At 36.6% G+C, this 105,354-nt stretch overlaps 11 protein-coding genes and 1 long non-coding RNA gene across 13 annotated transcripts; 7 read left to right on the top strand and 5 right to left on the bottom strand.

Annotated features, from left to right (window-relative positions):
- The first annotated feature begins 17,700 nt into the window (after positions 1-17,700).
- Positions 17,701-19,363, top strand: LOC103946302. Its single transcript, XM_048581771.1, has 2 exons — positions 17,701-17,890; positions 18,589-19,363. Exons 1-2 carry the CDS (start codon positions 17,776-17,778, stop codon positions 19,023-19,025), a joined length of 552 nt encoding a protein of 183 aa, XP_048437728.1. The 5' UTR covers positions 17,701-17,775; the 3' UTR covers positions 19,026-19,363.
- A 3,819-nt stretch (positions 19,364-23,182) lies between these two features.
- Positions 23,183-32,071, top strand: LOC103946301 (importin-4). Its single transcript, XM_009356956.3, has 21 exons — positions 23,183-23,465; positions 23,591-23,723; positions 24,816-24,952; positions 25,060-25,105; positions 26,075-26,287; positions 27,082-27,585; positions 27,669-27,803; positions 27,924-28,139; positions 28,213-28,302; positions 28,392-28,636; positions 28,743-28,831; positions 29,027-29,067; positions 29,304-29,334; positions 29,424-29,546; positions 29,630-29,847; positions 29,945-30,040; positions 30,141-30,253; positions 30,468-30,603; positions 30,707-30,811; positions 31,094-31,499; positions 31,610-32,071. Exons 1-20 carry the CDS (start codon positions 23,191-23,193, stop codon positions 31,292-31,294), a joined length of 3,147 nt encoding a protein of 1,048 aa, XP_009355231.2. The 5' UTR covers positions 23,183-23,190; the 3' UTR covers positions 31,295-31,499; positions 31,610-32,071.
- A 221-nt stretch (positions 32,072-32,292) lies between these two features.
- LOC103946450 (probable 2-oxoglutarate-dependent dioxygenase AOP1) lies at positions 32,293-36,673 on the bottom strand. Its single transcript, XM_009357157.3, has 3 exons — positions 36,286-36,673; positions 35,767-36,085; positions 32,293-32,833 (listed from the first exon to the last, which is right to left on the bottom strand). The coding sequence occupies exons 1-3, from the start codon at positions 36,654-36,656 to the stop codon at positions 32,546-32,548; spliced, it is 978 nt and encodes a 325-aa protein (XP_009355432.2). The 5' UTR covers positions 36,657-36,673; the 3' UTR covers positions 32,293-32,545.
- A 3,523-nt stretch (positions 36,674-40,196) lies between these two features.
- Positions 40,197-43,777, bottom strand: LOC103946449 (probable 2-oxoglutarate-dependent dioxygenase AOP1). Its single transcript, XM_009357156.2, has 3 exons — positions 43,407-43,777; positions 42,901-43,219; positions 40,197-40,486 (listed from the first exon to the last, which is right to left on the bottom strand). Exons 1-3 carry the CDS (start codon positions 43,775-43,777, stop codon positions 40,241-40,243), a joined length of 936 nt encoding a protein of 311 aa, XP_009355431.2. The 3' UTR covers positions 40,197-40,240.
- A 5,362-nt stretch (positions 43,778-49,139) lies between these two features.
- Positions 49,140-52,649, top strand: LOC103946300. The gene is made up of 7 exons (XM_009356955.3): positions 49,140-49,318; positions 50,324-50,423; positions 50,522-50,642; positions 50,787-50,908; positions 51,244-51,365; positions 51,450-51,609; positions 52,256-52,649. The coding sequence occupies exons 1-7, from the start codon at positions 49,192-49,194 to the stop codon at positions 52,386-52,388; spliced, it is 885 nt and encodes a 294-aa protein (XP_009355230.1). The 5' UTR covers positions 49,140-49,191; the 3' UTR covers positions 52,389-52,649.
- A 576-nt stretch (positions 52,650-53,225) lies between these two features.
- On the top strand, positions 53,226-58,769 carry LOC103946299 (kinetochore protein NUF2 homolog). Of its 2 annotated transcripts, XR_007257374.1 has the most exons (12): positions 53,226-53,778; positions 54,160-54,378; positions 54,574-54,664; positions 54,755-54,934; positions 55,701-55,790; positions 56,602-56,709; positions 57,337-57,390; positions 57,584-57,698; positions 57,843-58,000; positions 58,088-58,183; positions 58,289-58,441; positions 58,525-58,769. XR_007257374.1 is itself a non-coding variant. In XM_009356954.3 (11 exons), exons 1-11 carry the CDS (start codon positions 53,615-53,617, stop codon positions 58,337-58,339), a joined length of 1,326 nt encoding a protein of 441 aa, XP_009355229.2. In that variant the 5' UTR covers positions 53,227-53,614; the 3' UTR covers positions 58,340-58,769. The 2 variants fall into 2 exon arrangements, 1 of the variants encoding a protein (XP_009355229.2); XM_009356954.3 differs by having other exon boundaries at positions 53,227-53,778; positions 58,289-58,769.
- Positions 58,770-65,540: 6,771 nt separating this feature from the next.
- Positions 65,541-68,683, bottom strand: LOC103946294 (12S seed storage globulin 2). Its single transcript, XM_048581656.1, has 4 exons — positions 68,524-68,683; positions 67,284-67,496; positions 66,147-66,855; positions 65,541-65,874 (listed from the first exon to the last, which is right to left on the bottom strand). Exons 2-4 carry the CDS (start codon positions 67,480-67,482, stop codon positions 65,745-65,747), a joined length of 1,038 nt encoding a protein of 345 aa, XP_048437613.1. The 5' UTR covers positions 67,483-67,496; positions 68,524-68,683; the 3' UTR covers positions 65,541-65,744.
- Positions 68,684-78,884: 10,201 nt separating this feature from the next.
- On the top strand, positions 78,885-79,977 carry LOC103946295. The gene is made up of 4 exons (XR_667112.3): positions 78,885-79,306; positions 79,432-79,483; positions 79,625-79,705; positions 79,798-79,977. It is a non-coding gene; the product is annotated as an uncharacterized LOC103946295 (long non-coding RNA).
- A 202-nt stretch (positions 79,978-80,179) lies between these two features.
- LOC103946296 (legumin B) lies at positions 80,180-83,333 on the bottom strand. The gene is made up of 4 exons (XM_009356949.3): positions 83,218-83,333; positions 82,519-82,732; positions 81,056-81,770; positions 80,180-80,624 (listed from the first exon to the last, which is right to left on the bottom strand). Exons 2-4 carry the CDS (start codon positions 82,715-82,717, stop codon positions 80,495-80,497), a joined length of 1,044 nt encoding a protein of 347 aa, XP_009355224.2. The 5' UTR covers positions 82,718-82,732; positions 83,218-83,333; the 3' UTR covers positions 80,180-80,494.
- A 5,905-nt stretch (positions 83,334-89,238) lies between these two features.
- Positions 89,239-90,148, bottom strand: LOC103946293 (40S ribosomal protein S30). The gene is made up of 3 exons (XM_009356947.3): positions 89,990-90,148; positions 89,775-89,912; positions 89,239-89,515 (listed from the first exon to the last, which is right to left on the bottom strand). Exons 1-3 carry the CDS (start codon positions 89,991-89,993, stop codon positions 89,469-89,471), a joined length of 189 nt encoding a protein of 62 aa, XP_009355222.1. The 5' UTR covers positions 89,994-90,148; the 3' UTR covers positions 89,239-89,468.
- A 2,599-nt stretch (positions 90,149-92,747) lies between these two features.
- On the top strand, positions 92,748-95,739 carry LOC103946448 (proline-rich receptor-like protein kinase PERK14). Its single transcript, XM_048581764.1, has 9 exons — positions 92,748-92,970; positions 93,150-93,277; positions 93,380-93,477; positions 93,562-94,136; positions 94,392-94,555; positions 94,822-94,886; positions 95,008-95,128; positions 95,398-95,550; positions 95,665-95,739. Exons 1-9 carry the CDS (start codon positions 92,748-92,750, stop codon positions 95,737-95,739), a joined length of 1,602 nt encoding a protein of 533 aa, XP_048437721.1.
- A 2,492-nt stretch (positions 95,740-98,231) lies between these two features.
- Positions 98,232-100,194, top strand: LOC103946292 (signal recognition particle 14 kDa protein). Its single transcript, XM_048581770.1, has 4 exons — positions 98,232-98,389; positions 98,788-98,881; positions 99,012-99,121; positions 99,795-100,194. The coding sequence occupies exons 1-4, from the start codon at positions 98,387-98,389 to the stop codon at positions 99,945-99,947; spliced, it is 360 nt and encodes a 119-aa protein (XP_048437727.1). The 5' UTR covers positions 98,232-98,386; the 3' UTR covers positions 99,948-100,194.
- The last annotated feature ends 5,160 nt before the right edge of the window (positions 100,195-105,354 follow it).

Genomic DNA, 105,354 nt, shown 5'->3' with positions numbered 1-105,354 from the left:
GAAAAAGATTCATTTCCAAATTTGTTATACTAAATCCTAACAGATTCTATTGTGTAAGAGTCCGGAAAAGATCCATTTCAAGTTCTGTTCGAATCCTCCTCCCATTAATTCATATTATTCTATTGTTTGAAAAAAAAAAACTACAAACTCAACCCATTAAAATTAGGGATAATTTGATATAGATCCAATTTTGTGAGCCATTAGTACAATTAGTCCACTGCATTGAAATAGGTCCAATAATTGATATTCCACGTAAGCTTATTTATAATTTGTACCATATTTATCCCTTAGACTTATAAATTGTAGTAAATATTCAAAATTTCTTAATTATATGATTATTTGTGGTTTAACTTATCCCTTAATTGTAGGATTAGTTATAGCAATTGAAACTTAGTATTTGTTCCTTTTTTTTTTGTTTAGTATTTGTTCCTTTAATGGAGGTATATTATATCATATTTCTATTCTAATGTTTTGCCATGGAGGTTCAGCATTTTTCTTCCTATACAATAGGTAGTTTATTTTTATTTTGTTGGTAGATTATATCTATTTTGTAGGTATAAAGCATTTTTCTTCCTATACAATAGGTAGTTTATTTTTGTTTTGTAGGTAGATTACATCTGTTTTGTTGGTATAAAGTATTTTTCTTCCTATACAATAGGTAGTTACTAAATTATATCGGTTTTGTAGATAAACATCATTAGGTGGTTACTAGATAATATTTTAGTTAGTATTTAAATATTCAAAATTAAAAACTGAATAAATGATACAAAAATTAAAGAATTTAAATATTTTTATCTAAAAGGGCAAAATTAGTATAAAAATATGTAATTGGATAACTGGACTTAGTTAAAAAACTACCTTTATTTTTGGACCTAGATCGAAAAGCCCCTTAAAATTAATATGTTGCCCGACTCGTGATGTTTAAGAACAATATACTTATTTCAATAAATAATCAAAAGAAAAAACAATACTAAATTACTAAATATTAATATCTAAATTATGAAGTTTTTTTTATTCAACAATCCAGCTACAATCATTTCATTAAGCACTATACTTACATGCTATTTAAATGAACATTAATCTTTCAATTATTACATACTAAAAAATAAGAGTTTGATGAAAATACATCAGTATTTTATTTTAATCTTTCGAAGTATTATACACCCAAAAATAAGAGTTTAGTGAAAATACAATAGTATATTTCTATAAAATGCCACAGGTTTAAGCATATATCTAAAATAAATTCTTTTCAAGAAAATTTAATAGAGTGTTTTTGGGTCATATTCCACGGAAGAATAACAAACTTTCTGACTATCGGGAAATAAGAGGGTTTGCATTAGGAAATGTGCATAAAACATCTCCCATATGAAACTGGGTACAAGTATAATTTAGGTGAAATGATTTGAAACATAAGAATGTACTATTTTCACATAAGTCGTGACAATTTAAATACAAATAAATCAAGTTAGAAGTAGTTGGGATGGTTTACAACGTAGAGATTGGGTTCTTAAAATGAAACACTCTTGAAATTTGTTCATAAATCTCGTAACAACTCATACCCTTTTATGAAAGAGTTCGAAGTTGGTCAAACTACACTTGTTCGTTAAATTAACCTCGGTACTTAAGTGTTAATTTTTCTTTGCAAGAGTGCTACTAAGCCCACCTCAGTGTCTTATTACTTCACCCACTTTAAAATAATATTTTAATGACAAATTTATCCTTGTATAAAATGACCTTCAAAGACCTAAAAACCAACCAATCATATTTTGCCACAAGCCCCTTCACCTCCACAATTAGGATAAATCATTAGATAATTTAGTATTACCACATCAGCACATAACTACCACTCAAAATTTAACACATATACAATTATTATACAGCTAGACTTAAAACTTATTTTAACATAAAAAATGAAATTAAAAGAAAAAAAAAACTTGAAGAGCCCCATAACCACCACCCTCCCCAACCTCGAACTCCACAACTTCACCCCATTTTAATTTCCTACCTTACTACTTCAACCCCAAACACTACTGCTTCTTCCTCCTTCCCTCTCTTTCTCCTCTTCCTCTCTCTTATGCACTGGCTTTCTCACTGATTGTCTCGTTCGCCATGGCTGAGACCTTCGCCAAATTCGTCAAGGCTATGCTTGGACGGCAAGCCCATCTCGTCCACTGATCTCCTTTACAGTCCTCCAAAGACTCGATCAAATAGGGACTCGAGAACCATCTTCCGATTCCCAAAACATGCCATTGAGGCCGAACAAGGATTTTGGGCGAGGAGGGGCGCTAGGTGTGTTTTTTTTAAGGGGCGGTTGGGTTGAGGTTTGGGTGTGTTGATAGTGACAGTTCTGGGAATTTTTTGGGGAGGGGACTACTGTGATATTTGGAGTTGGAGTTGTTGGGCATATTTGTTTGATAATTTTCATTTTTGTTAAATTATAATAAATTTTTTATGTGTGTTCTATCTTTTTATGGTGGATGTGAATATAAGGTGGGTGGATCGGCTAAGGGGAAGAATCCAATTCCAGCCCAACTGACGAATCTTCGTTTTTATGGTTTGTGAGGAGGAAGATTATCTATAATTTCGAATTTACAGCAGCATAATTAGGCTGCATATTTTTGTTGCAATCTGCATATGTTTTTAGGGTTACAACGCTTGAACTTATTTAGGGTTCTTGATGCCTTACTTTTTGTGTTCATAAAAATTCAAAATCCCTTGTTACGTCTTGTTACGTTGAAAAGTAATTAACGGCTCGAGTATGGATGACCTACTTATTAACGTATCTGTACATTTTGCGAAACACGCAGATAAGAAGAAAGAAAAAAAGGCGGCTGTTAAAGACTTTCCGATGACAGACCTAAAGAATGTAAAGGCTGTTGCAGACTCTCTGGCTCAACTCCAACTTGAGGAGAAGAATCCTAGCCCAGCTTTTTACAAGGAGGACAAAATTCCCAAATGCATAGTCGAGCCACGCGTAGTTTCCGAATTGCCGTCTAGTTGTCCAATTTGCACTAAGTTTGGCCACGCTCCTGAACAATGTCCCCGGAAGAGACGACTCCCTTTTGGCGTAACTCAAGTTGGCAAGGGCTATGAAATATACGGGCGGCATGTTCATATTCTTTGGTGTTCCTTTTGTGATTAGATTGGTCACCACAGGACCTCAGAATGCCCGAAGCCAGACAAAAAGATTGAAACAACTAGATTATGGAAAGAGTTCTTCTTCCCTGAAGATAAGGACGGTTAGGGTTCTCCCAGTCCCACCCTTTTGACCAATGATATATCATCCTTCTGATTTTTTATCAATGATATATCATCCTGCTGATTTCTTATAGCTGAATCCGAGGAGGCCACTTGGTGCATACATGCAGCAGCGGTTGAATTATCGTTTCATTTCGGCACGCTATATTATATGTTCTTAAGGACTCATGTCGGACCTGGAATACTTGAGCTAGATAACTCAATCGTCGCCGTTCATACATAGCGTTTGTTTAATTTAGATTTTGATACGATTTTTTTTGGAACAAGATTTTGATACAATTTGCATGTATTGGTGGTGCTTTTAAATGATAATTGTTGCGAGTGATTCTGAATGAAACTAATCATCAACCAAAAATGTTGGTGGTTATTTTTGGAATTCTGTTGCAAATTGGACTGGATCTTGGTTGTCTAGATATCTTGCTTTAACTTTGGACTGGATATACGAGGTTCTGGCAATGGTTGCTTGGGGTACGCGTTATCTCTGGTGGGGGTATGTAATTTCCATGCAACGAACCTTTCGTCTTGTTTGTTTGACTGGGCAACAATAAGTTGCAAAGCTTCCCCAAATGGCAAAAGCCTCCATAATTAAGGAAAATATCTATGGTAAATATTGAAGGTGAAAATTTAAATATAATGTTTGTTTATACAACAATATACACATCGCTATTAGCCCTAACACTAGTCGCTTCTAAATTATTCCGAAATAGTAGGCAAAGTGTTGGCAAAATGCATGTAAAAATAAGGATCTAGGAATTATATATGAAGGGTTCTTACGGTAAGAACATGTTCACTGATTGAGCTGAAAATTTACAAACGTTATTACCGGTAAGAACACTTGTAAAGTCTTAGCTTTATTAATGAACGTGTTCTTACTAGTAAGAACACGTGTAAATTTTCAACTTTACTACTGAACTTGTTCTTACCGGTAATACCACGTTCATATATGACTAGTCTTGTTTTGTGATCTACAAGGAAAGACTATTACGAGACCATTAAAATTGATCAAATAAGGAAAGTACTCATAACCAGTAATTTTTTAGTAAAAAAGAGTAAGAAAGCAAATCATTGAACATATATTTTCCGAGTTTATGTATTTGAGTTCAAATGACACGCTCCGATCTCGATATCCTCCAAATACCAGGGTAGGTATATAAGTCTGTCGAAGGTTTAGTATACTCGGCAATCCAATTAGAACCGAAAAAACATACTCGTGCAACTGCAGTCTCTCTCTCTCTGACAAAAGCCATGCATCGCCGACCCAAAGCCACATCCAAGGCGAAGGCTAGGTCCAAGTCCCTCGCCGGACAAGGATCCGGGAGGGGTAAGAATCCAATTCCAGCCCAACCGACGAAGCTCCGAGGTGAGATTTGGAGTCCTTTGACATGCTTTTCAATTTTCGTTTTTAGGGTTTGTGAGGAGGAGGATTATCTGTATTTTTTGTTTAATATACAGCAGCTAAATTGGGCTGCGTATGTTTGTTGCAATCAGCATATGTGTTTAGGGTTACAGAGCTTGAATTTAATTAGGGTTCTTGATACTTAATAAAAATTCAAAATCCCTTGTTACGTTGAAAATATGTATTTTTTTATTTTTTATAAGTTGATTCATTTAATTACAAGTAGCTAGATATACTTTTCATAGTCAATGAGTATCACAATTTTGATTGATTTGCCCGGTTACTGAGTACAATTTTCAACCCAATTTCGTAGCTAGCTAAATAATAATCAATTAAGTATCGCAATTCTGTTTGATTTTGTAACCGGAGAGATTTTTGAATGTAACCGGAACACGAGAAATACACCATATGTCATTATACAATTAGTGAGAATTTCTTTTTTCAAATGTTCCTTCAATTGTATACTGACATATGACTAACCACCAATACACCGTATGCTATTATACAATTGGTGGGAATTTCATTTTTTCAAGTGTTCCTCCAATTGTATACTAACATATAGCTTACTTGTATACTGACATATAGCTTACTGTACACTGTGTTCCGAACATACTGAAAAATCTCTCACGAGTGCGGATGACCTGCTTAGCTTTTCTATAATTATTAACGTATCTCTACATTTTGCAAAACACACAGATAAAAAGAAAGAAAACAAGGCGGCTGTTAAAGAATCTCCGACGACTCACCTCAAGAATATAAAGGCTGTTGCGGACTCTCTGGCTCAAATCCAACTTGAGGAGAAGAATGCTAACCCAGCTTTTTACCAGGAGGACAAAATTCCCAAATGCATAGTCGAGCCACGTGTAGTTTCCGAATTGCCGTCAGGTTGTCCAATTTGCACTAAGTTTGGCCACGCTCCTGAACAATGTCCCTGGAGGAGACGTCTCCCTTTCGGCGTAACTCAAGTTGGCAAGGGCTATGAAATATACGGGCGGCGTGTTAATATCCTTTGGTGTTCTTTTTGTGATGAGATTGGTCACGACACGATCTCAGAATGCCCCGAGGGGAACAAAAAGATGGGGAGAACTGGATCATGGGAAGAGTTCTTCTTCCCTGAAGATAAGGACAGTTAGGATCCTCCCAGTCCCACCCCTTTTGAGCAATGATATATCATCCTTCTGATTTCTGATCATTATATATCTTCCTGGGTGCGTACATACATGCAGCAGCTGTTGAATTATTGTTCGTTTCAGCGTGCTATATTCTTACGGACTCATGTCTGACTTTGGAATACTTAAGCTAGATAGCTCAATCGTAGCCATTTCAGGCAGCCGGATATATCATTTACATAGCGTTTTCTGTGTTTAATTTAGATTTTGCTTTACTTGTACTCCTACTTTTGGGATATCTATTTATGCAGTGCCTATTAATTTGGATCGACTCTTTTGCTTTTATTTGCATGTGTGGGTGGTGTTTTCAGTTGATAATTAATTGTTGCGAGTGATTCTAAATTCAAAACATCGACTATTATTAACTTTTCAGTCAAATTGTACTTATATATATATATAAAATAAAACAGTTATTAACATACTAACGTCCAGGTTTCATGAAAACACATATATCATGATAAAAATAGGTTTTCCGAAACCTAGCATGTGGGGTAATGCCTCAAAACATATTTGTTATTTATCGTAATCACTAGTGAATGTCCAATGTCCCTCTAGGCCCCATGCCAGCTCCTCGTCTCTGTGCCAATTGCCAGAGGAAAATCACCCACAGGCCCCGTGCTAGCTCCCTGTCCTTGTGCTAATAGCCAGAGGAAAACCATATTCAGGCCCTATGCCAACATTGTACCCTCACTCGTGATGGAATCTATCCATCGTCCCGTAACGGAATAGGGACCACTAGGTAAGTACAAAACCATTGAACATATATATAATTGAAAAGCATCTTCATAGTATAAAGTCATCCATCATCTATACTATAAAGAAGTGTTCGAAACATGTTCTAAATATTATATCGTCATTCATCAGATATCCTATAAATAACATGGGTTATAGGAAAAATAGTAATAATTCAAACTAGCCTCAATAAGCATGTTATCTCGTAAAACGTTTCACAAAATGTAATCATTAAATCATGCTTTTCATGTGTGCATTTCTACTATTAAAACATGCATTTTTAGAAGGGGTTCATTCACAGATATTTAGCCGTCGAAGAACCACACAAACTAGCGAACACTGAATCGTCACAAATAATTGCTGCTAAGCACATAAAGGGTCAAATTAATAAAACTCTATTATAACAATTGAAACGGACGATGGAAACGAATTTAGGACGTCGAATTACGCTACGAAGGGTCCCGAGGATTTTTGAGCTTGGGTCTATGCTTCACATTGCCCAAGGACCTTAGTTCACTTAGGGTTTTGGGTTGGGTTTTAGAATTAGAAATTGGGTTGGGTTTAGGTAAATGGGCTAAGGGGTTTAGGCCTAAAGGGTTTTGGGTTTCTAGGTTAATGGGTTAGGGAATTGGGTTGATAAAAAGGCATGGGTAATTAATTGGGCTTGGGCTTAAAAGGGTCACGGGTTGGGCTGGTTTCAAAGAACTTAGGTTGGGTTGACCCGTTTTCAGGCCAATGAATTGGCCGGTTTCTGGGCACCACTTCGAATGCCCATAACTTTTTCGTTACTCAACGAAATCAAGTGAAACGAAAATGAAAGTTATAGTCCTCGACGAGACAAAGAGAATGGTACCTCGCTATGGTTTGGCTAGAAAATGTCTCAAAAGCCTCGGAGGTCGTCGGAAACTGGGTAAGATTCAAATGGATATAACTTCTTCAATACTCAACGAAATTGTGTGATTCAAAAAGGAAAGTTGTAGTACTCAATGAGACAAAGAGATTGAACCTCATCTAAAACTATAATAAGGTAATTTAATACTTATTCTTAAACCAAAACCGCAAATGAAGGTGGGTCTCGCCCAAACATGCGTAATGTCAGGTACTCCGAGAAAATGTGTGTCTTTGGGTCGAGCCCCAACAATAGCGAATCTGTAACAGCTGTCATAGACGGATCTTCCTGCCCACTTGCTTAACGAACCCAACGCATAAGTTATCGATACAACGGTCTGCCGCCTGTGATATTAACCACACATTTGTTGTCTCGATAAGCAAGAAGTAATTTCCCAATGATGCATAATTTTCCATATCGTAATTTCGATCCTTCGAAAACAAGCTTGCACAACTCCTCTGTCAACCAGTGTTGCCTGTAGAAAACTATTGTACCATGTCGCAAAAGTACCATACCCAAAACGAACAAAACATAAATTATCGTCGCAAAAACTCCATCTAGTACCAAGCACCCCATCCTCTTCAGTTCTTCTAAATGTAACCAACTACTCCAAAGTTTCATGGTCAAGAACCCATTTGAAAATGGTATCTTGGGATTCAAGAGAAGTGGCTACCATGTTAATAGTAGACCCAAAAGTTCAAACTAAGCAAGCAGAAAATGAGGAGTCACTTTCCCCTACCAGCAATATCTCTTGGGAGCTATTGTAGTGTTCAAACCACCTCTTCATTTTTGCTTAGTTGCAGATTTTTAGTCAAACATGGTCAGAGTTGGTGGAAAGAAGAAGGACTCGCAAATGATCAATTTAAACAACCCATGAGAGCACACACATTTCGAGAGAAGTGTAATTTCTAAATGTGCTTAAACCACAAGACGATTAAACACAACGCGTCCTCCAAGGTCTAGATGATTCGTTCAGTTACCAGACTCGGAACTCAAGATGGAATCTAAACTCAGTATATGACTATTAAAGGTGTGTTAGGGTTGGGTGGAAGATACCTTTAAAATATTTGGGCAAATGAACTTAGTTACATATCGTTGGAAAATAACTACTAGAGTACAATATAATATTGATGAATTGGAGCAGGATAATGAGTGGTGACCATGCAATTTAGTGTGAAGATAGTGATGCAATCTGTTGATCACCTACACTACAATCTTCACCAGTCTCTTACCAAAAGACGACTTAAACCTCACACCCACGTGAAACTCTTTCTGGTAAGTTTGGTAAGCTTGTGAAAAGGTTATTCTCCTAACATTCCTGTCCAAATAGAAAAGAATTGGGCGCACACTTCCCCCGAACAGATCAATCGTGAATTTCTCACTGATTGAGCGAGAAACCATGTTGAAAAGGCTGAACGAACACTCAAGAATTTGAAGGTCAAAACAAGTCCACTAATTAGATATCGGGATTTAGATATACAACTCTACTGCTTGAGTTCATACAGGTACCTAGCTTGACTGTTAAGGATTATTGACCATTCAATATCTGATGTCACATAACTGATAACATCACCTGTCTCATAACTTCGTCCGACATCTCGTGAATAATTTGACATTTGAACATCCTGACAATTTATAAGGTTGCAGTAGATTTAGCTTTTTAGCTTTTCCAATCTAATACGATCTCACTAGATAATTGTCTGATTAGATTCAGGTGATCAACATGAGGTTTGGGTGAAAGGTAGTAGAAAACATCAGTACAATTGTATGATCCAGTTTTACATTGAGGGACAAACAAGCGAAGGAAGATGAAGATACATAAATAGAAGTCACTATTTCTGATTATTTGGTTAAACATCACAAAAAGGTTGACTGGTTTCTTAGCCAAAAAGGAAATAGGTCTAAGCCCAAGAATAATTAAAAAAAAAACTGTTAATAAGATTTGACAAGGCTAAAGACATTTTGAAATTCATAATACTTTGTGAGAGCTGTTTCAAAGTTCAAAAATTAAACATAGAACCTCTAAATCAACAGAATCAACAGAATGATGAAGAAGAAAGATACAAAGCAGCATGTGTACGCATGCAGTGACATGATTGGCTACCTTAAAGTGATGCCCTTGAGCAAACCAAAGCTCAATGAGTCCAGAGAAGTTCAGCCCAAAGCTCGATCTTCGTACAATGATGAATATGGTAGAGTCTCAAGCCATTACACTGAAAATTACAAGGCTGAATAATTAGTGGACTAGAGCACTGGTCAGTTGGGCTACAAGCAAGAGGCTAAGTTCACCTCTACCGAAAAGTACATGGACAAGGAGTTAAGGTTTACCGCCAAGTATCAGGCCCAGTGAAGTTCAAGGATTTTGTTTATCTAAACAAGACTGGATCTTCATCATCCAATTCCAACTACAACAACAACAAGAATCGCAACTCCTTTTGAAAATTTGTGAGAATAGTGTCTGCACCGAGGATTCACCTAAGAAATTATCTAATTTAAATGAAGCCAATGCCCGAAGAATTTGGTGTGAAGTTGATGGTCAATGGTTAGGGAACTTAACTTCATCGTTGGAGTAAGCGAAAAGATTATCGATAGAACAATCGTCGAGAATTGTTGTAAAGATCCACACAAATTTCCTTAACAGGAACGAGTCTGAGGATATTGATTCAAATTCCAACTAAAACTTACTAAACGTCATAACAACTAGCGCTTTCTCGCTTCCTCAAAACGCATTTCGAAAGTTTCGTGTAGTTTCCAAGGAGATATGACTATGCCCGCCATTCCTAAGGAACTTATGTCACAAAGTACAACATTGTTTTAGATCTTCCAAATTCAACCCACTTAGGTTTTTCTGTTTCCCAACGCTCTTATGTAGATCCGACTCTGCCTTTAATTCCTAGGGAACGCATGTTGCGGAGTATCGATCTGATGTTGAAAGTCATCCGACAATCCACTTCATCACTACTGATGCACAATCCCAACATGAATTCTTATATTTCAACCGGAAGGTGACAATTCAAACAGAGAAAGGTTTGAACAACTGTGCTGAATGGCACCAAATTCAAAGGTCGTGACATCCAAATGACGTCATGACTGACACACTACTACAGTAACAAGAGGTCCTAAGTATGCTCTGAACAAACTAGGCTCTGATACCAATCTGACACGCCCCGATCCCGATATTCACCGAATACCAGGGTAGGTACGTGCTGGCCTCACCCAACGATGATGAAAACCATTTATTGAATTCAAATGATGAGAACAAGAAATAAATAAGACTTATAAATTTAAAATATAATGAATATGCATTTTAGGAACGTGTTCAGAGCACACATCGAATCTAGAACACTAAAAGAATTTATATAAAATTTGAATGAACAAAAGAATGGGTCCTACACCAAGAGGACTCGAAGATGTTGCTGCGGAAGTGCCTTGACACAAGGATTGTATGCCTCGATTCTAATCCTGAAGGGGGGTGCAAAATATATATGAGTGGACCAAGTTGATATATATATATATATATAATAAAACAGTTATCAACATATTAACCCCCATGTTTTATGAAAACACATATATCATGATAAAAATAGGTTTTTCAGAACCTAACATGCTGGGTAATGCCTCAAAACATATCTTGTATATATCGTAATCATTAGTGAATATCCAATATCCCTTCAGGCCCCATGTCAATTCCCTGTCTCTATGCCAATTGCCAAAGGAAAATCACCCTAAGCCTTGTTCTAGCTCCCCGTCCCTATGCTAATAGCTAGAGGAAAACCATCTTCAGGCCCTATGCCAACATCGTACCCTCGCTCATGATAGAATCTATCCATCGTCACGTAGCAGAATAGGGACCATTAGGTAAGTACAAAACCATTGAACATATATACAATTGAAAAGCATCTTCATAGTATAAATTCATCCATCATTTATACTATAAAGAAGTGTTCGAAACATGTTCTAAATATTATATCGTCATCCATCAGATATCCTATAAAGAACATCGGTTATAGGAAAAATAGTAATAATTCAAACTAGCCTCAATAAACATGTTATCTCGTAAAACGTTTCACAAAACGTAATCATTAAATCATGCTTTTCATGTGTCCATTTCTACTGTTAAAACATGCATTTTTAGAAGGGGTCCACTCACAAATACTTAGCTGTCAAAGAGCCATGCAAACTAGCAAATACGGAATCGTCACAAATAATTGCCGCTAAGCACATAAAGGGTCAAATTAATAAAACTCTATTATAACAATTGAATTTGAGAAAACGGATGTCGGAAACGGATTTAGGACGTCGAATTACACTAAGAAAAGTCTTGGGTAAATTTTTGAAAAGTCAACAGAGAAATATTCCAAGAATATTATAGGAATATTCTATGAATATTCCATCTGATGGGCTGGAGGGTTTGGGTCGAAGGGCCCTAGGGTTTTTGAGCTTGGGTCCATGCTTCACACATCCCAAGGGCCTTAGTTCACTTAGGGTTTTGGGATGGGTTTTAGAATTAGGAAATTGGGTTGGGTTTAGGTAAATGGGCTAAGGGTTTAGGCCTAAAGGGTTTTGGGTTTCTAGGTTAATAGGTTAGGGAATTGGGTTGATAAAAGGGTTTGGGTAATTAATTGGGTTTGGGCTTAAAAGGGTTACGGGTTGGGCTGGTTTCAAAGGACTTAGGTCGGGTTGATCTGTTTTCAGGCTAATGAATTGGCCGGTTTCTGGCACCACTTCGAACGCCCATAACTTCTTCGTTACTCAACGAAATCAAGTGAAACAAAAATGAAAGTTATAGTCCTCGACAAGATGAAGAGAATGACACCTCACTGTGGTTTGGCCGGAAAATGCCTCGATAGCCTCGGAGGTTGCCGAAAATTGGGTAAGATTTAAATGGATATAACTTTTTCAATACTCAATGAAATTGGGTGATTCAAAAAGGAAAGTTATAGTACTCAACGAGACGAAGAGATTGATACCTTGCACACCGGCCAACTCACCATGGTTTGGCCTGAAATTGCCTCAAGAGGGGTGGTACTCGCCGAAAAACTAGGGAAAATTTCCCCTGTGAGGTTCCTACGTCCAAACTTCGATAAAACCTCTTAAAACCACTTCAAAACATACACTAAGACATGATCTAAAACTTTTGGACGAGGTTCAAGGCTTACCTTCATCGGAGGAGGAAGAAACTTGCCGGAGAACTTCGGTGAACAGTGTAGGCCGAGAGAAATTGAGGGGTTTAGGGTGTTCTCTTTCAATTCTAAGCTCACTAGGGTGATAATGGAGATGTTGATGTTGTTATGGTGTTGGGTGTGTGGGGGTGGTGCTCAAGCAAAAGGAAAGAGTGCAGAGAGAGAGAGAGCACGGGTAGAAAGAAGAGAGTGATGAAGAAGAGAGAACTGAGACAGAAGAAAGAGAAAGACCGAGGTACATAAATTAGGGGGTGGGCCCCTTGGGCTCACCAATTAACACCCAAAAATAATTTTGAAAGAAAATTATCTAGCCCAAGGTGTAAAATTCACGAAAATACCCCCTTTGTTTTGATAAAATCAGGATGGGTTGTTACAATCTACCCCTGTTAAATAAAATTTTGTCCTGAAATTTAAAATAACTTGCCACACTGACAAACTCAAAAATAGGAAAAGATATATATTTATAAAGAGAAATCAAGTCAAAGTGGTTGCATCAAAGAGAATATGCCACACCGTCGCGAGTAGTTTGCCAAATCCTCTTTCATGCCTCAAAATCCTAGTTTCTTCCCCAATCCGTGTAAAAGTAGAAATCATACTTTATAAAAATATATAGCTGAAAACATATATTGACGTAAGGTCAAAAATAAGTACGCAAAATACGATAATGTCAACATAAATATGTACTAACATATCGGGCTGCACTTAAAATTGAAAACGGAAAAACTTGACCAAAACTTTGCAACTTGAAAATTCGCTAAAACTATAATAAGGTAATTTAAAATTCTTATTCTGAAACCAAAACCGCAAATGAAGGTAGGTCTTGCCCAAACATACGTAACGTCACATACTCCGAGAAAAGGTGTGTCTTTGGGCCCCAACAATAGCGAATATGTAACAACTGTCGTAGACGGATCTTCCTGCCCACTTGCTTAACAAACCCAATGCATAAGTTATCGATACAACAGTGGGCCGCCCGTGATATCGACCACACATTTGTTGTCTAGATAAGCAAACAATAATTTCCAAAGGATGCACAATTTTCCATATCATAATAGTTTTAAACTCCCCTCTTTCTCTTTAATAATATTGTTTCTATAAGTTCTCTAAAAGAGTAACATCAACAAGGTCTTCAAGTTTCACTGATGATAAAGAAATATGCGTAAAACTGTTAAAGTTCTCTCATAAAATATGGGAAGGGAATAGAGAATGAGCATAGATCAGCGTTGTCTTCGTGATTTTTTTTAACTGAATGTTGGAGAAGTTTTAAAGTTATTTAGAGATTTTATGTTTTATCATCTTTTATTAAGACTTTCCTTGTCTTCCAGAAATTAGATGGTTTACTTATTTAATTAGGTATACTTAATTATTGTTCTCTATAAATACCTTCTACGCGAAGAAGAATAAAGTATGAAGAGTTGAATTGAAGTTATAATTATCGAGTTTGTGAGAATTCTGAAATTTTCTGAATGTGGTAGGTTGGCTGGCTAAATCTTTCGATACATACACATGTATATTATTGTTCTGTTTAGTTAGCAAATATGAATTCAAGCAAACAATTACCGAGTGGGCACGTAATGGGAGTATATGGACACTTTGCTGAGGATTCTGTGAGCTGCTTTGAAGATAAGGACAATTTTCATGTTTTTCCTGATGATGACAGCTTAATTACAGTGGATGACTTCTTCAGGCTTACGCTCGAGAACGAAAATAACACAGTGCTTAAAAGGATTGAAGGAAATCCAATCAAAGCTAAGGAGACAGGATCGGGAACCGTTACTTCAGCTATGCTTTTGGAGCTTGGCTTGGTGTTGGTGTCGGATTCAAGGATAACCAGAGAAGACGATAGATGTAATACTCTATCTTTATTTAATTTTTTTTTTAATTTTTTGTTTATTTTTTATTTTTTAACAAACGATATTATCTATACTAAATAGAAGGGGTAAGCTTAACCTCACAATGGGATAATAATAATTTAGTTTAAGTTCGCCTTTAGCGAGAATCAAACTTAAGATCCCTCGTTTACAACTGAAGAGGAATATCATTAGACCGTAGTACTAAGTGGCATCTACTATTTTAAAGTACTCTATTATTCTATTTTATATATTTATTTTTTAGTGTATTTATGTGAACTTTTCAGCCGACCTTACTTAGTGAGACAAGGTTTGATTGTCGTTGTATTTATGTGAACTTTTTGTTTTTTCAGTTGGAGCTGATTAACTTAAACTTCAAACAATTAGAGTGCATCCACCGACTTTTGGCGTATGGTGTGGTGAATATGAAGCAGCGAATCGCTTCTTGCGGGCTTTAAGGCCTAAGGCGAAACTTGGTAAATCAATTGAATTCCTTGTTAAACGTGGAGAGGCGTTTTTACATAAACATGATGATATGGACGCATTTGCGGTTTACGTTTGTTATATGGAGGACCAAGTTCCAGCAGGATATATGTTCTATTACAACCCTCAAGTAGTGACGCATAAACAAATTGTAAAGGAATTGACGATGGCAAATGTCCAATAGACTACATTAAACGCGGTTCTCGAAAGTTGATCTATGGTGGTGCTTTTAATGATGGATCTGGTGGAGAACATGCACATGATGATTTATCTCGCTTATTTAAGGATGCCAAGTAAGAGGAACAAGATGATGCCGAAGACTACAAACTTGTAAAAATTAAAAAAAAAATTGGGCATTGATTTGGGAAAAGCAAGATTTCTCACCCGTTTTGCAATGTTTCGAGCTTCTTTAAAGGATTCTTATTGCGGTGCGCCGTTTAGAGGTAGAAGGGATCCGATAAAATTATATTTTTTTTTCATTGTAGGTGTAACGTATTAGATATTCAAAGATTGTTATTGTTTTTCAGTATGCAGTGTCACTACAGATGGAACTATTGAGCGGGAAGGCCCTTTTGGTTTCATTAGAACATGTCTTGACTTTTTCAACATGTTGAAGGCTCGCGAGAAGACATTGTTTTTGATCTATCACAAAAGACTCGAGGGATCAAATTTTGGGAGATTTGTAGTTGAAAACATTCCGTGAGTTTATATATGACTTTATTTAAGTTATACTTACAAAAGGCTATTATGTATTTATATATTTATTTCATTGAACTTTTATGTGGTTTTAGGATTGGGCATGAAAAGGTGAAGCACAACGGACATCGTGTGGCTTTGTTGCAAGGAGACTTTTGTCTGCATCACTTGACCTTGAAGGAAGCAGAAGATGTCGATACACTTTTTAACTCTGCCAATCTGGTCATTAAACGTCCACACTTTAGAACCAACGAGTTTCATTTGAAAAGTTATACACTTAATATGACATTACTGAAGAGAAACAAGAGAAGGAGAGAGGGAAGTTTTGTGGGATTCGAGTCAGCGAAATTCTCATACCATGGATGTCGCAATGTTCAAAGACTACGAAGTGATTTATATGGGAAGGCCTACGAAAGATTTTTTGAAATCTTTGAAAGAAACGATCACATTTTTTAAAGGGGAGAGTCCTGATGATAATCAAGTTTAATGGTAAAATGAAAGTATAATTCAGTGTTGTAGGTTTCAAGTTTAATAAATAAAAGTAGGATTGTGATTCATGTCCGGTATATATATACTTTGTTGTGCGTGTTTTCTGTGTTTAATTTAGCTTTCCTTTACTTGTTCCGGTCGTGAAATATCATATTTGTGCAGTGCCCATTAATTTCATTTGCTTGTACTGGTGGGGTGTGTTTTTAATTGGCAATTGTAGTGAGTTATTTTGGATGTAACTAATCACCAACCAAACCGACTGTGTTAGTAATCTCACTGGAATTATACGGTTGGTCCTCAACACCAAATACGTAACACATATAATTCAATTTTAAAGCCTCCAAACACCAAACAGCTTGAGGTACCGAGATTCCAACAATAATGTGGGTACCAATCTAGGGCAGCTTGGTGATCATCACTACAAGAAAAATAGCCATATAAAACCATTCTTATTGGTGTCAATTAGAAACCGTAGGCACTGAAGTCGGTGGCAAACATCGATTGCCACCATGCAGCCATCAAACAGGAGTATATGTCCTGTGAAGAAGTCTCTATATATTGTGACAATCACCACCGTTTAGAAGTTGGTGGCACAACGAACGGTTCTCATTTATCGGTGGTGTCAAATAGGCTGCAGCTGTTGAATTGTCGTTTCATTTCAGTGCCCTATATTTATATATATGTTGCTATGGACTCACGTATGTCTTGGAATAATTAAGCAAGATTGTAAGATTATTGAATGCGTGAACATGTAATTCACAATACCAAATTAACCACTAATATGAGGACGCTGTTGCTGCAATGAACTTAAGAGTTCTTCTACTCTCTTCGCTCACTGTATACACACTTTGTACGTTGTTGGGTGTTTTCTGTATTTAATTTGGCTTTCCATTGCTTGTACATGTCTTGGAATATCATGTCTGTGCAGTGCCTATTAATTTGGATCGACTCTTTGCTTTGGTTTGATTTGCGTGTACTGGTGGTGTTTTCTTTGGGGGTGTGCGTGTATTTTTAATCAACAATTGTACATACACCTTGCCCTCAAGAAGGCAAGCTGCTGCATTTCGAGTCGTCGTTGATCTTTTAAGTTTTGTGGATTTTCGGTTAAGTGCTGGTTGTAGGTGTTAATCTGGACGTTCTCTTTCTTTTGTGTCGATTGTTAGTTTTGAGTTCGTGTGTAATGGTTGCTTGGGGCATACGTTAGCCCTGGTGGGGGATACGTAATATCTATGAAACTTCAGCTACTTCCCAGCACTCAATTACCTTTCAGAGTTCAAATTTCATGCAGATGCTGCATTCATGGTCATCTTCGCAAGACACTCTTGAAATTTGTTAGTAAATCTCGTAACAATTCCAAGTTGATTCAAGCTTCACTCGTTCGTTAAATGTTAATTTATCTTTGTTGTTAGCCAAGCCCACACAAATAATGGAGAGTTAGGGCCGCATTAGACTAAAAAGGAAACAAAAAAAAAAAATGGAGATAATCAAATTAAATATGAAGGGTATTATAGTCAAATTCCAGTTTGAAGGTTTAGTATTTAAGTAGGGTTTAGCATACCAGACAATCCAACTAAAACAAAACAAAACAAAAAAGAACTCGTGCAACTGCAATCTCTCTCTGACAAAAACCATGTACCGCCGAACCAAAGCCACATCGAAGGCGAAGGCTAAGTCCAAGTCCCTCGCCGGACAAGGGTCCGGGAAGGGGAAGAACCCAATTCCATCCCAACCGACGAAGCTCCAAGGTGAGATTCGGAGTCCTTTTGGTATGCTTTTCAATTTTCGTTTTTAGGGTTTGTAAGGAGGAAGATTATCTGGAATTTCCACTTTACAGCAGCATAACTGGGCTACATATGTTCGTTGCAATCTGCATATATTTTTAGGGTATAACAGAGCTTGAACTTAATTAGGGTTCTTGATGCCTTGTTCATAAAAATTCAAAATCCCTTCTTATGTTGAAAATATGTGTTTTATATATATATATATATATATATATATATTTTTTTTTTATAAATTAATTCGTTTAATTATTAATAGCTAGATATTCTTTCCCAATCAGTTAAATACTTGATTGATTTACCCGGTTACTGAGTATAATTTTCAACCGAATTTTGTATCTATTCTATTCACAATCAATCAATTATTGCAAGTCGGTTTGATTTGGCCCGGCCGGTTACTTGTGTCGAAAGAAATCTCAACAAAATTTCGTAGTCCTACTCCTAGGGGAGTGTTAATTTCCAGTACCTATTTATTTTATACATATTTAGTTGTCCTAACAAATTAACCCAGAGTAGTAGCATGTAATTGAGCATTAAGCAGTAGTCGTCAGTATTTCTAATGATTGAATGAGATCGAGAATACAAAGGAATTAAGGGCCCGAGTCCAGAGGGCCTACTCAGCTTATCTATGTTATTAATATCTGTACATTTTCCCAAACACACAGAGAAGAAGAAAGAAAAAAAGGCGGCTGTTAAAGACTCTCCGAAGACTCACCTCAAGAATGTAAAGGCTGTTGCATACTCTCTGGCTCAAATCCAACTAGAGGAGAAGAGTACTAGCCCAGCTTTTTTCAAGGAGGACAAAATTCCGAAATGCATAGTCGAACCACGCATAGTTTCTGAATTGCCGTCTAGTTGTCCAATTTGCACGAAGTTGGGCCACGCTCCTGAACAATGTCCATGGAGGAGACGTCTCCCCTTCGGCATAACTCAAGTTGGCAAGGGCTATGAAATATACGGCCGGCGTGTCAATATCCTTTGGTGTTCCTTTTGTGATGAGATTGGTCATCACAGGATCTCAGAATGCCCGGAGTGGAACAAAAACAAGGAGGAAACCGATTCATGGGAAGAGTTCTTCTTCCCTGAAGATAAGAACAGTTAGGGTCCTCCCAGTCCCACCCTTTTGAGCAATGATATCTCATCCTTCTGATTTCTGAGCAATGATATATCATCTTGGGTGCATACATACCTGCAGCAGCCGTTGAATTGTCATTTGTTTCAGCGCGCTATATTACATGTTCTTGTGGACTCATGTCTGACATGGAATACTTAAGCTAGATAGCTCAATCGTTGCCATTTGTGGCTGGCAGATATACATAGCGATATAGGTTTCTGTGCTTAATCTGGATTTGCATATGTGTTGGTGGTGTTTTTAATTGATAATTGTTGCAAGTGATTCTGAATAAAACTAATCATCAGCGAAAAACGGTGTTTGTGATACCATCGGTCTCTTTATGCTTAGAAAATTGTGACGATAGTACATTCCCGGAGGGATCTTGTCGAGTTGCTGAGCTCTTGGTCTTGCTTCCTTGGCCGTGTGCGGGATCTTGTCGAATTGCTGAGCTCTTAGTCTTGCTTCCTTGGCCATGTGCTTCTCACTGTTTATGTGTTGACCTAGCTTTTCTCAGTTGTTTCACTAATCTGGCGCAGGGTGCAACTACATTCCTCTCTGGGTTCGTTTTCAACCCAAATGTAGGCAGCTCACCAGCACCTACTGTCGATGGGGCTTTCGGCTCGACTCCAGAATTGTTTGCGTTAGGTTTTTCCTGCAAACAGATATATTTATACACAGTATATTGCTGCTGCATAACTCAGCCTACAAATTAATCGGACATCAATGGTATCTGTGCAGGCTCAATCACTCGCTTGACCCTAATATCTCGCACAAGACCACTATAAGGGACTGGTGCAAATGCATAGGGTCCTCCAGGTGAACCCACAAATGAAAAATCAATTTCAAACGATCCACCAGAGCTACAAATATATATATTGATTTATATAATCCACGCTTCTGATCGTAATTACAAAATTTTGTGAATCGACCGAAAATTATTTTGAGGCAAAAATCATTTTGCTTCTCACCATCAAGTTGGAATAAAAATCTATTAAAACCGTTTACGTAGCATAAATACAACTTGGTTTTTGTGAAATACCTTGGGTAACGAGACATACTTTATATTTTGCAATCTCATCTTTTTTACTGTTGTTTTTATGCCGAGTAATGTTGGGAGACTAAATTTAAAAACTAAATGATATGTTATCAATAGGACTAAGCACGTTTATCAACGTTTAAATAATAAGTCAATCATCAACTTCTATATCCTTTAATTTCTAAAACTTTCCCCACAAATTTAGTCTCTATAATATTACTCTTTTGTGCCACATGGCCCAAAGAAAAATTCTTAGATTGTAACAACCTGTCCTGGAATTTACGTAAGAAAATGAGTGTTTTTGTATTTTCACTAAGTTTGGGGGATACTTTCCATTTTAAAATTGTTTTTGAGCCTTAATTGGTGAGCCCAAGGGGCCCACCCCCTGTTTTGTTCCCTGGTTCCTTTCCCTTTCCCTTTTTTTTTATTTCTTCTTACTCTCTCCTTCACCCATTCTCTTCGACCTCTCTCCCTCCCTCCGAGCATAACATACCCACACACAAACACACACACACCCATGCCCACACCTATAGCTCTTTTCTAACCTCGTGGTTGCGTTTTGGACGTCAAACCATGAAGAAACCACCTCGGAGACATTTCCCAGTTTTTCGGCGAGCACCGCCCCTTTCGAGGCAATTTCTGGCCAAACCACGGTGGGTTGGCCGGCGTGCAAGGTATCAATCTTTTCATCTCACTGAGTACTACAACTTTCCTTTTTATTTCACCCAATTTCATTGAGTATTGAAGAAGTTATGCTCATTTGAATCTTACCCAGTTTCCGGCAGACACCCGTGGCTTCCAGGCTGTTTTACGGCCAACTTCGGCCACGATGACGGGAACCAAGGGTATATTTCGATTCCTTACCTTCGGGGCTTCAATTTGGTATATTGAATGACATGTTTTGGTTGAGTTTTGAGCTCCAACGGAGCTTGGGAATTCTCCGGCCTAAATCCGGCCTTCTCCTTCTTGGAATCCGGCAAACACCCAAGGCCTTTGGGCCTTTCCTGCCAAGCCCAAAACCTGGGCAGCCCAACCCAACACCCTTTGTAAATGGGCCTTTGGGCCGTGTAACTTCTAACCCAAACCCAACCCACCTAAAAGCTAAACCCATTTACCCTAACCCAAACCCTTTAGGCCCAAACCCGGATCCAATACCCAAACCCTAAAACCGGGTTGACCCACGATCCGTTGACCTTGACCCGTTGACCGTTTACCGAGTCAACGGTCAACGTTGACTTTGACCTCGGGGTTGACTTTTTGGGTTTTCGTACGGGACCCCTCCTAGGCTAATTTCGACGTCCTGAACCCATTTCCGATGTCCGTTTTCTCAAATTCAGTCATTTGAGTAGAGTTTGACTAAATGTACCATTTATGTGCTTAGGGGCGATTATCTGTGGCGTTTCATTTTTTGCTAGATGGCGTGGCTTTTCGACGGCGAAGTATTGTGAGTGAACCCCTTCTAAAAATGCATGTTTTGATAGTATAAATGCATACATGAAAAGCATGATTTGATGATTATGTTTTATGAAACGTTTTACGAGATAACATGCTTACTGAGGCTAGTTTGAATTACTACTATTTTTCCTATAACCCATGTTCTTATAGAATATCTGATGGATGACGATATGATATTTAGAACATGTTTAGAACACCTCTTTATAGTATAGATGATGGATGACTTTATACTATGAAGTTGATTTTCAATATATGTATGTTCACTGGTTTTGTACTTACCTAGTGGTCCTTTCCGTTACGGGACGTAGGGATATATCCGGTCCGTCCCGGGCGACGGTTTGGTGTTGGCATAGGGCCTGGAGTGTGTTTTTCTCTGACTATCTGCTCAGAGATGGGGAGCCGGCATGGGGCCTGAAGTGTATTTTCCTCTGACTATGTGCTCAGAGACGGGAAGCCGGCATGGGGCCTAGAGAGTTGTATCGGACATTCACTAGTGTTTATTATATTTACATGTTATGATTTGAGATATTGCACGACATACTAGGTTTCGGAAAACCTATGTTTATCATTATATTTGTGTTTTCATAAAACCTGGGGGTTAGTACGTTGATAACTGTTTTATTATATATATACATATCAACTTGGTCCACTCATGTTTGTTTTGCGCCCCCTTCAGGACTTAGAATCGAGGCATACAATCCTGACGTCCAGACACTTCCGCATCGGCATCTTCGAGTCCTCTTGGTGTAGGACCCACTCCTTGGTTTCATTCAATTTTATATTATTTTTCTTTTAATGTTCTAGATTAGTGGTGTGCTCTGAACACGGTCCTTATTTGCATATTCATTATTCTTTTATATTTATAAACCTTATTTACCCTTTGTTTTCAGCATTTGCACTCAATAAATGGCTTTCATCACCCTGGGGTGTCGGCTAGCACGTGGCTATCCTGGTATTCGGGGAATATCGGGATTGGGGCGTGTCATAGATTCTTAATTTTCTTATTTTGAGAATATTTTGAATTCAGAACACTGACTATTATTAATTTTTCAGTCAATTGTACTTATTAGGCACACATCTAAGCAACAATGGATCTTAGTAGTGGCAGATTCAGGTTTTGAATTTAAAGAATCTCAGCGTTAAATGTCTAATTTTCAATAGAAAGAGAGCATGAAGTGTGCAAAACAATTTTAATTTCTTTATGAGGCATTTTATCAAACACTTGATGCGTTTGTTGTCGTTAACCAAATCATGTTATACATATGTCGAAACAATCTAATAAGTGCTATTGAAAATCTGTTAAGTGTTCTCAACATGACTTGATGAGCGAATAAAAACAACAGACATTACATCGAATACTTAGAGACAAAAAATAACGCATACCAAACAAACATCAGAAGGCCGCTCTTAATTTTATGTCTGTCCAGCGTGTCCCCACAGCGTATAAAAAGCCTTCACTCCAAAGCAAAGCGGCGGCGGCGGCAGCAGCAGAGACTCCCTCCCCACAAAACCTTAAGAAAAAAAACCCTCGCACTACAACAAAAAGCAACGCCTCCATTTCCCCCTCCCTGGAAACTTGCCCCACCCGAAACGGCGTCGCACGAACGATACCAGAAACCCTAGATATACAGACAGAGCGAGAGAGAGACTAGAGCAGACGACATGTCGCAGTCACTGGAGCTCTTGCTGATACAATTCCTGATGCCGGACAACGACGCCCGGCGGCAGGCGGAGGACCAGATAAAGCGCTTGGCCAAGGACCCTCAGGTGGTTCCCGCGCTCGTACAGCACCTCCGCACCGCCAAGACGCCGAACGTGAGGCAATTGGCGGCCGTGCTTCTGAGGAAGAAGATCACCGGACACTGGGCCAAGCTCTCACTTCAAATTAAACACCTCGTTAGGCAGTCTCTCATTGAGAGCATCACAATGGAGCACAGGTCTGAATTTATCTCGATTGGATTGTTTTTTATTTTGGGTGATGTTTAATTGCTTGAGCTCCTGTGTGATTTATTTGCTTTGTATTTGAATTGGTTTGCTTATTGATTTCATGGTGTTTGTGCAGTCCACCGGTGAGGCGAGCCAGTGCCAATGTGGTTAGTGTCGTTGCCAAATATGCAGTCCCGGCTGGAGAATGGCCGGATTTGTTGCCCTTTCTGTTTCAATGTAGTCAGAGTGCGCAGGAAGAACATAGAGAGGTAATTTCCGTTGTGTTCTGAAAGAAGCCCTTTTATTTTTCCTTGTTGCGCTCGCTTTATCGTTCCCCATGTTAACTACATTGCCCTCTATGTAATTTTAATCCTGAAAGTTCGTGAATACTTGTGACATTACTCACAAGAGGAGGTGTAATGTTTGTTAAGCCAAAACCTTTGGTGCATTATTTGCAAAATTGAATACTTGTGACTTTATGGGGTTGGGTTTTTTTTTGGCTGTGTTATGGGTAATATGGACGGAAAGAAGTAGCAGAGAGGAGTTATGGGAGAAAATTTGTTTATTGTCTTCGGGATTTTAAAGAAGTTATTTTTTTCTTTTTCCAATTTATGGCACGGAATGTTGGGCGGTCAAGCATCAACATGGGCAAAAAATGAGTGTAACGGATTTGAGAATGCTTCGGGGATGTGTGGACACACGGTAAAGGACAAGATTAAGAACGAGGATATCCGAGGTAAAGTAGGACTTGATATAATTGAAGATGAGATGAGAGAAAATCGGTTAAGGTGAGTTGGACATGTGAACCGAAGGCCTACAAATGCTCCGGTTAGAAGATGCGATTATGAGACAGAGGCTCAGCTGTTGAGGAAAAAAGGGGTAGAGGAAGACTTAGGAAGACTTAGAAAGAGACTCTAAGAAAAGATATGGAGTACTTGGAGCTAATGGAAGACTTGGCGCAAAACCGAGCGCAGTGATGTTCTAGGATCATACAGTCGACCCCACTTAGTGGGATAAGGCTTTGTGGAGTTTTTGTAGCTGCTTTTTAGGGGGATTTTTTGTTTTTACTTTGTGAACATCTTGTCCACTTTTGTAATTTCATCATCATTTGCAATGAAATTTCATTTCTTTCTCAAAAGTAAAAAAATAAAAAGTGGCAAAAGGATTTTCTAGGAAAAGTTCTTGAAGCATGTTCAACCAAACTCTTTTGTGGGCGAAACTGTGTTCTACAAAATATTGTTTACCGGAGACACAAAATTTTTTGGAATTGGGCATTCCACATCACACTCTTGTTCATGTTGTTATGTAGTTCATATTCAATATACTGATTTATATGGTTGGTTTTGCTTTGTTGGAATAAGGTGGCATTGATCCTGTTCAGCTCTTTGACTGAAACAATAGGGAATACGTTTCAGCCACATTTTGCAGATTTGCAAGCTCTTCTTCTGAAATGCCTCCAGGATGAGACAAGCAACCGCGTCAGAGTTGCTGCGCTCAAGTAATGCTTAGTATTTATCCATTCATAGTTTTGATATTTTATGCTTCTTTTGCTAACAAGTGATTAGCTTGTATTTTCTTAATTGAATCTTTTAATTATTATGCCAGGGCCGTAGGGTCTTTTCTGGAATTCACTCATGATGGGGTTGAAGTGGTGAGTTTGTATTTATATCATAAATAAAAGTAAAGTATCATAAATAAATTCTTTTATTAGCAATACGTTCTTCAGTATTGATTATCTGTTTCTGTTTTATCCTTAATACCTGGGTAAGTTGGATAACCTAAAATGATGTTGAAGATGTAAATTTCCCGTAAATTACTATGTGTTTACTATTCAGAATGATAGCACAATGCATTCTATTTGAAGAATGAAAGAAAAAGAAATCCAAGCACAAAGACCACTCAACAGATAAGCCTTTTGAAATATAAAGTAAAGCAATTATTGTATTATTTATAAGGTTCCATCACCATAACAACAAGAGTTTCTATTTCTTGGTTGAGAAAAATAAACAAATAAATTCAGTCTTCTCTTGGTATGATGGAACATGCTCTTGATTGGTTTTGGTGAGAAAAATTTTGGTTTAGCGCATATATTCATTTCTCTTACATTACACACTACTGTTATGTATTGGACAGACACATCAGACCTATGGTTATTTTTTCTTTGGCGTATTTTGTTTTTCCTAGTGGATAGGATCATATATATTCATTGGCTGTTACATCTTTAAACATACCTAATGCTTCAATTTCATGGGATCCGATCATGGCTTGCTATGTGCTCTATGGTCGATGAAAAATAGCATTTCAGAATAAAATTTTCACAAGAGAAAATTACTCTCTCATCAAAACCACAGGTGATAGTCAATTGTAAATTGGAAAAATTTGAACACCAAGCAGTGACCACGCTAATCAAAGTTCTGAAATATACCAACATAAGATCCCAAGTCTAATTGACCGAACATGACAATCTTATTCCTTTGGCATTTTATTCCAAGTAATCTGATGTCAAGCATGCGAAGCAGGCATTTTGTTTTTAGCGTTATTTTGCATTTCTCCCAAATTTCTTACGTTGTAACTAATTAGTTTATTTTTGTTGGCATTTATCTTATTCATACCAATCCAGGTGAAGTTTCGGGAATTCATACCTAGCATCTTAAATGTATCAAGACAATGCCTTGCAGCTGGCGAGGAGGATGTTGCTATTATTGCTTTTGAAATTTTTGATGAGTTGATTGAATCTCCTGCACCTCTTCTTGGTGAATCTGTTAAATCCATTGTGCAATTCTCTCTTGAAGTTTGTTCAACTCAAAGTTTAGAATCTAATACACGTCATCAGGTTAGTATAAAGGGTCAAACGTTTCCTCGCCTTTTCTCTATGAGCTCCCAGTCTTTGGTTGGGCTGATAAGTTTGGGACTGGACCTAACAGTTCTTGTTTGAGACCCAATTTTTTTGCCACTTTCCTTTATATTTTGGCCTTCAAGATATGAAAAAGAAATACTGAGACAACTGAAAACCATAGTAGCTCCCACCTGCTTACTATTTCTCTTTCTCTCTCTTTCCCCTCTCTTTGCAAACCGCACAACTCTGCCCATCACATATGATGCTAACTAGCTCTTGCAGATCCGGTTTACTGGATTTTGTGCTCTCACTGTTGCTTGGGGTGCTTAGTCCCGTCAGCTCGATCAGTTGTATGTGGGGATCTGTAGCGTTGTATTGTGATTTTGGGTTGTTGCAGCCTAGGGTTTTGACCCGCGATCTGGGGGCCGGACTGATCGGATTTGATAGTTGCATACAGAGAGGGTAGGAGAGAAGAGGGAAAAGAAGAGAGAGAGAAGGGGGGGGGGCAATTTTCCGGCAGCACAGCCATTACAGACACAGACGGAAGGTGTAGCTGCTGTGGCTTTTGTGCTTCTCAGTTTTTCTTTTTTAAATTTTAAACGAGTGAAAAATGGAAAGGTGAAGTGGCAAAAAAAAAAAAAAAAAAAAAAAAAAAAAAAAAACAAAGTTGAGTCCATCGGTAAACTGTTGGGTCCCAATAAGCTTGCCTGTAAGTTTAACTTATCTGCTTTGTAATAAACAAAGGCTCTGTCTGTGAAATACTCATATTTGTTTTTGTTGTTGATTCTCAGGCAATTCAGATAGTTTCATGGCTAGCAAAGTATAAATCCAATTCCCTCAAAAAGCATAAGCTGGTCATCCCTATTCTGCAAGTTATTTGCCCATTGCTTGCAGAATCAAATGATGAAGATAAGGATGATGATCTTGCTCCAGATCGAGCTGCTGCAGAAGTTATTGATACTATGGCTTTGAACATACCAAAGCATGTTTTCCACCCTGTCTTTGAATTTTCTTCTTTAAGCAGTCAAAACGCAAATCCAAAATATCGGGAAGCATCTGTTACCGCTTTAGGTGTCATTTCAGAAGGTTGTTTGGAGATGATAAAAGATAAGTTGGATCCAGTTCTTCATATTGTCTTAGGCGCTCTGAGAGATCCTGAAGAAATGGTTAGGGGGGCTGCATCATTTGCATTGGGTCAGTTTGCAGAGCATTTGCAGCCGGAAATTGTTTCCCACTATCAAAGTGTACTTCCCTGCATTTTGAATGCCCTTGAGGATACATCTGATGAAGTGAAGGTATGTTTGGTAGAAGGAAATTAGAAGATTGGTATAGTTTATTCATATGTATTTGATATGACTAAAACAATCTATATGTGCAGGAGAAGTCATATTATGCTTTGGCAGCATTTTGTGACAACATGGGTGAGGAAATTCTTCCATTCCTTGATCCATTGATGGGAAAACTACTGGGGGCCCTCCATAATAGCCCTCGTAATTTGCAGGAGACATGCATGGTATGGTGGTCTTCTTTGACCTAAATACTTAAAAGTAAATTATTATATATATATATATATATATATATATATTCAGTGAATGGTTCGGTTTTAAATTGATTGATTTGCATCATATTGCAGTCTGCGATTGGTTCGGTTGCATCTGCGGCAGAACAGGCATTTGTTCCGTATGCTGAAAGGGTTTTGGAGTTGATGAAAAGTTTCTTGGTGCTTAGTAATGATGAGGATCTTTGTTCACGAGCAAGAGCTACTGAATTAGTTGGAATTGTTGCAATGTGTGTGGGGAGAACTAGGATGGAACCAATTTTACCCCCTTATATAGAAGCTGCAATTTCTGTAATTACATTTCCTCTTTCCTTTGATCATTTTGTCTCAATGATGTTAATTAACATGTCTAGTGTTATCACAGGGTTTTGGATTGGATTTCAGTGAACTTCGGGAGTATATTCATGGATTCTTCAGCAATGTGGCAGAAATTTTGGATGACGGCGTTATACAGGTATGGAAGGCTTGAGTTGGGTTATGCTTAATGCAATTGTTCACTTGATGCCCCTTTTTCATGAGTTTTCCCCCCTCTTTTGAAAACAGTATCTTCCTCATGTCGTACCCCTGGCTTTTTCTTCCTGCAATCTTGATGATGGAGCTGCAGTGGACATCGATGAGTCTGATGATGAAAATATTAATGGATTTGGTGGAGTTTCATCTGATGATGAAGCTCATGATGAGCCAAGAGTACGAAATATCAGTGTAAGAACAGGAGTTTTAGATGAAAAGGCAGCTGCAACTCAAGCTCTTGGCTTATTTGCACTACATACGAAGGCCTCATATGCACCGTATCCAACATCTAATTTTATTTGATTTTTAGGTTATATTCTAAGTTTATGGATATACAATGTTAATCAGTAAGATATTGTTTTGGGATCTTTGACTTCTTTTAAGCTATTTGGAGGAATCATTTAAGATCCTAGTACGACACTCAGGGTATTTCCATGAAGATGTTCGGCTTCAGGCAATCATTTCTCTGAAACGTGAGTTCAAACTTATTGTCTGTATCTGCATGCTGTCTGTCAAAGTATACTTATTTTGAATTATGTTGGAAATGTGGATGAGTTGGTGCTACAGGGATAATTTTTATTGAGTATTGTCTTGCTTTTCTGTAGATTTTATGATATTTAATATCACTTGTCCATTAACAACTTATGTTTGGTTGATTTCAAATACAGATATTTTAACAGCAGCACAGGCAGTTTACCAGAATCATAATGTTAGTGGCTGTCATATCTCTCTCTCTCTCTCTCTCTCCACATGCAAGTGTGCAGTGCATGTCATGATCACTGTTATTTGGTTTTGCAAACTTGTTTGTCGCCTACTCATCTGTGTACTCTAATGTGCTTCTTGGAGCCTCCTCTTTGGTGCCACTTTGTTTATAGTTGAGATTATATTTGGAGTTAGTAGGTATCAAAATATGGTATTAAGTTTACTAGTGTTCTTGTTTTGCAGGAAGGACAAGCAAGGGCTAAGGAAATTCTGGGTAAGATAATGACGTGAAAAACGGAAGATATATGTACCTGTCCGCATCCTGGTTTTCTGTTAACATTAAAATCAAACTCTTCACTGCAGATACTGTGATGAACACTTATATCAAGACTATGACTGAAGATGATGACAAGGAAGTTGTTGCTCAAGCTTGTATGAGCCTTGCTGATATCATCAAAGATTATGGATATATGGCTGTTGAGCCTTGTGAGTATAATTTATAGTTGGGTGTTGTCCTCTTTGTTGAAGCAATTTCTAAAGGCTGATAAAATGCTGTCATCTGATATCAGATGTACCACGGGTTGTTGATGCTACTTTGGTACTGCTTCGGGAGGAATCAGCTTGTCAGCAGACAGAATGTGATGATGAAATTGATGATGATGATGTTGTACATGATGAAGAACTTATGGATGCAGTTTCTGACCTTCTTCCTGCTTTTGCGAAGTCAATGGGTCCTCATTTTGCACCTATTTTTGCTACGCTATTTGAACCTTTAATGAAATTTGCGGTGGGTTGCAAAAACATTATATCAAATTTAGTTGCAATACCTTGCTAGCGATTTCCTACAGTAGGTATTTTGCTAATTTAACTATTGTTGTATTTAGAGAGCTTCGCGGCCACTGCAAGATCGGACAATGGTTGTTGCCTGCCTTGCTGAAGTTGCTCAAGACATGGGTGCTCCAATTGCTGGATATGTCGACGTAATTTTATCAAATTTTTTATACATTATTATAAATTAAGGATGTACATTAAGTTCAAGAATACATTAAGCTAGTTGCTAAAATTTGTGTCTGATTTCAGAGGGTGATGCCCTTGGTAATCAAAGAACTAGTATCATCAGACGCAACCAATAGAAGGAATGCTGCATTTTGTGTTGGAGAGCTGTGCAAAAATGGGGGTGAGGGGACGTTGAAGTATCCTTTTTTTATGTTAAGACTTTTTATTGTCTTTTCCTTGTTCCTGATTTTTTTCTTTGGAATTTTCGTGATCCTCTGATTCGTGTTCTGAGTTCAGGTATTACAGGATTTGTGATGAATCATCTTTATAATTATGTTGTTTATAGAAGTTAGTTTGGCATAGAAACCTAGAATGTGCCTTCCACTAGCATGTTCTTTAATCAATTCCCAGATACTATGGTGATATATTGCGTGGACTTTACCCACTATTTGGGGAATCTGAGCCAGATGATGCTGTCAGGGATAACGCAGCTGGTGCAGTGGCAAGAATGATAATGGTGCACCCTGAATCTATCCCATTGAATCAGGTAAGTATCCTGATGACATTTTCTGGCTTAGTATTATCATTTTTCCATCATTTGGGTTTCGTTTTGGTGAGCTTAAGTATATATCTCCTTGTTAAATTTGCAGGTACTTCCTGTTTTCTTGAAGGTTCTTCCACTAAAAGAAGATCGTGAAGAGTCAATGACGGTGTATAGTTGCGTCTCTACTCTTGTTTTATCATCTAATGCCCAGGTTAGTTCACAGCTCCATGATTTCAGTCTGAAACTTGAGAATAGATTAAAATGATAAGATATATATCATTTATAAACACTCACACACACACACACACATTTATAATATGTGTACGTATATCATACAAACTATGTGGGATCCCTCTATGGAAGCTCCCTGTGTATCGGGTAATCCTAGAAGGTGAACTTACTTGGTCTTTTTTGTTTTTCTTGTTTTCTTATCCTTTTTCTTTATGGAGTTGACCATAAGTTTTCTTACCCACCCATTCTTTTTTCCAAGCAGATCCTTTCTCTAGTCCCAGATTTGGTTAATGTATTTGCTCAAGTTGTGGCATCACCAGTTGAAACTCCTGAAGTAAAAGCACAAATCGGAAGAGCTTTTGCTCACCTGATTTCACTCTACGGCCAACAGATGCAGCCCCTTTTGGGTAACCTCTCCCCTGCTTATGCAAATGCCCTAGCCGCATTTGTCCCGAAAAGCTGATTCGTGGTGAGCCAGTGACTTGCCTTCTCGTTGCATTTGCTCCAGGAAGCTGTTCGATTGAGCCTGTGGATTGTGATTCTTCACCAATAGTTTCTACCCGCCTTTTTTGCTGAGATTCTTTTCCAATTCAAAGACCGTGGTGTGTTGTTCCCATGTTTTATAGATGGGTTGGCTTCAGTCTTGGAGGAGGACATCGTTCTATAAGGTAATGCCTGCGACCTAGGGTGAGAAAAGTAGCAAATGCCCTAAGAGGCTTTGAAGCCTAATTTGCAAATTGCGTTAACCTTCTATACGTGTTTTTGTTCATTCTTACAGGTGATCCTCCTCCTATTACCACCTCCATTTTTCAAGGCTGGTGATACTGCTTTTTCTTCTTCTTCCTTATTTTCATGTGGTATCTTTTTCCCCCTGAATCTTCTTTACATTCTCCGGTCTGCTTTGAGCGTTCGTGTGCTTTCTTTGATACTTTTATGTGCGTGATTTGATTATTTGTTTGAGTATCATGGTTGTCCGCTGTCTGGTTTCCATAGGTTCGAAAATTTCGCCTTTCCGCTCACAGAATTAGTGAAGATGATGCATACCCATAGTATATCGTCATGTGTAACGCAGCGTTGTCCTTAAGTTATTGCTTGCAGAATCAAATTGCCAACGGTAAAATTGGCGCTTTCGATTTTCGGCAGTCATAGTAACGAGGTTACTTTTATGTTATTTAAGAAATGTGTTTTGATATGTACTAATTTTCAGTTGGGACTTCAGTATGGTTAATTTATGTTTTTCCATGGTGGGTAACTAGAGTCGATAGGAGCGACAACTAACCCATGTTTACCGAATCCGAAGGGGGGGTAATTTTTGCACGTCCCTCTAAATTTTAGCTCCCGGTTCTCCTATTTGTTCAATCCAATGGTTAGAAACAAACAAAGGATGTGCGGGAGGTGAAAATGGCGCGCAAAATCACTTTCCATACTAAATCGTTGTTATGTTGTGTAGACAGTTTGAGATAGAGGGATTGTGAGCACCATCTCCTTTGAAACAACAGGCTTATGGATTGATTCCATTTGGAAACAACACAGCACAGCGTAGCAAGAATCATGCATACCAAAGTATAATTATTTGATACGAACACAACCTCAGTTCAACTCCGATAAACTTCGTATGGAAGTATTTACAGAGAACAAGATACACGTTTTATTGTATAAGCAAAGGCTAAACCCACAAGAACAAGTGAACCTAAGTACGTGAAACTTTACGTTATTATTTTCCAACACCTCCTTTTAAACTCATGCTTGTGGCGTTATGCTTCCCACAATAGTCCTTGACCGAAAAATCAAATCCCACGGTGGACATATTTTCATAATAATATTGTAAATATTCCACTAGGTCTATTGCCTTATACTGCATGGGGTGGTCCTCGTCCGTAAGCTCATTTGGTACATATATCACTCCTTTGTTCCAAAAGAATTGTCCGAACGAGTATCTGACCTTATTTTCCTTCAAAACGACTTTGTGCTTGCAAGATTTTATTCTGTCGTTACTCCAAACCTAGGCCAAATAAAACACGCATGCAAACAACATCAATAAAATATAGTTATCAAAAGTTTAAGTTAGGTTGTTAAACACACTTCATCTGTTCCTTTGTTCTTGAAACTTACATTGCCTTACACTACAAGAAAAAAACATGTCAAAGGAAATGAATTTTTTTTTTCGACACACATAATGCTTTCAAAAATAGTCCCAATGGCCGCTTGATTTGTACTTTATTTGGTAGGAAGGCTCGGCTCCGATCGTCTTAACGATAAATGATATTGTCGTTGGAAATAGAATGGTTATTTTTGAGGGTATATATATTCATGTTGTTGGAATTTGGTTGACTATTTTTTATGAGAAGTATGTCCTCCCGATAATGCCTTCATATTTTTTAAGGATTCGTTAGGAATTGGTCTTTATAGTGTCTTTTTAATTCTTTTTATTAATTTAGTCAATTTGTGCACTTATGATTATTTTTCATAAATAAACTTTTCGGAGAATTTTTTATAGTCAAATGGAAGGAAGCTAAGAGGATTAAGATAGTTGTGTTCAACTTTCACCTTTTTTTTTATAAAGTTAAACGTTTCAGTTCTGCGAATCAATCCCGTAAAAGTTACATTCTCGTTAATATTGTGCAACTATGGGAGAATGAAGATTTGAAGGCTTTTCCAATTTTTTCAAGTGTCGTGCCTTATATGCCCAGACATAGAGCTATAAGTTTCCTATTTTTCAGAATTCTACATAACTGAAGGTGGAACGACCCCAAATCTAGCATGAAAGATGGATGACATGTTCTCCAAGTCAAGAAGAATTCTTTCTTAGTTTGTGTCCAATATCGTTTTGGATTTTGTTTTTCTAGCCGAGTTTTTACCAAACCTTTTAGTGTTTTTTTAGTATAAATATATGTCCTATTATCTCTCTACATGTCACCATACACACAAATTTGTCCAAAAGAGAAAGGAGTGCTTAGGAGCACATCACCGTTGTTATTTCGTGTGCTATTTGTTCTTTTCATGACTTATTGTTATTATTTTGACTACGTGTAACTAAACACCCTTGCTAGGCAATGATGAAACACTAATATGATGATCTAGTTTTCTTATTTTGCCTATCTTACGATTGCATTTTAATATGGGATTCTTAATCACCGTGCTTATTATCTTGACGCTTAGCTACCGTCAAGATTCTTAATTGAGTTACTTGATGTAAATTAGACTAAATACTATAGCTAATTTGAGGCTTGCTTCTTGTGGTTAAGGGTTGTAATTCTTTTAGGGTAAACACCGTATTCTCAGGGTTTGCATGGTTTTCACAAAACGTAATGAGTTTTTGTATGTTCATAATTGTACTAAATGCCATAGACAAATTGCATGTAGAGATTTACGGGTGAGCCTAAATACCATATTAGTAGTTTATGCGTAAGAAAAACTATTCAATAACATCAATTGAATTAATCAACGGATAGGTAATGTAGAAGCTAGGTTGGATTACTAGTGGCAGATTTGATGTCCTAGTGCCTTCATATCTTAATTTTCAAATTTCATCATTGTCTTGGTTTAGTTTATCTTGTTAATTTTAGTTTTAATCAATCCTTAAATTCAATTCGTTTGTATAATTAAGTTTGGTGTAATTATTGGTTTAATTGGTTTTAACGCAATTCCTGCAAAATTGGCCTTGTACTTGCATATGTAAAATCCCACATCGCCCAGGGGAGTGATCCTTATATGTATATTCTCATATCTACCTAGCACGAGGCCTTTTGGGAGCTCGCTGGCTTCATGTTCTATGGGAACTTCAAAGTTAAGTGAGAAGGGGGCGAGAGCATTCCCAGGATGAGTGACCCATCAGGAAATTCTCGTGTGAGTTCCTGGAAACAAAACCGTGAGGGTGTGCTGGGGGCCCAAAGCGAACAATATAGTGCTACGGTGGTGGAGCGGGCCCGAGAAGTGGTCCCTCCCGGGTGGGGATGTGACAATTTGGTATCAGAGCCTAACCTTGGCCGTGGTGTGCTGACGAGGACGTCGGGCCCCTAAGGGGGGTGGATTGTAAGATCCCACATCGCCCATGAGAGTGATCCTTATATGTATATTCTCATATCTACCTAGCACAAGGCCTTTTGGGAGCTCACTGGCTTTGGGTTCCATGGGAACTCCAAAGTTAAGCGAGAAGGGGGCGGGAACATTCCCAAGATGGGTGACCCATCGGGAAGTTCTCGTGTGAGTTTCCAGAAACAAAACCGTGAGGATGTGCTGGGGGCCCAAAGCAGACAATATCGTGCTACGGTGGAGTCGGGCCTAGGAAGTGGTCCCGCCTAGGCCGGGATGTGACAACATATCTATACTACTATTGAGTCGTGTGCTTACGGGTTAAAATTGGTTTAAGTTAATCTATTATTAGGTTAGTTTGAATATACATCAAGGATTAATCACATTTTTAGAGAAGCCACATAACCGCTTATTGTTTTGCTAATTTGGCACATACATTGCTACCTTCCGTCATGTAATAGTTCTAAGGTTATATATAAACTTCTGTTATCCCTCAAATAAAGCTTATTTGATTGACATCTTGTGATGACCATTTCATAACTTTTTTTTAACAATCCTAATAATTTATATTTTAATTCATTATTCATAAATTATCCTTTCCAAAAAAAGTTAAAAAAAAAAAAAAAAGGCAAATCTAAAACAATTAAAAGATCCAATTGTAGTCAAGAAAAAAGACGAATATGGTTCTTCAAAGAAACACTTAAATGACTATCATTTAATCCAACAATCATATAATTTCGGATTTGGGTAATTTTTTAGAAGAATATATTTGAGAGAAGGCCTTAATGATAGATGGTTAAATTGTTGAAACACATTGAGAACTGAGCCGTACAAAAGGGATGCCTGAACGACAACTAAAATCCATGAAACTAAGGCAAGATTAATGAAAGGGTGTTGACGCACCTGAAGTCCATCACCAGCTAGGAATAATAATGATGAAGGCAGAGGATCATAACCAATCCACTCGTTATCCTTTGTGCTTATCTCAACACCATACGATTCTTGATGGAGTACGGTAGTAAAACACTTGTCTGTATGAATGTGTAGAACAGTTTCAGTTTCATCTGTCTTGGGTTCATCATATTTTATAAGTAGGGTAGTGGGCATGGTCGATTGAATGTGATCATCGTGGTATTTCTCTACCTTGTAGTTTTCAAATACCATTTTTGTCACAACTTGATTTAATTCTGTCATCACTTTTGAATACAGATCAGCACTCTCACTGCCCAAGATATAAAGAACAAATTATTATTATTAGGAAGAACAAGTATAACTGTTTAAGGACAGATTCGCATTAGCTTGTTGATAAAGAAATCGAAAGTGTTGATAGAAATCATAAGTGTTGATAACAAAACATATAACAATAAGTATCTAGATGTAGAAAAAACTGCTAAAACTATCGAAATGTGCAGTAATTTATACCGAAACTGGTCATTTCCTTCCGGCCAAAGTTGACATGTGACGTTCTTTATTTTTTCAGTGCTTGAACGAAATGACATGGATTCACGGGTAGGCAGCCTTACGTAACCCTCAACTAGAGGTTTATCCTGAGGAAATTGTGCTTTAATTTCGTCGGGGAAATCAAACAACTCGTTGAATGTCCCAAACATGGTGTCATTAAGCTCCCGTGAAACTTTGTTGGGAAGGACTGCCAGGAAACAGCCAAACTCTTCGAGAGCATTACAAACGTCTCTGCGTACTGAGAGCCAAGAACTTGTCCCTGACTTCCAGCAATCCTCTTGGGAGAAATCTACTACTGGAATTTTGGCCGCTGTTTGGGTCCTGGAAGCCATCTTTTTCTTCTCAGCTAGCTAACTGATAGGTTTTGAGGCTCTACTCTCAATGATATATATATATATATATATATATATATATATATTTATATTGAACTGCAAGCTGTATGCTACTCTCAACCAATCCAAATTATATCTGTACGTAGAGTAAAACATGTATATCTTTTTTCTCTTGTGTTGCACGCCTACTGACATAACCCCTCTATTTCTCTCCAATAATTCATCCAATTCAAAAACCCTCACCAACCCTACTATAAAAAAATGATGAATAGTAGCCACTGTGAAAACATGCAATTTATTATCAGATAACGGTAAGGGTGTTGGTTCATCGATCACCATCATCTGCGTGTTGTTTACTTCAGCACTATACGTACACTGCTTTTAGAGTCCAAAATGGCGTGCGTGGCGGAGCCAATATATGGGAATCTGGGGGGCTTTGAATTTTTATATGAACCCTGTAGTTTTTATAATAGGTAGACCACTCTATTTGGCAGGAGAAGAACGAATCTTGTTCAGCACACCGGGCGAGGATCAAATGATATTTAAAGATTAGAAATATTTTTTCCCATCTGCCTCACCCACCCACCCCCACCCGACACAACACCTCTCCATTTCTCTCCAATAATTCATCCAATTCTGAAACCCTCCTCACCGACCCTTAAACATGCAGTTATCAGACAACGATACGGGTGTTGATCAAAGGGCGTGAGCTTCAAGGCTTTCACCATCATGGCATCATCTGCATGTGTTTGATATATATGGTTGAGCATGCAGGTTTATGTTCGAGTGACAATGGATTATATCCCAACAACATATTGCCACTTCCGGACCAAAATATTGAATCTGTGCCATGTAGATTATTTAGGAAGGTTGAATATTCTTGTGCTTATAGATATGAACTTTGATTTCATCTTCAAAGCTCACACTGCTTTACACACAGACACACACACATTTATAATATATGTGTACGTATATCATACAAACTGTGTGGGATCCCTCTATGGAAGCTCCCTGTGTATCGGGTAATCCTAGAAGGTGAACTTAGGGCTGGTTTGGTATTGCTGTGCTTTGAAAAAAAAAAAAGAGCTGCTTCTGCTGTGCTGTGAGAATAAGCAGCTGTGAAATAAAGCAACAGAGTGTTTGGTAAACTTTTTTGTAAAACAGATGTGAAAAACAGCCGTTTTTTCAAAGCTGGGTTTTGCAGCTTCTTGTGTTTGGCTTTTTTTCATCCAAAACTGTGAAAAAAAAACTGAAGCTGAATGTTTACCAAATATAAAAACAGCTCCCAGCTTTTTTTTATACCAGTTTTTTTCAGAATCACCTCAATATCAAACCAGGCCTTACTTGGTCTTTTCTGTTTTTCTTGTTTTCTTATCCTTTTTCTTTATGGAGGTGACCATAAGTTTTCTTACCGACTCATTCTATTTTCCAAGCAGATCCTTTTGCTAGTCCCAGATTTGGTTAATGTATTTGCTCAAGTTGTGGCATCACCAGTTGAAACTCCTGAAGTAAAAGCACAAATCGGAAGAGCTTTTGCTCACCTGATTTCATTCTATGGCCAACAGATGCAGCCCCTTTTGAGTAACCTCTCCCCTGCTTATGCAAATGCCCTAGCCGCATTTGTCCCGAAAAGCTGATTCAGGATGAGCCTGTGACTTGCCTTCTCGTTGCCTTTGCTCCAGGAAGCTGGTCGATTGAGCCTGTGGATTGTGATTCTCCACCAATAGTTTCTACCCGCCTTTTTTGCTGAGATTCTTTTCCAATTCAAAGACCGCGGTGTGTTGTTCCCATGTTTTATAGATGGGTTGGCTGAAGTCTTGGAGGAAGATATCGTTCTATTCTATAAGGTATGCCTGCGACCTAGGATGAGAAAATTAGCAAATGCCCCAAGAGGCTACGAAGCTTATTTTGCAAATTGCTTTAACCTTGTATACGTGTTTTCTGTTCATTCTTACAGGTGATCCTCCTCCTAGTAGCACCTCCATTTTCAAGGCTGGAGATACTGCTTTTTCTTCTTCTTCCTTATTTTCATGCAGTATCTATTTCTCCCCGAATCCTCTTTCCGTTCTCCGGTTTGCGTGTGCATTCTTTGATACTTCTATACTTTTTTTGTGTATTACGGTTGTCCGCCGTCGGGTTTCCATAGGATTGAAAATTTCGCCTTTCCCCTCACATAATTAGTGAGGATGATGTATTCCCATAACGCACCGTTGTCTATAAGTTATTGCTTGCAGAATCAAATTGCCATCGGTAAAATTGGCTCTTCGGGGTTTCCGGCAGTCATACTAAGACCAACTCTAATCCTTGGAATAAAACTCAAATTTTAGGTTCTAAACCTACCTCAACTTGCTCTAACATATGGGCCAAATATGAGTTTTAAACCAAAACTTATTTTTGGGGGCAAATTTAGTGGGTTGGCCTACCATATACGTGTATATTTTTTTAGTTTTATATTTATAAATTTATTGAATTCAATGGTTAATATCTAATATGATCAAATCTAACGGTAAAGAGAAAGATCTAATAGCTCAAATTTATATCCAATGGCTAAAATAATTAAAAAAATTATTTCATGTGTTTCATACTCTTTCATAGTGTTCTACAAGTTTCATGGTGTCAGTTTAGTGATTTTTCAATATTTATTAGAATCTAAATATTTTTAGGTTAAAATATTCATAAAATTAATTTGGATAGTCTACATATTTTTTATTTTATTTTTAAAGTTATTTTAAAAATCCTAAATTCATTATTTAATGATCTCAGACTAAAATTTTAAATAGAAGGATTGGAGCAGAAAACATATTTCTAGGTTAAAAATTTTAGGGTTTAACCCAATAATCGGAGACGGTCTAACAAGGTCACATTGTGCTATTTAAGAAATGTGTTTTGATATGTACTAATTTTCAGTTAGGACTTGAGTATGGTTAATTTATGTTTTTCCGTGTTTGGTAACTAATTCCAATGTCAAATGAGTCGATAGGAGCAACAACTAAGCCATGTTGACCGAATCCGAAAGGGGAGTAATTTTTGCTGCCCCTCTAAATTTTAGCTCCTGATTCTCCTATTTGTCCAATCCAATGGGTTAGAAACAAATAAAGGATGTGCCGGGGGTGAAAATGGCGTGCAAAAATCATTTCCATACTAATCGTTGTTATGTTGTGTAGACATTTTGAGATAGAGGGAATGTGAGCACCATCTCCTTTGAAACAACAGGCTTTTGTATTGAGTCCTGCATATATACCATAGTATATTACTTAACACGAATACAACCTCAGTTCAATTCCAATAAACTTCATATGGAAGTATTTATAGAGAACATGATACACGTCTTATTGAATAAGCAAAGGTAAACTTACAAGAACAAGTAAACTTCAGTTCAACTTCAATAAACTTCATATGGAAGTATTTGTAGAGAACGCGATACACGTCTTATTGATTAAGCAAAGGCTAAACCCACAAGAACAAGTGAACCTAAATACGAGAAATTTTCCGTTATTATGTTCCAACACTCCCTTTTAAACTCATGCTTGTGGCGTCATGATTTGGTGAGAAGAAACCCTACCTTGTACCTTGGACCAACAAAATCAAACCCCACAATATTCCTTGACCGAAAAATCAAATCCCACGGTGGACATATTTTCATAATAATATTGAAAATATTCCACTAGATCTATTGGCTTATACTGCATGGGGTGGTCCTTGTCCGTAAGCTCATTTGGTACATATATCTCTCCTTTGTTCCAAAAGAATTGTCCGAATGAGTATCTTACCTTATTTTCCTTCAAAACGACTCTATGCATACAAGATTTTATTCTATCATTACTCCAAACCTACGCCAAATAAACCACGCATGTAAACAACATCAATAAAATATAGCTATCAAAAGTTTAAGTTAGGTTGTAAAACACACTTCATCTGTCCCTTTGTTCTTGAAACTTATATTGCCTTACACTAGAAGAAAAAAACATGTCAAAGGAAATGAATTTTTGTTTAGACACAAATAATGCATTCAAAAGTAGTTCTAATGGCCGCTTGAATTGTACTTTATTTGGTAGGAAAGCTTGGCCTTGATTGTCATAATTAACGACAAACGATATTGTCGTTAGAAGGAAGGTTTTGCCATGATCATCTTAACGATAAATGATATTGTCGTCAGAAATAGAATGGTTATTTTCGAGGGTATATATATATATATATATATATATATATATATATATATATATATATATATATATTCATGTATCGGAATTGGTTGACTATTTTTTTATGAGAAGTATGTCCTCCCGATAATGCCTTCACATTTTTGAAGGCTTCGTTAGGAATTGGTCTTCAAAGAGTATTTTTAGTGTCTTTTTATTACTTTAGTCAATTTGTGCACTTATGATGTTTTTTTTGTTATCATATATAGACTTTTCGGAGGATTTTTTATGGTCAATTGGAAGGAAGTTAAGAGGATGAAGATAGTTGTGTTCAACTTTCATGTTTTTCCATGAGTTTTGCAAATCAATCCCGTGAAAGTTACATTCTCGTCAAAATTACGCGACTGTGGAAGAATGAAGATTTGAAGGCTTTTCCAAAATTTTCAAGTGTCGTGCCTCATATGCCTATACATAGAGCTACAAGTTTCCTATTTTTCAAAATTTTACATAACTTAAGGTGGAACGATCCCAAATCTGGCATGAAAGATGGATGATGTGTTTTCCAAGTCAAGAAGAGTTCTTTCTTAGTTTGTGTCCAATATCGTTTTGGATTTTGTTTTTCTAGGAGAGTTTTTACCACACCTTTTAGTGTTTTTTTAGTATAAATATATGTCCTATGATCTCTCTACATGTCACCATACACACAAATTTGTCTAAAGGAGAGATGAGTTAGGAGCACATCACCGTTGTTATTTCGTGTACTATTGTTCTTTTTCATGACTTATTGTTATTATGTACTGTGTGTAACTAAACACCCTTGCTAGGCAATGATGAAACCCTAATATGATCGATGATCAAGTTTTCTTATTTTGCCTATCTTACGATTGCCCTATGATATGGGATTCTTAATCACCGTGCTTATTAACTTGACGCTTAGCTAGCATCTAAATTCTTAATTGAGTTACTTGATGTAAATCAGACTGAATACTACAGTTCATTTGAGGCTTGCTTCTTGTGGTTAAGGGTTGTAATTCTTCTAGGGTAAACACCGTATTCCTAGGGTTTGCATGGTTTTCAAGATTTTCACAAAACGTAATGAGTTTCTGTATGTTCATAATTGTACTAAACACCATAGACAAATTGCATGTAAAGATATACGGGTGAACCTAAATACCATATAGGTAGTTTATGCGTAAGGAAAACTATACAACAACATCAATTGGATTAATCAACGGATAGATAATATAGAAGCTAGGTTGGATGACTAGTGGGGGATATGATGTCCTAGTGCCTTCACATCTTAATTTTCAAATTTTATCATTGTCTTTGTTTAGTTTATCTATTAATTTCTATTGTTAATTTTAATTTTAATCAATCCTTAAATTCAATTCGTTTGTATAATTAAGTTTGGCGTAATTATTGGTTTAATTGGTTTTAACGCAATTACTGCAAAATCGTTGCATATCTATACTACTATTGAGTTGTGCACTTACGAGTTAAAATTGGTTTAATTTAATCTATTATTAGGTTAGTTTGAATATACATCAATGCTTAATTATATTTTTAGAGAAGCCACCAAGACCGCTTATTGTTTTGCTAATTTGTCACATACATTGCTAACTTCCATCATGTAATAGTTCTTAGGTTATATGTAAACTTCTGTTATCCCTCAATTAAAGCTCATTTAATTGACATCTTGTGATGACCATTTTATAATTTTTTTTTTTTTAATGATCCGAATCATTTATATTTTAATTTATTATTCATAGATTATCCTTTCAAAAAAAAAAAAAAAAAAAAAGGCAAGTCTAAAACAATTAAGAGATCCAATCGTAGTTAATAAAAAAGACGAATATAGTGTTCAAAGAAACACTAAAATGACTATCTTTTAATCCAACGATCAATATGGTTTCGGATTTGGGTAATTTTTGGGAGTAATATCTTTGAGAGAAGGCCTTAACGATAGATGGTTAAATTGTTGAAATACATTGAGAACTAAGCCCTACAAAAGGGATGCCTGAACGACATATCCATGAAGAGAGAGAGGGAGAGAGCTAAAATCCATGAAACTAAAGCAAGATTAATGAAAGGGTGTGTTGACGTACCTGAAGTCCATCACCAGCTAGGAATAATAACGATGAAGGCAGAGGATCATAAACAATCCACTCGTTATCTTTTGAGCGTATCTCAAAACCATACGCATCTTGATGGAGCATGCCAGTAAAACACTTGTCTGTATGATTGGGTTCACCAGTTTCAGTTTCATCTGTCTTGGGTTCATCATCTTTTAGAAGTAAGGTAATGGGTATGGTCGATTGAATGTGATCATTGTGGTATTTCTCTACCTTGTAGTTTTCAAATATCATTTTCGTCACAACTTGATTTAATTCTGTCATCACTTTTGAATACAGATCAGCACTCTCACTGCCCAAGATATAAAGAACAAATTATTATTATTATTATTAGTAAGAACAAGCATAAATGTTTAAGGACAGATTCGCATTAGCTTGTTGACAAAGAAATCTGAAGTGTTGATAACAAAACATATAGCAGTTGGTATCGAGATGTAGAAAAAACTGCCAAAACTATTGAAATGTGCAGTAATTTATACCGAAACTGGTCATTTCCTTCCGGCCAAAGTTGACGTGTGACGTTCTTGATTTTTTCAGTACTTGAATGAAATGACATGTATTCCCGGGTAGGCAGCCTTGCGTAACCCTCAACTAGAGGTTTTTCCTGAGGAAGTTGTGCTTTAATTTCGTCGGGGAAATCAAACAACTCGTTGAATGTCCCAAACATGGTGTCATTAAGCTCCCGAGAAACTTTGTTGGGAAGGACTGCCAGGAAACAGCCAAACTCTTCGAGAGCATTACAAATGTCTCTGCTTACTGAGAGCCAAGAATTTGTCCCTGACTTCCAGCAGTCCTCTTGGGAGAAATCTACTACTGGAATTTTGGCCGCTGTTTGGGTCCTGGAAGCCATCTTTTTCTTCTCACCAGCTAGCTAACTGATAGGTTTTGAGTCTCTACTCTTTAAGGATATACATACATATATAGAGAACGGCAAGCTGTATGTTTCTCTCAATTAATTATCAGATAACGGTAAGGGTGTTGGTTCATCGATCACCATCATCTGCGCGTTGTTTACATCAGCACCATACGTACACTGCTTTTAGAGTCCAAAATGGCGTGCGTGGCGGAGCCAATATATGGGAATCTGGGGGGTTTTGAATTTTTATATGAACCCTGTAGTTTTTATAATAGGTAGACCACTCTATTTGGCAGGAGAAGAACGAATCTTGTTCAGCACACCGGGCGAGGATCAAATGATATTTAAAGATTAGAAATATTTTTTCCCATCTGCCTCACCCACCCACCCCCACCCGACACAACACCTCTCCATTTCTCTCCAATAATTCATCCAATTCTGAAACCCTCCTCACCGACCCTTAAACATGCAGTTATCAGATAACGATACGGGTGTTGATCAAAGGGCGTGAGCTTCAAGGCTTTTACCATCATGGCATCATCTGCATGTGTTTGATATAGATGGTTGAGCATGCAGGTTTATATTTATAAATATTGCTTTTCTTACCCTCCGAAATGGCTGCAACATATTGCCACTTGCGGTCCATATGCTGCGAGTGACAATGTATTAGATCCCAACAACTTATTGCCACTTCCGGACCAAAATATTGAATCTGTGCCATCTAGATTATTTATGAAGGTTGAATATTCTTGTGCTTATAGATATGAACTTTGATTTCATCTTCAAAGCTTGCATTGTTTCGCAGGATGCGATAGTGTGATATTCGGGTTCATATGCATAGTATGGAGATGCATGAATAAACAAAAAGGAATCTATCACCTTCTAGTAATCGTTCAATAGAAGGAGACATCCTTGGTCCACTTGAAGTTCCATCTCGGAAATCTCTGACTAGAGTAATTGTTGATCAAGTTTGCTTCAACATGAGATGCATCATGGTGATTATAGATATCTATTACTGTTAGCTTTAGTTGGAACCTAAGAGATCGCACACCTATGATAGCTCTAGCAACATTAACAAGGTGATAATTAGAAATAATTAACTGGTAATTATATTGAATTAATTATCCAGGCTTGTTGGACATGATTTTAATTAAAATAAGCTTTGAGCTTTATTTAATTAAAAGGGGTTTAAGTCATAATCCTAAGTGGGCAAGTGAAACAGGTGTGTCGCACGGACTAAGCTCATGGCGTCAAAACCCTAAAAGGTGCAGCTACGGGGCCTATATATACCCCTTGTGTTCCTCTCATATGTCCCTAATGCTAAGTGCACTCAGTTTTGTCTTTTGAGAAAAGAGAGAAAAATTAAGCCAAACATACATTTGTGCCGCCTAAACCCTATTGATCAAAGTGAGGGATATTGATGTCCCATTTAAATCAATCACTCCATCATCAGTTACTAGTGTATCAATGAGATACTCTAAGAGGCTCAACACTTGGAGAGCTTCACATTTGTTAACGCTCAAAATTAATAGGTCAACAAAGGCCAATATGGTCAACCATTGATGGCCTTGGGACAATGACTTTAAATGATAGAAAATGAGAATTAAATGGTTCACCTTTGAAAATGGGCTACATCTACTATAAGGCTACGTATATATCTGATATGTGTTACAAGAGAAGTGCTTAGTAATAGTGTAATCCTTCTTTCTTTTTTGAATCCGACTCTTTACAAGAGGTACTTATCCCTCTTATATAGGCCTCCAAAAAGTCCAGAAGTCATGGCCCTCAAGTACTCCACTACCATGGCATTAAGGGGCGTTTGTTTGCCTTCACTAGCAACTGGATTAGACTGGAGTAACTATTAGTCCAGTCCCATATTTGTTACCACGCAAGACAAACGTTAATGGAATTAGCCTGGACTTGCCCAGACTAATAGGGTCGCTAGAGGTTCTTAGCGAGTCTGCCAAAAAACCATGGGACTAGCTATAAGACCTTGGATTTGTCTCTGCTATGTCCTCTCTCCGGCTAGAAACACCATCAAACCATTAACACTCTCTCCCTTTCTCCTCATCTTGCTCAACTGCAACCACCAGACCACCACCAGACGACAATCACCAGAAGCTCAACGTCGATCTTAGCATTCGCATGTGAAAGCATACCAAATGCCCAAGTACTAGTTAGGGTTTTTGTTGGTGGTGGGGAAGAAGCTGAGAAACTTGTGAAATTTAGTAGGAAGTTGTGAAATTTGGTATTTGAATATTGTGATCTATGAGAAACTTGTAAAATTTGGGCTTTATGTTTTGTGATTCATTAGAAGCAGGAGATGGGGTTTGACGGGAAAAGAGGTAAAGGGAGAAGGAAGAGAAAAGTTTCATGTGAGAGGGAGATAGTTCTAGAATAGAAAAAGACAAAAGAAAAAGAAAAAAAAAGAATTACTTTTTATTATCTTGTTTGTAGTCCGATACTGCACTAAACGCATTACTAAGTTAGTCTAGCTTAGTCTATTCTAAGCCAGTTCAACTTAATCGCTGAACTTAGTCCAGTCCGAGATTGTCCGGTGCAACAAACATATCCTAAATGAACTAAATACATAACCTAATTTACTGGCTATTCCTCCAACATCGATCTTATTGACAAGTGGAAGCAAAATGATATTCAGGGTTGATTTCAGCACATCGGGCGAGGTTCCAATCATATTTATAGAACCCATGTTGACCAAATCTCAAAGGGGGGTAATTTTTGCATGCCCCTCTAAATTTTGGCTTCCGGGTCTTTTATTTGTTCAATCCAATTATTAAAAACAAATGAAGATTGTGCGGAAGGTGAATAAAAATATTGTGCAAAAATCATTTCCCATACTACACCGTTGTTATTTTGTGTAGGCAATTTGAGATAAGAGGGACTTTGAGCTCCATCTTCTCCTTTGAAACAACAGGCTTTTGGATTGATTCCATTTGGAAACATCCAACAACACACCAACACAGCACATCACAGCATAGCAAGAATCATGCATAACAAAGTATACACCACAATTACTTAAGAAGAAGAATTGCTTAGGGTGCTCCTGACAACTATTTGCTTTTTTTTTTTTTTTTTATGGAATTTTAATCGGCCCTTTAAAATTCTAATGACTTACTTTTTGCATTACTCTCTGGAACTCGATATCATCTCACTTTGTTTAGATTCTGTTAATTTCGTCAAAGTTGGTGTCCTGGCTTAAAAAAAAAAATATATGTGGCTTCCAAGTGGAAGTTTAGAAGGGATCCAAATTTCCCTCACATTCAGTCTCATCCTATTTGAACAGTTATGATTGAGTCACGTTAGTATTTTGTGTTGACTTCTTTATAGAGAGAAAAAAAGAGGAAGATAAAAAACATTTGTCTGGGGCTTAACTTACCACTGAGTTAGAATGACACTAGCAAACCATTCACAACTTGCCATGCGTTAAGCATTATTGTATTAGTTTAATTTCTTATTTTCATTTCATATGATAACTAAAAAATTAGTTATGCCAACATCTTTCAGATTTTTAACCATGACAAGTGGTCCAATGAAAAAGTGAGAATAACAGCTTCCTAAAGAAAATAATGGGAGGTCATGGATTCGATACTTGGCACGCAGTGAATTTGCTTGATAGTAGCCATAAGTAGGGTGCAACCTCTAACTAGCCTTCTCTGGATCTGAAAGGAGTGGATAACAATGATTCGCCACCTATCCCTTTTTTTAAAAGAAAACAAAAAAAGTTAAAAATGTAATGGAAAAGTTAAGGGAACTTTAACGAAAATCTTTCGGTACTGTTTACTTTTAAAAAAATAGGTTTATTGACATTTAGTATTACAGTCTAGTGGTATTCTTCTTCACTTTTGAGTGAGAGGCTTATGTTCGATTCTCGCTAAATGCAAATTTAAACTACATTATTGCTAGCCCATTGTGAGGGTTAGCTCACTCTCCTACTTTTTTAGTATAGATAATATTGTTTGTTAAAGTTATGCTACCGACTTTGATGTTTACACCATGTATGTCTTTTTACAACATATGTGTAGATTACTACTAGCATACAATGTCCGAATTACAAGACGTAATGATTTTATCATGGGATGTGATATTCACACATTCTATTTTACTTCTCACACATCTTTTTAATTTTCAACCGTCGGATCGAATGAATTAAAAAAGATCAACAAACAAAAATTATCAAGCAATATGTGAGAAGTAAAATATGATGTGTAGATAGCACATCCCTTTTATTATTATTATTATGACCAAGTCGCTCGTTGTAGATGTCCCTTACAATGTCAAGGTAGATTATTATACTTAAATGTGATTAAATTACAATACCAATGTTGATGATTATTATATCATGGACGTCATATTATAGCATAGAAGTAAGTTAATACTAGGAGGTGTCATGAAATTACACAATATTATAGTGGTGTTACAACATGATGTTAACATTCAACGTCTGAATGACAATAGTAGGATTACACTATAATCGTTCATATTTGTACTCTAAGTATGCATAATTATAGTAATGTAATTTTTTTTAGTAGAACAATATATTTTACACTAGGGGATATGGGAGTTCAGAAGCCACATAATAGGCAACCTAATTTGGCATCGAATTGTCATCCACGATATTCGGACCAAAGATCTCTCATTTACAAGTGAAGGGTAATACCACCAGACCATGATATAAGTGACAATTATAGTGTAATTAATTATGCAAAATGACATTGGTATTAAATGGTACTGGTTCCCATCGTTATTATATGAGAAATTGAAGCAATAGCTCTTGAATTTTGGCCCAATTAGAGCTTTGGTCAATGAACTAAAAATTTGTCAGTATTAGTCATGATTTTATTATAGGGAGATTATATTTACATACTTCAAATTATTTTTTCCACATTCTTTTAATTTTTAATATTTTTTATCAAGTGTTAATAGTATGTAGAAAATATTAAAAAATTAAAAAATATGGGAAAAGTAATTTGGGGTGAGTGAATATAATCATTCTTTATTATAATGTGTAGCAGTGGCCCTTTTATCTAACTTCATTAGAATTTTCATTCATTTTTTGTCCCTTTAAACCTTTTTATTTTGGATGAAAGTTCTACCAGAGTTAGCCAAAAGAATAATTGCTCCACGTTATAACAAATTCTGGAATCAATACTAATAAATATTTAGTTTCAAAGATCAAAACATTAATTGAGCAAAAATTCAGGACCATTACTCAATTAGCTTTTATATCAAGATTGACATTTTAGTGACGTGATTTTTAAGTAACCATACTGGAATTTTTCGTTAAAATTCTGTTTATTATATCGTAATATATCGAGACGAAAAGACCAAGGGAACCAAACACTGTAAATTTGGAGGGGACGATTGGAGAACCAGAGAAGAGGAGGAAGATGAAGAAGAGGACAGTGTACGCTTGGGGAGTAGCCATTCTTTGCTTTGTGGTGTTGATGATCGTCACTCCTGCCATCCCCCAGTCTCAGGCTTACCACGATTTCGCTGACCAACGCGAGTTTTTCGGTATCTCTCTCTCTCAATTTAGTTACACACACACACACACACACACACACTGCAGTGTTCGTGCTCTGTATCTCTATCCATTTGTGATTTCATATACTAGCTCGTTCTGAGATTGGAAATTGAATGTTAATTTTGCCCCTTTTTGTAATCAGAAGAGGGTTTTGTTTAGGGTATTGTGGAGGCAATCAAAATTTGGTTGAGATTGAAATTAGTTTGTGGAAGTAGATGGGTTTCTGATAAAGTACTCTAATTAGTGAAATATTTGGTAAAGATTCACAATTTCATTTTTTGTTTAAATTTTCTGATTAGCGAAATGTAGTTATTTTGTAAATATATGGTAATGGAAAAATTAGAATTTGCAATCCGTGCTTATGTCGTAATGAACGCTGGAAATTGCAAGGCAGTGGCTAAGCTAAGCGGTGCATAATGGATCTAGGCTTTTAGGATTAAATCATAACATGTATGACTATGAGCAAAGTCATGAACCTGTAGTTAGTGCAGAATAGAAATTCGTGAGAGATGACTGAAAATTGGGATTTGTTAGTAATTTTTCTTTTCCCGTTTCAAATTCGGACTGATTTTCTAGGTTGATTTGATAAGGTTTTAGTCAACAGCTCAGAGTCAAACTGAAATGTTGATTATGATTCATACTTCGAATTTGATAGTAATTTGAATTTGTAATAGAGTTTTGTTATTTTTAAGGTGCGTTTGGTTCTACTGTGATTTATTGGGTTGTGTGCGAAAGAAAGATTTTAGTATAACTGATACTAAACACACTACTTTAACTTATGAACTCATGACCTTGTGTTACGCTTGCGAGTCACTTGGGTATTGGCAAACGTACTACTTTAACTTATTCTAGGATATGTTAAGTCACACCATTCTTTAAGCTAACTTATTCTAGGATATGTTAAGTCTCACCATCCTTTAAGCTTGATCATTATTTAATGCCTTTGATCTTTTTTCTCCATTGTACTCAAACTGAGATATTCATTTCATTTCCAGGTATTCCAAATACACTTAATGTGGTTTCAAATTTTCCTTTTCTTGTTATTGGTCTCATCGGTCTTTTCCTCTGCTATTACAAGGATTATTTCAAGTTCAGGTACTGTGGTTCTTTGATTCGGGCAAATTACAATGCCTTAATGGAGTAAAAGCTTTATTGTACGATTGGTGATAATTTTTTGTTTTTTTTTAAAATAGCTTGCAAGGAGAGCTTTGGGGTTGGACATGCTTTTACATCGGTGTAGCTGCTGTTGGAATTGGATCATCATACTATCACCTGAAGCCAAATGATGCCCGTCTAGTGTGGGACCGACTGCCAGTGAGTTTGGTTTTGCAATGGAATACAGCTGTTATATAGTATCAACTAATTTTTTCATTTTTTGATCAGTGAATATCAACTGCTGTTAAGATGTCATACTTTACATCGATTAAAATTATATTTTTTTCTTCATAACAACTGTAGATGACAATTGCATTCACATCGATCATTGCAATCTTTATCATTGAAAGGATTGATGAGTGGAAGGGAACAATTTCCATCATACCTCTACTTTTGGCGGGTGTAATCAGCATATTGTATTGGAGGCAAGCACCATACTTAATTTCCTTTGGTACTTAATTTCCTTTGGTGATAATGATTACTTTTTCTTGAGCTCTATTTCTATTGTTATCACCTGGATTCCTTCATTTTATGTACTGAAGTATACTTTCTGGAGTATGGCTAGTTTTCCGTACAAAATGAGTGTTTGGCTTTTGTATGCTGTTTTATTGGCACGCAGTGAAATTGGGATTGTATAGTTATGAGAGAAATAGGCTCTTGGTACTTATATCACTTTTCGACTGAGGCTGAATACAGACATATTTGGGAGTCTATGGTGTACCCTTATATCAAAAATAATTTCCGTAATTTCCTTCCACAGGTTCTTTGATGACCTCCGTCCATATGCTATGGTCCAGTTTCTTCCTTGCATTGCCATTCCTCTGATGGCTATCTTGTTGCCCCCAATGTACACTCATTCCACATATTGGCTTTGGGCAGCAGGTTTGTTTCTATGTTCCTTTGTGATTTTCTAAAATTTTGTACCGTTTTTACTGTGTTAGTTATGAAATCTTCCCGTTATTGCAGGATTTTATCTTTTAGCTAAGGTGGAAGAAGCTGCTGATAAAGTGATCTACGATTGGACTCATCATATTGTCAGCGGGCACACCCTTAAGCATTTGTGCGCTGCAATGGTTCCTGTATTCTTGACACTTATGCTTGCAAAGAGGACTGTTGAACCAGAGAGGTATATCTTATTATCCCTTTTAAGTTAAAGAAATTTTTGTTTCATGTATTGATACATGAGGTGTCGTAAAAGTAAGCATCATGATGGAATTGGTTGAACTTTTCCGCATCTGTTTAGCTTGGATGCACATTCTACATACATGTGCATATTAAATTTATAAAAGTGACTATATCATGCTTAGATGCTTCCACATCTACGATATTTATTTGCCTTCCCTGTCACACACTCGTTACTGGTGCATATGGCCTGATGTCATCTCTGGTTTTTTATATTTGTGGAGTTGAACACCGCCATGGGATGGTTCAAACAAATCATTCTTTCAAATTTACTGAAAATTGATGGTGCCTTAATTGGCAAGTCAAATCTGTCGTTAAAACATGCCTTTCTGCTAGATTGGTCTGATATATTTGGGAGAACCAGACATAAATGTACAATATGTTTACTTATATTTTCAGCTGATGCAGTTTCTTTTTTGTTTTTTGTTTTGTTTTCCGAGTATTGTTCCGTCAGGGTTGATTCTATTTGGAACTGCAAAGGAAATGTTCTGATAGCCCCAAACACCATACGTTCATTTAAATACCTACCTGGTTATGTACTCATTTGATTTGACCCTTGTAAAAGTTTACTAACATGAGACAATGTGCAGGCAAAGTCTGCTCAAGGTTTGGAAGATTTCGTGGACTAATTTTAGGAAGAAAGATGGCACGGTGGAGAGTGATGGCACTGTGGAGAGTTACACGTGTACCTACTCAACAGTTCCGGTTGAGGAATCACGATAATCTTGGTTTCCGTTTCCTATTTCATTACGTAGAAGATAGCTTTTCACTTGTATCTGGACAGAATTCAAGAAAGAAAAAGAAAACACAGCTGCACACTGACCTGCTTGTTGGCGACACTCAACATGTAAAAACGATAATTGTAGGTTTGCTTCAAAGTAACAAAGGTATCGACACTTCTCATATAGTATATATAGAATTGGATAATCGTACCTATTGACTTCCGCTGTGTTCATAGTGAATGTTCTGGTTTCCTGTGGTTCATGATCAATATTTGCTATCTTTGCATCGTGTTTTCTGTTTACATGGATGAAGGTTTTTGTTCGGAACGTGTCGTGTTTATAAGCCGGGCGGTTTTTGTTCGGAATGTGTCGTGTTTATAAGCCGGGTTTACGTTCAGATGTGTGCGCGCATGACCAAAATGTTTTCGCACTAAGCAATGCTTGTTTTACCATCACTTGTCTCTGGTGCTGTGCCTCCACAGTCGACAAGAATTTGGTGGTTCAGGAACTTCGGTTCGGTTTGGTAACTTCAGTTCAGTTCGATTGTGGCACCCCTAGTGGTTATGTTGCCAAACAAATTGTTAATTAATAGGAGAGATTTTTCAGTGTGCTCGAAACATGGAATGATATGTCACATGTTAGGAGGGAAACATGGAAAAAAATTTCCTCCAATTGTTTGATGACATACATGGTGTGTAATAACTCATGTTCTGGACACACTGAAAATTTTCTAATCAATGAAGCTAAAGATTTTTAGACAGAATAAAAAGATATTAACCAAAATTTCATCCGAATTCCAAAAACTACAACACTTCTTGTTGTATGTTCTTTCATTCTGTAACTTCAAATTTACATTATGAAAAAATACAACACTCTTTGCCACGTGCCATTTCATTCTTCAAATTTGCATTCGACTCATAAATTTCTTTTTTTCTAAGTAGCCAGTTGATAATTATTTTATTTTTACGGTGTATCAAAATTCAATGGTTATAAACGATATCTAATTTTTTGTTTTTCTGGTTGGAAATGTAAAACAGTTGTTCATCAAACGGGCCCATAAAAAATAATAATATAAAAAAAAAAAAAAAAAAAAAACAAGAATTTTCAAGTATCCGAAGGAGCGGGAAAATATTCAGTTCCATTTCCGCTTTCTATCCCTTGAGCCTTTTCTTCCGTCGCCACTCGCCGCCAGTACCAAGTTTGTGAAAGATTTAGGGAGGGAAAGAAATGTCGAAGTTTGAGTACCCGAAGCTTACTCGCTCCGACATCGTCACAATCCTCGCTGACGCTCACATCGTCGCTATTTCCGACCGCGATCTCGTCAACCCCAACCCTGATTTCGTCGCCGACCTCTACACCCGCATCCTCGTCTCCCTCGACTTCTTCCACGAGTACTTCTCTCTCCTTATACCCTCAATTTCCCGCTAATTTTTCCATTCCGTTAGAAATTCAAATCCCTAATTTTCGTGTTTTTAAATGTCAATGGGTAAATGGGGATTTGCATTTTCCAGTAATTTTTCGTATTTTCAGTAGTTAAAGAGATGGGTTTGGACCCGGTTTGATGCATGTTCGAAGCATAATCGATTATGTTTAGGAGCCGTTTGATAACCATTTTGTTTTCAATTTTTAATTTTTATTTTAAATTGTGAACTCGTTTGGTAACTAACAAAATGAATCAAACAGCGGCTTATGTTTTTTCAAAATTTTATATTTGGTACTGGAGAAGCGAGAGTCTGAGCTTCAAACCTTCATGGGGTTTCTGATTTATGCAGGGAAGATTTTGGGCAGGTTGAGTTTTCGGCCTTGGAGCAGCTCGAGAACCCTGATTTTCACATGGACTCGGCCCGGACCATGAAGCTATACAACAGAATCAAGGAAGTGGTGGCTTTAGTAGATTGTCCGAAGAGATTTACCTTAAAAGATCTTGTAAAACCTGAGACGGATCGGACTGAATATTTTGTCAGTGCACTTCTCAATTTCTCTCTTCACAGGTAAGATTTGGTGTTGTTAGTTATTCGTTTCAAGGAAGCACAAATCAAGCTTCTCCTGAAGGACAATAGTTCTTCCCATTTCGAACATAATGGAAAAGAGAACATGTTTCACTTATGAAAAGCTCAACTGTCTGGTTTAAATAGTTCTATCATAATTGCTTCTCACACATGATAGCTGTTTATGTTACATATCAGAGAGACAAAAATGAATATCCTTACCCAAGTCGTGGATCAATTAACTGACATAGATGAGCGACGCAAAGGATGGGAGGATAAGATTTCCCAGGTAACTTTAATATAAAAAAAAGGTTCCTTTAATAAACTAAAAGGTTTAATGTCGAAGATGTGTCAATTTCACTAGATTTTTGTGTTGTAGTTGAATGCAGAGATTGCGGACTACAATGAAGCAAGAGAAAAGGAGTTGCCTCTTGTTCAAGAGGTAGATGCAAAAGTTAAAGAATTGCACCAAACCGTTTCAGGCCTTAACAATCAGCAAAAGTCACTGAGAACTTCTCGTCAGAAGTTGAAGGAGAAGATCGGAGAAATAGAGGAAAAGGTTAGATTATTGACTGCTTGGCTAACTCATATATGCTCTAAATAACATAAAAATACACAAATAAAGTTTAAACCCTGGTAGTTTAGCTTTTGAAATTGCTGCAGATTAAGTAATTGGTAGTGTTGAATTGTTAAGAATTTGACGAGAAGCATATTTAAGAGGTGAGTTATTTTGTTATAAAGATTCACAGGCAGGCATTAAAAGAACTATAAAGTAAAGTCTGAGATTAGAATAAAATTACTCGGGTCCTCTTTACTCTTTGTGACATCCACCAAACGTAATTTAATGATCTTCCACTCTGGTGTTTGTTAGCCTGGGTTTCTTATTCTTGATGGGCCCCTTTATTTGACTGAAATTGGGCATACTATTTGTCTGATTTAACTGCAACTGTTTCCATTGTCCGTGGGTGCGTGTGCATGTGGTTGCTCCCCAAAACTCTAACCTTATGTATGTAGGAGGGAGAGTAGATCAATCCTTCCGAAGTGTTAGGATTGAAGAAGGATACAACAGAAATGTTTTAAAACTTCCTTTTAAAGTACAATTACTCCCACTGCTTATTTTCTTTTCTTCAGTTGAACATGGTATCAAGTCTCTAACATTGTCAGAGATTATTCTCTATTTGTAAATGTTTCCTCATTTAATAAAATTCTTTTTCTCTTAAATGATGCTGTGTTAAATTTTGATTTATTGTGATCAACTCTTTATGCAGATGTATTTAATTATAAATGTATGTAATCATTCTTCTGGTTTGTTCCTTTTACTACAGGTTTCGAGTGCAGAGTTTTCCTTGGTACAAAGTGTCCAAGAAAATGCAAATTTGCGCTCAAGAATTGTTCAGTCGCCAGATAAATTGCAGGTATCTTCTCTTCAAGTTCTATTTTCTGAATGACATTTCACCAAATAGTACTACTACATTCCTGTTGATTGCATCCCTACTCTAGGTGTTACAAGGCTCATGAAGTTTTTCTATTTTTATTTGCTGTAGTTAAGCAATTTGCAGATTTTATATGGTCATGCTTTGGAGATCCATATGACAACCTTAACTTGTTACTGACCATGATAGGCGATGCAAGAATTTGAGATAAGATTATTAAGTAATTTTTGCTACTTTTGTCTTATTCCATTGCAAAAATATTGGCAAGTAGTACAACATAGAGTAACTTTTTCTTCAAGATAAACCTTGCAAGGGCTTACAAGAAGTTGGGCCACTCCACCATTGCCTATCGGTTTTAGTGTGGAGCCTCAATTTCCTTCACACTAATATATTTCACAGCTCGCCATGGAATCATTTTGGAAGAATTGTTGTAATCAGAATATTTATAATACCTGCACGAATTGGATTGCCATTCGATTACAATTCTACAAAAACTGCTAATAACAAATAAATCGTTGTACCCTTTTGACTCCCTTATAGCCCTGTTCTCCTTTCACTTTCTAACTTGAAATTTTTTGTAAGTATTTGCTGTGTTTCCTGTTTACCTATGATACTCGATTTCATCTTATGGGTTTTCCTAACGAGGGTTTAAAATTACTTGTTTCTGTACCTTACTAGGTAAAAGTAAGGCTATTATTTTGTCAATGTTTCTTTACTTTTCTTTCATTGATTGCTCACCAGAGTTGTGCTCGTTTTGCAACTAAAAGAAATGATTTGTTTTTTGGGCTCACAGAGGGCTTTAGAAGAGAAGAAATCAGTTCGTGAGGAGGCAAAAAATGCTGAAAGGTCAGCGAAGCAATCTTTTGAGGAGAAGACCGCTGTTGATGAGGTTTATACAAAGGTAATTTTTTGTTACAATTCTTCATTCTGTCCTTTTATTTGTTGATCCAATTCTGTAAAGTTATAAACAGTGTTTTATCTGTATCTACCAAAAGTTGTATCCTGATGATATCTTGCATATCCAGAAATGTTATAATCTTTTAATGTAGGTAGGTATTCAACATTTTTTGTCAGAAATGACTATTGATTACAGAAGATTTACGCTTTGAAATTAAAGATAAAATTGTATGCGTGGTGATCAATAGCTCCAATCATTAACAACTTCGAGGAAATGCTTACGTGATTGCATCTTTTCTCAATCCAGCATATAAAAATACAAACAGCCACTATTTTGCATGAATCTACAAATAGTATGCTATTGATCTCTGGCACCCAGTCTTGATCCATATATGATGCAATATGTCCTGATACGATTTGGTGAAAATAGATGATCACGAAGATGCAATTTAAGCAATTAGTAAGTTGATGGAAGCAATACAAAAACTGAAAATTACATGCTAAAAAATAATTTGTAATTTAGTAATTGCTGATGTGTGTGCATGCCAGAAATATATCAAAAAACATGGTGCGGCATCCATGAAAGGATATACTTTAGTATAATATAACATTGTAAAGTTTTATTGGTCAGGTCTCTAAGAAATTGTCAAAGCACTTGGCCCAAATGCAGGCTATACAGGAACAGGTATGCATACCTTAATTTTGCATCCTTTAATGATCTTCATAATGTGAAGTCGTTGTTGTAGAGTGTCTTCTATTCATGAGAGAAAACATTCTTTGTGATAAAGGAGTTTCGTTGTCGACATTCTTATTCATGCAGTGCAAGTGGCATTGCTTTAAATGTATTCTTTCAAAACGTTCAATTGTTTAAATATTAGGTCAATTCTGCTAAATCAGTCGACAGAGACGTTAAGGCTGTAAAAGCTAAACTAAGTGATGATGGAGCTGTAAGCAAGTCCCTTCAGGCCAAACTGGTTGAACGGGAGGGAAAAGGTAGATTCACAAAACTATATTGAATCTCTTTCCTAACATACCGATAGGACTTTTATCTAAAGAAAAAAATGGAGATAGTGATAAATGTTGGGATAAATTGATAGCGGTTCTACAAAGTTCAGAACTCTTTTTGTCTTTCTCCAGTGGAACAGTTGAATGAATTAAAAAAGCAGCTAGAAAGAGAGAGAGATGTAAAGTTTGAGGAGGCTTCTAAAGATTTGAATAATGTGGAGCTGGAGGTGGAATCTAGGAGGCGTGATCTAGAAGCAAGGCAAAAAGCTGTTGAAGCTGCAGTGGAAGAGGTATTTTCTGCGTTTTAGATTATAAATAGCGAGCTACTCTCATTCAATCTCATGTACAAATTGATATTTAACCTTTGCAATTGTTAGGTGGATTCTATCACTTCAAAGACAGCATCGATAAAAGAAGCTGGAGCAGCTGATCAGAAAGAATTAGCTCATAAATGTGAGGAGATCATGAAAGAGGTACCCTACCATGCCACTCATTGGTTCCCTTGCGTGCTCGGCTGGCTTTAGGATTACTGAATTGTATTTTCCTCCACCCTGAAACATTGTTTCCTTTCCTTGCAGTTCCACCAGTACCAGAACTCAATTAGGGTCCTGCTGCTGGGGAGCCAATAGTTCGTTGAGCACGCAGCAGGTTCTTTTGGATTTTGTTGGCCGGTTTGACTACAGAAAGTAAGCGTCGTGCATCTCTAAACAAATGAGCTGCAGAAAGTCAAGGTATATATTCTCCAGTTGTGTTTGGTTTGCATGTATATTTTCCAGGGACGTACTTTGTGTTTGTAATGGGTGTAATTGTTTAGGAAGGCACAGAAATGAACAATACTTCGGTGCATTCCCAGTAGCATCTCCTTGTCTCCACTCCAGTTGTGATTAACGAATGTTCACCATGCACGTCATACTCGGAATTGATAATTTCCTGAACCCCAATATAAAGATCGTCTTTGTAAAAATGTTAATCAATTTGGAGATGGTTTGGTAATTTGTATGTGTAAACGTTGGTTTTGGGAACAACTAAATAATCTCCAATTTGGTTGCTTTTTGTGTAGATGTTTTTTAAGGAGAATTACTCCATAGTGGTCAATACGACCTCTTCTCTTTTTAGAACGATTAAGTGTGTGATGACTTTTTTGTAGTGTGTATAGTGAGATAGTGATCAAGAGCATCTGCAATAGGATATCCTACTTTAGAGTCTCTACCACCACTTTTGAAGACTTTTTTAGGGGCTTCAAGGGATATTTAGGTCGCTCAAGGAATATTGTCCCTAATAAGAGATTACTATAGTAGAATTCTTAAATATAGGGACGAAAATATTAAAAAATTATTGGTAATTTTGCAGTCGTTGATCGAAATGGTAAAAAATAAAAAACAACCAAAAAGGTATTAGGAGAGTTGATTTTTTCATCAATAAACAAAAGGCAGCGGGACTCACTCCTGATGTTGCGCTAGGGAGTAAGAATTATTCGCATGTGTTGGGTTGGAAAGGGATCCTCTCCATATTCTTTCCATCAAATCCATTCAATTTTCAAATCCGGATTTTTGAAATTTAATCTAACGATTACAGTTATTATAATTTTTAAAAAGGTTTCCTGTTTATAGCTGTTTGATTAAATTTCAAGGGTCCGAATTTAGGGATTAGGTGGATTTGATGGAAGGGATCTGGAGAGAGTATCCTTTCCTGTTGGGTTTATACAGTGGTAGGGACAATTCTTGGAAGAACATTGGAGAGCCCTAAGACCAATGCTAGTCAGTCGCTCCCCCAATCACCAGTTTAATTTGTTGACACATGGCTGCCTTTTTCTTTTTCGGAATTAATTGAACAAAAATACTACTTTTACTATCACTTGCATCATTTCTTTAATAAAGATGTGGTCTACTTGCGTTGACGGGCCCTACTTATATTAGAGAGATGATACAAATATGTGGTAAGTATAACATTACTCCTAGTTGAACGGTGCAACAATCATTATTTTGTTTTACCTATAACGAAAAACCCTAAAAAGACCTAGAATGATGTTTGATAAACAATCTCAGAATTGAAATTCTAATGCAACTATAATATTATGGGTAATATTAGAGAAACAAAATTTATGGACTAAATTTTATAAACTAGATGACACGAAAATTGAAGATTGGATTATTACTTGGTGTTGATTAACGTACTTCTTTTTTATTGGTGACATGTTATTTAGCTTGCAAATTTAGTTACCTAACATTATTATTCTTCAACTTAACATTTGTCACAAAAGCAATGTTGGTCTAATGCTATTAGGATGCTTTAGGAGTCGACGGACTGGAGGGAGAGGTCATTGGAGGGGTTGCGATTTAAAAGAAAGAGATTAATGTCTTGATCCTCTTCAATTTATTAGATTCGATGACAAAAAATTGAAAGGGGTGTGTGGATAGCACCACTCTAATGATTAATCTCTTAGCATGTTATGGTGATTACATAATGATTTTTGGTAATCAAACTCATAAATATGTGAAGGATATTACGTTCAGTCCCATTTTACATGGTAAAATGAAATTGTGGTCACTCACTGTTCGATTTTAATTCAACGGACAATGAGAGTAGAGCAAAGTTAAATGACCACCTACCGCTCAATTAATATTGAAGATGGTTTCGTTCTTTGTGTTTTGGGAAGTCAAAAATATGCTTTCAGCTGTTTGTGTTGACCCTAAAAATTACAAAGCCTATGTGGTGCTCAGCCGAGTAACTATGAGCTAACTACATCATTTTTGTGAATGCAAGCGTGCCAACTAGCAAACAAACTCGGTTGGGTGAGTAGAATAGATGTAGTGGTGGTGTTGAATGCGCTGTTGACTTCTACACTTGAGCGACAATGGTCGAGGAAGGAATGCATCTCAGTCTTGGGTGCTAAAACCTAAAGACAAGGTTGCCTTTCACTACGAAGTTCAATAAAAAGTTCAATGTGCTAAATACGAAATAACTTGAGTGACACCTCACTACGCTAAGAAGTTTAGCGACCTTTTTATGAGAAAGAATTGAGAACTCTTTGTCGATTGAGAATTGGATGGATAATCAACGAACCTATAAGTAGTGTTATTTACTTATCCAAACTGAAGGTGCTCCTATGCATCCAAACTGAAGGTGCTCTATGCTCCATTGTTGTTTTCTTATCCAAAGAGCACCATGCTTCACTGCTGTTTTCTTGTCCAAATTGTGTTTTCTGTTTTCTTATCCAAAGAGCACCATGCTCCACTGCTATTTTCTTATCCAAATTGTGTTTTATGTTTTCTTATCCATATTGTGTTTTCTCGTCCAAATTGTTGTGTTTTTTGTTTTCTTATCCAAATTGTATGTGTTGTTTATTTATCTAAAATGAACTTGTGTAGGATAATTAGTGTTTTTCTTAGGGATGTGAAAAGAATTTCATATAGAACGAGAATTTTCATGTAGTGTTTTAATTTATTTGTTGAGTTAGAAGAGTTTTCATATTTCAGAGTCCCTCCTATTTATAGGCTACGTTCTTTCCATACTCCTGGCCATCAATCCGTATGGAGGTTTTTCAAGCTACACCCATCTCTCCCATGATAAATATCAAAATATTCTTGATATTCCACACCCATCAAACCACATCTCTAATGGTCTCCTTCTGCCATAAATCTTCATCTTTTAAACGTAGCTTTATGGTAATTTTCAAACTATTGGAGATGTACCCCACACGTCAAAGAGCTCTATCAAACCATGATTGTTTTATCCCATCAACATGTGGTTGACGGTTAGAAGATTACCACATGCCAGTCATTCTCCAACCACTTACGTACCTCACCTCACCACGAACCCGAAGATTTCTGATAAGGAGTTGGATTCTCTTATCTCTTTCCTCTTCTTTTTTTTTGGGTCCTTTTCTCTTAAAAAAATATTAACATGATTTAATTGTAACTATTTAAATAAGAAATGAAAGAAGAAAAGGATTAGAAAATAGGAGATGAGAAATTCTTATCTCGTGTAACTCAACCATATCCAATCAGAATAGCTAATTTAGATAGCCCTTTAATAATCTCTCAAGATAATTATCCTGATCCAAAAAATAATATCTTGAAATACCATTAAAATTGACTTGTTTTTCTATCATCCCACGGCCAAAATGCGTAGTAAAAAACTTGAAAAATAGGGTACAAACACTTTAGCCGATTTATTTATTAAGGACAAAGAGAAGTGCGAAATCTTTTTTTGGGTCCACTGGGAAAGTGAAGATCGATTAATCTGTTTGTAATCTATTTTTTATTGTCATCCGTGATCCATTATCCACACAAATTTTATTAAGGCCAATTTTTTTGTATGGTTTCTGTGGTGACATGTCACTTTTAATGTGACTTTTGTGGTGAAAAAATTATTAATTAAACTCTCGTGGTGAGCTTTGTTAGCAATTGAGGTCCAAATTCAAACTTCCGTTAATCTTTCGTTAAATAAACTCATACGACTATTACATTGATCGGTCAAATACGTCATTTTAATCCAAATTACATCCTATTCCATGGACATCTAGTATGACTTAGGTATACACTTGTTCTTTTTGGGTGGGTTATGACATACACTTGTTTTTTTGTGAGTTAAAAAGTTGGCATCTGATTCTAGTGCACAAAGCAAATTGAAACAAGTGAAAATGAGAGATAATTTAGAAGAATAACTTAAAGAATTAAATACAACGGGGGAAGGCATTGCAGTATTTATGCATTTAGATAGGTGACAGACATTGCATAATTAAAAAAATTAAAGACAATGGGTGAAAGGTATTGTAGAAAATTCAATTTTCACGCCCTCCGCATATGAACTTCAAGAGCGTAAGAAACTTAAATAACTAAAATTCAAAGAAGATTAAGAAAAAAATTGAAAGGCCACACTACCAATTAAAGACAAAATTGAAAGGCCTATATGCATTCTGACACACCTCTATCTAAATCAAGGCATGTTGGCCGTCATGTGAGGGTGACGTAGCCATGAGCGCAGTGTGGAAGTGATAATGATACAAAAATGTGAGTAATTAAAAACCAAAGCTAACTAATTTACACTAGGTAAGTATAAAAGTGCAAGTGAAGATGTTTAAAGCACGGATACACATCCTCAGAGCATAGATAACCTAAGTGCAGTCCAGCAGACTAAATACTAATTATACATGATATGAAAGAAAACCCTACATTACTTGGAGTCTGTGAGAACCACCGTAGAGTCCTTGTGAGCCACCAACACAAACGTCTAACCAGAACCTGGACGGGTGCAAAACAGAAAACGTGAGTGGGAAAAAATAAAGCTTTTAAAAACCTTTTTAGTTTTCAAAAGTAATAACCCCTCATCGTAAAACATGTATAATTTCCCAGAAAATAGTACTACATACGTATAAAGAAATCAGGTTTAAGAGCAACAAAAACCAGGTATATGCCATGTCACTATCTCAGCAGTAAATATGTATGTCAGGTGATATAAATCAATGCAAAAGTGATATGCCAGCCGGAGTCACCTAATGTGACCTGTACAACACTAAACCAGCACAGGAGTCGGAACCACCTAATGTGGTCTGTATGACAGGTTGGGTGTAAATAAGTACGCTCAAGTGCTATGATCACGTGAAGGCTGTGCGACGAATCATATGTCACCTACGAGTTGGAATCACCTAATGTGGTTTGTACAATAAGTTGGCACCTGACTTGGATCCAAGCTAAGCGTGCGGTGCGGGAGGTGATCGATCACGTGAAGGCTAGGCCTTGGCCACGATGGAGCACTAATACCGGGTGTGCAGGACAATGAGTTCTATGTGCATCAACTCATAATCAACTACTGTGCAACTATACCGTCAATATACACTCACCTAAACTTCCATAGGCCACCGCAGCATCATGCTATATTATGCAAAACTATACTAATGCATATGCTAAAATGCAAAGCAAACATGACATGGCATTTTAAACAAAGTTCCATTTAAAACAGTTTCTGGGAAACACACACACACACACACACACACACACACACACACACACACACATATATATATATATAAACCAAAAACCTACTCACTAGTATGTAGCTGGGTCGTAACCCCCGAGTCTCGCCTGACTACACTTGTCCTCCGGAAACGTTTCACCTATATGTGAAACAACTATTTTAACGTTAATTTTAAGCACATAAACAAAACCGTGTAACAACTTCTCATATGTTGCTCAATTGGGGTGTTTGAATATACCATCATGGCCTACTCAACACCAAGAGCATCCCCATATTTTTAGAATAATTTTCCGATGTCCCACGCCCTCACGGGCCGGCCAAGGCACGGCCACACATAGGCACGTGCCTGGCACATGGACGGAATCTTTGACAGCGTTAGGGAATATTCTGTTAAATAACAACATATTCCGTCTAAAAACTAACGGTGATACTTGACGCCGTTAGTATATTCTGTCAAAGTTGATGGAATATTCCGTGTCTTCTCCGGTGGTCCTCGCCGGAGCCGCCGCCGGTCGCCGTCTGTTACACTAGAAACTGGAAAAACTTCAAATTTCAATATCTTCTTCAAAACTCAACCAAATTCCATGAATTTTATGTGGATTTAAAGCTCTCAACAAGGAGAACAAATCCTTACCTTTTAGAGGTCCTAAATCCGACGAAAATGGTTAGAAAGTCCCTCGAAATTTTGACAAAGTCTACAACTCAGTGAACCATCGTGTCCCGATGTCTAAAACATTTCAAAATGACTCCAAAGTGCTAGGGAAACTAGGGAAGCACCTTCTGAAGCCTCAAAACCAATTAAATCACCCACGATCACGTTAGAGTTATTTTAACTCCTCACCGAAGTTTCTAAAATCCAAGGTTTTTGGGGTTAACTCGCTTAGTAAGTGGTATCACGAGACTCTAGAGCTCGAAAGGAGTATAAATAGGAAACCCTCGAGATCGATCCGTAAGGTTTTGATGGTGTTTGAAAGTTGTAGAACTCGGTTGTACGGACGGGAAGGAAAGATCGAGAAGAGAGGAGGGAAAAGGGTTTGCACGTGTGTATGTATGTGTGTGTAGTCACGGGTTGGCCAAAAGAAAAAGAAATCTCAGGCCCTAATTGGGCTACTATGAGAGAAAGAAAGAAAGAGTTTTAGGATCCAAAAGAAGTAAAACTAACCCAAAAATCTGATTGGGCTCCAAAGAATATCATTCCACCCATTTACTAATTCGTTTACTCATAACTTTTCCGTTACGAATCCAATTCGACCCTAACTTGCGTCAACACAGTCGTGATGGTGCATACAATTTAATTACGTCAGCGAGAAAAATACTTTAACACTATATACAAACATCGACGTCACTAAGCCTTGAGGGCATAATCGTCATTTCCACACATTCGAGGATAAAATATACATTAACTCGGGACGGGTTGTCACACATTTGGATTGGTACAAATTGATACAAGAATGAAAATTTAAGATAGACTAAGACTCTAACTCATGATCAAAGACGTGTTGGCATTGAAAAAAACAATGGTTTATCACAAGTATTATGATTCCAAACGAAATTAAATCATACTTGAGAAATTAGGTGCGACTTCACTTTCACCTCTTCTCCTAGCCATTGACGTGGTTTACAAGTTTTGTTTCACTCTTTGCATTCAAGCTTATTTTATGTGAAATCTTATTTCCGTTAAACACTAACTCATACTAGATGTCTATGGAATGGGATGTAATTTGCATTAAAATGATGAATTTGACCCCCTATGTGATAGTCACATGAGTTTATTTAACAGAAGACTAACGGAAGTTTGGATTTGGATCTCAATTGTTAACAAGGGTCACATTGAAAATGCCGTGTCACCACATGGACCACAAAAAAAATTTGGCCTTTTATTAAACAAAAGCGCATAAAAATACAACGATATCCAGAAAGACCCTTAAGTCTTGTGACTTATTTTTCTGTTTTTTAAAATAACTGATAAGATTACATAAAAGATTCTCGGCGGACTTTTACTACCACATTAATCATGATGCATTGATTTGGAATAATTAATTCGGTTGTTGATCATGATCAGACCCTTCGAATCTTGGACTTGAGAAGTTTTTCTAGCTCTGGAGTTATATTAAGGGATATTCGCAGCACCTCCGGTGATAATGCTCCCAATGCTGATGTCTTTCCAGCTAAGTCTTCCACGACAGGCCTGCAAATATAATACCAATTAGTATTTCCTGAATTAGGAGGACTTACATGACATAATTATATCGCTGATATAGCATCCTATACTAATTGCATAATGTCATGTGGATAGAAACTAACACTCACGTATAATATTTACATGTGTGTTAACAAATGTATCACTTTCCTGTGTCCAAATAGAATCACTCGCACTACAGTATCGAAGTGATTTCATTAGGAAAAAAAAAAGGGTACTAAAATGAAAGCAGTGGTGTTGTGACATTTCAATGTGCTTACTGAGAACTAGTCATGAGAGCGAAACACTCCAACCCATTATGTCCTGCAAGTTTAGCAACCATGAAGAAAGTTGGTACCACAAGCAGCTGCCCGGCAGTTACCTCTGCGTCCAACAAACGTTGACCGTTAACACCCACGATCTGTATCCGGCCACTCCCTCGAGCAACATAAATCACTTGGACTGTGGAATCGGCTGTGTAGATTGGAGAGCTGATTGCGTTGGCCTCAAGTTTTGTGAGGTTAACACTTAACCCAACTTGTTTAAGAAAAGGAAATTCCTTTTCAGTTAATGTAGTTGTACTACTAGTACTGATGTTGTGAACAAATTTGTCCGTGAGTTTTAGATTGGGGAGGGGCATTTTGGCCTTTTCATCTTCACCTAGCTTGATGATCAAAACCCCAGTCTGGCTTTTGGTGATGCCATCAACTTCATCCTTGGTGATGTTGAAGGACTTGCTGACAAATTCAGTTGAGAAACCTGCAAGTAGACTTAGGGTTCCGCCAATAAAAAAATACGTAAATTGGCCGGGAATGTGAGCTCCGGCAGTTTCACCCAAGAAAACAACAACAAGCTCCTCAGAGCGATCTCCATTGTTGAACCACCATGAGACTGCTCCAACTGGTACTGGTATCACATCTCCTTTCTTAACCTTAACCACCACCTCCTCTGATGTGTTAGGAAATACCATTCCTACTAATCCATCATCACCTGCATCACCATTAGAGCTAATTAAGATCTTCAACTATAATATAAGCATTGTAGTCTAGCAAGTTAAGTATGACTTTTGTTTTCGATCGTATAGCTAGTTATATAACAAGGGCATTGATGAACAAATAACAAACTTTTGTTTTCCATCTTTCTTAGTTACAAAAAATAAAAATAAAAAATAATTAAAATAGGCAAACATGTAGGTGAGGAGATTTTTTAGTGTACTAGAAATATGAGACAGAACACTAAATGTTATTTTGCAATTGGATGGACACTTGAATAAAAAAACTTTCCAGTGACAATGATATTCTCTCGTGTTCTAGACGTAATAATAAAAAAAAAAATTCTCTCACACGTGAACATGATATTTATTAGTGCATTTATTTATATATGTATTTGCAGGCTGTAGTTAATTAGTTATTACTTACCTTGAAGAACATATCCCAGTTTGGAGGAATCTGAATAGTGAGGAAGTGCAAAGCCATGAGGTTGAAGAACAAGCTTGCCTGCACCAACCTTGGCCTCAGCAAGCACGGGAGCATCTGAACTCGACCAAATGTAATATGCTCCTCCGTCTCCTTCAAAAAACTTTTGAGCTGACTCGGGTGTTAAGTCCATCCCATCCATTGATTAAATTATTCCTTAAAAAAACCATCCAAAAAGCCAAATCAATGTCGGTTTTTATTAATTAGCTTTTACGACAAGATAATTATTTTTTTAACCAATCCAATCTACAAGAAGAGAGATTTCAAATTATCGTCTAATCAAGGTCTAAAATATCGATGATATCGGAAATATCAGTAGTCCAAAAACACGGAAATTTTGATGGAAATATTGGGATATTATCGATATCGATAAAAATTGAATAAAAACCACGGAAATTGTAAGAAAAACTTAGAAATTTTTATTGAAACTTTGCAGGATGTTTATTTAGGCAATTATCTATTAGTTTATCACAAAAAATTGGAAGGAAATGCATTGCATGATGGATTTAACTGATTTAAGTTGATTATATAGCGAGCTAGAAAACATTGTGAGTGTAGAAAATATGTAGTAATTAATGAAAGAAGTTTAAACACACCATAATCATTTATATATAATGAATTAGTACAATATTTTACACTTTATACATTGCATGGTAAGATACATGAGTGACTTAGTACCACATAGAGTTCCTATGAGGTTCAAAATTTTCACTATCTTCATCATCTCTATGTGTCAAAAGTAGATACTTGAAAAGAAATTGTCAAAGATTCATTGTCATGTGCAAATTTATTTCTTGCAAAACGAATTCAAAACAAAACCATATATATAAATATTTTAGCGTATTTTCACAAAAACATAAATGATATGGTGGTCAAGGTGTTGAAGAAGTAAAATGGGAGGGGTTTGAATCCCTCTATGCTCAAGATTGAGATTTTTCATTTTTCTGAGTATTTTTGGGCTATATATCGATATTTTAGACCTTGCGTCTAACTAGTCTAACTTAGATATGCATAACTTAAACAAAAAAACAAGATCCCTCAACAGAGGCGAAGAGCCAACAAGAAAAACAAGATCCCTCAACAGAGGCGAAGAGCCAAGGAAACGTTAGTATAATAAAGCATTTGGATCACAGAAAACCAAAGGCTACAAACAAAGCGATACAATTAAGCAAGACAATATCACCTTCTAGTTTCGTGAGTGAAGATAGATGAGCCAACTATCGAGAACTTTTCAGCAAATTGAACCTATGACTATGGATATATGAAGGAAGTCGAGTCCACAACATGTACATATGCATATATATATATATATATATATATGCTAGAGAGATCAGTAAATGATTAAAATTAGGATAATATCAGATAGAACAAAATGTTAAATCAAAATGATATATTACTAATAAAACATAAATACGTAAATTAACATTTAATAGTTTGCAAGAAAATAATAAATGGGCACGTGTGCAATTTTCAAAAGATTGTGTGAAGACATTCGAATAGGCTATCACATCAAGCCCTAGGTGCATGCAATCTCTTACGTGGCTAATTATTACCAAAGCTCAAAATCATATCTCTGATATGGAAGTGAGTGGTACAGTTTAAATTGGCTTGGAATTCATGGACATGTCGGAGTGATTGTGGTTGCGTCTAACTAGTCTAACTTAACATTTGAATAGGCTATCACATCAAGCCCTAGGTGCATGCATTCTCTTACGTGGCTAATTATTATCAAAGTCCAAAGTCAAATTGGCTTGGAATTCATAGACATGTTGGAGTGATTGCGGTTCCGTCTAACTAGTCTAACTTAACATTCGAATAGGCTATCACATCATAGGCTATCACATCAAGCTCTAGGTGCAAGCAATCTCTTACGTGGCTAATTATTATCACATCAAGCCCTAGGTGCATGCAATCTCTTACGTGGCTAATTATTATCAAAGCCCAAAGTCAAATTGGCTTGGAATTCATGGACATGTTGGAGTGATTGTGGTTCCGTCTAAAATAGGCTATCACATCATAGGCTATCACATCAAGCCCTAGGTGCATGCAATCTCTTACGTGGCTAATTATTATCAAAGTCCAAAGTCAAATTGGCTTGGAATTCATGGACATGTTGGAGTGATTGTGGTTGTAGCACGTGGCTTTATCTTTAGATATTAAGACACGTGGAAATATGAATTGAATAATCAGTTAATAATTTATTAATAATGCATTTAACTCTTCACCGCATCAACTTCGTCTGTTGTCTTCTCTCTCTCCTCCCACAAGAAAATTCATTGAAGCAAAGCTCTAGATTTTCATTGAACAAAAGCTCCAGACCTTCAAGGTTGCTGCAAATCTACAACTTTCAATCCTTCCACTATTTTTCAACTGCAAAAAAAATCTGAAAACTGTTTCAATATTCCAAACCTTCAAGATTGCTACACATCCAAAAATACAATGTTTCATCCTTTTCACTAATCTGAAAAGAATCTGAAAAGTGTTTCAATTTTCATCTTTTAATTTCTTGTTTTCATCGTTTCGTGTTCCTCTTTATAAACTATCGCCGAGGGGAACCGAGAAGAGTTTGAGGAAAGTGAGCGAAGAGTTAAAAGAAAAAAAAGTTTTAGTCCTCACCTTCGGTTCTATGGTGAACAGTCGGGATTAAATGGTCCAGAGGGTCCATATGAAATTGGTCCGGAGAGGATCTAATTTCGTCGGCCGGTCATTCAAAATATGCAATATTTGGTGAACGTTTTACAGCCGAACGATCGAAACAAAATGAATAATTCTGACTTGTGACAGAAATCTAAACAACAGAAGAAGGACATCGAACTCATCTCTCTCATTGCCATTTAAATTTTAACAGTGACGAAAACCGAACTCATTTCGGACAGGGACCTCCTTGGTTCAAAAGTCTCATTTAAATTTTGATCAGTAGTCATTCACCGGTAGAGCGCACGGAGGACGAAGTTCTGCGACAGAAAGGAGGCAATGAGGAGATGAACGAAGAAGGAGATGAAGTTAAAGATTTCTCGATGAACAGAGAGGGGAGAGAGAAGAAGCCGGAGAGGTTTCAGATTTATTGACAGTTAATGAAATAATTAAACAATTATAAATATTTTTCAAGGTTCTAAAAAACGTTAGACGCTAGTTGAACGATAGGCTAGCGCCTAGTTACTAGGTGGTGTCTAGGCGGATTTAGGTAAATTTCTTATATATTTTATGAATTAATTAAATTTACTATATCAAATGTAAATAATTATTGACTAATATGTTATTTCTTATAAAAGAACATACATATATGAATGTTTTATGTACATATATATTATGCTTTCCTAAGGAAAAAAAAATTATCTAAATAATTTGTAATTTATATATATATATATATATATATATAATATCACAAACTTTTAAAAATATAAAAAGTCCACGTAGTGAGTGGTTTTCATTATTAAAACCATCAACCGTCCACCTCACCTCTTTCACTTCACCTGTCCACCTTGGGTGGTTTTCATAATTAAAACCATTAGCTTTTGACCTTGGATTTGAGATCCTAGTCCTCAACTTGCGCCACCATATATTGAAATGTTTAAGTCTTTCTCTCTTCGCATTTTCTCTTCCCTCATCTTCACAGACGAGCTGCAAAAATTCGTCGGCAGCACTCCTTCTTCCCTTATCTTCATAGAGACGAGCTGCAGAAATTCGACGGCAGTCACTCTCTTTCTCTTCGCACTCTCTCTTCCCTCATCTTCACAGAGACGAGCTGCAGAAATTCGTCGGGGCTCTGCTGCTACGTACGAGATTAGAAGTTGTAGATTCTTTGCAAAAATTGCAGTAAGTTTGGGATTTGCAGCAAGATTCAAACCGCCTAGACTACCGCCTAGCACCACTTAGCCCACCTCAGGCACCTAGTGAACGCTTAGGTGGCCGCCTAATTCCTCCCCGCCTAACTGAACGTTTTGGTCTAAATCGGGTTGAAGCTCCGCCGCTCAACGCCTACGTGCCGCCTAGGCCGTTTTTTAGAACACTGATATTTTTATTATCTCACAATTAAATGTGTCTTAATCTGATTAGTGAGTACTACCATTTGGCCTTGCCACGTGGTACTACAATACTACTCTATAATTTCTCTATGGTCTTCATCAGGGGAAATATGCATGGCTTGGATCGGTGAAGCGATTCGATGGATATAAACTTGTCTTTTTTTTTTTATTTATGGTGACGTGATAAGTTTCTAATTAGGGGATAGGTTTTAGCCTATGACACGGATCAATTCCGCTGGTTTGAGTTGCAGTTGAATTCGGATAAAGATTATTTTCAGATCTTTTTTATAGGGATTTAGATATTCTTACATCATTCAAAATGATTTCTAACTACACAATATATGATGAATGACTAGGACATGAGGATCCCTAGGATCCCCATAATTTGGATCTATAGGATCCCCACAATTTGGATCTATAAGATCCCCATAATTTGGATCCAGATGAGATCTAAATCCATTGAACTCTACAAAATTGTTAGGTCGTACCAAGGTGAAAATATGTTTTATAAATAAAGAAGCATTAGCAACGTTAAGATCCCCTTTAGACCAACACACAAAACTGCATTGCGTAAACTCTCGCTATACGCAAAACCTCTCCAACATCCTGAGATTTTTATTTTACCCTTTTAACACCAATATACCTTGAGTTTGGGTAAACAACATTGTGTTGGCAACTGGCAACATCTTTAGTTTGGATAAACAGCACTGGAACTGTAGAATTAGCCGACTAAGGAACACCTTCAGTTTGGATAAACAACACTTCTTCACGACCGACTGGTTATCTATACAAGTCTCGATCAGCAAGGATTTGATTGGTCCTTGTTGGAAAAGGTCATCTTATTAGCCTTTTTGACGAAGTAAGGTGTTACCAGGCTACGACGTTCGGCACACTGAAGGCCGAACTTACTGTATGATTAGATACTCACAAGTGCATTTCAAAGTTTTGCACTCAAACAGTCGAATCATATTTACAATCAAGACACATATCTCAAAATACTTGTGCCTCTATAGTTTGGTATCAATTTGCCATCGCTAAACCCAGTGCTGAAGATTCGTGAAATTCGCAGAACTAGTAGCCTTGTCTTCAAGCTCTAAAACCTGAAGGCTGAGATGTGTTCCTTCTTCAGCCGCAGTCGCAAGATTCAGAAGTCATCAGTGCGCACAACACCACATCAACATTCATTCACTCCCCGGCCAAGCTTAGCCCACGAGTTGGCAGGCCCCATAATCAACCGATGGATATAGTTAGCTTATTAACTATTCGGCATGTGAGTCACGTAGGCTAAATAGTTTTTAAGGTAAACATCGGGATTCTCTCATCTCCATCATCTCAACAAATCTCTTCGTCATTAATAAGATTGTGTTAAGAATGGAAAGTTGGCTATTTCATATCTTTTTTTGTAATCCATTCTATTGTAATCAACCATTATACCGATATATCTTATATATTGTGTAATTGGGAATGAAATAAATCATACAAGAATATTCTTTCTACACACTAAAAAGTAGATTCCTTCTTCAGTTATGATATGTAATATACCAGCTCGTGTTCAAAATACCTGAAAAAATCTCCTCTGGTGGACGGACTTGAAAAATAGGGTCTAGTTGCTATATTAAATCACATAAAAAATTCAGAAATAATTCATGCAATTATATATCAAACTTAATGCATGCGCATGAGTATCCAATGTTAAATGAACATGACATAATGGATTTAAAAAATGTGGGAATACGGTCGAGACAATTGTTAGACACTCTATCCTTAAGACAAGTTTACGCCCCACTACAGTGCTCATGGTTGATTGGCGTTTGTCCCCCAAGATACAACGACCACGTCCTTGTAATAATAGCACTTCAAATCACAAGGCTTTATGAACCACAATTGTGTTGAAACCCTCTCATATGGCAACATGCCCCAATCCCATGTATCCCCAAATACTAGGATAGGCATGTGTTGACCGACACCCGAGGGTGACGAAGCTATTTTTAACATGCATGCAAATTATAAAGAAGAAACGAATGTAAATAAAATAAGTAAAAAAAATAGTATATGGTCCCTAGTTTCTAATGTTTATTAACTAAGACCTTATCAGTTTTTACATTTTGATCAAAGTCCCTAACATTAATATATTAATGAATTTTATGTAAGTTACGTAATTTTAATTGATTTAGAGTTTTAATACTCACACCCTTATTAAACTCCTAATTAATTTTCAATTCAAACATTTCCAAAATATGAAAAATAAAATTAGAATAAGTTTGTACCCATTAAATTTTTATATTAAAAAAAATTCAATTTTTTAATCTTATATGTACCCAATCTGAACTATACTAATTTGTCATATGAAAAATGTACCTTTTTTTTAAAACATATATGAGCACATTCTATTTCGTTGATTTGAGAATTTATCCATGTCAAGTTTAATAAAAGAAATTTGATAATGTTATTAAGCCTTTTTTTTTTTTTGTGTTTTTGAAAAATGTACCTATGTTCTGGTACAATAATTTTTTAGTTAGTTTTGATAAACGTGCCCTTGTGTGTGTATATACACACGCACGCAATATATTGGAGAGTATAATTCATCCTTAATATTTTTACTCCCATAAATTATGAATTTTATTTAAAATCTCATTAATATAAATAACTTTAATTTACGAATATAATAACCTACATAGAAATATATTATTACATTAATGTCAGGGACTTCGATCAAAAATTAAAAACTACAAAGGTTTCAGTCAAAGAATATTGGTAGTTAGGGACTACATCCAAAGTGTCCCTAAATTTAAATATAATGAAAATGTGTGGATGCGGGAATGTGTTCAAAACATACATTTAATCAAGAATAGTGCGAAAGGAATATTACGAAACAAATGTGATTACAAAGAAAGTGAATCATACATCAAGAGGATTTGAAGATACCGATGCGGGAGTGCCTTAATATCGGGATCGTAGGCCTTAATTCTACCTGAAGGGGGCGCAAAACAAAACGTGACTGGACCAAAGTTTAAAATAATAATAATAATAAAATCATTTGAAATATTCTTAGAATATTCTTTGGAATATTCTTGAAATATTCTTTGCATCCACTTTTACGAAACTTTTTCGGGACTCTCCTAAGCTTATTTCGATGCCCCGAGCTATTTTTGACATCTATTTAGTGAAATTCTAAAGTTTTAACGTAGTTGACCATTGACTTTCCTGTTGACATTTTACGAAATTTGCCCGGGACTCCTCTTAGGATATTTCAACGCCCTGATTCCAAATCAGCACTCTGTTTTCCCAAATTTAAAAGTTTTAGTTGAGTTTTACTAATGGGTCCCGATATTATGCTTAGGTGCAATGACTATTGGAGACTTTGACTTTCCTAGTTCTAACGGTTGTGACCTCGTAAGTATTAATAAGGAGTTTTGGTTTAGGTCAATTAAAAACTCACAATATTATTAGTATTACATAAATCGTATTCAACCAAATACACTGATACACATAAACCAAACAAAATTCACATACCAAACGCATATATTATTTGTACACTTGTCAACCACTTTCTCACGTTTTTAATATATTGAAATAGGTCAATCCAGATAGGACGCTGGGACATTAATTCAGCACTTAGACCAAATCTAACTCTGGGTTAAATGCTATTTTTTAGGTTTTATTCCCCCAAATCCAACCCAACTCATGCTAAATGTGTGGGCTGAAAGCTAAAACCTAAAACCTAAAAAAAAGTCAGATTTAGCCCAGGATTAGTGGGGCTGGCCCACCATATATGTGTATTTTATTTAGTTTTATATTTATAAATTCATTGAATCCAACTGTTAAGATCTAATTTGATAAAATTTAACGGTAAAAAAAAATAAAAATTTAACGGTCCAAATTTAAATCTAACGGCTAAAGTAATTAAAAAAAAAAAATCTTTTATGTATTTCATATTTTTTTTCATAGTGTTTAACTGGTTTCATGGTGTTGATTTGTGATTTTTCAATATTAAGTATTTTTAGATTAAAATGTTCATAAAATTAAATTAAGATATTCTACATAATTTTTTTTATTTAAAAGTTTAAGAAAAAAAAATAGCCTAAATTCATTATTTAATGGCTAAAATTTTAGGACAGAAGAATTGTACTAGAAAAGTTGTTTATGGATTAAAATTTTTATGTTTTACTCGAGAATTGAAGATGATCTCACAAGTGTTTACAACCTAAACAAAAGCAGATACTATACCGAAACTAATTAATGTTGTTGATTGGGCTTGATGGCATTCCTCACAACCAAAAAAATAAAAAAGGAGTGAACAATTGGAGATTTTTTTTTATTTTTAGCTTATACCTCCAATTGTATAAAGAAATGTTGTGTTTACCCCATATTTCAAGCACATAAAAAAATCTCTCAATTATTATGACCCGAGATATCATGCTGTTGTAAGATTTGTTGGACCCGTCATATAGTCAGCCCTCCGTGTACGTAACACACACACCTCGAGTTCCCAAATGCATCGCGTCGTTGTTTATTGGTCCCTTGTAAATTGCTTCGCTGACATTTTCCAGACTTTGGTTGCATATGTACAAAATAGCAAATGCGAGGTGTACTGCATTCCTAATTCAAATGGTGACTTGACATTGTTACGTGATACATGCTATTCACACGTATCCCCAACTTGAGAGAGATTTTTCTGTATACAGAATATAAATATATACATCATGCGTCATAATTAAAGTGAATTTATTATAAATATTACGACAATCTTTACCAAGGGACACTAAAAAATATATGTTCTCTTTGTAGAATTATTAGAGAAATGGGCTGCATGCCCACTTTTAACAATATTGATAATGTTCCTAACTTAGTAATTACAACCTGCAAAATTCATCAGATGTGGGGTTTTATCACAAAAAGCCTTGATATTAGTTGGAGTGAGGTTAAGATATTTAAACTCTTCTTTCTTTATTTCTCTAGCCGATATGGGGTTTCAACATGCCCTCTCATGAGACCCAATTAGTGGGTCACACGTGGGAGATCCATACATTGGCAACTACGTGGAGCTAAAGGGACTCACCTTACACGCAGGGTCAAGGGACCCACCATTATCGGCGGGGCCAAAGTGACCCACCCATCACGTGGCAATACATATAGGCCCATTCTCTGGCTCTAATACCATGTAGAATTATCAGAAAGATTAGCCAAATGCCCACTTCCAATAACACTAATATTATTCCCAACTTGGTAATTACTACCTGCCAAATCCATCAGGTGTGGGGTGTTTATCATTAAAGCCATCGATATTAATTGGAGTAGGGTTATGATATTTAAGCTATAATTTCTCTTTTTGTATAACTGATGTGGGATTCAACATGCCGCCTCACATGTGTCTCAATTAGTGGGTCACACGTGGGAGGTCTACACGCGGGGCTAAGAGGACTAAACCTACACGTGGGGCCAAAGGGACCCACTCATCACATGGCAGTACAGGGCTTGCTTCCTAACTTTGATACCATGTAAAATTATCAGAGAGATAGGCTCAAGGTCCACTTTTAACAACACCGATATTGTCCCCAACTTGGCAATTACCACCTGCATAATCTGTCAGGTATGAGATTTTATCACAAAAAGGCATCGGTGTTAGTTAGAGTGAGGTTATGATGTTTAAACTATTTGCTTTTCTTTTACTTGGTCGATGTGGGATTCAACACGCCCCTTCACGTGGGACCTAATTAGTGGGTCACACGTGGAAGATCCACACATCAGCAACCACGTGGAGCTAAGGGGACTCACCCTACACGAGGGACCAATGGGACCCATCCATCATCGCGCGAGGCCAATGAGACCCACCCATCATGTGGCAGTATAGTACGGGTCCGCTTTTTGATTCTGATACCATGTAGAATTATTAGAAAGATGGGACAGACCAAAGACCCACTTCCAACAACACTGATATTGTCCTCAACTTTGTAATTACCACTTGCACAATCCGTCAGGTGTGAGATTTTATCACAAAAGGTATCGGTGTTAGTTAGAGTGAGGTTAAGATATTTAAACTATTTACTTTTCTTTTACTTGGTCGATGTGGGATTCAACACTCTTATAACACGTAATGTACAAGCTCGTGTTCCGGGTACATGAAAATAGATCTACTGCAATGGAGAGGACTAGGTACATAGTATTATTTGTTTCACTGTCGTGTGTATAATCTCAGCCATAATACATGCATTTTTTTTTTGTCAATATATGGTAGAGAAATTTCATTAGACGAAGTCTAAACAGACGAATTACAACTTCAGTGGTTTGAATAATGCGACTACGAAAATATATCTTAATACATATATACTAACTAAACAATTTAGAGCTCACAAAGAGCATGAAGTCAGCAAATGTGTTCGATAATCGATTCCCTATATACATGCTTAAACACTGACTAATTAACGGTTTGGTTCGATTTGCTTCACCTTAAAAAATGGAAGATAAAATTTAAATGGTATAACTAGTTCAGTTCAGATTCAGCTCAGTTTGACCAATTTTGTTTGATTTGAGAAAGAGACGAAAAGGGAACAGATAAAACATTTGAAGAAAATACAAGGGGAAGAGAAGAACAACTGAGCAAGGGAAAAGAGACGAGATGCAAATGAGAAGAGGGAAAGAAGGGAAGATGATAGCGGGGCTCATAATCTCTACTTGCCAAGTCTCAGCTTTGGTGAAATGGATTTATGTGTACACAATTGTCATCGTCATCATTCACAGAATTTTATTCAACAAACAGAGAGTGTATTGTATTTTATCAATAGTGAATTCTTACATTGTCACTGGGATCCATTCACAAATTTTATTCAAAAAACACTACTAGAAAACAGGCCATACATAGAACACTGTTTTGGGGACACCATTCACCATCTGTGTCATTTTAAGAGTCGGTTGCACAGCTGTGTATGTTTGGTGTCCTTTAGGCTTTCCGACATCGATGATAGTGTCACTCTTCAAATTTATAACCTACAAATTCATTATTTTGCTTTATACATGCAAAATAATAATTATTAGATTCTTTTTATGTCAAAGTAATAATTATTAAGTTTTTTAATTGTTATTATATTGTGCTCAAATCTAATCAGCTAACTCTCTCTCTTCATTTTCCTCTTTCTCCTTTGATTCCCCCCCTCTGTCTCTTTGTTTTCACGGTCACATCTCTCTTCGTTTTTTCCTTAGATCTGGATTGTCTGCCCTTCCCATCTTATACTCTTTCCATCCCTTTTTATTTATGTGGTCACGATTAAACTACATCAATGTTTTTCTTCTTCCTCTTGTGTTTTTCCTTCGGAGGCAAATTGTTTGCCCTTCTGTTACCGTACCCTTCTCATCCTCTCATATTTGTGCAGTCACAGTTAAGTTACGTCAACATTTTATATTCCTATTGTTTTTTATCTTATTATCTTTATTAAAAAATCAATATAAAATATTTGACGTGGTTAAACCGTAACCGCACAAATAGGAAGGATGGGAAAGGCATGATAACAGGAGCGCAGACAATCTTTCTCCTTTTCCCTAGGAGATAAAGTTCTCTCTCCCCTTTGTTTTATTTTGGATTGCAGAGGAGTTGGTGAGAGTTTTTCTCTCCCGTTTGTGAGAGCTCTTCTCTCCCTTTGTAGGAGCTTCTCTCTCTCTGTGAGAGTTCTTTCCTTTTCCTCAATTTCAGATCCGATTTTGCTTTCATTCAGTTTGCCATTTTGAGAGTCGACGGCTTAGGCACCCGACGTCCATCGTCGGCTTTTCTATTCTGTTTTTTTTTTTTTTTTTTCATTGGGCTTTTAGCGTTCTTTTCAAACCTCAATTTCAACCCTGAAGCTCCTTTCTTTCAACCCCATCCTTTCCATATTCCTATCCGTTATCCACCATCGCCAACACTGCTCATGCATCATGGTCTCTCTCTCTCCTCTCTTTGTATCAGATCAGGTTCGAGTTTTTTCCCACTTTGAGCTCATATCTTCTAAGATTTGAATGTATATTTTCAGATCTCGCCTGGGTCTCCTCTGCATGCAATTTTTTGTTAATTCATACGATGGATTGTTGTTCTGCAGTGAAAAGTGTTGAGTACAAAAAGGTTTGGCATTGAGGAGGATGCATAGAGAGGTATAACTATTCTGTTTTCGCTATAATCATTTTTCTTTTATTTTTTCATTCTGACTAAAAATTTAATTTTCGTTGCTCTTTTAAGTAAATTATGATGTTTTTTATTTGTGGTTTTTTTTGCGTTGTTAACTTTTTTGATAGATAGAAAGAAGTGTAGAAGATGATTTAACAATCGGATCTTAAGTGATTTATTCAGATATGAACTATGAAGTTCTTATGGAGGTAGATTTTAATTTGTTTTAGTTGTTTTTAACTATTTTAAATTTAGTATGATTATGTGATATTATCTTACAAGTTTTTATAATTTTGCCCAGGTTGTTCAAGAACGCTACCGATGGAAGATGGATGGAAGTATTTTATGAAATTGTAGGACTTGATTGCAAGTTTGTCTTGGAGGACTTGATTGCAAAAATATTAAATTTTATTAAAAGACACTGACATTAATAATGGGATTAGACAATGCAATGGGTGCTCAGAGGGCGTCATCTTTCCTCTTATTTGAATTGGTACAGTTTAATCATATTAATATCTTATATTAATTTTTTTTTTATAGAAATAATAAAAAAGGAAGAGAGGGAAGATGATAAGAATAGGAGAGGAAAATCCTACTCCGTTCTGAAAAAAAAAAAAAGGAATCTGGACACTTTCTCTGACAAGATTTACTTACTATTTTTAATTATAAATAAATAACACGGATGTAGAAATGGTGGCGTTTGTTACAACGAAGATGTTTACATAGGACATCGGATTCTTATTCAGTGGCTGCATGGTGGCTGCTGATAATTGCCACCGATGTCGGTGCTCTTTCATCTTAATCCGCACCAATGCAAGGGGTGTGCTATAGCTTAAATTCTTGTAGTGAAAATTACATACAGAAAGACCGTATCTCACTCTTGCATTGCAGTAATATATCATGCATGATGCATGGATCTGCTTATTAATATTACATACATACATATATATATATATATAGATATATAATTAGGCCGTTGAACCGTTGATCATGATCGATCACCCCTTTCTAATCTTTGACTTGAGAAGTTGTTCTGGCCCGGGACTTATATTAAGGGCTATTTGTAGTACCTCCGGTGATAATGCTCCCAATGCTGATGTCTTCCCAGCTAAGTCTTCTAAGACAGGCCTGCAAAAATAATACCAATTAAGTATATCACTAAATTAACACACGCGAGCGCGCGCGTGCATATATATATACATACACATACTGTTTCATACGGCAATAATTCAGTCTGTAAAAAATACTACTAAAATTGAAGTAATGTTGTTGTGACATTTCAATATTATTTTGCACAATAATAATCGTTAGCAATAAAATTATTTATACATACAACACTGACACACTTTTTAATACAAATGGATTACACAATTATACGTGAGACCTACTTGTATTAGAATTATAGAGTGCGTTAATATGGGCATCAATTTTTTGTGTCCAATGAGAATAATTTGTACTTCATTATAGTTCATTATCGAAATGGATTCATTTAATAAATAGCAAAAATGAAGTACTACTGAAATTAAAGTAGTGGTGTTGTGACAGCTCAATGTGCTTACTGAGAACTGGTCATGACAGCAAAACACTCCAACCCATTTTGTCCTGCAAGTTTAGCAACCATGTAGAACGTTGGTACCACAAGCAGTTGCCCCGCAGTTACCTCTGCGTCCAACAAACGTTGACCGTTAACACCCACGATCTGTATCCGGCCACTCCCTCGAGCAACATAAATCACCTGGACTGTGGAATCAGGTGCGTAAATTGGAGAGCTAATCGCGTCGGCCTCGAGTTTCGTGAGGTTCGCACTTAACCCAGCTTGTTTAAGAGGAGGAAATTCCGTCTCAGTCAATGTAGCTGTAGGTTTACTACTAGTGATGTTGTGAACATGTTTGTGGGTGAGTTTCTGATTGAGAAGGGCCATTTTGGTCTTTTCATCTTGACCGAGCTTGATGATCAAAACCCCAGTCTGGCTTTTGGTGATGTCATCAGCTTCGTCCTCGGTGATGTTGAAGAACTTGCTGACAAATTCAGTTGAGAAACCTGCAAGTAGACTTAGCGTTCCGGCAATAAAAAAGTATGAAAATTGACCGGGAATTTGAGCTCCGGCAGTTTCACCCAAGAAAACAACAACAAGCTCCTGATCAGAGCGATCTCCGTTGTTGAACCACCATGAGACTGTTCCAGTTGGCACTGGTATCACATCTCCTTTCTTAACCTTAACCACCACCTCCTCTGATGTGTTAGGGAATACCATTCCTACTAGTCCATCATCACCTGCATCACCATGAGTGCTAATTAAGATCTTCAACTATAGTTAATAACTTAATGCTTTCATGCGAATAACTAAATCTGAACCATTGATCATGTTGATTATTTTGGTCCAACTGATCGATCACCAGGTCGATTATCGTAACAAGGACGATGATGAATGAAATTAACATACTTTTTTAAATGATCTCTTTGCATGGCTAAATGATCATTCACTATTAGTTTCTTTCTTAAAAGAACATCACCAACATCATCTGTTATCATTATTTTGTCAGGTTGTAAATCTAAAATACAGATTATGTGAATTTCTTCGCCACCTTAATCAACTTGATTATTGATTGAATATGTGGTTCAGATTCATAACCGATAATTATATAAGCATTATAGTCTAGAAACATAAGTATGACTCTTGGTTTCCATCATATAACTAGCTATATAATAAGGGCATTGATGAACAAATAACAAACTTTGCTTTCCATTTTTATTACAAAAACAGTTAACTAAAATACGCACACATGTACGTGAAGAGAGATTTTTCAATATGCTCGGAACACAAGGTAGAACACCACATGTCATTTTGTAATTGGATGGACGCTTGAATAAAAAAAACTTTCCTCCTATTGTATAATGACATATAATGTTCCGTCTCATGTTCCAAGTACAATGAAAAATCTCTTACATGTGAACATGATAATCATAAGTGCAGTTAATTATATATGTATTTGCAGGCTGTAGTTAATTAGTTATTAATTACCTTGAAGAACATATCCCAGTTTGGAGGAATCTGCATAGTGAGGAAGAGCAAAACCATGCGGTTGAAGAACAAGCTTGCCCGCACCAACCTTGACCTCAGCAAGCACCGGATTATCTGAACTCGACCAAATGTAATATGCTCCTCCATCTGCTTCAAACAACTTTTGAGCTGACTTGGGTGTTAAGTCCGTCACATCCATTGATTAAAGTATTTCCTTAAAAAAAATCATCCAAAAAGCCAGATCAATATCAGTTTTTAATTAATTTTACAACAAGACGATCATTTTGACCAGTCTAATCTAGGAGAAGGGAGAATCTACATTGTCATCTAACTGGTTTAACTTACATATGCACAACTTAAACATAAAAAACAAGAGCCCTCAAAAGAGACAAAGAGCCAAGGAAATGTTAGTATAAGAGAATTGAGATTCTCTCTGGATCTCTATGTCTGAAACCTATAGACTCAAAGATCCGGAAAACTCATTTTAAATCATGTAGTCCTCATGAAGTCTATTTTGACTACCTCACATAAACTAAGGATATGAATCTCTATTTCTCTCTCTTCAACAGCTCAGATTTCCGATTTTTAGGTTTCGAACACAAGGATTTAGAAAGGATCTTAACTCAGTATAAGAAAGCATCTGACCCAGAAAACAAAAGCCAACAAACAAAGCGATACAACTAGGCAAGAAAGTATCACCCTTAAGTTTCGTAAGCGAAGACAGATGAGCAAACTCTCTAAAAAATTTCAGCAATTTGACTATGGATATACATATGAAGATTGGAGTCGACTACGTGTGTATATATATATAAGGAATTGTTATTAGTAATCTAAAAATTTCATTTGGCACTCTAAACTTTCTATAATTAAAAAGAAAAATACACTTATAAAAAGTGTAAAATAAGATTTTTAGAGTTCTAATAACAGTTCGTATATATATGCGCGCCCTCGCGTGAGATAATGCAAGAGAGATATAGAAACATTTAAAATTATATTGTATTATATAGATTGGTTGCGAGGGGCAAGATCTGCATCTCTTGGAAAATAGGAATGGCCTCCCTTTTATTGTTAATTTGTTATACATTTCATGGAATAGGATCCTATCATGATCTTATTTATGAGGATCCAAATAATCAATCAATCTTGTTCGTTTATTGTACATTGTGCGGTTAAAAATTATTTTAAATTATTTTATTTAAAATTAAATATAAAGAGTACATGAAGAAAATTGACCACACAATATACGATGAACGAACACGATTAATTGATCCTTCGAATCCCCACATAGAGAATCCGGGTCCACATTTCATTCGTTGTTTCACTCACAATTTTTAGTGTGTCAAGAACACGATTTAGTAAACTAAGTATAATAATATAATTAGTTAGAAATTTGAAAAAAAAAATTCAATATTATATCACTTGGTGTACCGAATCGTGTTCCTAACATTAAAAAATTTATTCACATTAACTTTGGTCGCATATATATGCACAGAATGGCAAATGCGTGTAAGTTGTGCTCATATCTGAATAGTCGAAACAGGAAATGCTTAACATCTTTATGTGATACATTGCTATCAAGTGAGACAGATATTTTAGTGTGTTCAAAACATGAGTTTTTACATCACGTGTTATAGTATAAGTAAATTTACTAGCTACCTTCAAGGAACAATTGGGCTGGTTTGGTATTGTTGTGCTTTGAAAAAAAACTGCTTCTGCTGTGCTGCAAGAATAAACAGCTGTGAAATAAAGCAATAGAGTGTTTGGTAAATTTTTTTGTAAAAGTGCTTTTAGCAAAAAAAAAAAAGCAATGTTAAAGTGTTTGGTAAATTTTTATGTAAAATCACTGCGACTTTGTAAAATGAATAAAAAAGATATGATGTTGAATATTATATAATATTTTTTTTTATCTTTTCTTTTATTATGATATTTATAAGATTTATATAAACTATTTATAAACAGTTGTGAGAGGACGGAAGAGAGACGTGGCAGGTTGACGACGATGTCGACGGGTACAATGTATAATTTATTTAATTGCTAAAGGTCATTCTGGGTATTGGAAAATTTCATTAATATGCGTCATATTTTTTTTTTTTTTGTTTATATCAGTTGTAAAATGCTAACTAAACAATTTAGAGTTCACAAAGAGCATAAAGTCATCAGATGTTTACTTAGTATGACACGTGATGTACCGACAAGTAATTTGGGTATATGGAGAAATATCTCCTCAAGTGGAGAGGACTAGGTTCGTTGTATTATTTGCTTCACTATCGTGCATATAAAGTAGCCTTCAGCACATGCTATTGTAAAGTCATAATCCCTACTATTGTAAAGTCATGCCCTTGCTTTGGTGAAACATGCTTTTAAAAAAAATAAAAAAAAATAAAAAAGCCTCTATGTACGAGCTACAAAATTACTCCACATGTACTTGTGTGAACCATTTATGTGCAAGCTATGAAATATTTACAAAATTGCTCTTAAGTTTATCTCTATTTATTTGGACCCAAATTTACACCATTGGTCCATACAATTGAGGCCATTGGTTGAGCATTGTTCCAGACCGACGGATGAAAAGGTGAAGTTAATTTTGTTATTAAAAGATATTATTATGGTTTTTATCATAATAATTATCTTTTAGTAAAGAATTGTTTTTGTATAAGATAAATGGGATGCAAACTATATCTCAAGCTTTGATCAGATAAAGACTATGAAGAGATATAGATGAGATTGAATGGGTGATTGACTGATGCCATGCAAGAATTGGATGCCATGTGTTTGATGGAAGATGGTCTTTAGAGTATCAGATAATAAGGCATGCATGATGAGATTATATTTCATTTTATTATGCATGCATGGGATAAAGGCTACTGATGGAGTTTTGGTGATGAGATGAGAAGCCTAGGTGGGCTAGAAATGTGATGTGATAAGCCTAGATGGACTTTTATTAGGTTTGAAAAGTCTTGGAACAAATCCCACGGCTCAGTTTGAAGGATATCCCTTGGTTTCTGGTTTTTGATGCGAATCAACTTCAGGAATTAAAGTTGCAATTAAACTCTGCAACATTATCTGATCGTGCAAAGCAAGTACTTCAGTCCTATAAATATAGATGCAATGGCAACGGAAAAAGGACCTCCAATTCAACACACAGCTGCCCTACGCAAACCTCTCAAACATCTTGAGATTTTTTATTTTCTTTTTCCGCCGACACATCTTCAGTTTGGATAAACAGCACTGTGAAGGCAACCGGCGAACACCTTCAGTTTGGATAAACAGCACTGCATCGAGGCCGACTGGTTACCTATCCAAGTCTCAGTCGAGAAGGGTTTCTAAATCCTTATTGGCAAAGGCCATCTTATTAATCTTCTTAGCGAAGTAAGGTGTTACAAGTTACTACATTCGGCATATCGAACGCCGAGTGGTTTTATGCTTGGATACTCACAAGTGAGTTTCAGAGTTCGGCATTCTGACAGCCGAACCACATTTACCATCAAGACATACATCTCCTTTGAGTACTTGTGTCCATATAGTCTAATGTCGATTCGACGTGCTTATACTCTTACAAATATAATCATTGTGACCGAATCCGGCGCCGACGATTCATGAACTTCGCAGAACTAGCAGCCTTGTCTTCAGGCTCGAGAATCCAAAGGCCGGGACTTGTTCCTTCCTCGGCCGCAATCACAAGATCAAGAAGTCAGCGACGCACTCAACGCGACATCAACAAATTTTACTCCTCGGCCAAGCTCGGCCGACGAGTTGGCATGCCTCACATCAACTGAATGACGTAGTTAGCTCATTAGTTACTCGGCCTGTGCGCCACGTAGACTCGGTAGTTTTAGGGTCAACACTATTAATTAATGAAACCCTTTTTGTCAACCAAAAAAGGATGAAAATACTACTTAGTCTTCTATCACACAAAAAAAATGATGGGCAATAATGTAATTTCACATGTCCAAATTTTACTGTTTTTTATTAGAACATCACCTACATGTAATATTAAAATACCTCCAATATAAAAAATAAAAAATAATCAAAAACAAAAACCTCTCACTCCCTCCACGTTCTCTCTCTCTCTTTCTCATTTTCTAAAAATATGTGTTCATATACATAAAGTGTGTAGACAAATGCTAGTAATAATTATCATAACTATAACTAAATCTAATATAAAAGTACTAATATACCCTTAAGTACTAATTCCTTTAGAAAATGAAACTCTTCATCTTTCTTTTCCGTTTTCGATCATTGCTGTCGACATCCCTCCCTCTCTCTCGCACCGCACCCTTATGAAACTTTAAGGTTGAATTGGATTGCATTGCAAATCAGGGTGATTGGCCAAATCCAAAAGAAATCAAACAAAACCCTAGAAAATCAACCGAACCTCAAATTCTCCCGCCCCCATCTACAACAGTTTTTGTAATCGCTACAGGCAATATGAAATATATGCACTGACCCCATTGTCTCCATGTATTCCTCCACTCCTATCATCCTACTCTCTACCTGCCTATGTATAACACCTAACCCCTCCCTCCCCATAAACCCCTCATCTCTCCCTCTCTCTTCATTGTAAATTTTATTATGGCATGGGTGGCTCAGAAAATGATGTTCATGGACATGGTTTCTAACAAAATTGAGAGGTGCCATTGGAGGTGTTTCGTATCTGATCGGTATGGGAGCATCGGTGAAGCTCTGCAAAAGCTTCCAGAGGCACATTATATCCTTGACGCCAAATTGCAAGAAAGGGCATGATTGTAAATAATTTGTCATTAAGGATATATTAGTACCTTCACATCAAACTTTGGTTATAATTACAATAAATTTAAAATCATGGCTATAATTCTATATCGGTTTCGAATCTTGGTTGTTTTTTCAAATTTCCCAAATCCCTTTGTGTGACTATGGCAAAGGAGAAGTTAATTTATTGTTGTTGTCCTGTATTCTAAAGTCACAAAGCAGAAAGCCTTGTTAGCTTAAGTCCTATATTCTAAAGGTTAGAAGAAGGAAGAAAAATAATGAACCTAAACAAAAGAACATACGTACGATGAAAAGGAATGTACCTCGATTGATCTTGTTCTGATCTGTTGGGCTTATCCAAAACCAAGTAGTTTTGTTTTTTGGGACTTACTGGCATCCCTCCCCACGACCAAAACATAGACAGGGAAAGGAACTAAAAATCTAAGAGCGGTTTGATCAGACCGCTCCTCATGTTCAAACTAGTCATTAATTGTACAAGAGATTTTTCTTGTACATCCCAAACCATGGTCATAGATTTCAGCAGCACTTGGAGAACGACGAACCTTCTGAATTGCTTCTTCATTGCGTTCAGCGAAAACCGAGTTCTCGTGCCTCGTTGATTAAACCCTAAAATACAGTGGGTCGCATATGGTTGTGAAAGTTATTTGGAAACTTGTTATGAGAAACACGTTCAAATACGCTCCTCATGAGAGTATTAGTCTGGCCCAAGGCTATTGGATTATCAATGGCCAGCTTTTCCTCAAAGACATCAAACTATCTTAAAACAACAGAACCAATAGCACAATACCCAAACCTATCGCCGATTTATAGCCTCTATAATATGGAGTTTCACCCTAGTGTCCGATAATATAACATCTCATCAACCATCAAACATACAACCAAGACACTATCAATACTTGTCAACCGACCCACAACGCGTATCAACACCTGCTTTCGAGCATCAAACCACTTTGAACAAAACTTTCTTCAAGCAAAGATGAGCTCCAACAGAAATAATGCCGGAGTCATCTTCCAAAATGTTTACGAACATCGCCACACACAACTAGAATGCCCGACTCTATCCACAAGGACCCTAGTTATCATGTTACATCACAAGAAACCAAGTTCATCTCTGATATTCCATCTGACTTTTTATGTGCATCAATCATCCCACACCCACGGTACTTCACAAACACGAGAGCATTATCGGTTACTCTCGTATATTCATATGATTCAATTCCATTTATGTGGTCAGAAACATCCGCTCTTAACAGGTTTTAAACTAAATGCAAGTACTGAATCAAAACTCTACATTGTACGTTCTAGTACAAACCAACTTCTCTACTTGACTGAAACATCTAGAACTGGGTCTTATGTTCCGGGTCACTACCAACATTGTACGTTCTAGTACAAACCAACTTCTCTACTTGACTGAAACATCTAGAACTGGGTCTTCTGTTCCGGGTCACTACCAAAGTGTTGCCTTTGATTCATCAATGTCAGCTTGGAAGGCCCGTTCTTTGGTGTGACTAGAGTTCTTGTTCCACCAAGGAACACTTAATGAGGAAATAGTGGGGTTCATCCATTTTCTTCTATTAAATGAAAAACATAACTCACAGAAAGAGAAGTCCAACACCTCTAGATCTAAGAGGTGGAGCTGTGGAAGTAAAAGCGATGGCACCTCAGAACGAAGGATAGTCACTCAAGGTGAAGGCTTAAGAAAAAGGAGTGAAAGAACGATAACGTTGTTAAGAGGAGAGCAATGTTGCCATTGGCAGAAACAGAAAATGCAGAGTTCGAAAAGCTTCCTCGTTTAAATAAAAATCGTACCACATATATCTAGATATCTGAAAATCAAACAGCTCGTTAAACTTGTACCCGTCTAGTATTTGAGACTACCAGTGACTTCAGCAAGCTCATATAAAGGCAGCATCAATCTTTTGTTTATCTATCATTAATTCTAATCAATCCTAACAATGTAACAACACGGAATGACCAGATCAGAAATTAAATTAAGAACTGCATCGAACAATCATGTAGTCAAAGACTGAAAACTAGCCGATATTAGGAAGCATTTCCTAATCCGGACATCAAAAACATGCCTTAGAACAACAAAACAGAACCAATAGATAATGTCAAACCATAATCTGGCTACAAAATAAACACTTCAAATGAAACTAAAGCCTCATAAGAAAACAGCAAAAAATCCCCAAAGAGCAACCTTACTTCTCAGAAGAATTAGGCCCCCTCTTCTTCCCAAATCCAACAACTGCAATTCCAATCAAAATTACAATCAGAGCCATCCAAATTATCAACCCTTTTGTTCCCAAATCCAACTATATATATATATATATGTGTGTGTGTGTGTGTGTGTGTGTGTGTGTTTGTGTGTGTGTGTGTGTGTGTTAGATAAACAAAACATCATTTCAACTGAACTAAGCTATCAAAATCCGAAGAAAGAAACCCTAATTCAAAAAATTAAATTAAATTAAATTGAGGAAGTGAGGAGAGGGATGAGCTAAGCTTACCGGCGGTGACGAATCTCCGGTTGTACTGCAAGCGCTTGTGGGCGCGGCCTCTGGGCTTCTTCTTCTTGTCTTGCTTGGCGACCTTCGGGGTCTGACCCCTAACCTTTCCGGCACGTGCGAGCGACCCGTGAACCTTACCTGCACAGCACTCACTCACCGTCATCGACCAATCAGACACCGTAAAAATACATATACAATAAAACCGAATCAAATACCCATGGCTGACTGCAGATGCTGATCTTCGCCGGCAGAGAGACTGAGGACGACGGAAGCGTGTTTGTGTCTGTTTATCGCGCCTCCCTTCGCAGTTAGGGTTTTGGTGGAGCTGGAGTGTTTTTATTCGTACCATTTTACAGCATTGCCACCAATTGAACCACAAATTTTCAATTATACCCTTGTAGCGTCCACAAAATAATAAGGGAATTTTTATTTGAATTCAGATAATTTTTTTTTACACCAAACTTAAAATTTAAATGTTAATTGTCTTTTTTACCCTAATACATAATTACCATCAAATACAAGATGAATTTAACAATACAACTAAAATTTATCAATAAACCCAAACAAACACCAAAGCACAAACAAATCAACAACATCAGCAATGGGAGATGTCGTAGTGCTGAGGTCAAACAAATCAAATGACATGCATAAGAGGATTCTATGGCTCTTCATGGACTTACACTAGTATATTTACTATGACATATCCGGCGAAACAACCATGAATCGTTTAAGTTGAAATTGCCGAGGGCTTGGAAATCTTGGGAAAGTTGGAGCTTTGAAGAGAATAATTATCTGTTTGATCCAACTGACCATCACAAACATATATCATCCTACCTTTATTTTCATCCATGCATGCATGCCGTAAATCAAACTAAAAGATTTGAAATTTCATCCAACAAAATACATCCTAAAGATAAATATTCATCCCTAAAAATAGTCGGTTAAATCATGTACTTAATTGATAGATATTCACAACCAGAGAGAGGACTTCAACTTAAACCAGAGCGGGAAGAAAAATAAGAATTCATAAACAATAGCAATTAGAATTCAGATTTAGACCATTTGAAACAAGCAAAAAAACCCCTAAACTAGTGCGACAAGCTCTTTTGCAATATGATTGCAAGGACGATCATATTGTTTGGATTAAGAATTTGTCCACTTTTTCGTAGTTCTAACTTGAAATGGACTTCTCTTTACAAATTTTGGGTTTTTATTTCTAAATGAGTGTATGGATGAATCTAACAATTGAAATAGGTTTGTAAGGGTAATTTAGGTAGTAAATATGGGCTTAAAGAGATATTGATGGTTTAATAAAGTTATAATATGGGTGAAAAAAGTAAGTTGGGTGTAAAAAGAGATTATATAGGTTCAAATAAAATTTCTCAATAATAATTTCTGTTATTTTAATTATGCGACACATACTCATGCCACCACCTCCCCACCACAAAAATTGCTTTTTTTTTAAGGATCAGTTGGTGCTTTTATCACGACAGTCTATTCTTTTAGGAGCCAAAATGACTCATGTAAGCATTTTAGCCTCCTCTGACCACCATCATGTGATTCACCAGCACTAGAGATGGGCAAAATACTCGCGGTTATGGGTAAACACAGTTACCCGCCCATTTAAACTTCACGGTTACAGTTATGGGTAACCGTTTAGATAAATAAACGATTATAGGTATAACCGTTTACCGCTGAAATTTAAATGAGTAATTATGGGTATTAACTGTGGTTATAAACGAGTAACCATTTATCCGTTTATTTTATATATGTAAAATTTGTTTACCCGTTTCTTTTTATTATAATAATTATAGTCTAAATGTTAAAATAAACGAGTAACCGGTTATCCGTTTACCCGCTTCTTTTTATTATAATAATTATAGTTTTAATAGGGAGAGAAAGAGAGACTTATAGTGGAGACTTTCGATCGTCGATGATGAGAATAAAATATGTTTTGGAATTTGAGGGAGAGTGCACAAAAGAGGAGGAAGAAGATAAAATGAGGACAGAGCTGTTCGGATCTGGGATTTCTTCTGAAACAAAAGAAACTTTGAGTGATGAACGTTTTGACGCCTAAAGTACCCACTTCGTCGGCCAAAGAACTTCTACGATTAACGTCCCTCCAAACTTTTTAGGATTTCGCGCCACAAAAAATGAAAGCCATTTGTCGCCCACTATTTACGAGGAGGCGAAATATATTGTCGCGCTAACCATTCATGTATCACGTAAAAAATGATGTCAAGAGCGTATTTTGTCGCAAATTTTTTTTTGGTCTTGCACCACCAAAACAAATTTTCGTTGGGCAAATATTCCTCTCGCAACGAGTGCTCTCGTTATATGCAAGGGTTTTGTTTTTTTTTTTTTTTTGGACAAAAAGATATTACGTGATGAAAAATCATTTCCTATCTCGCAAACGTTGTTTGTTCTTTTGTTTTCTTTTCCAAACATTTTCATTGAGAATGGTGTATTAAATAAATATAAATTCGATCGTGGATAAAATGATCCATTTATATCTCTGTCTCATAGCTTATGTTTAATCCAAATAATGGGTTCTCGTATTTTCTACTATTGGGAGACCAAATAATGGGTTCTTTTCTGTACTGAAAAATGTATTTCAGCAGCTAGCAGTGAGATAATGTCAAACAAAACTCACGACAACAAAAAACAAGAGATCCGGCCGGCCTTACCATAAATAAGAAGAAAATAGGGCGAAGAAAAATTATTCCTTTCATTCCAAACAATGAAACAAAATTTAGAAGCTGTTGCTGATAGCCTCATTGCCAACGATAATAACTAACGTAAACCAACCTCGTTCGACTGTTCATCTTGTCGATGACGGAGTTGTCCAAGTCAGGAACAAACAAACCCAACATATCGGAAGATAAAAAGATTCAGAGCAACACCAAAATCCTCTGATGATCACAAGCGAAACCTCTCCTAAATAGTAAATAAAAACGGTGGAAAGAGAGGGAGATGGCTGGTTTGCAGTTGCAGTCATCCCAAAGAGAGGCCGTGATAGTCGCTGTCGATGCAAATAGGAGTAAAGGAAGTGTGGAAGCCGTCGAATGGGCTCTCAAACATATCGTTAAACCCGGTGACACCATCCTTGTTTTAGTTGTTTTCACTGATCACCATGCCAAGAAGAACTCATGCTTTCTGTTTAAGTTGCTCACGGGTCTCCGCGCCTCTGGAATATGTAAGTTTCTTTTGTTTGAATGATAATTTAATAACCTAATCAAAATTACGGTGGGGGATTCGAAACTTGGCTACGCCCATGTTTGCTACGTATATACATGTAACACATGTGTTGCTTTCTTTGCTACGTACTACTATATATATATATATGCCAACTATATACCAGCTTATGTTCTGCAGGGGAGAGATCAGTATTCATTGACCACGAGGAAGTGGATCCTGTCGATCTTGGAGAAGAAATCCAGCGAAAAAGAGGACAATACCGGACCAGCCTTCAGCCTTTATATAGTCACTGCACAAAGAATGAGGTTCCTGGTTTTTCTTCTTATTTATCTTTTTACATGTCAGTTTTGTCAAATGTTATGAATATGTTCCCATGCTAAAAAACTATGGTTTACTGTTATGTGCAGGTGAGGTTGGTGTTTAAGCTTGCAGTCGGGTTTTGTCCCGCGACACTGGCAATTAAGGAATCACAGAACCTTAATACCCGTTGGATTGTATTAGACTGGTATGCCACAGGTTCATATATAGTACCCCGGTGTTCTCTTCTCCCTCTATTTTTCTTCTAAATTTATTTTTTTTCGGTTTTCAGTCACTTTAGGAAATTGAAAGTTTATCTACGAGGACGTGTAAGGTGCAACATTGCAGTAGTAAAGGAAAAAGATTTTGCTAGCTTGATGCTATCGAATGATACACAGCCTGCTGAGATTTGCCCGAGCAATCCTGAGCCAAATTATGATTCAGCAGCTCCTGTAGAGCATCCTCGGGAAGAGCATAGTAAAGATTTCAGTGCTTGCAAGTTAAGAAATATAAGTGCACCCGCACCATATCCTCAGAATCCTTGTTGCTATCCTCTGTCTTGGAGAAGTGGTTTTCCTCGGGCGTTTTCTTACAACGAACTTGAAGTGATAACGAATGGCTTTGCTGATGATAACATTACAGTAGTTGTGGATGACATAGCAGTTCATCAGGGGCTATTACAAGAAACACCTGTTCTAGTAAAGTCTTTACAGAAAACAAACAAAGGCTTCTGGTCAATCCTACAGATCTTTTCCCGGGTGAGCCACCGCAACATCTCAAACCTTGTTGGGTACTGCAGCACAGGCGTTTCTGCATTCTTGCTTTTTGACTTCCCTTGTTTGGGTACCGTTGACATGAACTTGCAATGTAAGAACGACTACTTCTCTAACTGATGCATCCTAGTTTTCGAAAGTCTTGATTTACAAGTACTTTGTTAATGAACTCGAAACACACACACGCACATTCTTCTTATCATAGTTGATTGGTAAATAGATATCCCTTCTATTATTATGAGCCGCTTGATGTTCTTCTGTTTTTTCGGCTTCCATAACAGACTACATTGTTTTCAGTTTTGTTCTTGCACAGAATAGAATACTCAAACTGACCTCTATCAGTTTGTAGGTGATGAGCTGGCCGAGAAACTGGGGTGGGGAGTGAGGTGGTCTATCGCTCTAGAAATAGGCCGAAGCTTGCGTTATCTCCATGAGGAGTGTGTTGATGGATCTATTGTTCACAAAAATGTTCGTGCTTTCAGCGTTGCTCTTTCTCATGGTTACTCCGCAATGGTAAGTACATCCTGATACTTCATATGCATACAGGAACGGAAACAATGCCAAGTTATCAGCCAATATAATTAAAAAAAAAAAAGAAAGGAAATTCGATAGAATTTGTACAACGAATTCAACTTTGTTGATCTCTTCAAATATGGTTTTACAATAATTACAAAATTGGATGAGTTAGTAACGAACACAACTGATTTTTTTACTACTCATCATGCTCTTCGACTTATTGCTTATAACCGAGTACTTGGCTTTGACTACTGCTCTTCAAGCTCTGCAACTTCATATCTGCTGAGTGGCTTAAGAATTCCCCTCCGACTAAAGATTCGATAGCCAAGTAAGAGAACTTCGTAATTATGCCTCATAACCTGCACAAGCATTTAATTTAATAGGATAGAACTGTAAAGAATGTTCTAATTCATATTCTCATATAGCTGCTGTTTGATATTTTAAACTAGATATGACAAGCGCCATTTTGGCGATGTACAAGATTATGGAAAATTCCTACTGGAGCTTATTACTGGAAAGTGTGTAAGTCCGGTTCACGACCAAGGGAAGGACCAGTCCATGATTGAATGGGTAAGATCTCTCGTATGTCCAACCTAAAGCCGGTCATTCTAGCTCAAATGTGACTGGAAAAAACTTCAAGGACAATTGCTTCATTTAACTGGAACTGCATCTTCAGAACTGTATTCCGTAACATGTTTCTGATTTGACAATAAACTCTGAAACAGGCTACTAATTGGCTAGGACATAGATTTAATCGTCAAGGAAAATGATAGTCTTTTTCTTTTGGTTAGGAAGTAGAAATTTGCGGCCTAATGAAAGATTTTTCACTTGCAAAACAGGCACTGCCACTTCTAGAAAATGGTGACTTTGGTGAACTGATGGACTGCAGATTGACGGAAACTGCTGGTGAAGCTAGGATGGTCCAGTATATGGCTCGCGCAGCGTTGCACTGCCTAAAAGTTGATTCAGATCACAAACTTTGTATAAGTGAGGTAATTCAGTGTCTTCGTAATGAACTGAATCAAACACTGTCCTAATTTTATTATCAAATGCTGTTCTATTTTTATACACTGCTACTAATGCATAACTTGTGGAATTTTTCACAGGCCATAGCCATTGTTCGAGGTGATGAACTTGCGGTTTTTAGCCACTGCAAAACTGAAAAAAGTCAACGAGATTGATAATTTGTCTCTTACAAAGTTACACAATCTCTCTATGATGTGTGATATGACTGGTTGAACGCATTCTATTAATACCTTAGCTAGCAACTTGTAATAATCTTTTCATTTAGGTCAATCCGTTTTATGCTAACATTCGTTTATGAAACTTGGTTCTTTATTGTCATCTCTTTGCAAGATCAGTAGATACAGTATATGCAAGTGCATCGTTGCCTATTATCTCATTTCTTTTCCAAAGTGCTTCCAAACATGCATAGTGGATTTTTTGATTATCGCGAGGCGGTTATGTCTCTTCCGTGAAACTACCATAATCTACAATAACCTCATGCATTGAAACAGAAGTGATAGCTACAAAACTAGGAATTGGCTGTGTCATATTCATCATCTTTCGAGGGTACGAATCCTTCGGACCTAACTGGTCTGCCTCTCTTCGAGCATGGGCAACTGATTGGCTAACCACTAATATTGCATGAGCACTCCCATTAGGTGAGGCCGACCTCACTGGAATACAAGTGGGGGCAGCATGCTGCTCTCATGCCTTCTTGGTACATCAATCCTTGTAAGCATGTTTGCAACATGTATATGTGAACTCCTCACTCTTGCTAGATCAGTAAAAGTGTGTAGCATGCTTTGAGCTACGCTCTAAAGATCTAGAATGTGTCGCACTTCAATTTGACAGTGTGTGATACAGAGATCGAGATGAGACACAAGGACTGACCACTTGAATTCACGTCGTTCATTGTGAATGTTGGTGTTCCTTCTCTCTCCTAACAGCGGGAAGAACATCTAATTAGTATGTAAAGAGATCGCCTATCAAGGGTTCTAAGTAGCGAATAGTTGAAGGTGAAACATAACTGGCAAACCCATTTTAGTTCGATGTGGTGGCGTTATCTGTCACACCCCCGAATTTGAGACATGACTAAAAAAACCATTAGTTCAACAGTGGAGTAACATTTTATTTTATTATATGGGTGTAGATTAGACTGCCTACATACCTTGTGAGGGATCAAGTCAATCGTAATTCACCATTTTGTTAAGCATAAATAAATAAATAAATAAAATCTTGTATCTGCAATGACTTCCAGAATTTCTCATGGCATTAACTAGCTAGAAAACATTGAGTTCCAGAACAACTAAATGAAACTCAACGAGCATAATTCATTACACTCTAGCAATGGAACCATGACAAAGTAGGATTCTAGACCACCACAATGGAATCCAAAGAATATAGGGTTCTGAACCAACTCAATGAAACTATACACGAAGGTTTCCAGACCAACTTAATATAATCCAAAGAATATCGGGTTTCGGTCCAACTCAATGAAACCATGCACGAAGTAGGATTCTAGACCATCTCAATGGAATCCAAAGAATGTAAGGTTCCGGACCAACTCAATGAAACCATGCACGAAGTATGATTCCAAACTAACTTAATGGAATCCAAAGAATATAGGGTTCCAGCCCAACTCAACGGAACCATGCACGAAATAGGATTCAAGACCAACTCAATGGGATCCAAAGAATATAGGGTTCCAGACCAACTCAACGGAACCTTGTATGAAGTAGGATTTTAGACTAACTCAATAGAATCCGAACTATATAGGGTTCTAGACCGACTAAACGGAACCATGCACGAAGTAGGATTCCAAAAATAGCAAGAAATAAGTTTGAAATTGAAATTAGGATTCATGTTTCATGGCATGGTTAACATGCATAAAGGCTTATAAAACTTTAACAAAGATAAAGTTTGGAAGATACTTGGATAGCGATTTCTTGAACACCATTCTTGATTCGATCTTCCCATCAGAGATACAATTCGTGATTGTAAGGTGTTGAAGGAAAATCTGAATGATGAGGGTAGGGAAGGACGACAAGAGAGAGCTCAGTGGTTGTAAATTGCACTCTCCCTTGTTGTTTTGTGGCTTTATTTATAATAATCAAGTGAGCTTTTCTTTCCTCGCAAGCAATACAAGCCTTAAAGGGATTAGATATCCGAATCATATTCGAATCTACTTCTAGATTTACACACTACATCCCTAAATGATATTAACTGCAACAACAAAAGTATTATTGACTGTTCGTGGAACTTAAATTTTACAAAAGATTATTTTTTTTTTCACATTATAAATCACTTTCTAAACATTATTATTGGAAAAATCAATTAAAATTAAAATTGTTTAGTCAATAAAAAGAAGCAAATGTTTTTTTTTACTAAATACGACCATCTGTTTTTATACAGATGATTAAAATTTTTTATATTTTATTAATTTTTTTTCACATAGATGATTTTTACTATATTTTAGTCGATCTTAAACACAAAACTCTATGAATCGATCAATGTATTTTGATAAGCTAAGTCAATTTCTTTAATCTTTGATCGCAATCTTAATCTCCCCAAAGCAAACTAGCTTTGGGCCAAGAAACATTACAATTGCGCTAGACAAGCCCATTAAAACCGGCTTTTTCAGGGTTATAAGGGTAATTCGACATACGGTCAAGCGGCTCCAACATGTTCACAGCTCCTCAGAATTCATAATCTCCTCCGATCGTAAAATCCCCAAACTAAACCTTGATTTGATTTTCTAGGGTTTAAGAATCCGTCCATCCCCGGATCGCATCGAAGAAGGAAAAGCCTCTTCGCAATCACACAATGGTATCGTATCTTCAATTTCTCCTTCTCCCTCTCAATTGCTTCGATTCTGTGCAAACATACATGTACGCATAGATTCACGGATTCATCTACTCACATGGGTTTCCTTCAATTTTCCTGCTTTGCCTTGTGTTTGGAGTGATTTACTCGGACAATTTGTATGATAATTGTGTTTTTGTTGGTTCGTTTTAATTTGAATCTCCATAAAATTGTTAATCTTAATCGAGTTAACGAAACCCAAATGCAGAACCAAAATTTGTTTGTGAAATTTGCGATGGTGATGAATGTGCATTCCCTGCCTGATGCTATTTTGTTGGGTTGATTCCTTTTTGATATAGTTATGTCTTGTATTTGGACTGAGGAGATTATTCTGATACGATTTATTTTACTTCTTATTGTAGGTTCTTTTACAGCCTGATCCATTTCTTAACGAACTCACTAGCATGTTTGAGAAAAGCACCGAGAAGGGTTCCGTCTGGGTTACCTTCAAACGATGTATGTGCACAAGTTTCCTTCTGTTTTCTTTCAATGGGTTTGCTTTTTTCTTTTGTTAGTGTAATTCGTGCGTATTTGGGTTGTTTTATTACAATGTGTGAGGTACTTTTCAATCTTGTATGTATTTCAGCATCCATGAAGTCTAAGGTGCAGAGGAATAAAATGAAAACTGCCGGTGAGGAAATTGATTACCGATGCCTTATTCGTGCAACACTTGGGAATAAGACAATTTCTACTTCGGTATGTGTTTCTGCCCCTTGACATGTATTACTTGGTCATATGTTTTTTCCAAATATTTCAATTTATTACCTTACTAAATGAAAGTAATTTCATGAAATAGGAACCACTATGTGATTTAAAACTGAGACAATTCGCCCTTAGATTCTTCTTCTGTGTTTGTGTGCGTGTGTCTAAGCCTTTGGGGCTTTTGGTTTAGTTTTATATACCATAGTAAAATGTCATCAGAAGTTCAGTATAATTAGGTTCTTGGGCAGGGAAATTGTTTTAGTAGTAGTTAACGGTGGATTTCGCATGTCGTTGTGTTGCCGACTTTGCTTCTTTTACAGTAGTGTGAGTTGAGTTGATGTTAACAACAGTAAAACAAATGGTAAAACCTATTTTGCACATGCAATACCATTATACCGAAAGTGCTTACTTAAAGTGTTAATTACTCTTCCTCCTATACAAAAATCTTTATATCGTTTACGCATTGACTGCTAATTGCTTTGTTTTTCTACTTATAACTAGCCGTGCTCTACTTCATTTGATGAGAAACATAATAAAAACATACAATTATACGAAACAGCACACACATGCTAACTAAAGCATAGAGCCCGAACATGATATTCTTGTTTCTGGTTTTATACGTCAAGTGTAGTTGGCTGACATTGTTAATTGGAATTCAATTGGAAAGGTTGGGCCAAAGGAACACCAGCGGTTTCAATCCTCTTATGCAACCATCCTAAAGGCTCATATGACGGCTTTAAAGAAGCGGGAGAGGAAGGAAAAGAAGAAGGCTGCAGAATCAGATAAGAAAGGAGGTGCAAAGAAGCCGAAGAGAGTGTGACAGAGTCCCTTTCTGTACAGCCCTGCGAAACTGGAATTAAGTTTGTGTTAATGTTTCCATTTCAACTTTGGTCGAGGATTTAGAATCAGAAAAAAGGAAAAAGAGAATTTCCCAATTTTATGGGCTTATAGGACTTGAGCACAAATTGTTTTTTTTTCTTTTGTTGAGATTGAGGATGAGATACTAAATTCTGCTGGATATGTCCTCATGATTTTGGATGAATCAACAGGGAGTTCTTTTGCAGATATATAATCTTCTTTTTTTTTTCGTTTTCCTCCATATCTGCAACTCAAGCACAACCACCCAAAAAAATTTCAATTCTTAATTTTTTCTTTTAAGCTTAATATTTCTGATTATTGAATGTTGAAGGTATGGAGGTTCATAATCAAAGGATTTGGATCCCATCCGGATCTAAATTGTGGGGATCCTATGAATCCTCACATCTTAATCATTCATCGTGCATCGTGCGTTCAGAATTTTTTTGACTTTTTTTTTGTTTAAAACTAGCAAATGACCACACATTCTGTGTGTGTGAACAATTTCATTTTAGTTTTTGTTATTGATTAAGGAGTGATTAGTTTTTAAAATTTTAAAAAGAGTATGGAATAATGATGATGAGACAATTTTTTTTAATAAGTGCATATTTTTTCTTAATATTACACAGCATATGGGCACACACAAAGTGTGCGAGAAAATTTTTTATTTTTGTTTTTGAAATAGAAGGAGAGAAGAAGAGAGTGATAGAGAATGTAGGAGTGAGAAGTTTTTTTTATTATTTATTATTTTTTATAATTAGAGATATGTTAGGATCACATGTAGCCTGTAGGTGAGGTTTTGAGAAAAAAAAAAAAAACAAAATTTGGTTGTGTGAAATTACATTTCTACCCCATATTTCTTATTCATGTTCTGTTTTAATCAGAGAGTTAAACTGGTAATTTCATAGGGTTTTGGTTGACAATGTGTGTTTTATTAATTAGTAGAAATATTTATTGTTTTGCCATGGGAAAAATAGGTATATGATTGTCATTTTCTCAAAAAAATAGGGGTAAAAGAGGAAAAATAGGGATATGATTGTCATTTTGTCAAAAGGTACAAAATTAAAGCTCTCTAACCGCCCACCTTCTCTCAAGTTCTTCTCAAGCGCAACCGCTTCAATTTATTCAAACTATCCAAACAACATCATGATTTCACTTACCTGTGTGAAAAAATGATGGTGGGACAATTTCTCTTAAGAAGAAGTGTATATTTTTTTATCTTATGTAAATATTATGTATCAAAAGTGAGGGTAAAATAGGAAAAATAGGGATATGATTGTCATTTTCTCAAAAGATACAAAACTACTAGTTTGCCCTCCTTATGTAAATATTGTGTAGGGCTGGAAAAAAATCCCAAAAATCCCAAACCAAACCGAAAAAATCCCGATCCCAAACCAAAAAAATCCCAAACCAAAATTCCCGAAATTTTCGGTATGTAATCCCGAACCAAACCGAAATTTTCGGTATGGGATTCGGTATTCCATCTCCATTTTTTCGGTATTCCCATACCGAATTGAAATAAATATTATATATATATATATAATTTTTTTTATTATAAGAGAATTATTTCAACCGTTCATTGTTTTAGATTTAATCTGTATATATATATATATATATATATATACACACACAATTACCAACAAGAAGGGAGCAACCACAAGCATCAACAAGATCAAGGGGACGAAGGGGCCGAAGAGGCCAACAATATTTATAGACTTTAAGCTTTGCTTTTTAGCTTTTGGTTTGTAACTTAATTATTGAAACTTTGGCTCATAACTAATTTTTTTGATTTTGGGTTTGTTACTTTATTTATAAACCTTGGCTTGTAACTAATATTTTTGCTTTTGAGTTTGTTACTTTATTTATTACTTTATAATATGTCAAATTTTAGCCCAAAAACATAATATGTCAAATTTTAGTCCAAAAGCCCAAAAACATTTCGGGATTCCCGATTTGTCCCGAAATCCCGAAATTATTTCGGGATTCCCGAAAATTGGGATTCCCGAAAATTTGGTTTGGGATTGGGATTGAATTTGGGATTCCCAAAAATTTCGGTTTGGGAATCGGGACAATGGTTTCGGTATGGGATCCCATACCGAACCACCCCTAATATTGTGTATCAAAAGTAAGAGCAAAATAGGAAAAAGGGCAAAAAGTTTAAAAGATACAAAATTACTATTTTGCCTCCTTATGTAAACATTGTATACCAAAAGTGAGGGCAAAATAGGAAAAAAGGACAAAACGTTGACAAGGAAGGTTTTCTTAATAATAGTATATATTAAAAATAAATAGTATCTGACGAAAATTAGCTGTACAATGTACGATAAACGGCTAGAATGTGGGGATCCCAAAGATCCCCACAAAGTGGATCTAGAGATGACCTTCTTTCATAATAAAATGCATTGGCACATGTGGCATAGTCTTATTGGATGGTAAGTTTCACATATATTTCAGGGGCGACTTTGAGTTTAAAGAAGAAGACAGAGTTCACAAATCAAACTGGAGCAAATATAGAATTTCAAGAAGCAAAAGTAATGATTTTTGAATTTCATAGGGCAAAGTAGGATCAAAATTAAGTTTCAAGGGAGTAGTTAAAAATAAGCACATGATATTACGATTTAACCTATCCACGTTAGAAATTTTAGCGGCTATTTGATAGAAAAATAGAACCATGGTAAAATGGAGTGATTTTGAGTTTTAGAAAATAAAGTCGTGACTTTTGAGTGCAAGGAGTAAAGTGAAATCAAAATCGAGCTCTAAGGGACTTTTTTTATTTTTCTAATTGGTATAAGTAAAAAATCCTTGTATAATCCTCATTCCTCACCCCCACCAAGAAGGGATCAATTTAGATGGGTTCAGCTGGTTTGATGGTCAACTCAACTTTCACAATTAGGGCTTGGGTTGAGTTTGGATTCATGTACGTTTATTCGGGTTTTCTTTTATCGAGTTTAATCTTGTAACACTTTATTTTTGCAAAAATTCTCAAATTTGTAACAAAAACAACATCAATACTAGTTAATATTCAATTTTACAAATCATCATCCATCCAAAACACAAACCAAATAGTCTGGAGACTATTTCTATTGTTTCAAGTTTCAACATGTTGTGCTTTGGCCAGTCGGTGCGAAACAGAGATTCAGATTACCTCATCAAAATACAAACTCACAATTGAACATGATAAAATAGAAGAAATAAAGACATCGAGAAATTTACGAAGGTTTGACAAAATCCTGTCTACATCCCCAAAGACTTACTGCTCTTCACTATGAGGCTAGTACAAGATACACTTGAGTTAAATCGACATAAACCAAACCTGAATCCCTTGTACACCCACTCACAAAATTTCTCCAAAATCTCACTCTACCTCAAGTGTTTCAACTCTCACTCTCTGTTTTCTCTCCTCTGTGTTCTCCTCCGAAAGCTTTCACAGTGCATGAATATTGCCTTCACTTATAGGCATACAGTAGCACCTATGCCAACAACCAAGACCACAAAGTCTCAAGTTCACTTTGAAATATTCAACACCTAGCCTACCTAGCTTACAACTCTTCTCCATTTGCCATATTTTAATGCATACAAGAGAAAGCATGCACAATTGGATGCAATCCCACAAAGTCAAGACCTGCTTCCAACTTTGCTCGTGGTACTCATCATGTCTTCTCTTGAACGAAAACTTCCACGCCACCACCGAAAGCAAAGTCACAAATGGTTGCTGTCATTTTCTTGTAGCATTCACAAAGTTACACTTGCAAAATTGTTGCTAACACATAATTAATCCCTAATTTATGAGCCAGTCACAACAAAACCGTGCGAAGTTGAGTTTAAATTTCAAAACAACACCAAAGCTTCAATTTAAAAAAAAAAACGTAAAAACAACATTATCATTCATTATCCAATTGAAAACCAACAAACTTCAAATATAGTCATCACAAAACTTAGTCTTAATTTTTAGTTGTGACCTTTATACTCTAACTAAAATCTCATTTTACCTCCTACATTCTATAACGTATCACTTTATAACCTCTACTCTTCTTAAGACGTGTTTTGGATGTAAACGGAATTTGTCAAATAAGAAACATTCCCGAAAGCGATAGCATGCCCACTCAACCACTTCCTACATTCTATAACGTATCACTTTACACCCTCTACTCTTCTTAAGACGTGTTTTGGATGTAAACGGAATTTGTCAAATAAGAAACATTCCCGAAAGCGATAGCATGCCCACTCAACCACTAAGAAAGTTACTAGACAGAGACATTAGAGGTGACAAAGTCCTCTCCAAGTGAAAAGGATCCTCGCCAGATCCTTTTCATGGGCCAGATCCTTTTCATGGGGATCCTAGGGATCTCGTGATCATGACCGTTCATCGTACATCATACGGTCAGAAATCATTTCAAAAATTAAAAATTAAAAATAAATATAAATAGTACCTAACGAAAATTAACCGTATGATGTACGATGAACGGTCACGATTATGGGATCCCTAGTGTCCCCAGGAAAAGAATGTGGCGAAGATCCTTGATGAGTCCATATTATACCATATATTTTACCCTATTCTTAGTTATAGTTTATTGGTTATTTTGGTAGAATTTTGATACTTTGTTATGGAATTGTAATGTAGGACATTTGACTTCCTCTGTAGAAACAAGTGACCAAAGGGACGAATTTTGAAGTGATTCCAATTGGAGAGTATTCATGAGTCTTTCAAGATGATTGTATCAAAGTTTCAGATTTTTCTACCAAGTTGTTTGACCATGGCGATGAAATAAATGCCCAGCATGCAACTTTCCAAAATTGACGTTTTTGGACGTTTGGGTATTTTATATTAGAGGCCAAGATAACATATTTTGAGGAAGATTCCTTCTGAATATTTGTTAGGGACGTCTCAAGCTTTAAAAAGAGATCTTTTGGGACCAAATCAAAATTGATTTGGTTGGTCAAAAGTTGGATTTTCTTAGAAGTCCGAATTTTAGTTTAAATAGGAAACCTTTTATTTCCTAGTTATCTTATTCTATTATGTTTCCTAATTTTTAGAATACCTTTTGATATGCCCCGATCCCGATATTCTCCCAAACACCAGAGTAAATACGTGCTAGTCGACACCCGAAGGTGACGAAACCATATTTGAATGCATGAGAACAAGAAATAAATAAGACTTATAAATTTAAATATAATTAATATGCAAATGAGGAACGTGTTCAGAGTATACAACTAAACTAAGACACTAAAAGAATAATACAAAATTGAATGAATAAGGAAAATGGGTCCTATACCAAGAGGACTCGAAGATGCCGATACGGAAGTGCCCTGACGCCGGGATTGTACACCTCGATTCTAATGTCATGAGGAGGCGCAAAACAAACATGAGTGGA

Source organism: the organism of the source record quoted next, unplaced genomic scaffold, assembly GCF_019419815.1.
Source record: "Pyrus x bretschneideri cultivar Hongxiangsu unplaced genomic scaffold, Pyrus_bretschneideri_v1 Contig17, whole genome shotgun sequence".
In the NCBI taxonomy this organism is placed as follows: Eukaryota; Viridiplantae; Streptophyta; class Magnoliopsida; order Rosales; family Rosaceae; genus Pyrus; species Pyrus x bretschneideri.
The sequence above is the reverse complement of the archived record's forward strand: the minus strand, read 5'-3'. Positions and strand labels throughout refer to the sequence as shown.

What these genes read in the sequence shown, in the direction of transcription:
- LOC103946302 (XM_048581771.1), top strand. Translation starts at nt 17,776, where the DNA reads ATGTACCGCCGAACCAAAGCCACATCGAAGGCGAAGGCTAAGTCCAAG. An exon ending in CCAACCGACGAAGCTCCAAG is followed by an intron (nt 17,891 to 18,588) that starts GTGAGATTCGGA and finishes CCAAACACACAG; the next exon opens with AGAAGAAGAAAGAAAAAAAG.
- LOC103946301 (XM_009356956.3), top strand. Translation starts at nt 23,191, where the DNA reads ATGTCGCAGTCACTGGAGCTCTTGCTGATACAATTCCTGATGCCGGAC. An exon ending in AATCTAATACACGTCATCAG is followed by an intron (nt 26,288 to 27,081) that starts GTTAGTATAAAG and finishes GTTGATTCTCAG; the next exon opens with GCAATTCAGATAGTTTCATG. An exon ending in GGCAATCATTTCTCTGAAAC is followed by an intron (nt 28,832 to 29,026) that starts GTGAGTTCAAAC and finishes TTTCAAATACAG; the next exon opens with ATATTTTAACAGCAGCACAG.
- LOC103946450 (XM_009357157.3), bottom strand. Translation starts at nt 36,656, where the DNA reads ATGGCTTCCAGGACCCAAACAGCGGCCAAAATTCCAGTAGTAGATTTC. An exon ending in GAAGGAAATGACCAGTTTCG is followed by an intron (nt 36,086 to 36,285) that starts GTATAAATTACT and finishes TATCTTGGGCAG; the next exon opens with TGAGAGTGCTGATCTGTATT. An exon ending in TAGCTGGTGATGGACTTCAG is followed by an intron (nt 32,834 to 35,766) that starts GTGCGTCAACAC and finishes TATTTGGCCTAG; the next exon opens with GTTTGGAGTAACGACAGAAT.
- LOC103946449 (XM_009357156.2), bottom strand. Translation starts at nt 43,777, where the DNA reads ATGGCTTCCAGGACCCAAACAGCGGCCAAAATTCCAGTAGTAGATTTC. An exon ending in GAAGGAAATGACCAGTTTCG is followed by an intron (nt 43,220 to 43,406) that starts GTATAAATTACT and finishes TATCTTGGGCAG; the next exon opens with TGAGAGTGCTGATCTGTATT. An exon ending in TAGCTGGTGATGGACTTCAG is followed by an intron (nt 40,487 to 42,900) that starts GTACGTCAACAC and finishes TATTTGGCGTAG; the next exon opens with GTTTGGAGTAATGATAGAAT.
- LOC103946300 (XM_009356955.3), top strand. Translation starts at nt 49,192, where the DNA reads ATGAAGAAGAGGACAGTGTACGCTTGGGGAGTAGCCATTCTTTGCTTT. An exon ending in TGACCAACGCGAGTTTTTCG is followed by an intron (nt 49,319 to 50,323) that starts GTATCTCTCTCT and finishes TTTCATTTCCAG; the next exon opens with GTATTCCAAATACACTTAAT. An exon ending in TAGTGTGGGACCGACTGCCA is followed by an intron (nt 50,643 to 50,786) that starts GTGAGTTTGGTT and finishes TAACAACTGTAG; the next exon opens with ATGACAATTGCATTCACATC.
- LOC103946299 (XM_009356954.3), top strand. Translation starts at nt 53,615, where the DNA reads ATGTCGAAGTTTGAGTACCCGAAGCTTACTCGCTCCGACATCGTCACA. An exon ending in CTCAATTTCTCTCTTCACAG is followed by an intron (nt 54,379 to 54,573) that starts GTAAGATTTGGT and finishes GTTACATATCAG; the next exon opens with AGAGACAAAAATGAATATCC. An exon ending in TTGATGAGGTTTATACAAAG is followed by an intron (nt 56,710 to 57,336) that starts GTAATTTTTTGT and finishes TTTATTGGTCAG; the next exon opens with GTCTCTAAGAAATTGTCAAA.
- LOC103946294 (XM_048581656.1), bottom strand. Translation starts at nt 67,482, where the DNA reads ATGGATGGGATGGACTTAACACCCGAGTCAGCTCAAAAGTTTTTTGAA. An exon ending in ACTGGGATATGTTCTTCAAG is followed by an intron (nt 66,856 to 67,283) that starts GTAAGTAATAAC and finishes ATGGTGATGCAG; the next exon opens with GTGATGATGGATTAGTAGGA. An exon ending in GCTCTCATGACTAGTTCTCA is followed by an intron (nt 65,875 to 66,146) that starts GTAAGCACATTG and finishes TTATATTTGCAG; the next exon opens with GCCTGTCGTGGAAGACTTAG.
- LOC103946296 (XM_009356949.3), bottom strand. Translation starts at nt 82,717, where the DNA reads ATGGATGTGACGGACTTAACACCCAAGTCAGCTCAAAAGTTGTTTGAA. An exon ending in ACTGGGATATGTTCTTCAAG is followed by an intron (nt 81,771 to 82,518) that starts GTAATTAATAAC and finishes ATGGTGATGCAG; the next exon opens with GTGATGATGGACTAGTAGGA. An exon ending in GCTGTCATGACCAGTTCTCA is followed by an intron (nt 80,625 to 81,055) that starts GTAAGCACATTG and finishes TTATTTTTGCAG; the next exon opens with GCCTGTCTTAGAAGACTTAG.
- LOC103946293 (XM_009356947.3), bottom strand. An exon ending in CCGGAGATTCGTCACCGCCG is followed by an intron (nt 89,516 to 89,774) that starts GTAAGCTTAGCT and finishes TTGGAATTGCAG; the next exon opens with TTGTTGGATTTGGGAAGAAG.
- LOC103946448 (XM_048581764.1), top strand. Translation starts at nt 92,748, where the DNA reads ATGGCTGGTTTGCAGTTGCAGTCATCCCAAAGAGAGGCCGTGATAGTC. An exon ending in CGTTGGATTGTATTAGACTG is followed by an intron (nt 93,478 to 93,561) that starts GTATGCCACAGG and finishes TTCGGTTTTCAG; the next exon opens with TCACTTTAGGAAATTGAAAG. An exon ending in CGTTGACATGAACTTGCAAT is followed by an intron (nt 94,137 to 94,391) that starts GTAAGAACGACT and finishes ATCAGTTTGTAG; the next exon opens with GTGATGAGCTGGCCGAGAAA.
- LOC103946292 (XM_048581770.1), top strand. An exon ending in CTGGGTTACCTTCAAACGAT is followed by an intron (nt 98,882 to 99,011) that starts GTATGTGCACAA and finishes TATGTATTTCAG; the next exon opens with CATCCATGAAGTCTAAGGTG. An exon ending in ATAAGACAATTTCTACTTCG is followed by an intron (nt 99,122 to 99,794) that starts GTATGTGTTTCT and finishes TCAATTGGAAAG; the next exon opens with GTTGGGCCAAAGGAACACCA.